This window comes from Scylla paramamosain, unplaced genomic scaffold (genome assembly GCF_035594125.1).
Source record: "Scylla paramamosain isolate STU-SP2022 unplaced genomic scaffold, ASM3559412v1 Contig85, whole genome shotgun sequence".
Taxonomy (NCBI): Eukaryota; Metazoa; Arthropoda; class Malacostraca; order Decapoda; family Portunidae; genus Scylla; species Scylla paramamosain.
In genome coordinates, this window is record NW_026973750.1 from 175,431 (window position 1) to 319,609 (window position 144,179).

The 144,179-nt window shown below is 39.6% G+C and overlaps 2 protein-coding genes across 5 annotated transcripts; one reads left to right on the plus strand and one right to left on the minus strand.

Moving 5' to 3' along the window:
• Positions 1 to 19,066: 19,066 nt before the first annotated feature.
• On the plus strand, positions 19,067 to 111,102 carry LOC135098828 (uncharacterized). Of its 4 annotated transcripts, none has more exons than XM_064001224.1 (22): positions 22,239 to 22,393; positions 25,136 to 25,333; positions 28,441 to 28,662; positions 31,200 to 31,364; positions 31,482 to 31,647; positions 53,634 to 53,752; positions 53,881 to 54,063; positions 55,798 to 55,864; positions 76,534 to 76,662; positions 78,554 to 78,689; positions 90,230 to 90,402; positions 90,752 to 90,893; positions 91,337 to 95,199; positions 99,575 to 99,695; positions 102,348 to 102,495; positions 103,551 to 103,718; positions 104,051 to 104,185; positions 104,787 to 107,210; positions 107,776 to 107,881; positions 108,138 to 108,324; positions 108,539 to 108,779; positions 109,203 to 111,102. In XM_064001224.1, exons 1-13 carry the CDS (start codon positions 22,292 to 22,294, stop codon positions 92,268 to 92,270), a joined length of 2,736 nt encoding a protein of 911 aa, XP_063857294.1. In that variant the 5' UTR covers positions 22,239 to 22,291; the 3' UTR covers positions 92,271 to 95,199; positions 99,575 to 99,695; positions 102,348 to 102,495; positions 103,551 to 103,718; positions 104,051 to 104,185; positions 104,787 to 107,210; positions 107,776 to 107,881; positions 108,138 to 108,324; positions 108,539 to 108,779; positions 109,203 to 111,102. The 4 variants fall into 4 exon arrangements, with proteins under 4 accessions (XP_063857297.1, XP_063857294.1, XP_063857295.1 ...); XM_064001225.1 differs by having other exon boundaries at positions 110,074 to 111,102; XM_064001227.1 differs by lacking the exons at positions 22,239 to 22,393; positions 99,575 to 99,695; positions 102,348 to 102,495; ... (5 more) ...; positions 108,539 to 108,779; positions 109,203 to 111,102 and adding an exon at positions 19,067 to 19,916 and having other exon boundaries at positions 91,337 to 94,737.
• Positions 78,701 to 105,897, minus strand: LOC135098829 (nematocyst expressed protein 3-like). Its single transcript, XM_064001229.1, has 4 exons — positions 105,766 to 105,897; positions 105,357 to 105,560; positions 84,963 to 85,135; positions 78,701 to 83,195 (listed from the first exon to the last, which is right to left on the minus strand). The coding sequence occupies exons 1-3, from the start codon at positions 105,836 to 105,838 to the stop codon at positions 85,017 to 85,019; spliced, it is 396 nt and encodes a 131-aa protein (XP_063857299.1). The 5' UTR covers positions 105,839 to 105,897; the 3' UTR covers positions 78,701 to 83,195; positions 84,963 to 85,016.
• Positions 111,103 to 144,179: the final 33,077 nt, after the last annotated feature.

Genomic DNA, 144,179 nt, shown 5'->3' on the forward strand with positions numbered 1-144,179 from the left:
TCAGGGTTTGTACATAACTCCGGAAAAAAGCTAAAATTATTTTTTTTTATGATTTTTTTTTTTTTTTCCATGAATTTTGCCAGAATTTTGGCATCTCGGTACCTATGAAGATGAATAACAAAAAAAAAAAAAAACGTTTTTTTTTTCTCTCTATAAAGAGTGTTATTTGTGGGTTTTAGCTTTTTGGTACTTAAGGAACTTAAAAACACTCATAATACACGATTTTCGTAATGTCCTTTTGTTATACAAACATAGGGTCCTTTACATGTATTTAAGCGTTTTTATAGGTTACATGATCAAAAACACTCCAAAAACATGTTTTTGGTAATGTTATTCTGTTTCTCCATAAAGGGTGTTTTGCATGCGTTTTAGCGATTTGGTATGTAAGGAGTTAAAATACACTTAAAGGCAAGTTCTTCGTAAAAGTTGGTTTTATTCCCATGTAATGTAATTGTTCTGCTTTTTAGTGCTTTGTTGCATATCACGCTCAAAAACACTAAAAAGACACTTTTTTGGTAACGTCATTTTTTTTTCCGCATAAAGCTAGTTTCGCATCCAATTTGGGGTTTTAGATAACTAAGAATATGAAAAACACTCAAAATACACGCATTTGGTAAGGTTGTTCTGTATCTCAATTAAGAGTGTTATTCATGAGTTTCAGCGTTTTGGTACCTAAGAATCTCAAAAACACTCATAATGCACGTTTCTCGTAATGTCGCTCTTTTTCTTCATATAGGGTGCTTTGCATGCATTTTGGCATTTTTTTCACGTAATAGCTGAAAAACACTGAAAATACACGCTTTTGGTAATAAGAACATAAGAACATAAGAAATAAGTAAATCTGCAAGAAGGCATCAGGCCTACAAGTGGCATTACTTGTATGAAATATGCCTTTCTATTTCCACCTATCATCCCCATCCATAAATGTGTAATTTTCTCTTACTGTTCCCAAATGCCTCAGCACTAACTGCTTGATTACTACTACGTCCGTTCCAATTATCTACTACTCTATTTGAGAACCAATTCCTTCCTGTCTCCTTTTTGAACATCAAGTTTTCAGGCTTGAACCCGTTTTTCTTGTTCTATCATATTTACAGATTATAAGAAATTTTCTTATGTTCCCTTTATTATAACCCACATACCACTAAAAGACTTCTATTAGGTCCACTCTTAACCTACGTCTCTTTAAAGAATGTAAATTTAACAGCTTGAATATTGCTTCGTAAGGAATATTCCTCATCCCCTGTATCCTTTTAGTCTTTTTTCTTTGTACTGATTCTAATAGACCTTTATCCTTCGTGTGATGTGGTGACCAGAATTGGACAGCGTAGTGTAGATGAAGTCTGACCAGCGCCAAATGTAACTTTAATATTACTTCGGGAGTTCTGCTTTTAGCACTCCTGAAAATGAATCATAATACACCATTTGCTTTGTTTCTGGCCTCTTTCCATTGCTTTCTTAGACGGAGTTCAGATATAACCTTAAATCTCAAATCTTTTACTTACCCTGAACCTACCAGAACTTGGTTGTTCATTGTGTAACTACTGTGTGGGTTTCTTCTACTTACGCTAAGTGCTTTGCATTTGTTGACATTAAACTGCATTTGCCATCTGTCCGTCCATTCGTTCAACCTATTCAAATCTGCCTGCAAGGCGATGGTATGCGATTGTGACCTAATTAATCTACATATTCTCGTGTCATCCGCAAATTTACTAACAACACTACTAATTCCACTATCCAAGCCATTGACATATATTACAAACAACATCGGCCCTAATACTAATAATCCATTTGTCACCCCACTAATTACTTGACCCCACTCCGATTTAGAGCCGTTTATTACAACACTCTGTCGCCTGACGCTTAGCCATGACCTTATCCAATCTAAACACCTCATCTCTCCCGTGCGCCCTAACATTTCTCAGTAGCCTCTGATGGGGTACCTTGTCAAACGCTTTACTAAAGTCCTGATATAGGATGCCATAACTATCACCATTATCTGCCGCCTTGTAAACCTTACTGTATAAACTTACCAAGTTTCTCAGGTAAGACTCCCCATTCCAGAAGCCGTGCTGTAACTGAGTTATCAAGTTATGTTTGTCTGAATGCTCTTAAATGTTCTTCGCTATTATTGACTCCATTATTTTACATTCAACAGAAGTTAAGCTGACAAGTTAGACGTTAAAATTTTATCTCCTTTCTTAAAGGTAGGTACTATATTCGCCTGCCTGCAAATTACCGATACCTCACATGACTAAAGTGATTTCCTAAGAACAGAAACTAACAGATTACTTATAACCTTTTTCCTTTCCTTAAATACTGTGGAATATATTTCATCTGGTCCTGGTGACTTGAACTTTTCAACTTATCTATCTCCTGTTCCACTATCTCTTTTAGTTATGGTAATATCTGTCAGCTTATCTTCTTCTACTCTAAATATCTTCTCACTATTCGGCAAATTCTGCATGTTTTCCTGGGCAAAGACAATTAAAAAATACTCGCTCACAATTTTACTAATCTCCTCTCAACAACTAATCAGGTCCCATTCTGCTGTCTTTAAGGAACTATTGTTTCTCTATTCTTCGTCTTATATGCCTGGTAAAATCCCTTGAGGTCCATCTTCGCTTTGCTGGCTGCCTTTAATTCATAACTATTTTTAGCTTTCCTTGTTAAACTCCTGACTTTTCAAATTCATTATATTATGGCCTTAAAACCACTTCCCCTGTCTTTAATCTCATATATACTTCTCCTTCGCCCTATGTAGTGTTTTAACCTCAGTCATCCATTTAGGATCATTCTTCTGAGATCTTTTTCTTCTGTAAGGGATGTTTCCTAACTTTCCTGAATGTAATTTATCAACGAAATATTTATTTCGCTTCTCCATAAAGGGTGTTTTGCATGGGTTTTAGCGTTTCTGTACATAAGAACCTATAAAACACATTTTTAGTAATGTTGTTTTGTATTCCTTTATAGAGTGCTTTCCATGCTTTTTAGCGTTCTGGTGTCTAACACGTTGAAAAACACTCAAAAGGCACGTTGATGATAATGTCGTTTCGTTTCCCGATAAAGGGGGCTTCCAATGCATTTTGTCTTTTGGTACTTAACAATATGAAAAAGAGTTTAAGTAAAAGTTTTCGGTAGAGTTGTTTTTCCATATAAAGTGCTAATCATGTGTTTTTGAGTCTTGGTACCTAAAAAGCTCAAAATCTCTCATAATACACTTTTCTCGTAATGTCCTTTGTTTTCTCCATGTAGGATGCTTTGCGTGTAATTTGGCATTTTTGTACTTAACAAGCACAAAAACAATCAAAATACAAGTTTTTGGTAATGTTATTCTGTTTCTCCATAAAGGTTGTTTTGCATGCGTTTCAGCGATTTTGGACGTAAGAAGGTCAAAAACACTCTAAAGATACTTTCTTGGTAATGTTATTTTATATTGCCAAATAGGGTGCTTTCAATGCTTTTTAGCATTTTGATTCCTAACACTCAAGTAAACACTCAAAAGACACGTTTCCTGTAATATAGTTTTGCTTCTTCATATAGGGATCTGCATGCATTATGATGTTTTGCTACATAATGAGAAACGCTCAAAATAAAGTTTTCAGGTAATGTTGTTCTTTTTCTCTATATAGGGTGCTATTTATGCGTTTTAGCGTTTTGGTACTTAGGAAGCTCAAAAACACTAAAAAAAACTTGTTTCTCCTAATGTCTTTCTATTTCCCCATATAGGATGCTTTGTATGTTTTTTGACGTTTTGGTAAATAACAAAGTAAAAAAAAAAAAAACACTAAAAAACACATTTTTGGTGATGTTCTCTTTTTCCATTAAGAGATATAGGATATATTCAATTTTCATTCAGGCAGTTTAGTGTTTGGTACCTAAGAGACTCAAAACACTGATAATGCACGTTTCTCGTAATGTCCTATCGTTTCCACATACTGGGTGCTTTACATGCATTTTTAAGTTCATGTACGTAACAGACTGAAAAAGACTCAAAATACACGTTTTTGGTAAGGTTTTTTTCTATTTGGTAGGGTTATTCGTGTTTGTTGCAAGTGGTTTAGCGTTTTGGAACGTAAAAAGTTTAAAACACTTAAAAGACATGCTTTCAGTAATGTTATTTTGCATTTCTATATAAAGTGCTTTCCATGCTATTTAGCGTTTTCGTGCATAACACGCTGAAAAACACATAAAAACACATTTCTTACATTGTTGTTTAATTTTCTCGTATAGCGAGCAAGCATTATGGTGTTTTGCTACCTGACAATGTGAAAAAAAAACATTCAAACTACACGATTTTGGTAATGTTTTTTCTCTTTCTCCATACAGTGTGCTTTTCATTTATTTTAGCGTTTTGGTACCTGAGAAGCTGAAAAAAAACTCATAATACACGTTTTTTTGTCATGTCCTTTCATTTCCTCATATAGGCTCTTTTTGGTGCTTTGGTACCTAACAGGGTGTTTGCATGTATTTTGACATTTTAGTTCGTAAGAACCTAAAAAAACACCCTAAAGAGACGTTTTAGTAGTTTTGTATTCCCCTATAGGGTGATTTCGTTGCTTCTTACTGATTTGGTGCTTAACACGCTCAAAAAATAACAAAAGACAAGTTTCTAGTGATTTCGTTTCATTTCTTCATATAGGTTGCTTTACATGCATGTTGACATTTTGGTTATTGTCAATGTAAAAAAATACACGTTTTTGGTAAGTTTGTTCTTTTTCTTCAGAGCACTATTGAAGCTTTTTACTGATTTGGTACTTAAGAGAGTAATAAAAACAAAAAAAAAAAAAACGTTTCTCGTAATGTCCTTTCATTTCCATATGCAGGGTGTTTTGTTTGATGATAGGCGATTTTGTACATAATACGCTCAAAGACACTCAAAATACACGTTTTTGGTAAATGTATTCTGTTTCTCCATATAGGGTATTTTCATGCGTTTTTTATGTCGTTTCATATATCTATATCTTTGCATGCGTTTTGGCTTTTTGGTAACTAACAATGTCGTAACACTCAAAATGCACGTTTTTTTTTTTGGCAATATTGTTCTTTTTCTCCATATAGAGCGTTATTCATGCGTTTTACCCTTTTGATACTAAGAAGGTAAAAAACACTCATAATACACGTTTCTCGTAATGTCTTTTGATTTTTCCCATATAGGGTATTTTCGATTCATTTAGGCGTTTTTTTATGCAACAATCTTATAAAACATTAAAAATACTTGTTTTTGGTAATGTTATTCTGTTTCTCCATAAAGAATGTTTTCTATGTTTTTTTTTATCGTTTTGGTACGTAGGACACTCAAAAGAAACGTTTTCTTAATGTTGTTTTGTATTCCCATATCAGGTGATTTGTATGCTTTTTAGCATTTTTGTGCCTAACACGCTGAAGAACATATTTTAGACACGTTTCTGAAATCTCGTTTCCTTTCCCCCAAATAGGGGGGCTTTACATGCATTATGGCGTTTTCATTCATAACAATGTGAAAACACTGAAAATATACGTGTTTGGTAATGTTATTTCACATAGAGTGTTATTCATGCATTTTAGCGACTTCGTACCTAATAAGTTAAAAAAAAAACAATAGTACACATTTTAGTAACGTCTTTTCATTTTCCCAGTTAAGATACTATATATGCATTTTGGCGTTTTTCTACTTAACTAACTCAAAAACATTCGAAATATTTGTTTTTTGATAATATTACTTCTCCATGTTTTTTTTTTTTTTTTCATGCGATTTAGCGGTTCGGTAGGTAAGAAACTCAAAAACAGTGAAAACAGACGTTTTTGGTTAAGTTGTTTTGTTTTCCTAAACCTTCTAAACCTTGGTTTAACACAGCTTGTTCTCGTGCTATACATGATAGAGAGGTGGCCCACAAAAGGTACTTAAGCCTTCCTTCACCAGAATCTCATGCACTTTATATTTCTGCCCGGAACCATGCCAAGTCTGTTCTCCAACTAGCCAAAAACTCCTTCATTAACAGAAAATGTCAAAACCTTTCAAGATCTAACTCCCCTCGTGATTTCTGGCATCTAGCCAAAAATATCTCCAATAACTTTGCTTCTTCTTCTTTCCCTCCTCTACTTCAACCAGATGGCACCACTGCTATCACATCTATTTCTAAAGCTGAACTCTTTGCTCAAACCTTTGCTAAAAACTCTACCTTGGACGATTCTGGGCTTGTTCCTCCCTCTCCTCCACCCTCTGACTACTTCATGCCTCGTATTAAAATTCTTCGTAATGATGTTTTCCATGCCCTCGCTGGCCTAAACCCTCAGAAGGCTTATGGACCTGATGGGGTCCCTCCTATTGTTCTCCGAAACTGTGCCTCCGTGCTTGCACCTTGCCTAGTCAAACTCTTTCAGCTCTGTCTGTCAACATCTACCTTTCCTTCTTGCTGGAAGTTTGCCTACATTCAACCTGTTCCTAAAAAGGGTGACCGCTCTAATCCCTCAAACTACCGTCCTATTGCTTTAATTTCCTGCTTATCTAAAGTTTTTGAATCTATCCTCAACAGGAAGATTCTTAAACATCTATCACTTCACAACCTTCTATCTGATCGCCAGTATGGGTTCCGTCAAGGCCGCTCGACTGGTGATCTTCTGGCTTTCCTTACTGAGTCTTGGTCATCCTCTTTTAGAGACTTTGGTGAAACTTTTGCTGTTGCCTTGGACATATCAAAAGCCTTTGATAGAGTCTGGCACAAAGCTTTGATTTCCAAACTACCCTCCTACGGTTTCTATCCTTCTCTCTGTAACTTCATCTCAAGTTTCCTTTCTGACCGTTCTATTGCTGCTGTGGTAGACGGTCACTGTTCTTCTCCTAAATCTATTAACAGTGGTGTTCCTCAGGGTTCTGTCCTGTCACCCACTCTCTTCTTATTATTCATTAATGATCTTCTAAAACAAACTTCTTGTCCTATCCACTCCTATGCTGATGATACCACCCTGCACTTTTCCACGTCTTTTCATAGACGTCCAACCCTTCAGGAGGTAAACATATCACGCAGGGAAGCCACAGAACGCCTGACTTCTGATCTTTCTAAAATTTCTGATTGGGGCAGAGCAAACTTGGTATTGTTCAATGCCTCAAAAATTCAATTCCTCCATCTATCAACTCGACACAATCTTCCAGACAACTATCCCCTCTTCTTCAATGACACTCAACTATCCCCCTCTTCTACACTGAACATCCTCGGTCTGTCCTTTACTTATAATCTGAACTGGAAACTTCACATCTCATCTCTAGCTAAAACAGCTTCCATGAAGTTAGGTGTTCTGAGACGTCTCCGCCAGTTTTTCTCACCCCCGCAGCTGCTAACTCTGTACAAGGGCCTTATCCGTCCATGTATGGAGTATGCTTCACATGTCTGGGGGGGTTCCACTCATACTGCTGTTCTAGACAGGGTGGAATCAAAAGCTTTTCGTCTCATCAACTCCTCTCCTCTAACTGACTGTCTTCAGCCTCTCTCTCACCGCCGCAATGTTGCATCTCTAGCTGTCTTCTACCGCTATTTTCATGCTAACTGCTCTTCTGATCTTGCTAACTGCATGCCTCCCCTCCTTCCGCGGCCTCGCTGCACAAGACTTTCTTCTTTCTCTCACTCCTATTCTGTCCACCTCTCTAACGCAAGAGTTAACCAGTATTCTCAATCATTCATCCCTTTCTCTGGTAAACTCTGGAACTCCTTGCCTGCTTCTGTATTTCCACCTTCCTATGACTTGAATTCCTTCAAGAGGGAGGTTTCAAGACACTTATCCACCAATTTTTGACCACTGCTTTGACCCTTTTAGGGACTGGCATTTCAGTGGGCATTTTTTTTTATTAGATTTTTGTTGCCCTTGGCCAGTATCCTTCCTACATAAAAAAAAAAAAAAAAAAAAAAAAAAGGGTGCTTTCCATGCTTTTTAGCGTTTTGGTGCCTACCACGCCAATAAACATTCAAAAGGCACTTTTCTGGAAATCGCGTTTCCTTTCCTCATTTAGGGTACAAAAACATGTATTAGTAGTGTTTTCGAAAACGCCGAAGTGCATGCAAAGTAAGCTATACTGGAGAAACAAACAAAAACGTGTCTTTTGAGTGTTTTCAGCTTTTTACCTACCAAAACAGTATAATGCATAGAAAAGAAACTTCATGGAGAAACAGGATAATATTGCCAAAAACGTGTATTTTGAATGTTTTTCAGCTTATTACGTACCAATACGCAAAAATTCATTCATTTCACCTTCTATAGGGTAAAGAAACGACATTCCCAGAAAAAAAAAATGTTATTTTGGGGCTTTTCAGCGTTAGGCACCAAAACTCTAAAGAGCATGGAAGACACTCTATATAAAAATCAAAACAACATTATCAAAATGGTGTCTTTTGAGTGTTTTTGAGCTTCTTACGTTCCAAAATGCTAAAACGCGTGCACAATAGCCTTTATCGGGACACATTACCAAAAACGTATGATTTAAGCGTTTTCCAGCTTTTTAGAAACCAAAACGCCTAAATGGATGTGCTAATCACGTGTTTCAGTATTTTATAACCTAAGAAGCTCAAAAACACTTATAATATACGTTTTTGGTAATATTCTGTTATGTTATTCTGTATAGATTGTCGTACCTAACATGAGGAAAAAAAACATTTGTTTGGTTAATGCTTTTTTCTCCATATACTCGTAGAGTGATATTCACGTGTTTTAGTGTTTTCGTACATAAGATGTTGAAAAACACTCATAATAATATTTTTTCTTAATAACTTTTCGTTTCTCAATGTCCGTTAATTTGTGTGCATTTTGGCGTTTTCGTACCTAACAAGCTCAAAAACACTCAAAACACACATTTTTGGTAATGTTCTATTTCACCATAAAGGATGTTTTGCACGTTTTTTTTAGAAATTCGGTACGTAAGAAGCTCAAAAACATTCAAAAGACACGTTTTCGATGTTATATTTTTTTTTTCCTATATAGAGTGTTTTCCATGTTCTTTTTTTGTTTTGTTTTTTTTGTGGGGTTGGTTTCTAATATGGTCAAAACACTCAAATGACACGTTTCCGGTAATATAATTTCTTTACATTAAATAGTGTGCTGTCTGCATTTTGGCGTTTTGGTAGCTAATGATCGGGAAAACTCTCAAAACACGCGTTTATAGTAATGTTGTCCTCTTTCTCCATAAAGGGTGTTTTTCATGCGTTTTAGAGTTTTAGTACGTAAGAAACTGAAAAACACTCAAAAGACAAGTTTTTGTTAATATTGATTGCTTTTCCTATACAGGTTGTCTTGCATGCACTTTGGTGTTTTTGTATCTAACAAGCTCAAAACACTCAGCATACAAGTTTTTCGTAATGTTGGTCTGTTTTTTTTTTTTTTTTTTTTATGTATGGTGTTCACTATTCTTTTAGGCGTTTTGGTACCTATCATGGGAAAAAAAACTCATAAAGTACGCTTTTGGTAGTTGTTTTGCTTCTGCAAATATAGTATTATTCACGTGTTTTAGACTTTTGGTATCAATGAAGCTGAAAAAGACATAATACACCTTTATGTTAATATCGTTTCTTTTACCTATATAGGGTAATTTGCATACATTTTGGAGTTTTGTTACCTAACAAAACATACGTTTTTGCTAATATTGTTTTGGACGCCTTTTATCGTTTTGGTACGTAAGAAGCTCAAAAACACTCGATTTTGTTAATGTTATCTTGTTTTCCCATATAGGGTGTTTTCCTTGCCTTTTTAGCGTTTTGCTGCCTAATACGCTCAAAACACCTAAATGGCAGGTTTCTGGTGGTTTTGCTACTGGTTTTGTTGATGTTTTTTTTTCTTTTTCTCTCTCATATAGAGTAATATTCACGTGTTTTAGCGTTTTGGTACATAAAAAAATAAAAATAAAAACACTCATAATACACGTTTCTGTTAATATCGTTTCGTTTCCTTAAATAGGGTTCTTTGCATGCAATATGGGGTCTAGTACCTAATAAGTTAAAAGACACTGAAATAAGAATTTTTTGCTAAAGTTTCCCATAAATGTTTCTTTGCTCACATTTTAGCGTTTTGTACTCTCAAAAACACTAAAAAGAAACGTTTTTGACAATGTTGTTTTCTTTTCTCATATAGAGCTATTTTCATGCTTTTTAGCTTTTTGTTACCTAATTTGCTCGAAAATTCCCAAATGGCACGTTGCAGGTACTATCTTTTAGTTACTCCAGACAAGGTATTCTACATGCATTCTGTCGTTTTGGTACCTAACTAACTTAAAAACACTTAAAACACACGTTTTTGTTAATGTTCTGTTTCTCAGTAAAGTGCGTTTTGCATCACTTTTAGAGTTTCGGTGCGTACGAAGCTGAAAAACACTCAAAAGATATGTTTTTGGTAATGTTTTATTTTTTCTCTCTCTCTCTTCTTCTATAGGATTCTTTGCATGTACTTTGGCGTTTTGATAACTAACAAACTCAAAAATATTCATAATACAATGTTTGTGATCATGTCGTTCTGTTTCTTCACATAGGGTGCTTTATATGTATTTTGGCGTTTTGGTCCCTAACATAGGGGAAAAGAACCCATAATACACGTTTTTCGTAATGATGTTCTGTTTCTTCATATAGAATGCTATTTACGTGTTTTAGCGTTTCGTTACATAAGAAGCTGAAAAACAGCGTTAATATCTTTTCTTTTCCCCATATCTGAAACTTTGCATGCATTTTGGCGACTAGTTATCTAAAAAGCTCAAAAACACTCAAACACACGTTTTTTGCTAATATTGTTCTGTTTTTTTTTTCATAAATTGTTATCGTTATGGTACGTAAGAAGCTCAAGAGCACACAAAGGACACGTTTTTGTTGATGTTGTTTCGTTTTCCTATATAGGGTATTTTCCATGTTTTTTTTTTTTTAGCGTTTTGGTGCCTAATACCCTAAAAAAAACACCTAAATGACACGTTTTTGGAAATGTCGTTTCGTTACTTCATATAGGGCGCTGTGCATGCATTTTGGCGTTTTACTACTTATTACGCTGATAATACACATTGTTGGTATTTTTTTTCTCCACAAACAGTGTTTTCCATGCGTTTTACCGTTTTAGTACGTAAGCTGAAAAACACTCGACACATTTTTTTTAATATATATATATATATATATATATATATATATATATATATATATATATATATATATATATATATATATATATATATATATATATATATATATATATATATATATATATATATATATATATATATATATATATATATATATATATATATATATATATATATATATATATATATATATATATATATATATATATATATATATATATATATATATATATATATATATATATATATATATATATATATACATATATATATATATTTTTTTTTATAAAGGGTGCTTTGCATGCACTTTAGTGATTTAGCACCTAAGAAGCTCAAAAACATATAAAAGACGTTTTTAGTAATGTTGTTCTGTTTCTAGATATAGTGTGCTATTGACGTTTTTTTAGCGTTTTTTTTTAACCTAAGAAGCTGAAAATACTCATAATACTCTTTCAATATCCTGTTTTTTTTTTTTTTTTTATCCAATATCCTGATATTTTCATTGAATTTCACGTTTTGGTTCTTAACATGTTGGAAGTCGCTCAAATCACACTTTTTTTTTGTAATGTATCCCCATAAAACGTGTTTTCCACGCGCTTTAGCGTTTTGACATATAAGAAGCTCAAAAACACTCAAAAAATATCTTTCTGGTAATGCCGCTCCGTGCTTTGCATGCATTTTGCAGTTTTGGTAGATAAGAAACTCAAAACACTCAATAAACACGTTTTATGCAATGTTTTTTTTTTTCTGTTTCTCTATAAAGGGTACGTAAGAAGCTGAAAAACACTAAAAATACATGTTTTTGGTTATGTTGTTTGCTTTTCCAATATAGAGCGTTTTGGTACATAAGATTTTCAGAAACACTCAAAAATAGCTGTTTTTTTGGTAATCTCGTTCGACTACTAAAATGGTGATTTCATTCAGTTTGCAGTTTTGATAGCTAAGAAGCTCAACAACACTCAATATGGTCTTTTTTTGCAATTTTTTTCTTTCTCCATGAAGGATTTTTTGTATGCACTTTTAGCGTTTTGGTAAATAACAAGCTCAAAACAATTATAATACAAGTTTTAGATAATGTTCTGATTTCTTTATGTAGGGTGTTTTGTATTTATTTTGGCGTTTTAGCACTTAACATAGAGAAAATCACCCATAATAAATGTTTTTTTTTTTATATAATGTTGTTCTGTTTCTCCTTATAGATTCCTATTCATGTGTTTTAGCGTTTTGGTACATAAGAAGCTAAAAAAAAAAAAACGCTCATAATACACGTTTCTGTTAATATCGTTTCCTTTAGATATATCAAATCATTCATTTTGGCATTTTAATACCTAAACCTAACAATCTGGAAAACACACAAATCATACGTTTTTGGTAATGTTGTTCAGTTTCTCTGTAAGAGGTATTTAACACGTGTTTTAGCGTTTTGGTACGTAAGAAGCTTAAAGAAAAAAAAACACAAAATACACAGTTTTGATATTTTATAATGAATGTTTTTCTTCCTTTTTACCGTTTGTTGCCTAATATCCTCAAAAAAACACCCTTTTGACACGTTTCTGGGAATGTCGTGTTCTAACCCCGGATAGGGTGATTTGTATATATTTTGGAGGATTGGTATCTAATAAGCTGGAACTACTGAAAAGATGTTTTTGGTATTGTTATTTGCTATTCACATATTGCGTGCATTTTGGCGTTTTGGTACCTAACAATCTTAATAACACTATCCCTGGCCTGATCTTAGGGGAATACTTGTAGTACTGCCTTGCGGTATGTATGTAGTGGGAGCACTGTTCCACTACTTGAAGATGCCATGCTGGGTCTTGTTTTTTTTTTTTTTTTTTTTTTTTTCCCAGAGTGCAGTAATTTGTGAGTATCTCAGAATCCATGAGGTTATCTTTTCACTCACTCCTGCTGTCGCTGCAATCTGTCGTACTGCTTTCCCCAAACCAGAGGTCATCTTTCCGCAGCATCCACTTGTCTGAGCACTACTGCTACTGGGAAAGATGTAGCAATCTGGAGATGAGCAGCTTATGGCCAGTGACCTGTAGAAAGCCAAGGCTTTCCCATGATGTGGGGCGAGGAACAGAGAAGGCCCCTTTTCTGCCGTCTTGTGTCTTGTATCGTAAGATTCTCACAACAAACTTGTTGATAGCTTTGCTTCCATCATTGAATTGCGGTTGCCATTCCGCAAATTCAGAGAGGCAGAATTTGGAGAATTCCATCATCTGCCAGAGGGAACAAACCAGAAAAAAAAAAAAAAAAAAAAAACTGATATCAGTGTGTCCCTTCGAGGCACAAACTGGCAGGACAAAGGTTCTCGTCATTTAGGCAATCTCTTGTGCTCGCCAGTTGGGTCTGCACATATTCTCGTGTCAGTAGCTTTTGGATGATGCCCAGGGAGATGTTATCTCTTTCCTTCCTTGCTTTGCTCAAGAATGCTTCCCTTTTCTTGTTCTTAATAAACCAGACTGAGAAAGAAAAGGGAAGTGTTAAATAAGGTAAATGGTATGCCATGGCACAAGGTGTGTCAGGAAAGTTCTAGGACTGGTGTCACAAAAGATTATTTTGAATCCAAACTACAAACTACAAGTTTTCCCCTTCGAAGTAATCCCCCCTGGAGTCTAGTGCACTTTCCCATCCTTCTCTGCCATGCTTGCATGCACTCCTGGAAGAATCATCCGGGATCCTCCACAGCTCCGTCGTCACAGCCTTTTTGATGTCCACGTCTTCAAAACGGGTCCCCTTTATGACCGCCTTGAGCTTGGGGTAGAGAAAAAAAATCATACGGAGCCTGGTCAGGTGAGTAGGGAGGTTGCTCCAGCACGGCGATGTTCTCGGCCAAGAACTGTCGGATGCTGAGGGCATTGTGAGCAGGCGCGTTGTCATGGTGAAGCAGCCACGAGTTTTCCTGCCACAACTCTTGCCTCTTCTCGCACACTGAACGAAGCAAATGCCGCAGTATCTCTCTGTAGACATGCTGGTTGATTGTCTGGCCCTATGGCAAGAACTCGCAGTGGACAATACCCCACAAATCGAAGAATACAATCAACATGACTTTAGACTTTGATTGTCTTGTTTTCTTAGGCCTTGGCGACATCGGACTCTTTCACTGTCGCTCTGGCGTTTGGTCTTTGGGTCGTACTCAAAGATCCATGACTTATCACCGGTGATGACTCTCCCTAGCAAGTCTGGTTCGGTTTCGAGACGCTTGAGGATGTCCTGACACACTTGCATGCGTCAATCCTTCTGGTCATCGTTCACCAGTTTTGGCACTGTCTTTGCGCAGACTTTCCGCATGTCTAAATCTTCAGTGATAATCTTCCAGACGTTGTCCCGATTCATGCCCAGATCATTTGCGATCAGTCGAACAGTCAGCCGACGATCGCTACGCACCATCTGTTTGACGCGCTCAACGTTGGTCTCAGTCCTGGTCGTTGAAGGCCTTCTGCTCCTGGGGTCGTCTTCCACGTTCTCACGTTCCTCTTTAAACCTCTTGCACCACTCAAAAACACGTGAGCGTGACATCGTCTCATCTACGTACCCTTCCTGCAGCAATCCCAGTGCTTCTGAAGCAGTTTTCCCCAACCGAACCAGAAACTTCAAGTTTGTTCGTTGCTCTGTCCTCATTGCTTGATGATCTGAAACAGAGGTTATGCATGTGGAAAAAAGTTCAATGGCTGCAGAGAGCTGAGATCACAGTTATATATTCTAGGGGGATTACTTTAAAAGGGAAAACTTGTAGTTTGTAGTTTCGATTTGAAATAAATCTTTTATGACACCAGTCTTGGAACTTTTCTGGCACACCTTGTATGCTCGTTAAAGATCAGACAGATACTTACCCTGAAGCTCCTGCAGATTTCTTGCTGCCATATCGTAGTGCTGGGGAGAGATTTTAAGGTTCCCTTTTTCCTGCTTCAGGCATTCCAGTACTATTTTGCAGGTGCAGGTTATTTTCCTCGCGTACGAGTCGCTGAAAATGTCCTTTTTAACGATCAGGTACCCGGGAGGATCTTCATTTGTAGCATATTCATATTTGTGACATGAGAGTGCCTGTTAGGAGGGACACAGATCTATTGGTTAGGCCATATTGCAGCACTTCTGCAATCATTTTCACATTCTTTAGGATGGTGACATTGGCCAGGGCCGTATACCTTTCCAGGTACTCCTTATAATTTTTAAGAAATAATTTGATGGAGTCCTCTGTGCTGTTCATCCCCAGCCATAGGATGGATAGGCGGCTGGTCGCCGGTAGCACCGTAACAGATGTTACGGGAGGTGGGGATCTATTTGATAGAATTTCGGGCAAGGTGGGGCTAGAAGAGGCCGGCAAAGATCCTGCACCTTGTTGATGTAACTATCATTATCTCCTAGGCACCATAGTTTATAACACCATTTGATTGGCTTCATTGGGTTGTATTGTTTCAGGCAGCTTCTGCCTTTGAAGTGCATGTAACATTGACTCATCTACACTGAAGTGGGTGCTCTTTCGTCTCTAAATCTTTCATTCAGAGCTTCAACAAGTGGCCTCACTTTATATATCTTGTCTCTCCTGTCTAATTTAGCATTGTCATTCTCGTGTAAATTACTGAGAACGTACTGAAATCTGTGGCAAGTCATCGCCCTTCGAATAGCACAGACACCTGTATCATCTCCATTCATCCAGTTATGGCGTAGTGATGGTAGACGATGGTAGCCCATCATAACGTTAATTCCAAAAAAGACTTGCATTTCATCTTTCAAAATATTTCCAACTTTTCCTTTCTGAGTGCAGTACGAGTTTGTTTCAAATACTAGTGTCAACCACTTCAGCATAAAAAAAAAAAAACATGAGAAAGGCATCACCTGAGTCTGTGGTTGTGTTTGTATCTTCAATTTGATCTGGTCGAAACACTCTCTCTTCCACTGATTGCGCTTTCTTTACCTGCGACGTTCTTTGTTCTTGTTATTTACTTCCGGGGTTGGGTTAAGTTCACGACATGTAAACACATCAAGTGCCAGATGATCGATGATTCACGATTATCGGTGGGAACTGAGACTCTCGAGAGGTGATCTCTCGCTTACAGTAATAACCTGTATTACTATGGCGACGATTGCAAGGCGGGATCCAGCGATCCTGTCAGAGCGATGAGGGTTAAGGGGATAAGTGAGTCATTACTGGCTGTACACCCTGGTCTACTTGTATAGAATAGGAGTCTCGACAGTAGTCTACCAGAGAGGGTAGTTGTGTTTCGGCAGTAGACACCTGCCGAAACGATAATTACTCCCAGTGAGGTCTAAAGCACTGTTCAGGGGGTGCTGTAAACTTATCATTAAACCCAGCTGTGACCTCACTGAACGTTTCCCTTTGTGTTTTACAACACAAGGGGGCAGTCACAGCCTGCCCTCTAAAGACAACTCTCTTCCTCCACACAAAACTACAAGCACCTAATAACACACACACCCTTCACTCAAAAACTTCAAAATTATCATGGCGACTCCTACACCAGCCTCGGAGTCCCCATCTGGGGAGGGGACCATAAATATCCCCGTCGGACTGCCTTGCTGTCGACGACCTTAAGTGTCTTGACACCCCCCTCAACTTTTTCTTCATTAACTTCTGCAACATTCGCGATCTAAGATCTAATCTTCAATCTGTAGAACACCACCTCTCCTCTTCTAAACCTCATCTTCTTTTCCTCACTGAAACTCAGGTGTCTGAGGCAACTGACAGTAGCTCCTTTTCTGTTCCCTCCTACTTTCTCTATCCTCATTTTCGATCCAAAGCTGGATGATGCGTTTATGTGCGCAATGATTTAACCTGCTCTCGTGCCCACGCTCTTGAATCTTCTGAGTTTTCCACCATCTGGCTACGACTAAAGAGTCACTCTCAAACTAAATTTATCAGTGCTGTATACCTCTCACCTAACTCCTCTGACTATAAGAAATTCTTTGACTACTTAACTTCCAAAGTGGAGCACATTCTGACCCTATTCCCTTTTGCAGAGATCTCCATTCTTGGAGACTTCAATGTTCACCACCAGCTTTGGCTTTTCTCTTCCTTCACTGACCATCCTGGTGAACTAGCCCTCAACTTTGCTATCCTCTACGACCTAGAGCAATTGGTGCAACACCCTACTCGTATTCCTGACCGTCTTGGAGATACGCCTTTTCCTGACCTCTAATCCTTCTGCTTATGCTGTCACCCTTTCTTCTCCGTTGGGCTCCTCCGATCATAATCTCATATCTGTATCTTGTCCTATCGCTCCAATCCCTCCTCAGGATTCCCCTAAGCGAAGGTGCCTCTGGCGTTTTGCCTCTGCTAGTTGGGGGGACCTCAGGAGGTATTTTGCTGATTTTCCTTGGAATGACCACTGCTTCCGTGTCAGAGACCCGTCTTTGTGTGCTGAGCACATAACAGAGGTGATAGTGTCTGACATGGAGGCGTACATTCCTCACTTTTTCTCGACCTAAACCTTCCAAACCTTGATTTAACACAGCTTGTTCTCGTGCTGTACATGATAGAGAGGTGGCCCACAAAAGGTACTTAAGCCTTCCATCACCAGAATCTCATGCACTTTATATTTCTGCCCGGAACCATGCTAAGTCTGTTTTCCAACTAGCCAAAAACTTCTTCATTAACAGAAAGTGTCAAAACCTTTCAAGATCTAACTCCCCTCGTGATTTCTGGCATCTAGCCAAAAATATCTCCAATAACTTTGCTTCTTCTTCCTTCCCTCCTTTATTTCAACCAGATTGCACCACTGCTATCACATCTATCTCTAAAGCTGAACTCTTTGCTCAAACCTTTGCTAAAGCTCTATCTTGGACGATTACGGGCTTGTTCCTCCCTCTCCTCCACCCTCTGACTACTTCATGCCACGTATTAAAATTCTTCGCAATGATGTTTTCCATGCCCTTGCTGGCCTAAACCCTCGGAAGGCTTATGGACCTGATGGGGTCCCTCCTATTGTTCTCCGAAACTGTGCCTCCTTGCTTGCACCTTGCCTGGTCAAACTTTTCAGCTCTGTCTGTCAACATCTACCTTTCCTTCTTGCTGGAAGTTTGCCTACATTCAGCCTGTTCCTAAAAAGGGTGACCGTTCTAATCCCTCAAACTACCGTCCTATTGCTTTAATCTCCTGCCTATCTAAAAATTTTGAATCTATCCTCAACAGGAAGATTCTTAAACATCTATCACTTCACAACCTTCTACCTGATCGCCAGTATGGGTTCCGTCAAGGCCGCTCTACTGGTGATCTTCTGGCTTTCCTTACTTAGTTTTGGTCATCCTCTTTTAGAGATTTTGGTGAAACTTTTGCTGTTGCCTTGGACATATCAAAAGCTTTTGATAGAGTCTGGTATAAAGCTTTGATTTCCAAACTACCCTCCTACGGCTTCTATCCTTCTCTCTGTAACTTCATCTCAAGTTTCCTTTCTGACCGTTCTATTGCTGCTGTGGTTGTGGTAGACGGTCACTGTTCTTCTCCTAAATCTATTAACAGTGGTGTTCCTCAGGGTTCTGTCCTGTCACCCACTCTCTTCTTATTATTCATTAATGATCTTCTAAACCAAACTTCTTGTCCTATCCACTCCTACGCTGATGATACCACCCTGCACTTTTCCACATCTTTTCATAGACGTCCAACCCTTCAGGAGGTAAATATTTCACGCAGGGAAGCCGCAGAACGCCCGACTTCTGATCTTTCTAAAATTTCTGATTGGGGCAGAGCAAACTTGGTATTGTTCAGTGCCTCAAAAACTCAATTCCTCCATCTGTCAGCTCGACATAACCTTCCAGACAACTAACCCCTCTTCTTCAATGACACTCAACTGTCCCCCTCTTCTACACTGCACATCCTCGGTCTGTCCTATACTTATAATCTGAACTGGAAATTTCACATCTCATCTCTAGCTAAAACAGCTTCTATGAAGTTAGGTGTTCTGAGACGTCTTCGCCAGTTGTTTCTCACCCCCCCCCCAGCTGCTAACTCTGTACAAGGGCCTTATCCATCCATGTATGGAGTATGTTTCACATGTCTGGAGGGTTTCCACTCATATTACTCTTCTAGACAGGGTGGAATCAAAAGCTTTTCGTCTCATCAACTCCTCTCCTTTAACTGACTGTCTTCAGCCTCTCTCTCACCGCAGCAATGTTGTATCTCTAGCTGTCTTCTACCGCTATTTTCACGCTAACTGCTCTTCTGATCTTGCTAACTGCATGCCTCCCCTCCTCCCGCGGCCTCGCTGCACAAGATTTTCTTCTTTCTCTTACCCCTGTTCTGTCCACCTCTCTAACGCAAGAGTTAACCAGTATTCTCAATCATTCATCCCTTTCTCTGGTAAACTCTGGAACTCCACCTGTATTTCCACCTTCCTATGACTTGAATTCTTTCAAGAGGGAGGTTTCAAGACACTTATCCATCAATTTTTGACTACTGCTTTGACACTTTTATGGGACTGGCATTTCAGTGGGCATTTTTTTTTTTTATTGGATTTTTGTTGCCCTTGGCCAGTGTCCCTCCTAAATAAAAAAAATGAAAATAAATAAAAATAAATAAATAATACTCCATACCCAGGGAAGTGACTCCTCGGCTGCGTGTGTGTGCAGTGATCCTGCTTTCCTCATTGATACAAATCACTGAGTTTCTATTTTTTTTCCTTCTTCCCACAACTATGAGAGATGCCTCCATCTGGGAGGTGAGGAGGCTGATGTGGCATTCAGCAAGGAGCTCTTCCAGCGGTGGTAGTGCACCAGACCAACGTAGCCATCGGACAGGGCCTTGAGGCGCTTGTCTGTCCAGGTTCCAGTTCCCTGTGCCGGAGGCTGCCTCTGGTTCTGGATGTCCTCTATCATCTGTGCATTGGCAAGTGTTACTCTTTCATATTATATTTGTCATGTAATCTCTTTACACCAGCAACTTACAAGTCATTAGTTGTGTTTGTATGTCTTAAGGCCTGACATGTACTAACCTGCAACAGTTCATCAGCATCTCTGTCCGTTGCTTCTGCGAGATCTTGTAATGAAATGTCAAGAAACATTAATGTCTTTAGCTTCATACCATAAAGAATGGACTTGAATTTTTTTCTGTCATTCTAGACAGACTCGGAACATTTCTGGTGATGACGTCCGTCACCAGTAAACCAGGGATCAATGTGAAAGGAATGCAATTAACTTCTTTCTTTCCTTAAATACGCAACACTTCAATGGTCATAATGAATTGAAATGCTGTTGCATGCATCTGAAGACAAGGAAGCAACACGTATATTATGAACTTGGTGAGAAATCAGTTCAAGGAAGGAAAACAGCTTAACTTTTTTTATGTGAAGGTCACTGGCCAAGGGCAACGAAAAAAAGAAAAAAAGAAATCACTGAGGTGTCGGTTCCAAAAAAAAAAAAAAAGTCAAAAGGATATTACAAAATTGGAGGATAGCTATCTTGAAACCTTCCCCTCAACAATATTCAAGTCGCTGGAAGGGGAAAATATAGAAGCAGGTAGGGAGTTCCAGAGTCTACCAGAAAAAGGAACAAATGGTTGAGGAAAGGAAGGAGAAAAACTGGCAGAGACAGGTCAGAATGCCTAACTTTAGAGAAACTGTTTTAGGTAGAGATAAAATATGAAGGTTCCAGTTCAGATTATTAGTAAGAAGAGACCAAGGATGTTCATTGTAGAAGAGGGAGACAGTTGAGTGTCAATGAAGAGAGGATAGTTACTGGGAGGTTGTGTCAAGTTGATAAGAGGAGGGACTGAGTTATTGAAGCAGTTATTGGGGCAGTTTGCTCTGCCCCAATCAAAAATATTAGTGATCAGAAGTCAGGCATTCTGTGGCATCCTCCTGTAAGTTGTTTGGTTGCTGAAGTGTTGGATGTCTGTAAAAAGACATTAAAATCTCTAAAAGAGGATGATCAAGACTCTGTAAGGAAGGCCAGAAGATCATTATGAGAGCAGCCACCACAGAACCCATACTGCCAATCAGATATAAGACTGTAAAGTGTCAGTGTGTGTGTGTGTGTGTGTGTGTGTGTGTGTGTGTGTGTGTGTGTGTGTGCGCGCGCGCGGTCAGCTCTAGTCTGAGTCAGACATGCCTGGGTCTGCTCCAAGAAAACTGAATTACAGATATAGCGGGATGAGTTGATTGAAACTATATTGTCTAATGAAAGCAGTGATTCTGAAGCAGCAGCCTGATTAAAAGATCTCCCGTTAAGCACTGCCAATGAATTAGCAGACCTAAGGCAAATTATAACAAATTATGAAACAGCTGCAGACAAGAAGTTGTCGGAAATGTAACAAAAAAGTAGACAAGCAGGCTGAAATAATCATGAAGCAGCAGTCGTTCGTCAAGCAAATTGATCATAAGGAAAGGGAAACAGTGGTGCCGGGTGTCCCAGATGAGGAAGAGGCATCTGAGTTTTTTGTTAATAAGAATAATGATGCTCCTTCCTATGTCAAAATAAGGTGTTTCAGGCTACTCTCATGTCAACCTTGCTTTATGGCCGAGTCGTGGCTAGGAGACGTATCATACTCATTCCACCAAATCTCTGAAACAGCCATGGGATATCAAGTGATTGTTCATTTAATATTTCTCTTATTTGAGTAGTCTTATTGCCAGCTGACTGGATATTTACAAAACCACACTTTAAATAGTGAATAGTAAACATGAAATTCATGATCAGTAATGGAAGCCAATTTAGTCAACTCAGTAGCGAAAGTCTTGCAACACCTAGCATTGACTGAATGGCTCTTCTGTGACATCATGGACTTGATATCTACCTCAGCGCAATAAAACTTTATCACCATGATCATGGATTGCTTTACGGACTACATTCTGATGGAAACGGTAATGCTATTTCAGTATTATCCTGTATTTGTCTTAGGTGACAAATTCCATATACCCTATGCGTATGTCATTATTATTACGGGAGTTTGACCAAGGAAGGATGGCAAATGACATAAGGGTGACAGATAATTAAGTTTTCATCACTTAGTGAAGTGAGTTCACGCTGCCATCCATATTCTTCTTAAATCTTACCATATTACTGATATAGCTTACAAAGTATCGTTGTACTATTAAACAATTTTAATATGTAATTTAGGAAATAAAACAGGCACAAAAGGATAAGAACTTGAGCGATTTGCTAAAGAAATAAGTACATTCTCCATTACTCTCCTCTACAATCAAGATCAAGATTATCAGTTTGGCGTGGCTGTGGTCTGTGGTAGCGGCACGTGTTCACCACAAAATGAGCGAAATACCTGTCAGGAGGCGATCTAGAGAGGAAAGAGAAGCTTCAAATGTAAGGAGTGGTGGTGATGGCACTGGTGTGCCTGGAGCAAGTGTCAAGGTTCGTAGGTAATACAGGTTTGATATGTGTCTCACAGTCACCGGCTCACCGGCCATTACTGCCTGGCCTGGCAGTGGCAGACTGATGCTGGTTTCTGCATAGTTGCCTTCTCTGTGGCGTTTGCAACGTGTCATCGCCACTCGCTAGTAGGGAAGGCATAAACAGTGATAGACTAGAAAACACGCATGACGTGTTTCCCTCCGGCAGCGGTAGTGTGCTGGTGGTTTGCTTCACCTCCTGCACAAGGCAGCACTGAGAGTGGCGGTGCTGGCCGAAGCAGGTACACTATTGCTGAAGAATGGTGCTGTAAAGATGAGAATGCCAGGATTTGTACTTTTCTGCATTTATTTTAGTCAATATCGGTGTATTAAATTTCGTGCTGTTATTTCAGAATCACTACAAACTCACTTCTACCATTGACCGTCGCAAAGCCTCGACAAGAATTTCCTGTTTAGGAAAGTTCCCTAGAAATTTCCCGAATCACAGGGAATTTTTCAGGGCGTTTTTTCGTTTAAAAATACGACGATTGATACATTCCTAGTTAAACTTAACCTAACTAACCCTCTAACCAAGTGGTTCTTAACCCGGGGGCCATAGCTAGAATTTAGGGGTGGACATAGCAGGCTGTTACAAATTATACATTTCTAAATTATATTAGGAATCTGAATTATTAAGAAAAAAAAAAAAAGACTTGCATCACTCAGTCCTAGCAGCAAAAAAAATTCTATCAAATACAAAATAATAATGACTCAGCTTTGAGAACACCTTTGCTTTATTAGAAATTTAACAATTTCATTGTAATAATATAGTTCCTTAATTTGCATTTACCAGTAAGATTATTATAATTTTACCTCTCAGTCCACTGCCAAGTTAGGCCCACAAAATGACTTCCAACAAGGTTTTAGAAGCAAGAGATCTTGCTTAACTGAGTGATACACTCACAAATTTATACTGGAATCCTTGGGAAGAGATGAAACTATGGATGCAGTCCACCTTGACTTTGCCAAGCCATATGACGAGTAGATGCAGTCCACCTTGACTTTGCCAAGGCATGTGACAACTTACACCACCAGATCCTCCTGCAAAAACTGTCTCAACATGGAATGAAGGGCAAAATAAGATGGTAGATCCAATCCTTTCTAATAGGAAGGTATCAAGTAACATGTGCAAGGAGCAGCATCAAGAAGGATACACTATAACAAGTGGAGTCCCCCAAGGTAGTGTTATGGGACCAATCCTCTTTGTTATGATTAATGACCAACACAGACATATGAAGCTCACTCCTGTCTTTTACGGATGACATCCAAATTTTCAGCCTCACACATCACAGAGATGACATGTCAAAGTTACAAGAAGACTGAGAAAATCTGGACAGAAGTGAATAATGTGAAACTAAATGAAGAAAAATTTGAGGTCAATAAGGTCAATAAGTTTTGCAGTAACAACACTTTCAACACCTCTTAAGAAAGACCAAATGGCACAAGCAGAAAACAAAACACAAGTCAGACTTAAGATGCCTCCTTTACTGTCACACAGAAAAATAGCTGCAAAGTGCAGACAATTAATGGGGTATATACTGAGAACATTTAGCACAAGAGGCAACACAGCCATGATCACTCTGTGGAAATGAGTAACCTTACCTCACACTGACTACTGCTCCCAATTCTTGGCCCTTCACAAACAAAACACATTGACACAGAGGGAGTGCAAAAAACATTCACCTTCTGTATAAGAATATCTGAGGAACAAGACGAACAAAGAAGAAAATTAATTGCTTGGCAAGACAGAAAATGCAATTTATACCCAGTAGAAAGAAGAATAGCGAGATATTGAATTATACATACCTGGAAAGTAATTGAAAACCAAATTGTCTGACCCAGAAACATGCACCCACTTAGAAGAAGCAAGAACAGGAAGAAAGTGTGCCTAGTCTCACCTTCCTTCAAACTGCCCCTCAAGAACCAGAACCCTCCAGTGCAGCAGTGTTTCAAGGAGGAACCTGTACCTATTTGCCTGCCTCCCACCATATAAGTCCATAACCATAGGTGGGAGTTAGTGGTTATCTGATAATTATCTTTCCATAAGTCCATAACCATAGGTGGGAGTTAGCGGTTATCTGATAATTATCTTTCCTGCGTTATCGATTCTTTGTTATCGCCGATACTTTTGCTTCAAACTAGCAACAATTGATAATTTTAGTTTTTGGAATATGAGCATGTTGAAGTTTTAGACTTTCAAAATCAAACCATATTTGGGGACCAGCATCTCTCTCTCTCTCTCTCTCTCTCTTCTCCCTTGGCTGGTGACCCTACAAAAAAAGTAGTTACTGTACTTAAAGCAGTACTTTACATTAGTGAAGAGAGGATAAACATTGAGTTTTATTTTTTATTCTAAGATTTTTTTTTTTTTTTTAAGGTAAAGATAAAAAATATAGATTTGGATTTATTGATTTTATTATTTAAAATATCAATATCATTATTATTAGTATTGGAGTTTTGGATTTATCGATTTATCTGTTATCATCTCATCGGGCAATAAATTTATCACCAGTAACTGATCATCAGTTATTGCTGGTAAGGTTATTGTTAAGGTTATTGTTATCAGTATGTTGGTTATCGTGATAAATCTTTTCATTACCGTGCCCAGCTCTGTCCATACGTCAGGGAGTGAATACAGGAAACTTAGAGAGGTGGTGTGGTTTGCTGTGGTCTTACTCTGGGTAACCTTTTGAACCTCTTACAGGTGGGAGAAGACTATGGATCAGACCTTTTTAAGTCTGATGATGATGATGATGGCTGTGATTATGTCCAGCCCACAGACAGCAGCAGCAATGATGAATCAAGTGATAAGTGTGCAAGAAATCCTCCCTGTGGCTCCACAGTGCCTGCCATGACCAGGGTGCCTCAGGAAGCAACTACTTTTTCAGTGGTCCCAGTCTTGGTAAATAGTTTTTGATGATTTTTTACCACTACTAATCATTCTAAAGCATTCTATGACAAAATACATAGGAAGAATAGCCAGCATATCATCAGTGCCCAGAGGCCATGATATAACTCCAAAATTAACTACATATTTGAGTGAAGGGAACAACAGAACAGTGTCCTGAGTAATTGTTAGGTTTGACACACTCAGTATGGCACAACCCACTGGTGGGTCCTGAGTAACTGTTAGGCTTGACACACTCAGTATGGCAGGACTCACTGGTGGGTCCTGAGTAACTGTTAGGTTTGACACACTCAGTACAGCACTGGTGGGTCCTGAGTAACTTAGGCTTGACATGCTCAGTACAGCACGACCCACTGGTGGGTCCTAAGTGACTGTTAGGCTTGACATAGTCAATATGGCAGGACCCACTGTTGGGTCCTGAGTAACTGTTAGGCTTGACACAGTACAGCTGGTGGTCAGTATCACTGGTTGGTCCTGAGTAACTGTTAGGCTTGACACACTCAGTACAGCACAACCCACTGGTTGGTCCTGAGTAACTGTTAGGCTTGACACACTCAGTATGGCAGGACCCACTGGTGGGTCCTGGTATACTAGCCAGGTTTGCAATGTGACCCACCAGTGGGTTGTAGTTCAGTGATCATATACTTTTGTTACAAAGCAATGTCAATGAAATATGTAGAATACTCAAATTATTGTACAAACACCAAGTGCTTGAATTGTTAAAGAACTCATTTGTAGATGTTACCATTAAATTCATAATTACCATTAAATTCATAATTGAAATTATATTGATGTATTGGTGTCATTCTGTAGCAGCTGACGCATCTCTTTGTTAATATTCATTTTGGCACTTTATCTGCTTCTAGATAATGTTGCCCTCTTGGGGATTCCCCAGTACTTGCTGCCTTCTGCCTGGCTGTAAGTTTTCAATAGAGTCAGTTATGAGTGACAGTATGAGACTCTTGAAAACACAGTAATGAGAGTGGCTTATGAGAAAAGTACTTGTTACAGATTGTCTAAACCTTTAGTACTGGAGTAACAGTAAGCAACTTTACTGCAATTTTCACATACTATTTATTTATTTATTTTTATTTATTTGTTTATTTATTTTATTTTTATTTATTTTATTTATTTATTTATTTATTTTTTATTTATTTATTTATTTTTTCAGGCTGTGTAGTAGCCTGACATCTGGTCTGAAGCACCTAGCCTTTTCTTAGTTTTGTTGTGGTCTACAAAACTTTTTGGTTTTACAATTTGATCTCCATATCCTGATGTTTTACTAGTTGGTATTAACATGTCATTATATTCTGGGGTAGAGGACAATGTGATAACACTCCTCTTATCTTTTCAATGAAACACTTTGACCCTTTTATCATTTTGCATTTAGATTATTTCCCCTTTATTTATTTGTCCTTTTGCAACCTTATTTGAAAGTCCTGCCCAAGAAGAATGACCTGTGCCACAAAGATGTGTCTTTTGTGACAACAAGTCCTCTGAAGTATATAAATTGTCACTGTACAATGTCATACTCACATCAAGCAGAGGTGTCATCACTCTGACAGTTGTTGTGTCTATAGCACCTAAATGTTGCCATCTGTCATCTTTCCCACAGTGCTTCTCATAGTTCCATATATATCTATCAGCATTACACTGTTTGAACAATTTTCAAGTTTTTAATCAATGAGATGCTTCGCTTTATATATTTTGTGTCTGCATGTGCAAAAGCTTTAAAGAAGCACAAATGCCTAAGAAAAGTTGAAACTAGTCCCAATTCACAGCAGTGGGGTCATCACTAACATGTAATGTTTTAACCTCTTTGACATGATGACACAGTATACGCATTATTTCATCTCTGATAACATATGTGAGAGACAAGCATACTGCGTCATGGTCATTTGAGTGTGTGTGTGTGTGTGTGTGTGTGTGTGTGTGTGTGTGTTTCATGTGAAACTATTTCAGTCTTGCACCAACAGTACATCTCTGTTTCATTGTATGAATATTGTATAAATATTGTATAAATAATGATGAATATCATTGTATAAATAATGATGAACATTTTTTATATATTTCTTTTTCAACCAGCTCCTCCCTATATCTCTGTTATCTCCCCTTCACCCTCCATTATGTAGTATCTTGCTCTTTTCTCTCCCTTCCTCCTCACAAGCATTCACAAGAAAAGTGGTGGGATGGGTGGTGGGAAAGAGTGTGACAAAGCAAAATGTTTGGCAACAGTCGTGTTTTGCTTTTGTACTATTATTATAATACTGGTACATATTTCTATTTGTTATTATTTCACTCATTGCCAAAATATTATAGTATAATTTAGCAGATGACAACTTCTTCACACATGCAAGTTGGCCATCTCTCTCTCTCTCTCTCTCTCTCTCTCTCTCTCTCTCTCTCTCTCTCTCTCTCTCTCTCTCTCTCTCTCTCTCTCTCTCTCTCTCTCTCTCTCTCTCTCTCTCTTGCTGTGTAAGGCACAATGGAATCATTGGTTAAATAGTATGTTATTATTCTTATACATAGTATGTTATAATTATGTTTAGTTTTGTGAATATCAGTGGTGGAGTCTTAAAGCTTGCCACGTGCGTGGAAATCCCAGATATGACGTGTGGCATGTGTTTTGACTAGCTGTACCAAAGAAGTTAATGCAAATTGCATCTAATGCTGGGGGTTGGTTTGTTTCCAAGTCATAGTCTAACACAAGGAACTTAAAATCTGATGCAGGAATGGGTCACAACAATCTGCACTGGCAGCCACACTGAACATGTAAAGTAACTAGATTTCTGTTCATTCTAGGTATTTCTTTGTTTTGTATTACTGTTATTTTCAGTTGAGGCATCTTGCATCAATTGTTAAATTTTGGTTTTATCAATTTATCTTTTATCACCTCAATGGGCGATAAATTTTTCACCATTTATCAATTACTGGTTATCACTGATAAGGTCATCGTTATCGATTTATTGGTGATTGTGATAAGTCTTTTTGTTATTGTGCCCTGCTATATCCATGATGTCAAGGAGTGAATACAGGCAACTTCAAGAGGTGGTGTGGTTTTCTGTGGTCCTACTCTGGGTAACATTCTGAACCTCTTACAGGTGAGAGAAGATTGTGGATCAGACCTTTTTGAGTCTGATGATGATGTGGCTGACCATAATTATGTCCAGCCCTCACAATTCACCAACAGCAATGACTTCAGGTGGTCACTGGAGCTGCTTCACACTGCCATCCGCGAGCACCGGTGGGACAATGCCTTCAGGTTCCTGCCGTGTGTCATCACCCACACAGCACCACATCTTCCCCTGGAGTTCCTGTTGCGGGTGTGTGTCCTGTTTTACCTGTAGATTCTCTGTTGTGGATGTACTTGTGTGTATTCCTCTCTTTCAGGGTGGCACAAGCTGTCTTAACTGAAGTGTGTGGATATATAACTCATGCCTTTTCTTATATTAGTCTAGTGACCTTTTGCAGTCACCTTATTTTCTTACATTATTTATTCTTTAGGGTAGTTATTACACAACACTGTAGTTGAAATAATGATTCATAGGTTCTTTATATTTTATAAATCGTTAGTAAGCCTGAGGAGTTATTTTTCTGATTCTCCTTGGAATGACTACCGCTTCTGTGCCAAAAACCCATCCTTGTGTGCTGAGCGCATAACAGAGGTGATACAGAGGTTTTATTGTAGGGATGTATCGATGTATCATAAATTGCAACTTAACACAGTATTCCATCAACTATCATGGGCTCACCTATCTCGCCTTCAGTACATTCTGGATTTTTCTGGCTAATATGTGCAAATTTATATCATGGGTTTCTGCAGCCGATAGGTATTTATATTTTTGAGGTTTTAATTATTTCTCTGATGAAATAAGCATTTTCTAGACCAAAAAATTTTTGAATTAGTAAATGAATATAAAAATACAGTACAGTACTGGGCTATATAACTCATTAATTAAAATATATTAAAAGAAAATATGTAGTGTATCGTAGAAGAGTAAACAAAGAATTGCACATACTGTATGGAAAACGAAACTCAGGAGGTGTAGGGTGTGGCTAGTTTCTGTTGTGTGATCTTGTTTCAAGCCCTACGATGTCCAAACATTCTGTACCTTCCAAGGCTTTGGCAGTGAACCCAAGTGTCACAGGAAGATGCTTACTATAGCAGAGAAGGTGAGAATCCTTGACATGCTTAAAGAAGGGAGAAGATATGCAAATGTAGGCCACCATTACAGCATCAATGAATCTAGTGTTCCCTACATCAAGAAGGAAAAGAAATATAATGGAGAGTTTATAAAAACTTAAATCTATAATAATAATAATAATAAAAATGAAATATATATACAAATTATAAAAATAATGAAAAAAATGCAAGTACAGTACTGTTCTTACTTCGCAGATTTTCGCCTGTGATGGGGTTTTGGAATGTAACACCCATGATAGTTGAGGGATTATCGTATACATCAGTTATATGGTCCAACATAATATATGTACTTTAAGTTATACACAGAACAGTAACAGTTCATTATAATCTAAACATACAAAGAAAGAATACTATAAATAAGACCACTCATCTCATAATCATCCCTTTTAGCAAGTAAAGTTTCCATTGTGGTGATCCCATATTGTTGCCTGAGCACAGCTGATTTTGAACACTGTTCGATGACGTGCCTTTCAGATTGGATTTCTCCACATTCACACAGGCACTAGTCCAAAGGCAAATGGCCCTCCCACACCTATTCCACCACCTTCCACAGCAAAGAAGTGGCTGCTCACTCATGTTCTGGCCCAGGATACATGATGTGCCTCTTTTATATTCTTTTTCATTTGTATTAGGATTTAAGGTACAGTAAAGTTGAAATCTCAATGAATGAGAGTTTAACACTTTTGTCTATGGTTGTCAAGAACAATTTGTACTTCACTAATATCATTGTGCAGTAAGTCCCTTAGGAGATGAGCAACGTGGTAATTATAACTTAAGATGGTGCGTATGGTGTGGGCTAATGGAACACCCTTAAGGTATGATATTTTGCTCCACATGAGTGAAAAGAATCTATGCCGTTTACTGATGACCATCGCATGTAATGTGGGTAATCCTAATTATAATAAACAAAGGTCATTACAGGTGGGCTTCCTCACCCTTAACACCTGTTTGACACACCACAGGTATTGGTTTTAAGTCTCTTAGACATGACTCAGCCATAAAGCAAGGTTGCCATGAGAGCAGCTTGAAATGCCTTATTTTGACATAGAAAGGAGCATCATTTTTCTTGTTAACAAAAGTAACAAATTTTAGAGTATTACACATTTTGTTTTCTGCATGAATCTTAATTGCCGTGGAAGCAGACCCATCAGCTGTGAATGGACTACCTAGACATACACAGTGGACTATCTAGATATACACAGGATACAACTGCTACATTGTCCACCATAACTGGCTGCTTATCATCATTGTCACCATTCACTACAAAAAAACTGAGTTTTAACTATGTTAATCTTCATTTCATGGGTACTTCAAAACCTGCTTAGAATTTAAAATTTTTTAATAATAGAACGTTTAGAAATTGACGAGATGATGATGTCCATGAGGACAGACACATATAACCCTCCCCATGGGTGATTTATCAATCTGATTAGGTAATTTACATATAAAACAAACAAGAAACAGGAAGTTGGGGAGCCCTAGCATACACCAATAGGAGCAGTGATAAGAGCAGTACCCACAATACAGTTTGTTATTCTGTATATAGCAACAATAGCACAAACTATAGTCTTCCACACCCTGGCTATTGAAGTCTTGTATATTTAAGGAAAGAATGATGTTATTTGTATTCCTCTCACATCAATCCCTTGCTTACAGGTGACGGACGTCATCACCAGAAATGTCCCAAGTCTGTCTGTGGATGACAGAAAAAAATTCAGGTCCATTCTTCATGGTATGAAGTTAGAGACATCAGTGTTTCATGACATTTTATCACAAGATCTTGCAGAAGCAACAGACAGAGATGCTGATGGACTATTGCAGGTTAGTACATGTCAGGCCTTTTTAAGACATACAAACAGAAGTATTGACTTGCAAGTTGCTGGTGTAAAGAGATTACATGACTAATATAATATGAAAGAGTAACACTCCAATGCACAGATGATAGAGGACATCCAGAACCAGAGGCAGCCTCCAGCACAGGGGATTGAGACAAGGACAGACAAGCGCTTCAAGGCCCTTTCTGATGGCTACATTGGTCTGGTGCACTACCACCGCTGGAAGAGCTCCTTGCTGAATGCCACAGCAGCCTCCCTGCCACTGGACGGTAAGCCCAAGGCACTAAGGGGAGGGAGGCATCTTTCATAGTTGTGGGAAGAGGGTAAAAAATAGAAACTCAGTAACTTGTATCAAAGAGGGAAGCAGGCATCTACTGCTCTGAGTGTCAGTGTCTGCTCCCTGCTGCTGCTGTTATCTGCTTTGCTGAGTGTCTCACCTGGAGTCTGATCTCAGGCCTTCCTCTCCATGGCTTATGCATGCTGTAGTTTCTTCTATATCTATTTTCCATTTATCTGTCTCCAAAACCTTGCTCCCTCCAGGATGGGGTGTTTACAGCAGAAGAGACTTTCCCTCCGTTTCCAAACATTCCCTTCTTGCTTGAAAAAGCACTTGTTATCTCTTAACACCTTTTCACACATACTCTTTTTTTTTTCTGTAATTTTTCTGTAAATCTTTAATTTCATAATGGAGCAGAACAGACTTTGTTTTGTTCATTGGCTCAAGACTCATTTCTTCCCCTATCCACTCAACATAATCTTCCAGACAACTTTCTTCCTCTACCCAAAATATTCTTGGTCTGCCCTTCATCAAACCTCTGAACTAGAAATTTCATATCTTTTATTGCCAAAAACAGTTTCTAAGTTGTTGGGTGTTTTGTTTCATCTTTGCTAGTTCTCCCCTGTACATTTGCTTACGTTGAATGAAATATAGGGTACATCCATAGTGTGAAGTTATTCACATGTTGGATGGGTTGTACTTGGTGCATTGGGAAGAATATTAATGCATTGTAACAAATAAGTTTGCTTAAGTTGTGCATAAATGGAATGAGTGAGTGATTCTCTCTCTCTCTCTCTCTCTCTCTCTCTCTCTCTCTCTCTCTCTCTCTCTCTCTCTCTCTCTCTCTCTCTCTCTCTCTCTCTCTCTCTCTCTCTCTCTCTCTCTATGAGGGGCACTGGCCAAGGGCAACAACATTATAATAAAAATAAAAGGCCTATTGAGGTACCAGTTCCTAAACAGAGTCAAAAGCCGAGGGGTTTGGGATCAAGAGAAGGATAGGGGGATATGGAAGATAAGGGAAGGACCATAGGGGAGAAAACTATGATGTAAGGGTCTGCCAATGAGATTTCCTCATACTGGATAGAGGGTGGGGCATGGTGCACCTCATTTACGTGATTGGTGGGAACAGGGATGGTGTGAGTAACAATAGAACGTCAAGGACAATATATGGAGTCTGTAGCTAAGAGCCAAGGCACAGTACGGGATCACTCAACAACAACTAAAACACAATGTAATTATGACACCTACGTAGGTGTAGGTGTCATACCTACACCTACGAGTAGGTGTCTACCTACTCGTATATTCTACTGGTGCTTCATGATGCCTACATAGGCGTCATTGTGTTGAAGGTGCTAATAGATTTAGGAGAAGACCAATGACTGTATACCAGAGCAGCAATAGAATGGTCAGAAAGGAAACTTGAGATGAAGTTACAAAGAGAAGGTTAGAAGCCGTAGGAGGGTAGTTTGGAAATTAAAGCTTTTTCCCATACTCTATCAAAAGGGGTTGTGAGGTTAAAACGAAGGATAAATTAGTTAAATCTGGAAAGATAACTAGCTCAGGGAAGGTGAGAAATAGCTTAAGTGTTTACTACACAAATTGTAGAAGTATTTTGAATAAAATAGACATTGCTTAGAGAAATAGCATGTGTAGAGAACCTTGATATCATTGCTTTAACAGAAACTTTTTTTTTTTTTTTTTTTTCATGTAGGAAGGACACTGGCCAAGGGCAAAAAAAATCTAATAAAAAAAATGGCCACTGAAATGCCAGTCCCATAAAAGGGTCAAAGCAGTGGTCAAAAATTGATGGATAAGTGTCTTGAAACCTCCCTCTTGAAGGAATTCAAGTCATAGGAAGGTGGAAATACAGAAGCAGGCAGGGAGTTCCAGAGTTTACCAGAGAAAGGGATGAATGATTGAGAATACTGGTTAACTCTTGCATTAGAGAGGTGGACAGAACAGGGGTAAGAGAAAGAAGAAAATCTTGTGCAGCGAGGCCGTGGAAGGAGGGGAGGCATGCAGTTAGCAAGATCAGAAGAGCAGTTAGCATGAAAATAGTGGTAGAAGACAGCTAAATATGCAACATTGCGGCGGTGAGAGAGAGGCTGAAGACAGTCAGTTAGAGGAGAGTTGATGAGATGAAAAGCTTTTGATTCCACCCTGTCTGGAAGAGCAGTATGAGTGGAACCCCCCCAGACATGTGAAGCATACTCCATACATGGACGGATAAGGCCCTTGTACAGAGTTAGCAGCCGGGGGGGGGTGAGAAAAACTGGCGGAGACGTCTCAGAACACCTAACTTCATAGAAGCTGTTTTAGCTAGAGATGAGATGTGAAGTTTCCAGTTCAGATTACAAGTAAAGGACAGACCGAGGATGTTCAGTGTAGAAGACGGGGACAGTTGAGTGTCATTGAAAAAGAGGGGATAGTTGTCTGGAAGGTTGTGTCGAGTTGATAGATGGAGGAATTGAGTTTTTGAGGCATTGAACAATACCAAGTTTGCTCTGTCCCAATCAGAAATTTTAGAAAGATCAGAAGTCGGGCGTTCTGCGGCTTCCCTGCGTGAAATATTTACCTCCTGAAGGGTTGGACGTCTATGAAAAGACGTGGAAAAGTGCAGGGTGGTATCATCAGCGTAGGAGTGGATAGGACAAGAAGTTTGGTTTAGAAGATCATTAATGAATAATAAGAAGAGAGTGGGTGACAGGACAGAACGCTGAGGAACACCACTGTTAATAGATTTAGGAGAACAGTGACCGTCTACCACAGCAGCAATAGAACAGTCAGAAAGGAAACGAGATGAAGTTACAGAGAGAAGGATAGAAACCGTAGGAGGGTAGTTTGGAAATCAAAGCTTTGTGCCAGACTCTATCAAAAGCTTTTGATATGTCCAAGGCAACAGCAAAAGTTTCACCAAAATCTCTAAAAGAGGATGACCAAGACTCAGTAAGGAAAGCCAGAAGATCACCAGAAGAGCGGCCTTGACGGAACCCATACTGACGATCAGATAGAAGGTTGTGAAGTGATAGATGTTTAAGAATCTTTCTGTTGAGGATAGATTAAAAAACTTAAGATAGGCAGGAAATTAAAGCAATAGGACGGTAGTTTGAGGGATTAGAACGGTCACCCTTTTTAGGAACAGGTTGAATGTAGGCAAACTTCCAGCAAGAAGGAAAGGTAGATGTTGACAGACACAGCTGAAAGAGTTTGACTAGGCAAGGTGCAAGCACGGAGGCACAGTTTCGGAGAACAATAGGAGGGACCCCTTCAGGTTCATAAGCCTTCCGAGGGTTTAGGCCAGCGAGGGCATGGAAAACATCATTGCGAAGAATTTTAATAGGTGGCATGAAGTAGTCAGAGGGTGGAGGAGAGGGAGGAACAAGCCCGTAATCGTCCAAGATAGAGCTTTAGCAAAGGTTTGAGCAAAGAGTTCAGCTTTAGAGATAGATGTGATAGCAGTGGTGCCATCTGGTTGAAATAGAGGAGGGAAAGAAGAAGAAGCAAAGTTATTGGAGATATTTTTGGCTAGATGCCAGAAATCACGAGGGGAGTTAGATCTTGAAAGGTTTTGACATTTTCTGTTAATGAAGGAGTTTTGGCTAGTTGGAGAACAGACTTGGCATGGTTCTGGGAAGAAATATAAAGTGCATGAGATTCTGGTGATGGAAGGCTTAAGTACCTTTTGTGGGCCACCTCTCTATCATGTATAGCACGAGAACAAGCTGTGTTAAACCAAGGTTTAGAAGGTTTAGGACGAGAAAAAGAGTGAGGAATGTATGCCTCCATGCCAGACACTATCACCTCTGTTATGCGCTCAGCACACAAAGACGGGTCTCTGACACGGAAGCAGTAGTCATTCCAAGGAAAATCAGCAAAATACCTCCTCAGGTCCCCCAACTAGCAGAGGCAAAACGCCAGAGGCACCTTCGCTTAGGGGGATCCTGAGGAGGGATTGGAGTAATAGGACAAGATAAAGATATGAGATTGTGATTGGAGGAGCCCAATGGAGAAGAAAGGGTGACAGCATAAGCAGAAGGATTAGAGGTCAGGAAAAGGTCAAGAATGTTGAGCGTATCTCCAAGACGGTCAGGAATACGAGTAGGGTGTTGCACCAATTGCTCTAGGTCATGGAGGATAGCAATATTGTAGGCAAGTTCACCAGGATGGTCAGTGAAGGGAGAGGAAAGCCAAAGCTGGTGGTGAACATTGAAGTCTCCAAGAATGGAGATCTCTGCAGAAGGGAAGAGGGTCAGAATGTGCTCCACTTTGGAAGTTAAGTAGTCAAAGAATTTCTTATAGTCAGAGGAGTTAGGTGAGAGGTATACAGCTCAGATAAATTTAGTATGAGAGTGACTCTGTAGTCATAGCCAGATGGTGGAAAACTCGGAAGATTCAAGAGCATGGGCACGAGAGCAGGTTAAGTCATTGCGCACATAAACGCAGCATCCGGCTTTGGATCGAAAATGAGGATAGAGAAAGTAGGAGGGAACAGAAAAGGGGCTACTGTCAGTTGCCTCAGACACCTGAGTTTCAGTGAGGAAAAGAAGATGAGGTTTAGAAGAGGATAGGTGGTGTTCTACAGATTGAAAATTAGATCTTAGACTGTGAATGTTGCAGAAGTTAATGGAAAAAAAGTTGAGGGAGGTGTCAAGACACTTAGGGTCGTCGACAGAAAGGCAGTCCGACCTGGGGACATTTATGGTCCCCTCCCCAGATGGGGACTCCGAGGCTGGTGTAGGAGTCGCCTTGATGATTTTAAAATTTTTGAGTGAAGGGTGTGTGTGTTATTAGGTGCTTGTAGTTTTGTGTGGAGGAAGAGAGTTGTCTTTAGAGGGCAGGCTGTGACTGCCCCCTTGTGTTGTGAGACACAAAGGGAAATGTTCAGTGAGGTCACAGCTGGTTTAATGATAAGTTCACAGCACCCCCTGAACAGTGCTTTAGACCTCACTGGGAGTAATTATCGTTTCGGCAGGTGTCTACTGCCTCCTCCTCCTGAGTTACGTATGTCAGGAAAAGTATTTAATCCAGGGGTTAAGGTAGATCGTTATACACTATTCTATAAAGAAAACAGGAGAGGAGGAGGCATTGCATTATATGTTAGGGACACATTACAATGTTGTATTAACAGTAGAATTAAAACAGATAGCAAAACAGAGTCAATATGGGTAGATATTAAGGAAGGATTACAGTCAGTATTACTGGGAGTAGTGAACAGGCCACTGAACAGTACAAAGGAAATTAACACCTCACTATGGCAGGAGATAAATAGAGCAAGCAGGAAGATACAGTCAGATATGTGTAGTAGATTTTAATTTTTAGGAATATCTAGAGCCTGATGGTGGGTAACAAGGAAGCAGAGGAATTTCTCAAGGTAATTCAGGATCATTTTTTTAAAACAGTTAGTTGTAGAACCCACAAGGGGGAACAATATTCTAGATTTAATTCTTACTAACAGAAGCAGTCACACAAGTAGAGGCTGGAGGACAGCAAGGTAACAGTGATCATTGGGAAATTAGGTACAAATTAAAATAGGAAGAAACTTTTAGAAGCAAAAACACTAGTAAAATACCTGACTTTAGGAGAGCAGATTTTGAGGAATTATAAAGGTACCTCCAAAAAGTTGACTGGCAACGAATGCAGGGTGAGGTCAGGTCTGGGACAGAGTTGAGAGAGATAGAGCAGGATGAGAGAGGTTAGGTTAGGTGTGAGGGTGTAGGGCAAGAGGAGGGAAGAAGTGTCCAGAAGGGGTGGAGGAAAGAGAGGGGGAAATAGGTGTATGTTGGAGGGTCAGGTCATGCTGAGACGGAAGATGTGAGATTGAGGCAAATAGATGAGGAAGTGGAGAGGACAGAAAGGGCTGAGATGAGAGGATTAGGTGAAGTAAATGTAGATGAGTTGTATGAATATTTTGTAGATAAATTACATACAGGACAGTTAGCAAACATTCTGTATAGAGCAATAAGATCAAAGAAAAATTACCCTAAATGGATGACTGTTTGGTTAAAACACTATATAGGGCAGAAGAGAAGTATATATAAGGGCAGGTAAAGAGGTTTTAAGGCCACAATATAATGAATTACTTAGAACAGTCAGGAGGTTAACGAGGAAAGCTAAGGGCAGTTATGAATTAAAGGTAGCCAGCCAGCCAGCCAGACAGACAGAAGAGAAGTATATATAAGAGACTAAGGGCAGGTGAAGAGGTTTTAAGGCTACAATATAATGAATTACTTAGAACAGTCAGGAGGTTAACAAGGAAAGCTAGGGGCAGTTATGAATTAAAGGTAGTCAGCCAGATGAAGACAAACCCCAAGGGATTTTATCAGGTATACAGGATGAAGAATAAAGATACTATAGGTCCATTAACCCGTAAACTGCGCCAGACATCTTAAGATGCTGTTCGACCAACTGCGCCAGACATCTTAAGATGACAGGTTTTCTAAGCTGCATTTCAAAAGTTCCCACACAGCCACCGTAAAATCCAATGAACATCATTTGGCAACATCATCTCTCTTTCGCTCCATATAGGCATTATTGTCTCAGTCAGCCTTAGACAGTCATGGAAGACGGTAATTCATTATCATCTTCCGATGCTGGCCAGCCTCCTGGCTCCCACATTCATGGCCATGGGGGAGGCAGATGTCGTAAAAAGAAGAAGATAGTAAAAAGAAAGCTTGGACTAGGCCCTGATGATGTAGATTATTTACAGCAATCAACTTCTGGTGCTGTGAGATAGCCCAAGAAATCCCGTAAACACACTCCTGCCTCTCAAGGTCAGGAGCACCCTGCCGCTGCCTCACTGCCAGGCAAAGCCCGTAATATGCCATTGACACCCATCAAAATTTTTACCATTGATAGAAGATTCTGAGGAATCACTCTCAACACTTTCTGATGATTCACACTGGCAGAAAGAACAGGAAAATGATCTCTTTGACACCTTCCTGGCTCCCCTATCGCTGGCCCCCAGCCACTTCCCAAAGAACTTCAGCCATCCATCACTGCCACACAATGTATTTTTTTTCATTTTTTATTTCACATTTCAGTGCTCTACTTGTCTCCTTTGAGTTTCAAAAGATCAAAGATAGTTTTCAAGCAAGTTGATTTTTTGCCATTTTTTGCGCACCCTGCAGCTATCCTGAAATCATAATTGCGCAGTTTAAGGGTTAAAGGGAGCAGATGGGGAGTTGGTTAGTTCTGGGGTGGTGATTAGTAAAATTCTGAATGACCCAGGAAAACATGCAGGATATAATAAATAGTGAACAGATGTTTACAGCAGATGAGAATGAGAAGCTGACTTATTTCCATAACTAAGGAGAGAGTAGAACAGGAGATATATAGGCAAAAAAAATTTCAAGACACCAGGACCAGATGAAATATATCCCAGAGTACTTAAGGAATGCAAAGAGGTTATTAGCAAGCTGTTAGTTTCTGTCTTTAGGAATCACTTGAGTCAGGTGAGGTACCAGTAATGTTAATATAGTACCCATCTTTAAGAATGGAGATAAAAGTTCAGTGTCTAATTATAGACCTGTCAGCTTAACTTCAGTTGTAGGTAAAATAATGGAGTTAATAATAGCAAGGAACATTAGGGAGCATTTAGACAAACATAACTTGATAAATTAGTCACAGCATAGCTTCACAAAGGGGAAGTCTTGCCTGACGAACTTGTTAAAGTTTTACAGTAAAGTGTACAAGGCAGTAGATAATATTGATAGTTATGACATCTTATATATGGACTTAAGTAAAACATTTGACAAGGTACCCCATCAGAGGCTCCTGAGAACGGTTAGGCCACTTGGGATAGGTGGGAAGGTGTTAGGTTGGATAAGGTCATGGCTAAGCGATGGGTGACAAAGAATGGTAATGTAATTAGTGGGGTGCCACAGGGATCTGTATTAGGGTCATCGTTGTTTTTAATATATATCAATAACTTGGATAGTGGAATTAACTTGGAAGTGATGTTAGTAAATTTGCGGATGATGCAAAGATGGGTAGATTAATTAGGTCAGAATCGGATGCCATTGCCTTGCAGGCAGATTTAGATAGGATGAATGAATGGATAGACAGATGGCAAATGCAGTTTAATATCAAGAAATGCAAAGTACTTAGCATAGGTAGAGGAAACCCACACAGTAGGTACACAATAAACAATGAAATTCTGGTAAGTTCACAGTATGAAAAAGATTTAGGAGTTATAGTTAGCTCAGAACTCCGTCTAGGAAAGCAATGCATAGAGGCCATAAACAGGGCAAATAGGGTATTAGGATTAATTTTTAGGAGTGTTAAAAGTGGAAGGTCTGAAGTAGAAGGCCCGAAGTAATATTAAAGTTATATTTGGCGCTGGTCAGATCTCATCTAGACTACACTGCAGTTCTGGTCCCCACATTATGGGAAAGATATAGGTCTATTTGAATCAGTACAAAGGAGAATGACTAAAAGGATACAGGGGATGAGGAGTATTCCTTAAGAGGCAAGATTGAAGCTGTTAAATTTACATTCTTTAGAGAGACATAGGTTAGGCGGGGACCTGATTGAAGTCTTTAAGTGGTATAAGGGTTATAACAAGGAGGGATATAAGCAAAATTCTTAGGATCAGCAACCAGGATAGAACAAGAAATGATGGATTCAAGCTTGAAAATTTTAGATTTAAGAAAGAGATAGGAAGAAATTGGTTCTCAAATAGAATGGTAGATGAGTGGAATGGACTCGGTAATTATGTTATTAGTGTTAAGACATTAGGGAGCTTTAAGAGAAGCTTACATGAGTTTATGGATGGGGATGATAGGTGGAAATAGGTAGGTATATTTCATACAGGGACTGCCACGTGTAAGCCTGGTCGCTTCTTACAGGTTTCCTTATTTCTTATGTTCTTAGGTTCTTGTATGTCTAAGGCCACAGCAAAAGTTTCACCAAAATCCCTAAAAGAGGATGACCAAGACTCAGTAAGGGAAGCCAAAAGATCACCAGTAGAGTGGTCTTGATTTAACCTATACTGGCAATCAGATAGAAGCTCGTGAAGTGATAGGTGTTTAAGAATCTTCCTGTTGAGGATAGATTCAAAAACCTTAGAGAGGCTGGAAATTAAAGCAATAGGATGATAGTTTGAGGGATTAAAATGATCACCCTTTTTAGGAACAAGTTGAATGTAGGCAAACTTCCAGCAAGAAGGAAAGATAGATGTTAATAGACAGAGTTGGAAGAGAGTAACTATGCAAGGTGCAAGCACGGAGGCATAGTTTCGGAGAACAACAGGAGGGAGAAAGAGTGAGGAATGTATGCCTCCATGCCAGACACTCATCTCTGTTATGTGCTCAGCCCATAGAGACAGGTCTCTGACACGGAAGCAGTAGTCATTCCAAGGAAAATCAGGATAATAACTCCTCAGTTCCTTACAGTTAGCAGAGACAAAATGCCAGAGGCACATAGATGCAACATAAAGCTTTGGATTGAAAATGAGGATAGAGAAAGTGGGAAGGAACAGAAAAGAGGTTAGTGTCATTTACCCCAGACACCTGTATTTCAGTGAGGAAAAGAAGAGGTTTAATGGGGGAGAGATGGTGTTCTACAGATTGAAAATTACAGTAATTCCTTGACTATCATGGTTGATACATTCCAAAATACCCCGTAATGGGTGAAAATCTGTGAACTACAAATAGTACTGTACTATATATTTTTCATCCTTCTTTATTTTAGCAAACAGTAGATTCATTGATTCTGTAATGGCGGCCTACATCTGCTTACCTTCTTCCTTCCTTAAGCATATTAAGGAGTCTCATCTGCTCTGCTATAGCTTTCTGTTGCACTTGGGTTCGCTGCCAGAGGCTTTAGAAGGTGCTGAATGTTTGGGCGACATCGTGGGGCTTGAAATAAATAAACAATTTTACACACAAATGCAAAACATCACCACACAACAGAAAGTAGGTCACCCCCATGTTTCTTGAGTTTCATTTTCCACACGGTATGTGCAATTCTTTGTTTACTCATCTACAATACATTATGTATTTTCTTGTAATGTATTTCAGTCAATATGTTATATAGTACAATACTTTTCTTTTAATATATTTTAATTGTGTTATACAGTATAATACTGTAGTGTATTTTTTTTATTAAATTATTAATTTTTAGGCTAGAAAATGCATATTTTACCAGAGAAATAATCAAAATCTAAAAGAATATAAATATCTGTCGGCTGCAGAAACCCACAATATAAATTTACATATATTAGCCTGAAAAATCTGCGGTGTACTGAGGGCGTAATAGGTGAACCGCACTGTGGTGAGGGATTACTGTAGATCTAAGGCTGCAAATGTTGCAGAAGTTAATGAAGAAAAAATTAAGGGTGACATCAAGAGACTAGGTCGATACAAGAAGAGCATCTGACCTGGGGACATTTTTGGCCCCCTCTCAAGATGGGGACTCCGAGGCTGGTGTAGGAGTAGCCATGGAGTACTGGCATTTTTTAATGTACCTTTGTCAAGGTGACCCATTTTCTGTTTGGCTAGACTGAAAATAATTATGGAAGAGGAGGAGTGAGCTGTTTTTCATTGCCGTTTTTCCTGGTGAAGCTGGATTGTATAACATATGGGTGATATAACAACAGCTTATTCCATAGAGTTACCTTATTTCCTCTTGTGTGGAGTGTCTTTCACATAGGGAGAAGGGTTCCACTCACTCACACAGGTCATAACAGGATAGAATCTAAAGGTTTTCATCTCATTGATATTCCTTTTCTGGTTAACTCTCTTCAGTCTCTTATTCACTCGAGTGTTGCATTTCTTTCTATCATTTACCAGTTTTCATGCTGACTGCTCTTCTGAACTTGCCTCTTTACCCTCTTGTGGCCTCATTGCACAGGACTTTCTACAAACTGTCATCATTATTCTCTCCACCTTCTTCACTCTTTCTTTCCCTTTACTGATAAAGTCTGGAGGTAAAGAAGGCAGTAGGCACCTGCCAAAATGATAATTACTCTCAGTGAGGTCTAAAGCCCTGGATTAGGGGGCACTGTGAACTTATTCATTAAACCCAGCTGTGACCTCACTGAACATTTCCCTTTGTGGCTCACAACACAAGGAGGCAGTCACAGCCTGCCATCTAAAGACAACTTTCTTCCTCCACACAAAACTACAAGCATCTAATAATAACACACACACACCCTTCACTCAAAAATTCAAAATTATCATGGTGACTCCTACACCAGCCTCGGAGTCCCCATCTGGGGAGGGGACCACAAATATCCCCAGGTCGGACTGCCCTTCTGATAACAACCCTAAGTGTCTTGACACTCCCCTCAACTTTTTCTTCATTAACTTCTGCAACATTCGTAGTCTAAGGTCTAATTTTCAATCTGTGGAACATCACCTCTCCTCTTCTAAACTTCATCTTCTTTTCCTCACTGAAACTCAGGTGTCTGAGGCAACTGACAGTAGCCCCTTTTCTGTTCCCTCCTACTTTCTCTATCCTCATTTTCAGTCCAAAGCTGGATGTTGCGTTTATGTGCGCAGTGGCTTAACTTGCTCTCATGCCCATGCTCTTAAATCTTCCAAGTTTTCCACCATCTGGCTACAACTACAGTCACTCAAACTAAATTTATCTGTGCTGTATACCTCTCACCTAACTTCTCTGACTAAGAAATTCTTTGACTACTTGACTTCCAAAGTGGAGTACATTCTGACTTCCCTTTTGCAGAGATCTCCTTTCTTGGAGACTTCAATGTTCATCACCAGCTTTGGTTTTCCTCTCCCTTCACTGACCATCCTGGTGAACTAGCCTTCAAGTTTGCTATCCTCCACGACCTAAAGCAATTGGTGCAACACCCTACTTGTATTCCTGACAATCTTGGAGATATGCCCAACATTCTTGACCTTTTCCTGACTTCTAATCCTGTTTATGATGTCACCCTCGCTTCTCCATTGGGCTCCTCTGATCACAATCCCATATATGTATCTTGTCCTATCGCTCCAATCCCCCCTCAGGATACCCCTAAGTGAAGGTGCCACTGACATTTTGCCTCTGCTATTTTGGGGGGACCTGAGGAGGTATTTTCCTGATTTTCCTTGGAATGACTACTGCCTCTGTGTCAGAAAACCATCTTCATGTGCTGAGTGCATAACACAGGTGATAGTGTCTGGCATGGAGGCGTACATTCCTCACTCTTTTTCTCGACCTAAACCTTCCAAACCTTGGTTTAACACAGCTTGTTCCCGTGCTATACATGATAGAGAGTTGGCCCACAAAAGGTACTTAAGCCTTCCATCACCAGAATCTCATGCACTTTATATTTCTACCTGGAACCATGCCAACTACCCAAAAACTAATTCATTAACAGAAAGTGTCAAAATCTTTCAAGATCTAACTCCCCTTGTGATTTCTGGCATCTAGCCAAAAATATCTCCAATAACTTTGCTTCTTCTTTCCCTCCTTTATTTCAACCAGATGGCACCACTGCTATCACATCTATCTCTAAAGCTGAACTCTTCGCTCAAGCCTTTGCTAAAAACTCTAGCTTGATCTAGTAGTTGGAGTGTATTAGTAAGTGAGAGCGAGCCTCTCCTCAAAAAGGCATGTGAACAGATTTTGCCAGTCTCTGGGAACAATTCTGGGAAGTATCACCTCTTCACCTTGATCCATAAGATAAAGTTCTAGATATACTGCAAATGTATCCAATGAAATAATTGTTTTCAAGTATTTTAAAAACTATACTAGAAATGTTGTTTTAGTTGTCGACTACTGTAGTTTGTTTGGAATCAGGTTATGGAGTCTTGTGCTTGTGATTATGAGATTAATTGACAAGAGTATAAAAATCAATTTGGAAAAGTGATGGTAATATTGTAGAATCCTTTCCAACCATTATTATTATTGGTTGTTTTAATTCCCTTCTTTCGTAGACATGTTTGAATAGACATAGAATGCACCAGAGTGAGGGGAAATGCCAACTCCCCTGTAACCCCCAAACACTGTTCGAATGTGTCTATGAAAGAATGGAACTCAAATAATCAGTAATAATTGGGAGAAAAGTCTTTAAAATATTACCACAGTGGCTTCATTTTGAACTTGGTGAGATGTATGTATGTACCAGTTAATAAAAACCACCTCACCAGCCACCGTGTAGCCTACAGTCTCCTACGCCTGTAGCATATATAGCCTATAATATTTTTATTTGGTGATCCAGTTCAACATTTCACATTGTCAATATGATGTGCTATATTCAGTTAAATAAATATGTTTTTTTCCATCTGTTTGCTAGCCCAAGCTTAATAAAGCCCAGTTAGAGCATATAACATGTCTCTGACCAAGAATAACTAAAACTTAATGTTTTTTGCATTAGAAATACTTAAATGTTGCAATTATCATGTGAAGATGCTGTAAATCTTTGAGAAGAGGTGATGGAAATCGACAGCTCTTTCAATGTGGCAGGTGATCCGCACAGTATAAATGAATCATAACTCGCATGGGTAAGGGCGCTTGAATGCGTGCATTTATAAATGCCTTAATCTTTTCTTTATGATGATGGATATTATTTTCCTTTAGCACAGAAGTTTATTGATACTTTATCACATTTTTAACGTAACTTTCAGTAGCATATGAACCTTTGGTGTCTGCAGTGAGTTGACACTAACACCACAGTTTAAAAAAAAAATTAGATGTACTAAGAATCAGCTACATTGGTATTAGTAACTACTAACACCACATTTAAAAATTCGGGCCAATATCTTGATTTTAATAGCTAAAGTTATACTGCCTTAAAACCCTACATTTTTAACATATAAAGTATACAGTGCTAAAAAAACCCTTTTTCTGCTTTAAAAGGAATTATTCCCTAAGTATTTTACAGTACAGTGTCTTAGTGGTTTTTCTGAAAGAGGCTATCAGGCCTGCCCATCCAGCTCTGTACTTTGGGTTATGGTTGTGCCGGAGGTGGTGGCAATAGTCATTGCTGAACTCATAGACCAGTGTGGCAGGGTAAATCAAAGGGCAGGTGCGCAGCATTTGGCCTTATTGACAAAAGCCAAAATCTACACATCCAGCTAAGACGCCAGAAGTGTGTGCTCTCCTCACAAACAAAAGATGCACACCATTGGTAAAGCACAGCTCATGCACAAGTTAAACATTATTAACATGCTCCCTCTCTTAAACAGAACTCAAAAAACTCTCTTGCATGAACAACGAAAAAAAATTCACAGGAAATAAGTGTTCCTACCATCTCATTCACAACCAGTCCAGTTGACTGGTATTTGTTTACAATTTCAAGGATCCATTTTAAAAAAAAACCTAGCAGTTCTCTAAGGATTTCTCCTTTCTTTGTCAGTACATCAGCCAACTGTGCTTTTGAATCAACTCAAAAAATATTTTAACTCGCCTTTTTGAGCCATTTCTTTGAGAACAGCTATGTCAATTCTTGATCTCTTCTGAAACATTTTCAACTTAGTACATATTATCCTAAAGTGAATGGTTGTCAACATAGAGTTCCACAGGCAGCTTGCTTTCATTACCATACAATATCTGAGACAGCATTCTTCCCAGGTAGTAGGCCATATCCACCGCTTCTACAGCTGATAGTGTTTCAGCAGCAAAGATGCTTTTCACAGTTCTTCTTGTTTTCTTTGCCTTCCAGTACAAAGGACAACAATTTCTATTTTCACCCATGAAAAAAATAACAGCCCCCAGTGCTACTCACAGTTCTTATTTTCTTTGCCTTCCAGTACAAAGGACAACAATTTCTATTTTCACCCATGAAAAAAATAACAGAGCCCCCAGTGCTACTAAATCCATCATGAAGATTAGCAAAGGAAGCATCACTGAATACAACTAACTTATACTTAGAGATATCACCCTGGTCTGGGAAGTACATTGAACTCTAAAAAGTACAGGCTTTCCTCAGACACTTGTTTGCTTTAATCAGATCTACAACTTTAGGATTGCCCACTTTACAGCTAAGCTCCAGAACATCATGTATGTCAGGTTTTGAATTAATACATAACCACTAGTTGACCTACTAGACTTCTTGGACTTTCCTCTTCCTCATCATTACACTCCACATTTTTGTTCAGTCCTCTTGCAGCACTTACATTTATACACTCAAGAGATTTACAATATTCATTTTAACAAGGAGTGATACCATGTTCATTCTGCACAATAGCTAGACCAATATATCTGAAAATAGTACCACTGCTCTCTAACTTGAAAATTGTTTCCAATTTGAGCACTGACAGCATTTTCAAATCTCTTTGTTCCTACCCACAAGAAATCATCTACATGCATAAAAAACATACCACATAATTTTCCTTCATGGTGCCAACAAAAAGGAAAGTCTTGACTGTAAGATACCATTTCCTTGCTGCATCATTAAGTCTGTGTACACATTTTTCCAGTTTCCACAGTACACTGCTATTACAACCTGCCTCAACAGGGGGAATAAGATACACTTCACACTCAAACTGTTCACTCTATAGGAATGCAGTCTTGATATCAATGGAATTTGCTGCCCACTTCTTTGAAGACAGTATAGCAATGAAAGACCTCAAAACTTCCTTGCCAACAATGGGAGAGTCAGACTGAATTTCTTTTTCTCAAATCCTCCAGCAACTAGTTATTCTTTAATTTTCTTAATTCTATTACTGCTTTCCTTTTCTGTTACTATCTGACACTGCTTTTTGATCCATTTTTGGAACTTCCTTATATACTCCAGAATTCTTCCAGCTTTTCAGTTCATCTTTTGCTTTTTCAAGTTCAAGATTTTTGGTATTTTCACAAGTCATTACTGTTTCACTGATATTCTGCAGTTCCAGCATTTCATCTTCTTTCAGTACTGGCACCCACTTTTCTTTGTCTTTGTCCCAGTAAAGGGCTGGTATGTGTCGATATAAGTGCTTAATATTCCTGTATTTTCCTATAATTTTTCAGCACGATTATGAATAGTGACTGTCTGCCATTTATCTGGCTCCTTTTGCAGGAAGCTTACTCTCTGTCCAATCTTTGGAATACTTTTGACTACATCACTGTCCTGAGACATGTTTTCTTCTCCCTCCATTTCATCACAGCTTTCATTTTCTACAACATTTTTCACTGGATTTATAACTGGCTCTCTTTCATTTCTCTTGCTCCTAACTTTTCTCCTTTGTCTTCTTTTTCACTCTGATGCTTTGGCATGTCAAGTAGTGCAGATTTTCCTTCTTTAGTGTCTCTTCTCAAATTGTATGGCTTCTCTTGAATATGTGTTTCATGGGCTCTTAAAAATATATGAATCATATTTCAGAATTAGTTTTCCCATCTTGACCAATAACTTTAGTTGGTCCTTTCCATTCCTTTTGCTCCTCTCTCTTAAAATAGACTTGTTCTCCATTTTCAAATGTTCTACAAGTTGCTTTTACTTTATGTCTAAGTGCTCATTGTATTTTCTCAGATGTTTCAGCAGCAGTGAAGGCTTTCCTTGCTGAGTGGCTAGCATTGAGATGTTTAGCAACCATCTCACTAGAAGTTGTACCTTCCAGTGCAAGAATTTGATCACTCAAGGTACATGGCAAGCTAGGATTCCTTCCAAACACAAGCTGATATGGGCTGAAGCCTCCTACCACTTGAAGACAATTTTTTGCATTGGCTGCCCATGCTAGAGCCACTTCACAATTCTGGCTGCTCTGTCACTATTTTTGTCACCATTTCATCACTGACTGCATAATTGTGCTCATATAGGTCATTACTAAGGAGGAATGTGTTGCTGTGTGCATCACTTGAATGTTCATGTTCTCACACATTTCTAAGAATGTAGTGTTGGCAAACTCACCACCATTGTCACACAAAAACTTCACAGGGGCTCCCAGACCAGTTCCCAACCATGTCTCCATTATTTTCTTCACTATCTTCTTGGATTCTTTACTTTTTGCCACACATGACTTTGAGAACCTTGTCGTCATGTCCACCATATGCAGAAAATATATTTCTCCTTTCTTATACTCTTTCAGGTCTACTGCAACAGTTTTGTTGTACTCCTTTGCCATATTCACACTTATAATTGGCCTTGATGGATGTCAGACTTTGTCCATGCTTCATATGTCGCTGACATCTCATCCTTCTTGTACCACTTGTCCAAATGTTGCAGCAAAACACTGACTCTATTGTCACTTCCCAGCTTGTCAATGTCCACTTCCTCAAAAATCTTGCTCCTCACCTCACTTCCTTCTGGGAATGATAGGGTGATTGTAACTAGATGTTTTTTTTCTTCTTTCCAACATTAGTGACAAGCTTCCATGTGTTCAACTCGTTTCCAGCAGTTATAACTCTTGTCTCTGCCAAAACTTGGCACTGGAGCCTTCTGCCACAGTCACCCATCTTAACTTTGTCTTTTCTTCTTGATTGGCACTAAATTTTCTTACTCCTGCCACAACTACACTCTGCTACCACTTGTTGAACTTGCAGATCAGTGTGTCAGGGTAAATCAAAGGGTAGGCATGCAGCATTTGGCTTTATTGACGAAAGCCAGAATGTACATTGCCATCTAAGACAAGATGCCAGAAGTGTGCCTTCCTCACACAGACAAACAAAAGATGCATGCTATCTGTAAAGCTCAGCTTTAAAATCCCCATAATACCATTTGCTTTATTTATGTTCTGTGCCAGGCATTCAGAGAAGCCTAGTTTGCCGTCTATCACAGCTCCAGCATCTTTCTCCGAGGTGACTTCCTGCATTGGCACTTCCATGTAGCATCCTTCATTTCCTGTGTCACACTTTCCAGTCCACATATACTTACATTTCTGTGTATGAAATGACAAGAACCACTTCTTAGACCAATTTCTCGTATAGATTATGTCCTCTTGAAGAAGTTCTTTATCTGTTTGACTCCTGATATTCCTGTACACTTCGGTGTCATCTGTGTATGCTATTTCCAATAACTTAAGGTAAATCATTGATATATATATATATATATATATATATATATATATATATATATATATATATATATATATATATATATATATATATATATATATATATATATATATATATATATATATATATATATATATAACTATATAACTATATATATATAACAAATAATAGTGGCCCCAACATTTAACCCTGAGGAACTCCACTCTTCACATCATGCCAATCAGACTGATAGCCATTCACAATCACACTTTCTCTCCTACCAGCCAGGAATGTGTCCATCCACCTCCAGTACTTCCCTCTGATGTAGCTCTTGATTTTTTTCCAGTAAACTCCAATGCAGAACTTTGTTGAAGGCCTTCATTAAGTCACAATAGATCACATCCACAGCACCACCCCTTTCCAGTGCCTGAGTGCAGTCACCTATTGCAAAATTGTTGAGTGCCTGGCAGAAATCCAAACTTTCTTGCTGTAGAGTTGATTTGACTTTGTGTGATCCATAATTACTCTCTCTCTGATAAGTGACTCCATCAGTTTGCCCATTACACTTGTCAGGCTTACTGGTCTGTAATTCCCAGGATCATTACCCTTACCTTGTTTAAAAATTGCAGTTATATGTCCTACTTTTCAGTCTGTTGGAAGTCTTCTGTCAGTAAATGACTTGTCAAAAATAATTTTCATGGGTTTTATAATCTGTTCTGCCTCCTTTATGATTTGTGGATGTAGTCTGCCTGGTCCCAGTGATTTGTTTTGTTTCAATTTCTTTATTAGCTTTCTTATTTCTTCTACTATAAACTCTGTGTTTATCAGTGCTGGGACTTGCTTGATTGGGAGGGTTGGCAAGTCCCCTGTTGGTTCATCTGTAAAAACTCACTGAAATAGTCAGCCAGTATGTTGGCCTTTTCCTTAACTGTGTTAGTCATAACTGTGTTATCACCATTTATGTAGAGATCTGGTATGCCTGATTTCTTAGTTGATTTATCTTGGACATGCTTCCAAAATACCTCAGGGTTTTCCTTCACATGACTTGCAATAGTACGTTCTTTGTTTCTTATTGCTTTTCTTGTTTCATTTCTCACTTGTTTATTTATTTCCCTATACTCCCTGTCCACTTCCTGAAGTTCTCTACCGTTGTTTTCTTCACACTTCGTCAGTTGTTTGAGTCTTGCTTAAGACGCTTTTTTCTTTTGATTCTTGACCACAGTTTTTTGGTTCATCAGTAATTCCTTGTTAGTTCGTTTCCTTGGATGTCCAGACTTCCTTTACTGGTACACATTCTTTTATTGCTTCATCCACTCTAATTCTAAACTTTGACCACGTGTCCTCTGTCTTCCTCACCTAAGTACTCCTTCCAATTTATGTCCAGTTTACATCTCATCAGGTCATAGGCTGCTCTCTCTTACATGTATCTTTTGGTTTTACAAGTCCTGTCTTGAACTTCTGCATCACAGGTGGAAGTAATGCAGGCATGATCACTTTACCCAGTGGGACTTTCTATTCTAATTTCTCTAACTGTTTCTTCCTCACTGGTAAATACTAGGTCTATAACACTTCCTCTTGCCTCCTCTCTATACTTTGTGATGTCTTTAATGTGTTGTGTCAAGATGCTGTCTCTCACTATCTCATCAAACTTGTACTCTATACTGTTTCATTCTCCTGTTGTGGTGTAGTTTATCCAGTTAATGTTTGGTACATTGAAATCCCATGAAATTATCTTGTATACTATTTGTTTATTGTTTATTTCTTTCACTAATTTCAGTAGTTTTTCATTCTCTCTGGTTCAACACTTGGACTTCTATATATGGATGTAATTAATATGGTTTCAGTCGTTCCTTTAACCTCTGCACACAGATACTCGCAGTATTTTTGTTCCAAAGTTATACCATTAAAGTTTACATCTTTACATACATAAATTAGCAGGCCTCTACTTTCTTTCATTAGTAATATTTTTTCAATTATTTTATACTCATCAATACTATATTTCAATGATAATATATTAAATCTGAAATTCTTAGGTTTAATTTCTTGCAGTGCTTTGATACAAGGCTTCTCTCCATTATCCTGTACTCTTATTTTCAGTTCCCTTAGTTTATCTGGAGTAAGCACATCCACATTGCTGAACATAACATTAAATTTATTTACACTATTTTCAGAGGTTTGAGATTTACATATATTGATCTGGCCTCCCTCCACTTGGTGGCGCTTTCCTTCCTGTATTATCAAGTTCCTCTTGTTCTGTATCGTGTTCCTCGCTTCTGCTTTGCCCATGTCCTATACTGGGTTCCTCATTCCCACATCGCCTGTGTCCTTTATCTCTGTGCCTTCCTCCATAGTGTTGGGATGCCTGGCCCTAACCTCACTGCTGGATCTCATTACATCTTCCTCTCTGTGCTGCCTTCTCCGTCTCACCAGGTGCCTGTCCCACGGGTCACCCGTCACCACATGGAAGTTTTCTCTCTCTCTCTCTGACTTGCATTCCTTAGTCTTGCTTCTTCTCTCAGCTCTGTATCCTTGTTTCTTTCCTCTTTGTTCATATCATGAGAGACAGTAACATTCCTTACTATTTCCCAGTGTTTGCTATTTGTGTCCTTTAATATGTAGGCATTTTTCATCACTCTGTACTTCAGTCCTTCTCTCTTGGTTACCTCAGTTGGTCTTCTCTTCTTGAGGTTGCTATTTCTGTCATCCTTGTTGGGCTCTCCATTATACCTCTTAATTCTTTTAATCCCCATCATATCATCGTCAGATATCTCCACTCCAGCCACTTCACAAATTTCATGAATGATAATTTTGTCATGCTAAATTTTCTCTGACCTAAGACCAATATTAGCATTCCTGGTAATATGCTCAGGCACACCAATGACCATATGTTATTCTTCATGTCGAGTCTATTCTGTACTTCAGGTGCAGCTTTCTCCACAAGATCTTTGTCAATGTCCAACTTGCATTGAGCCTCTTGTTCATGCATCTGTTTCATCTCTTCCTTCAGTACATCCCTGTAAGACTCTAGGGTAGGTTTGACATTGGTGCACACCCTCACCCTCACCTCAATTATGTCACTAGCATTTTACTCCACACCTGCCAAATCCTTCCTCATTGTCTTAAGCATCTCTTCTGAATACGTTTCCAGTAATTTGAGTTTTGACTCCATCTCATCTTGCCTTCCCTGGAGTGTTTGTTGTCATTTGTGATGTTATTTTACCACTGACCACATTGCATTTATTGCAATACCAGTGAAGGGATTCAAGTTCATGACTCATTAAGAACTTGTAAACTTCTATCTTCATCAATGCTCTCACAGGTGATATGATGCCACATATCACATGAATTGCACTTTAAAGCCTCATTCTTATTGCTTACATTACCTTTGCAGGTGCTGCAAGTATTTGGCACAGCGCCCCACCTACTTCTCCCAGCGCCAGCTGAGCTCTGTTTACCCTTCGTCACGGACCTCAAATATTTTATACACACTCTTGCTATGGGTGCCTATGGGTGACTTGTGCCATCCTTGATTTATATTAAGGACTATATGCCAGTATGCACTCAATAGACTCAAAAGTAACAAAGTGAAGTACAGTAAAAATCCCTCTCATCCGGCATTCGAGTATCCGGCAGCTTCAAGTATCCGGCACATTTTTCCCCGAGCCTTAAAATCAATAAAAAATCAATGTGTACTCATAAAATTGATTAAAATTCCCGCGCGAGGTATACTTTGTCCCCTCGCCACCAGAGCACACTGCTTCGTGCCACCTGCGGCCCACTGCACTGTGTTTACTCAGTGACTCAGTCCCGCGTGTGCACTGTTTATCGCCTGACGTCTTCATCATGCCTAAAGTTGTAGAAAAGAGGAAGCGTGTTGAGTCTACACTTAAGCAGCTGATCAGATCAGCTGATCTTTGTTATGGTAAGATGCGTGAATGTAGGGTGGTGATTGTGGACATAATTTCACTTCTATTCAAGTATCCGGCATGTCGGCGGTCCCATTGATGCCGGATAAGAGGGATTTTACTGTAAGTGCGGGAGCTACACTGAACACATCTGCTTGCTTCCTCTGCCAAAAATAATTATAAGAATATTATTTATCTCCATCTTACATTGCAGATGATTTCTGCTCAGTGAGCATCTGTGGAAGTCAAGGAACAGGAAACACTGACAAGAAAGAGATTGTCAGAACAGCTCACTCATTCCTGAAGAAAGCTTTCAATGGTCTTATTGAACCTGTAAGTTCTTTGCTGTTGTATTTCTGTTGTTATTTTCTTCCCAGTTTTCTTTCCTTAATTTGACTCCTTTTTATATGTGATGGGCAAAGTTAAAGTGCATAAGAGGAGACAAATGGATGCCATTGCAGTGTGACTGGTTCATGCTGCAATTCCTGGAGCTGGAGAAGGAGCTGTACGGACAGGAGTCGGCCATTAGTGTGTTGGAGCGGTACAAGAGTGACCCTTGCCATGCCCCAGCACATCACCTCGCCTACCACTTCTACAAGAACCTGGTTCCAGGATCAGTCATGGAGCAACTAATGGAGCTGGAGGTGCTTCTGTCTTCTCACTTCTCTTAATTCTTTTTACTCCATGTTTTGTTTTGTTGCAAGCTACCTGTGAGCAAGAGAGCAACTAATGGAGCTGGAGGGGCTTGTCTTCTCACTTATCTTAGTTCTTTTTACTCCCGTGTTTGTTTTGTTCTGTTGTGATGAGTGAGTGAAGAAGAGAGTAACTAATGGAGGTGGAGGTGCTTGTCTTCTCACTTATCTTAGTTCATTTTTACTCCATGTTTTGTTTTGTTTTTGTGGGACCAGCCCACATGGGACAGATTCACACAACATTCTCTTTTCCTAAATAAATACAAATGTATGCAACTTTTAGAATTCTCAAATACAAATATGAAATGTTGTGTATGTGCAAAGAGAAATACAAATTTGATCCTATCCGTGCCAAGTCTGAAGTGAAATCAACTCTAAGGTAAGTACTTCATGAAGCAGCTGAAATGGTAATAGGTAAGGTTATATAAGTGATATGCTATATCTTATATAAATATATATATATATATATATACTCGTATATATATATATATATATATATATATATATATATATATATATATATATATATATATATATATATATATATATATATATATATATATATATATATATATATATATATATATATATATATATATATATATATATATATATATATATATATATATATATATATATATATATATGTGTGTGTGTGTGTATGTGTGTGTATATCAGTAAAAGAACTAGGAAAGCTTAATCGGTAAAAATAGGAAGACAAATAAGTTAACGGCCAACCACTTCATTTGTCTTTGTATTTTTATTTAGATTAAACTCAGATTAAGATTTCCCAGGAGTAGTTCTTTTACTGAAATTTTAAGGAGACGGTATAGTACGATATATATATATATATATATATATATATATATATATATATATATATATATATATATATATATATATATATATATATATATATATATATATATATATATATATATATATATATATATATATATATATATATATATATATATATATATATATATATATATATATATATATATATATATATATATATATATATATATATATATATATATATATATATATATATATATATATATATATATATATATATATATATATATATATATATATATATATATATATATATATATATATATATATATATATATATATATATATATATATATATATATATATATATATATATATATATATATATATATATATATATATATATATATATATATATATATATATATATATATATATATATATATATATATATATATATATATATATATATATATATATATATATATATATATATATATATATATATATATATATATATATATATATATATATATATATATATATATATATATATATATATATATTGTACAGTTGGCTCCATAATTTTCAGAACACATTATGGCAAGGTGAAGGTGCCACCTGGCTTGACCATACAGCAGAGGAGAAAATTCCCCCAGGGTTAGGTTAACAGGGATGGAGAAGCTGTTGGCAATGCTGCCTAAGACAGAAACATGTGCAGTATTGCCAACCGCTTCTCCTTCCTAGTTATCCTAACCTTGGGGATATTTCCTGCTCTGTTGTGTGTTGTGCCAGACATTGCCCTCCCCTTGTGATGAGTACTAAAATGTTTGGAGCTCACTGTATCAAATGACTCATGCATTGTAACAAATGTCTCTCCGACAGCACATCAGTAGAGCGTGTCCCAAAGACCCCCTGGTGCTGGAGCAAGTGAACCTCTACCTTGACAGCTGTAAGTCCACTGCTTCATTTCCTCATTAGCTCCTCTCGTTAGTTCAGTGTGCTGCATCAGAGTACACCTCTGAATGTCATTTACTCTATGTTTTTTAAGTTATCACATGTACAACACTCATTAGTTCAGTGTGGTGCATCAGAGTACACCTCTGAATGTCATTTACTCAGTTTTTAAGTTATCACATATACAACATTTTCTATCTTTTTTTTTTTTTTTTTTTTTTTTTTTTTTTTACCCTAGAATATTTACCTGTGCCTTATCAACTGAGGGTCAGGATATGATATATTTATTCAGTACAAAGTAAGCAAGCCTGTTTCCTCAGCAGCCATGTGGTGCTGTAAGTTGTGATGACACTACATTCTGTGCTGCCACACTTGTTTAGAAGTGTAGACAGTGATGGTGTGTACTGCTTAACCAGTCCTGACATCTTTGTATTAGGGGCAGTAGTCGGGAGTGTCAGCAATGCAGATTGATAATATTAATGTTAATGATTCACAATTTTTGTGTTGGTGATTAACAGTGATTAGTTTTTATTAACAACAGCCAGTATTGGTGATGGAGGAGGTCGTTGGTGATATTTGGTAGTGTTAAGGTAAGTTCTGTAACTTGGCTTACCTTGATAACTTGTCAAAGTGTGTCTCTAAATTTCCTTGATTCTTGTGCATGAAAATGCTTTAACCAGCACCTGAATAGTTGTTCAGTGATGTGTACTGGCAAATGGGCTGAGGAGTGGAATTGTGAGGCATTGAGTAGTGTAGTCGTGTGAAAAGTTTTTAGGGAAAGGAAGTGTTTTTGGTGTTGATGGCCTTGGAGAAAGTGTATTGTAGGAGACACAGGAAAGGGCTATGGTATGTTCTGAAAGTATTGTCTTATTGTTTCAAGTATTTGGGATTAACAGTTACAGTGAATGGAAGAGTCAAGATTGGTGAGGTGCAGAGTAAAGACAGGTAAAGTACTGTGACTGAGAAAAAAGGATCTTCAAACATAGGACACTGGATATAAGTGTAAAGAGAGGGAATGGTGATGAAACATGGAAGATGGGAATAATAGAGAAGAAACAGGTGAATGTTAGGAAACAAGGTGTTTGAGGAGAATGTGTGGAGTAACTTGGAGGGACATAAAGAATGAGGTAAGAAGAACTAGAGTTGGCTGGATGGGCAGATCAGTGTGTGTTTGGATGGTTTGGGCATGTGCAGAGGATGGAGGACAGAAAACTAGTAAAGATAATAGTGAAGTCAGATGTGCTCAGTGAAAGGTTAAGAGGAAGACTATGCCTGGAGTGAATGAACTGTGTGAAGAGAGCACTACATGAGAGAGGAATGACTGCAGCTAGCAAGAGTGATTCTGTGTGATAGAGGTGAATGGAGAGTGACCGTAGGGAGTGCATGAAAATGACATGGTCTCCTCAACCACTGGGAGGGGATGTAGACACACATGGAGGTGTCTATTAGCACATGGTCTGAGTTAGAGTGCAGGGGGACTCCATAGGAAGCAGCCTGCATCTGCTGTGGTCTCTGGATTGGAGTAGGTGCGGGATAGGGAAGAGTTATTAATCTTATTGTCTGTAGCTTTCCTGGATTTTTGCACTTCTTGACTGGGGGCTGTGTATTAAGTACAAGTAAACATCACCGGATGAACAATATTCTGTGGTTCGCCTAACTGCAAAAGTCTGCAACATATTGTAAAGCACCATTCTGTCTGATCTTTTTTTTTTTTTATTTTTATATATATGTAGGAAGGACACTGGCCAGGGGCAACAAAAATCCAATAAAAAATATGCCCACTGAATTGCCAGTCCCATAAAAGGGTCAAAGCAGTGGTCAAAAAATTGATGAATAAGTGTCTTGAAACCTCCCTCTTGAAGGAATTCAAGTCATAGGAAGGTGGAAATACAGAAGCAGGCAGGGAGTTTCAGAGTTTACCAGAGAAAGGAATGAATGATTGAGAATACTGGTTAATTCTTGCGTTAGAGAGGTGGACAGAATAGGGGTGAGAGAAAGAAGAAAGTCTTGTGCTGCTGGGGGGGTGAGAAAAACTGGCAGAGATGTCTCAGAAAGCCTAACTTCATAGAAGCTGTTTTAGCTAGAGATGAGATGTGAATTTTCCAGTTCAGATTATAAGTAAAGGACAGACAGAGGATGTTCAGTGTCGAAGAGGGGGACAGTTGAGTGTCATTGAAGAAGAGGGGATAGTTGTCTGGAAGGTTGTGTCGAGTTGATAGGTGGAGGAGTTGAGTTTTTGAGGCATTGAACAATACCAAGTTTGCTTTAGATCATTAATGAATAATAAGAAGAGAGTGGGTGACAGGACAGAACCCTGAGGAACACCACTGTTAATAGATTTAGGAGAAGAACAGTGACCGTCTACCACAGCAGCAATAGAACAGTCAGAAAGGAAATTTGAGATGAAGTTACAGAGAGAAGGATAGAAACCATAGGAGGGTAGTTTGGAAATCAAAGCTTTGTGCCATACTTTATCAAAAGCTTTTGATATGTCCAAGGCAACAGCAAAAGTTTCTTTAGATAGGTAGGAAATTAAAGCAATAGGATGGTAGTTTGAGGGATTAGAACAGTTACCCTTTTTAGGAACAGGTTGAATGTAGGCAAACTTCCAGCAAGAAGGAAAGGTAGATGTTGACAGACAGAGCTGAAAGAGTTTGACTAGGCAAGGTGCAAGCACGGAGGCACGGTTTCGGAGAACAATAGGAGGGACCCCATCAGGTCCATAAACCTTCCGAGGGTTTAGGCTAGCGAGGGCATGGAAAACATCATTGCGAAGAATTTTAATACATGGCATGAAGTAGTCAGAGGGTAGAGGAAAGGGAGGAACAAGCCCAGAATCGTCCAAGGTAGAGTTTTTAGCAAAGGTTTGAGCAAAGAGTTCAGCTTTAGAAATAGATGTGATAGCAGTGGTGCCATCTGGTTGAAATAGAGGAGGGAAAGAAGAAGCAAAGTTATTTGAGATATTTTTGGCTAGATGCCAGAAATCACGAGGGGAGTTAGATCTTGAAAGGTTTTGACATTTTCTGTTAATGAAGGAGTTTTTGGCTAGTTGGAGAACAGACTTGGCATGGTTCCAGGCAGAAATATAAAGTGCATGAGATTCTGGTGATGGAAGGCTTAAGTACCTTTTGTGGGCCATCTCTCTATCATGTATAGCATGAGAACAAGCTGTGTTAAACCAAGGTTTAGAAGGTTTACGACGGGAAAAAGAGTGAGGAATGTATGCCTCCGTGCCAGACACTATCACCTCTGTTATGCGCTCAGCACACAAAGACAGGTCTGTGACACGGAAGCAGTAGTCATTCCAAGGAAAATCCGCAAAATACCTCCTCAGGTCCCCCCAACTAGCACAGGCAAAATGCCAGAGGCACCTTCGCTTAGGGGGATCCTGAGGAGGGATTGGACCGATAGAACAAGATAAAGATATGAGATTGTGATCGGAGGAGCCCAACGGAGAAGAAAGGGTGACAGCATAAGCAGAAGGATTAGAGGTCAGGAAAAGGTCAAGAATGTTGGGCATATCTCCAAGACGGTCAGGAATACAAGTAGGGTGTTGCACCAATTGCTGTTGGTCATGTAGGATAGCGAAGTTGTAGGCTAGTTCACCAGGATGGTCAGTGAAGGGAGAGGAAAGCCAAAGCTGGTGGTGAACATTGAAGTCTCCAAGAATGGAGATCTCTGCAGAAGGGAAAAGGGTCAGAATGTGCTCCACTTTGGAAGTTAAGTAGTCAAAGAATTTGTTATATTCAGAGGAGTTAGGTGAGAGGTATACAGCACAGATAAATTTAGTTTGAGAGCAACTCTGTAGTCGTAGCCAGATGGTGGAAAACTCGGGAGACTCAAGAGCGTGGGCACGAGAGCAGGTTAAGTCATTGCACACATAAATGCAGCATCCAGCTTTGAAAATGAGGATAGAGAAAGTAGGAGGGAACAGAAAAGGGGCTACTGTCAGTTGCCTCAGACACCTGAGTTTCAGTGAGGAAAAGAAGATGAGGTTTAGAAGAGGATAGGTGGTGTTCTACAGATTGAAAATTAGATCTTAGACTGCGAATGTTGCAGAAGTTAATGAAGAAAAAGTTGAGGGGGGTGTCAAGACACTTAGGGTCATTGACAGAAAGGCAGTCCGACCTGGGGACATTTATGGTTCCCTCCCCAGATGGGGACTCCGAGGCTGGTGTAGGAGTTGCCATGATGATTTTAAAATTTTTGAGTGAAGGGTGTGTGTGTTATTAGGTGCTTGTAGTTCTGTGTGGAGGAAGAGAGTTGTCTTTAGAGGGCAGGCTGTGACTGCCCTCTTGTGTTGTGAGACACAAAGGGAAACGTTGAGTGAGGTCACAGCTGGGTTTAATGATAAGTTCACAACACCCCTTGAACAGTGATTTAGACCTCACTGGGAGTTATTATCATTTCGGCTGGTGTCTACTGCCTCCTCCAATACTATACCTATAGTATAGTACATATCATTACTTGCAGTGTTGGCCACGATTTTCCCTAACACCATTGCTTGGTCACATCTGTTTTCTCCACATTATTATTATTGGCGTTTCACATCAGATGGATATATTCTGCACATACACATGCACGCACGCACATGCACACTATGCAACAGCTGCAGTAGCCACCCTTGAATGATATGCAGAGGAAGAGAGGAAATTGGACATCATATGGTTATGTCTGGTTTCATCAAGCTACCAGATGATGATTAGGAAAACTGAACCTACCTTCAAGTAAAAAAAAAAACATTGCTGCATCTCTTGAGTATAAATTGGTTACAGTAGACTATTTGTAAAATATGAAAAATAAATAAATAAATAAATAAAAGTGAGTAAACATTTTCTTTCCATTTCTTCAACTCCCTGTTGTTTGTGTGATGTTGCTGGCATTGAATTATGTCACTGTCTCAGAATCAGCACATTGTTATTGACATATGACACGTAACAACACAAAAATATACAGGTGCTGATGAGTGACAGTAACATAAAGCTTGCCTGTGTAACAGTGGAGTGCAGGGAGACAAGAAGATAAATTATTTCCATTGAACTGGTAATTCAATCATGTTCTTGATAAGCAGCAATGTTTTGTGAACACCATGATAGGCTTAGTTTTCCTAAATATCACCATGGAAGCTTGATAATATCCACTGATGGGAGTGGTGGCTTCACCTTTCATTAAGGTGGAAGCATCCTGTATTTTTATAGTATGTAACACACACACACACACACACACACACACACACACACACACACACACACACACACACACACACACACACACACACACACACACACACACACACACACACACACACACACACACACACACACACCTATTTAGATAAAGAGATGAAGAAAATTATAACAAGCATGATATGTCCTAAATTGGAATGTGCAGCAGTAGTTTGGGTCCACATAGAAAAACATACATGGAAACTGGAAAGTGAGACACAGGCGCGCCTCTCCCGGCAGGAGACGCTTCCACCCCAGCAGGGGGAGGCAGGGGAGCGGAGCGGAGACACAAACCGACCACGTATCAAGGGCGTGAGGCCCCGCCAGAAGGGGAATCACGTCTCGCGAGCGGAGGGAGAGCGCAGGACCCCACGGAGCGTTAACACAACCACGGTACAAGGGCGGCGCGCCTCTCCCGGCAGGAGACGCTTCCACCCCAGCCGGGGGAGGCGAGGGAGAGGAGCGGAGCAACACACCGACCACGTGTCAAGGGCGTGAGGCCCCGCCAGGAGGGGAATCACGTCTCGCGAGCGGAGGGACAGTGCGGGACCCCACGGCGCGTTAAAACAACCACGGTACAAGGGCGGCGCGCCTCTCCCGGCAGGAGACGCTTCCACCCCTGCCGGGGGAGGCGGAAGAGCGGAGCGGAGCAACACACCGACCACGTGTCAAGGGCTTGAGGCCCCGCCAGGAGGGGAATCACGTCTCGCGAGCGGAGGGAGAGGGCAGGACCCCATGGCGCGTTAACACAACCACGGCACAACGGCGGCGCGCCTCTCCCGGCAGGAGACGCTTCCACCCCTGCCGGGGGAGGCGGGGGAGCGGAGCGGAGCAACAAACCGACCACGTATCAAGGGCGTGAGGCCCCGCCAGAAGGGGAATCACGTCTCGCGAGCGGAGGGAGAGCGAGGGACCCCACGGCGCGTTAACACAACCGATGTACAAGGGCGTCGCGCCTCTCCCGGCAGGAGACGCTTCCACCCCAACCGGGGGAGGCGGGGGAGCGGAGCGGAGCAACAAACCGACCACGTATCAAGGGCGTGAGGCCCCCCCAGGAGGGGAATCACGTCTCGCGAGCGGAGGGAGAGCGCGGGACCCCACGGCGCGTTAACACAACCGAGGTACAAGGGCGGCGCGCCTCTCCCGGCAGGAGACGCTTCCACCCCAGCCGGGGGAGGCGGGGGAGCGGAGCGCAGCAACAAACCGACCACGTATCAAGGGCGTGAGGCCCCGCCAGAAGGGGAATCACGTCTCGCGAGCGGAGGGAGAGCGCAGGACCCCACGGAGCGTTAACACAACCACGGTACAAGGGCGGCGCGCCTCTCCCGGCAGGAGACGCTTCCACCCCAGCCGGGGGAGGCGAGGGAGAGGAGCGGAGCAACACACCGACCACGTGTCAAGGGCGTGAGGCCCCGCCAGGAGGGGAATCACGTCTCGCGAGCGGAGGGAGAGTGCGGGACCCCACGGCGCGTTAAAACAACCACGGTACAAGGGCGGCGCGCCTCTCCCGGCAGGAGACGCTTCCACCCCTGCCGGGGGAGGCGGAAGAGCGGAGCAGAGCAACACACCGACCACGTGTCAAGGGCTTGAGGCCCCGCCAGGAGGGGAATCACGTCTCGCGAGCGGAGGGAGAGGGCAGGACCCCATGGCGCGTTAACACAACCACGGCACAACGGCGGCGCGCCTCTCCCGGCAGGAGACGCTTCCACCCCTGCCGGGGGAGGCGGGGGAGCGGAGCGGAGTAACAAACCGACCAGGTATCAAGGGCGTGAGGCCCCGCCAGAAGGGGAATCACGTCTCGCGAGCGGAGGGAGAGCGAGGGACCCCACGGCGCGTTAACACAACCGATGTACAAGGGCGTCGCGCCTCTCCCGGCAGGAGACGCTTCCACCCCAACCGGGGGAGGCGGGGGAGCGGAGCGGAGCAACAAACCGACCACGTATCAAGGGCGTGAGGCCCCCCCAGGAGGGGAATCACGTCTCGCGAGCAGAGGGAGAGCGCGCCGTGGGGTCCCGCGCTCTCCCTCCGCTCGCGAGACGTGATTCCCCTTCTGGCGGGGCCTCACGCCCTTGATACGTGGTCGGTTTCTTGACCCGCTCCGCTCCCCCGCCTCCCCCGGCAGGGGTGGAAGCGTCTCCTGCCGGGAGAGGCGCACCGCCCTTGTACCGTGGTTGTTTTAACGCGCCGTGGGGTCCAACGCTCTCCCTCCGCTCGCGAGACGTGATTCCCCTCCTGGTGGGGCCTCACGCCCTTGATACGTGGTCGGTTTGTTTCTCCGCTCCGCTCCCCCGCCTCCCCCGGCAGGGGTGGAAGCGTCTCCTGCCGGGAGAGGCGCGACGCCCTTGTACCTCGGTTGTGTTAACACGCCGTGGGGTCCCTCGCTCTCCCTCCGCTCGCGAGACGTGATTCCTCTTCTGGCGGGGCCTCACGCCCTTGATACGTGGTCTGTTTGTTGCTCCGCTCCGCTCCCCCGCCTCCCCCGGCTGGGGTGGAAGCGTCTCCTGCCGGGAGAGGCGCGCCGCCGTTGTACCTCGGTTGTGTTAACGCGCCGTGGGGTCCCTCGCTCTCCCTCCGCTCGCGAGACGTGATTCCCCTCCTGGCGGGGCCTCACGCCCTTGATACGTGGTCGGTTTGTTGCTCCGCTCCGCTCCCCCGCCTCCCCCGGCGGGGGTGGAACCGTCTCCTGCCGGGAGAGGCGCGCCGCCCTTGTACCGTGGTTGTTTTAACGCGCCGTGGGGTCCCGCGCTCTCCCTCCGCTCGCGAGACGTGATTCCCCTTCTGGCGGGGCCTCACGCCCTTGATACGTGGTCGGTTTAATGCTCCGCTCCGCTCCCCTGCCTCCCCCAGCTGGGGTGGAAGCGTCTCCGGCCGGGAGAGGCGCGCCGCCCTTGTACCGTGGTTGTTTTAACGCGCCGTGGGGTCCCGTGCTCTCCCTCCGCTCGTGAGACGTGATTCCCCTCCTGGCGGGGCCTCACGCCCTTGATACGTGGTCGGTTTGTTGCTCCGCTCCGCTCCCCTGCCTCCCCCGGCTGGGGTGGAAGCGTCTCCTGCCGGGAGAGGCGCCCTGCCCTTGTACCGTGGTTGTGTTAACGCTCCTTGGGGTCCTGCGCTCTCCCTCCTCTCACGAGACGTGATTCCCCTTCTGGCGGGGCCTCACGCCCTTGATACGTGGTCGGTTTGTGTCTCCGCTCCGCTCCCCCGCCTCCCCTGGCTGGGGTGGAAGCGTCTCCTGCCGGGAGAGGCGCGCCGCCCTTGTACCGTGGTTGTTTTAACGCGCCGTGGGGTCCCGCGCTCTCCCTCCGCTCGCGAGACGTGATTCCCCTCCTGGTGGGGCCTCACGCCCTTGATACGTGGTCGGTTTGTTTCTCCGATCCGCTCCCCTGCCTCACCCGGCTGGGGTGGAAGCGTCTCCTGCCGGGAGAGGCGCGACGCCCTTGTACCTCGGTTGTGTTAACGCGCCGTGGGGTCCCTCGCTCTCCCTCCGCTCGCGAGACGTGATTCCTCTTCTGGCGGGGCCTCACGCCCTTGACACGGGGTCGGTGTGTTGCTCCGCTCCGCTCCCCCGCCTCCCCCGGCTGGGGTGGAAGCCTCTCCTGCCGGGAGAGGCGCGCCGCCCTTGTAGCGTGGTTGTGTTAACGTTCCGTGGGGTCCCGCGCTCTCCCTCCGCTCGCGAGACGTGATTCCCCTCCTGGCGGGGCCTCATGCCCTTGACACGTGGTCGGTGTGTTGCTCCGCTCCGCTCCCCCGCCTCTCCCAGCTGGGGTGGAAGCGTCTCCTGCCGGGAGAGGCGCGCCGCTCTTGTACCGTGGTTGTGTTAACGCTCCGTGGGGTCCTGCGCTCTCCCTCCGCTCGCGAGACGTAATTCCCCTTCTGGCGGGGCCTCACGCCCTTGATACGTGGTCGGTTTGTTGCTCCGCTCCGCTCCCCCGCCTCCCCCGGCTGGGGTGGAAGCGTCTCCTGCCGGGAGAGGCGCGCCGCCCTTGTACCGTGGTTGTTTTAACGCGCCGTGGGGTCCCGCGCTCTCCCTCCGCTCGCGAGACGTGATTCCCCTCCTGGCGGGGCCTCACGCCCTTGACACGTGGTCGGTGTGCTGTTCCGCTCCACTCCCCCGCCTCCCCCGGCTGGGGTGGGAGCGTCTCCTGCCGGGAGAGGCGCGCCGCCCTTGTACCGTGGTTGTGTTAACGCTCCGTGGGGTCCTGCGCTCTCCCTCCGCTCGCGAGACATGTTTCCCCTTCTGGCGGGGCCTCACGCCCTTGATACGTGGTCGGTTTGTTACTCCGCTCCGCTCCCCCGCCTCCCCCGTTTGTGGTGGAAGCGTCTCCTGCCGGGAGAGGCGCGACGCCCTTGTACCTCGGTTGTGTTAACGCGCCGTGGGGTCCCTCGCTCTCCCTCCGCTCGCGAGACGTGATTCCCCTCCTGGCGGGGCCTCACGCCCTTGACACGTGGTCGGTTTGTTGCTCCGCTCCGCTCCCCTGCCTCCCCCGGCTGGGGTGGAAGCGTCTCCTGCCGGGAGAGGCGCGCCGCCCTTGTACCGTGGTTGTGTTAACGCTCCGTGGTGTCCTTCGCTCTCCCTCCGCTCGCGAGACGTGATTCCCCTTCTGGCGGGGCCTCACGCCCTTGATACGTGGTCGGTTTGTTGCTCCGCTCCGCTCCCCCGCCTCCCCCGGCTGGGGTGGAAGCGTCTCCTGCGGGGAGAGGCGCGCCGCCCTTGTACCTCGGTTGTGTTAACGCGCCGTGGGGTCCCACGCTCTCTCTCCGCTCGCGAGACGTGATTCCCCTTCTGGCGGGGCCTCACGCCCTTGATACGTGGTCGGTTTATTGCTCCGCTCCGCTAACCCCCTCCTCCGGCAGGGGTGGAAGCGTCTCCTGCCGGGAGTGGCGCGCCGCCCTTGTACCGTGGTTGTTTTAACGCGCCGTGGGGTCCCGCGCTCTCCCTCCGCTCGCGAGACGTGATTCCTCTCCTGGCGGGGCCTCACGCCCTTGACACGTGGTCGGTGTGTTGCTCCGCTCCGCTCCCCCGCCTCCCCCGGCTGGGGTGGAAGCGTCTCCTGCCGGGAGAGGCGCGCCGCCCTTGTACCGTGGTTGTGTTAACGCTCCGTGGGGTCCTGCGCTCTCCCTCCGCTCGCGAGACGTAATTCCCCTTCTGGCGGGGCCTCACGCCCTTGATACGTGGTCGGTTTGTTGCTCCGCTCCGCTCCCCCGCCTCCCCCGGCTGGGGTGGAAGCGTCTCCTGCCGGGAGAGGCGCGCCGCCCTTGTACCGTGGTTGTTTTAACGCGCCGTGGGGTCCCGCGCTCTCCCTCCTCTCGCGAGACGTGATTCCCTTTCTGGCGGGGCCTCACGCCGTTGATACGTGGTCGGTTTGTTTCTCCGCTCCGCTCCCCCCCTTCCCCGGCTGGGGAGGAAGCGTCTCCCGCCGGGAGAGGCGCGAAGCCCTTGTACCATGGTTGTGTTAAGGCGCCGTGGGGTCCCGCGCTCTCCCTCCGCTCGCAGGACGTGATTCCCTTTTTGGCGGGGCCTCACGCCCTTGACACGTGGTCGGTTTAATGCTCCGCTCCGCTCCCCTGCCTCCCCCAGCTGGGGTGGAAGCGTCTCCGGCCGGGAGAGGCGCGCCGCCCTTGTACAGTGGTTGTGTTAACGCTCCGTGGGGTCCTGCGCTCTCCTTCCGCTCGCGAGACGCAATTCCCCTTTTGATGGGGCCTCAAGCCCTTGACACGTGGTCAGTTTTCTGTTCTTCTCAATCTAATCACACCAAAAGGGCTGTGCAGTTCTCCCGGCGGGAGAGCCTTGCACTCGAGTTGGACGTAGAATCGGTACTCACCGACATTACTACTACTACCTCAAGGGGGTGAGGACCCAGGCAGCGGAGAAGCTTGAGGAGAGAGAGAAGGAAGAGAAACCGACCACGTGTCAAGGGCGTGAGGCCCCACCAGAAGGGGAATCACCTCTCGCGAGCGGAGGGAGAGCGCACGACCCCACGGAGCGTTAACACAACCACGGTACAAGGGCGGCGCGCCTCTCCCGGCAGGAGACGCTTCCACCCCAGCTGGGGGAGACGGGGGAGCGGAGCGGAGCAACACACCGACCACGTGTCAAGGGCGTGAGGCCCCGCCAGGAGGGGAATCACGTCTCGCGAGCGGTGGGAGAGCGCGGTACCCCACGGCGCGTTAAAACAACCACGGTACAAGGGCGGCGCGCCTCTCCCGGCAGGAGACGCTACCACCCCAGCCGGCGGAGGCGGAGGAGCGGAGTTAAGCAACAAACAGACCACGTATCAAGGGTGTGAGGCCCCGCCAGAAAGGGAATCACGTCTCGCGAGCGGAGGGAGAGCACGGGACCCCACGGCGCGTTAAAATAACCACGGTACAAGGGCGGCGCGCCTCTCCCGGCAGGAGACGCTTCCACCCCAGCAGGGGGAGGCAGGGGAGCGGAGCGGAGCAACAAACCGACCACGTATCAAGGGCGTGAGGCCCCGCCAGAAGGGGAATCACGTCTCGCGAGCGGAAGGAGAGCGCAGGACCCCAGGGAGCGATAACACAACCACGGTACAAGGGCGGCGCGCCTCTCCCTGCAGGAGACGCTTCCACCCCAGCCGGGGGAGGCGGGGGAGCGGAGCGGAGCAACAAACCGACCACGTGTCAAGGGCGTGAGGCCCCGCCAGAAGGGGAATCACGTCTCGCGAGCGGAGGGAGAGCGCAGGACCCCACGGAGCGTTAACACAACCACGGTACAAGGGCGGCGCGCCTCTCCCGGCAGGAGACGCTTCCACCCCAGCCGGGGGAGGCGGGGGAGCGGAGCGGAGCAACACACCGACCATGTGTCAAGGGCGTGAGGCCCCGCCAGGAGGGGAATCACGTCTCGCGAGCGGAGGGAGAGCGCGGGACCCCACGGCGCGTTAAAACAACCACGGTACAAGGGCGGCGCGCCTCTCCCGGCAGGAGACGCTTCCACCCCAGCCGGGGGAGGCGGAGGAGCGGAGCGGAGCAACAAACCGACCACGTATCAAGGGCGTGAGGCCCCGCCAGAAGGGGAATCATGTCTCGCGAGCGGAGGGAGAGCGCGGGACCCCACGGCGCGTAGACACGACCGAGGTACAAGGGCGGCGCGCCTCTCCCGGCAGGAGACGCTTCCACCCCGGCCGGGGGAGGCGGGGGAGCGGAACGGAGCAACAAACCGACCACGTATCAAGGGCGTGAGGCCCCGCCAGAAGGGGAATCACGTCTCGCCAGCGGAGGGAGAGCGCGGGACTCCATGGCGCGTTAACACAACCGAGGTACAAGGGCGGCGCGCCTCTCCCGGCAGGAGACGCTTCCACCCCAGCCGGGGGAGGCGGGGGAGCGGAACGGAGAAACAAACCGACCACGAATCAAGGGCGTGAGGCCCCACCAGGAGGGGAATCACGTCTCGCGAGCGGAGGGAGAGCGCGGGACCCCACGGCGCGTTAAAACAACCACGGTACAAGGGCGGCGCGCCTCTCCCGGCAGGAGACGCTTCCACCCCAGCAGGGGGAGGCAGGGGAGCGGAGCGGAGACACAAACCGACCACGTATCAGGGGCGTGAGGCCCCGCCAGAAGGGGAATCACGTCTCGCGAGCGGAGGGAGAGCGCAGGACTTCACGGAGCGTTAACACAACCACGGTACAAGGGCGGCGCGCCTCTCCCGGCAGGAGACGCTTCCACCCCAGCCGGGGGAGGCGGGGGAGCGGAGCGGAGCAACAAACCGACCACGTATCAAGGGCGTGAGGCCCCGCCAGAAGAGGTATCACGTCTCGCGAGCGGAGGGAGAGCGAGGGACCCCACGGCGCGTTAACACAACCGATGTACAAGGGCGTCGCGCCTCTCCCGGCAGGAGACGCTTCCACCCCAGCCGGGGGAGGCGGGGGAGCGGAGCGGAGCAACAAACCGACCACGTATCAAGGGCGTGAGGCCCCGCCAGGAGGGGAATCACGTCTCGCGAGCGGAGGGAGAGCGCAGGACCCCACGGAGCGTTAACACAACCACGGTACAAGGGCGGCGCGACTCTCCCGGCAGGAGACGCTTCCACCCCAGCCGGGGGAGGCGGGGGAGCGGAGCGGAGCAACACACTGACCACGTGTCAAGGGCGTTAGGCCCCACCAGAAGGGGAATCACGTCTCGCGAGCGGAGGGAGAGCGAGGGACCCCACGGCGCGTTAACACAACCAAGGTACAAGGGCGTCGCGCCTCTCCCGGCAGGAGACGCTTCCACCCCAACCGGGGGAGGCGGGGGAGCGGAGCGAAGCAACAAACCGACCACGTATCAAGGGCGTGAGGCCCCACCAGGAGGGGAATCACGTCTCGCGAGCGTAGGGAGAGCGCAGGACCCCACGGCGCGCTAAAATAACCACGGTACAAGGGCGGCGCGCCTCTCCCTGCAGGAGACGCTTCCACTCCAGCAGGGGGAGGCAGGGGAGCGGAGTGGAGCAACAAACCGACCACGTATCAAGGGCGTGAGGCCCCGCCAGAAGTGGAATCACGTCTCGCGAGCGGAGGGAGAGCGCAGGACCCCACGGAGCGTTAACACAACCACGGTACAAGGGCGGCGCGCCTCTCCCGGCAGGAGACGCTTCCACCCCAGCCGGGGGAGGCGGGGGAGCGGAGCGGAGCAACACACCGACCATGTGTCAAGGGCGTGAGGCCCCGCCAGGAGGGGAATCACGTCTCGCGAGCGGAGGGAGAGCGCGGGACCCCACGGCGCATTAAAACAACCACGGTACAAGGGCGGCGCGCCTCTCCCGGCAGGAGACGCTTCCACCCCAGCCGGGGGAGGCAGGGGAGCGGAGCGGAACAACAAACCGACCACGTATCAAGGGCGTGAGGCCCCGCCAGAAGGGGAATCACGTCTCGCCAGCGGAGGGAGAGCGCGGGACTCCATGGCGCGTTAACACAACCGAGGTACAAGGGCGGCGCGCCTCTCCCGGCAGGAGACGCTTCCACCCCAGCCGGGGGAGGCGGGGGAGCGGAACGGAGCAACAAACCGACCACGTATCAAGGGCGTGAGGCCCCGCCAGAAGGGGAATCACGTCTCGCGAGTGGAGGGAGAGCGCGGGACCCCACGGCGCCTTAACACAACCGAGGTACAAGGGCGTCGCGCCTCTCCCCGCAGGAGACGCTTCCACCGCAGCAGGGGGAGGCAGGGGAGCGGAGCGGAGACACAAACCGACCACGTATCAAGGGCGTGAGGCCCCGCCAGAAGGGGAATCACGTCTCGTGAGAGGAGGAAGAGCGCAGGACCCCAAGGAGCGTTAACACAACCACGGTACAAGGGCAGGGCGCCTCTCCCGGCAGGAGACGCTTCCACCGCAGCAGGGGGAGGCAGGGGAGCGGAGCGGAGACACAAACCGACCACGTATCAAGGGCGTGAGGCCCCGCCAGAAGGGGAATCACGTCTCGTGAGAGGAGGGAGAGCGCAGGACCCCAAGGAGCGTTAACACAACCACGGTACAAGGGCAGGGCGCCTCTCCCGGCAGGAGACGCTTCCACCCCAGCCGGGGGAGGCAGGGGAGCGGAGCGGAGCAACAAACCGACCACGTATCAAGGGCGTGAGGCCCCGCCAGGAGGGGAATCACGTCTCACGAGCGGAGGGAGAGCACGGGACCCCACGGCGCGTTAAAACAACCACGGTACAAGGGCGGCGCGCCTCTCCCGGCAGGAGACGCTTCCACCCCAGCTGGGGGAGGCAGGGGAGCGGAGCGGAGCATTAAACCGACCACGTATCAAGGGCGTGAGGCCCCGCCAGAAGGGGAATCACGTCTCGCGAGCGGAGGGAGAGCGCGGGACCCCATGGCGCGTTAAAACAACCACGGTACAAGGGCGGCGCGCCTCTCCCGGCAGGAGACGGTTCCACCCCAGCCGGGGGAGGCGGGGGAGCGGAGCGGAGCAACAAACCGACCACGTATCAAGGGCGTGAGGCCCCGCCAGGAGGGGAATCACGTCTCGCGAGCGGAGGGAGAGCGAGGGACCCCACGGCGCGTTAACACAACCGAGGTACAACGGCGGCGCGCCTCTCCCGGCAGGAGACGCTTCCACCCCCGCCGGGGGAGGCGGGGGAGCGGAGCGGAGCAACAAACAGACCACGTATCAATGGCGTGAGGCCCCGCCAGAAGAGGAATCACGTCTCGCGAGCGGAGGGAGAGCGAGGGACCCCACGGCGCGTTAACACAACCGAGGTACAAGGGCGTCGCGCCTCTCCCGGCAGGAGACGCTTCCACCCCTGCCGGGGGAGGCGGGGGAGCGGAGCGGAGAAACAAACCGACCACGTATCAAGGGCGTGAGGCCCCACCAGGAGGGGAATCACGTCTCGCGAGTCAGTTTGTTGCTCCGCTCCGCTCCCCCGCCTCCCCCGGCAGGGGTGGAAGCGTCTCCTGCCGGGAGAGGCGCGCCGCCCTTGTACCGTGGTTGCGTTAACGCTCCGTGGGGTCCTGCGCTCTCCCTCCGCTCGCGAGACGTGATTCCCCTTCTGGCGGGGCCTCACGCCCTTGATACGTGGTCGGTTTGTTGCTCCGCTCCGCTCCCCTGCCTCCCCCTGGTGGGGTGGAAGCGTCTCCTGCCGGGAGAGGCGCGCCGCCCTTGTTCCGTGGTTATTTTAACGCGCCGTGGGGTCCCGCGCTCTCCCTAAGCTCGCGAGACGTGATTCCCCTTCTGGCGGGGCCTCAAGCCCTTGATATGTGGTCGGTTTCTTGCTCCGCTCCGCTCCCCCGCCTCCCCCGGCAGGGGTGGAAGCGTCTCCTGCCGGGAGAGGCGCGCCGCCCTTGTACCGTGGTTGTTTTAACGCGCCGTGGGGTCCCGCGCTCTCCCTCCGCTCGCGAGACGTGATTCCCCTCCTGGTGGGGACTCACGCCCTTGACACGTGGTCGGTGTGCTGCTCCGCTCCGCTCCCCCGCCTCCCCCGGCTGGGGTGGGAGCGTCTCCTGCCGGGAGAGGCGCGCCGCCCTTGTACCGTGGTTGTGTTAACGCTCCGTGGGGTCCTGCGCTCTCCCTCCGCTCGCGAGACGTGATCCCCCTTCTGGCGGGGCCTCACGCCCTTGATACGTGGTCGGTTTGTTGCTCCGCTCCGCTCCCCCGCCTCCCCTGGCTGGGGTGGAAGCGTCTCCTGCCGGGAGAGGCGCGACGCCCTTGTACCTCGGTTGTGTTAACGCGCCGTGGGGTCCCTCGCTCTCCCTCCGCTCGCGAGACGTGATTCCCCTTCTGGCGGGGCCTCAAGCCCTTGATACGTGGTCGGTTTCTTGCTCCGCTCCGCTCCCCCGCCTCCCCCGGCAGGGGTGGAAGCGTCTCCTGCCGGGAGAGGCGCGCCGCCCTTGTACCGTGGTTATTTTAACGCGCCGTGGGGTCCCGCGCTCTCCCTCCGCTCGCGAGACGTGATTCCCCTCCTGGCGGGGCCTCACGCCCTTGATACGTGGTCGGTTTGTTGCTCCGCTCCGCTCCCCCGCCTCCCCCGGTTGGGGGCGACAATGATGGTACCAGAATTGAAACACTTAAGCAATAAAAAAAAAAAACTGGAAGAGATGGGTTTACCAACACTACAAGAGAGAAGGGAAAGAGGAGACATGATAACTGTACAAATAGTAAACAACATAGAAAGAATAGACAGAAATGACTTGGTACCACAGATGGAGGAGGGAAAGAGACAGACAAGGGGGCATGGGATAAAAATAAAGAAGAGTGGATGTTCAGGCGACATCAAGAAATGCAGCTTCCTGTATAGAACCGTTGAAATCTGGAATGATTTGATGGAAGAGGGTTGTGGCAAATAGTGTACACATGTTTAAAGAGAAACTGGATAAATATGGTTATGGAGACGGGACAAAATGAGCTTTGGCTCTTGCCTTGTACAATACAACTAGGTAAATACATGCACAAACTGCCCACCTTAGAAGAGAGAGAGAGAGAGGTGACCTGATTGCCTTATACTGAATTTTGTTGGGCTGTGAAAAATTGGACTGAGGTGATTTGGTGGTGAAAGACTTTAGAAGCACAAGAGGGCATAGGAAGAAGGTGGAGAAGGGTGTGTGTTGAAGGGATATTAAGAAGAGCAATTTCCTGCAAAGGACTGCAGGAATCTGGAAAGAGCTGCAAAAAGTAGTAGAATGCAATAACTATACATTATTTTAAGGAAAAACTGGATAAAAGTAGAAATTGAGACAGGACAACAAGCTTAGACTCCTCCTCTCATAAACCACAACTAGATAAACTAGATAAATACACATTATTACATTATTACTACTATTGCTGTTGTAATTATTATTATTATTATTATTATTATTATAGTATTTTAATAGATAATTTTGAGAGAGAGAGAGAGAGAGAGAGAGAGAGAGAGAGAGAGAGAGAGAGAGAGAGAGAGAGAGAGAGAGAGAGAGAGAGCATTATGAACCCACTGGTAGATGTTATGAATATTACTGTGTGTTTGCAATGGACCAATACCTATTTACTTAGCTAAGGGAGTTTTAGCCACACTGAAAAAAATGTTACCAGGATCAGAGCCAGGGACCCAACTCACATGTATCCCACCAAACACTTTCTCCAAAGTCAACCCTTTTGGAAGTGTTTTCATTTAGTAGTAGTTGAATTTTAATGCAAAACAGGCGACAGCAAAATTATAGTTCTAAAATAATTATTCGTGATTGTAAGGAAAACAATTGAAATTCATATGAGATGATAAAGCCAATGCTTGCTTCTACAATTTTCCAGAATCTGTTGTGATTTGAAGCCACTTAGGATATCAAAGTAAATTTTGAAATGTATGCTTTTTGTAAGTCAAATGTTTTTATTTTTTTCATTTATTTATTTTTTTATTTTTATACAGTATTTTTCTAACTAGGAATCCCATTCCCTGATTAGCAAAGAGGACAGGCCAATGTAAGAGAAAATCCCACTGAATAAGACTTGATTCACCATTTACTAAAAGTCAGGTAATTGCAAGAAGTAGCCTTCTCAGTGGAAACTGAACATCCACACAAAGTTACTAGCAGTGTTAGATGGAATTCAGAAATTCTACTGTATGGAGACAAGTTCACTCTACATACCACATGCTCTTCTCAGCAAATAAAACTATAATAAAACCTTTATCTATATGATATATCCATATAGCATTGCAGGCCAATAGCCTTTTGTCAGCATATAAATTTATGATAAATGTACTTTTACTTAAGTGATGTGTACCTATATAACATTACAGGCTAACAGCTTCTGTCAGGAAATAAATCTGTAACCTTTACATAAACTGTATAATATATCCATATAGCATTGCAGGCTAATAGCCTGTGTCAGCAAAGAAAAGTATAATAGATATATAATTACATAAACTATATTTATATGTATAAAGCATTGCAGGCATATCACCATATCAGCCTGTGTCAGCAAATAAGTGTAATAAATATACATTTACACTGGCTACATAATATATCTATATAACAATGCAGCCTAATAAGCTTTGTCTGCAAATAATGCTAGGACATTCACTGTCCATATGCAAGATTTAGTGTGCACTGTATAAAAATTTATTCTCTAATCTATTGTGTCAGTTCCTCAGTAAAATCATACAATTTATATTTGTCTGGCTTTCTTGCACAGTCATCCTTAGTAATTCCTAATATTATAGGTTGACTGTACTTAGAAGCAGTACTTTTTTCTTATCATTATTTTTGGTGGGTACTACATGATAATTCAGTCATGTCCTCATTATCTTTAGTCCAGTACACCTGGTATGATGTCTTACCTTTCAGTGACTGCTTTTATCTCTGGTGATATGCCTTTTCTCATGCAATCTACTGTACCTATGCCAGCAATTCCTTGTGTTTGAAGCCACTCAAACAACTCTAGGCTGGCACACAGTCTGTCTTGACTACCACTAAGGTCTACAAATTCTTGTATCTGACTTACAAGAATCTTCACTGTTGGAAGTGACCCACAGATGTAGTGGGGTCGAGGGTCTCCAGAGGGTCTACCTGAGTATACTATCATCCTGAAGGTGAATGTAATTCTTACCACATTCACAAATGTATACAACAGACCATATCACTTAGGTTTGCTCTTATTGTACTGCCTGAATCCTATTTGATTTCTACAAGAATATATAGTTTAATCAATGGTTGAGAAGTCAGCTGGTTTCAACACTGAACAGGTATGGTTATTACAATTTTTAAAAAGATTCCTGACTGCAGCAAACCAGTCATGTAGCAATCTCTGATGTCTGGTATCAACATTGTCAAAAGTTAGGTTTGCATGTAAAAATCCTAATCTATTCACAGACATTACTGCACCAAATACAGGGTAACCAAATTCTTCCCTGAAAAGTGTTTAATATTTGTTTTGGCATAATAAACCATGTGCATACAAAAAAAAAAATCAAATAAATAAAATCAGTGCAATCTGTTACCCTGATGTGTGATGGGAGCTTGCCATTATTTGACGGCCTCTGATAAATTGCAATTTTCTGATTAGTATGGTACACAATATTGGAAATCATATCAGATTTGAGCAAGTCCCATGCCATTTCTTCTGAATTTACTGACCTCACGTCTTTAAACAACTGGTCATTGAACTAACTAATCTGTTTCTAACTAATGTCTTCCTATTTCTCCATAGGAGCCACTCTTCATAATAATTATGAAGAGTGGCTCCCACAGAGAAATAACAAGACATTAGTAAGAAACAGGTTAGTTGATTCCTTGACCAGCTATTTAGATGAAAGTAAATATGATAATTTTGTATTACCAGGCAAGCTACAGGAATATTCAGTGTTGTAGAATGTTTGAAAGGAGATGTGAGGTGAGTTGATTCAGAAGAAATGGTCAACTCATTGATCACTGATTTTCGTCTGTCATATTGTGTTTTTTAGTGATCAAAAGAAAAGTATAAAATATCATAAATTAGGCTGATTCTTTTGCATGTTTTTTTTACATGGTCATTTTTTATCAAATTTTTATTGACATAGTAAGAATAATTTCTTAAAACTCTCTCTCTTGCTTAGAATTTTGTTTTATTTTGAAAAAAATCAACTATGGTGGTTCATTTTCAACCCATGCTGCAGGGAATAGGGTTAAGGGGCAAGGATAAACCAGTGTATACTGATGGGCTTGCCAAAAATAGGATGTACCTTATAATTATGCTTGTGCTTCTTCAGTGCTGGAAAATGAAGTAATATTTTGCATTTGCATCCATTGAGCTTTTATGTTGTACTTGCTCATGTTTTATTTCTTTCACTTCTCTTTCAAACAGAGTGTGATTAAAACCTTTGTATTATTGAATATCCAGCAGTGTCATCAAAATGGGGTTAGAAATAAAAGTGGTTCTTCAGTAGTCATTAAGAATAGAACTTAAGCTGCAAGAAACCAGTAAACCTGAAAGTGTCAGTCCCTAAGAAGTAAGTGCAGCTGTATTACATGTTTGTCTGTGTATGGATAGCTTTGTGCCTTGCCTCACAGTGGAGCATGGAGGGCCGGCACAGGAGAGGGCCATGATGTGGATGAGGAGTGGTGAGAGTGACACTGGCCAGGAAAGCAGTGATGAGTGTCCTCCAGGCCCTGCAAATGCCTCCTGCACACTGAAGACAAGTAAGTGCTGTGGTGTTTCTTGGCATTTGGTAAGAGTACTCTGTTCTGTGCAGCTTCCTTGTGGTACACTTATGAATATTTGTAGGTATTGTTTGCCTCATTCATTTTACAGATATCCCTAAGTATGGCTCTGTTTTTGTTGGTACATTCTTTAAAGCATGATGTATTTTAAGGCGTCTTCTTCAGTTCTTTGCAAGCGCCTTGGAAACTGTCATATTCCGACACATGCCTTTCGAGCAGGTCTCCTGGAAGCTTCAGAAGCTTCAGAACCTTATAACTACCCTGGGCCGCAAGCTTTTTAATGGCTTGCGAGAAATGTGGGTGGGCAGCAGGGTGGAGTGAAAGACAGCCACTCACAGGCAGTGATGTAAACATATTAGGTGAAGACAAGCTGATGTGCATGTATTGTTTTAAATATAATCTCAAACATACAGAATTATCTGCATACAAGTCAGTCATGAGTGAAAACTATTAATAAAACTGTGTAGCATGAAATGCTTCTAATTAAGTGAACAGTATCATTTGCTTACAATGAGCTTGGAACAGTCAAGCCTTCCAGCAGCATGCAGCTTTCTGGCAGGGCAGGTAAAGGTGTCTGAATGGCCTTCCTGTCTTGGGCCACGACTCCCAACACATCATCATGTTCAGGTACAATGCCATAGTGCAGTGTGAGGTCATGACTGATACAACCAGTTCACGCTAAGATACTCTTCAGAGTGGCTAGTATTTGCACATGTGATGAAGACAGGTCTGAAGAAGCGATACACAGGATAGAACATGGCGGAATCTGAGTACCAGGGCAGGGGACCTTGCTCTCACTTCTGTGAATGACCTAGGACCTGGAGAGGTGCTAGACCTGCTCCCTGCATCACAGTTTCCCCTTGCTTCATAATTGCTAATAAGAGAACATACTTCATTATATTATAATATTTGTAGTCTGTCTAGACAGACTACAAATATACAGAATACAAATAGGATAATAAATAGGGATACCTAAGAAATGGAACGCACCCAAAACACGGAAATAGTGCAAAAAAACAGCAGAGATGCTTTGACATTGCATTTCATAACTGCTGTATGTACATTACCATGCATTAAGTTTTAGTAGTCATATTTGGCTAACATCAGGCATCATTTTCACCCATAATGTCTATTACTGTATGCCTGTTCTCTAAATGTAACAAACATTAAACAAGAATAACCAATGTGTCTGCCTCTTTCCTTCAATCAGAAAAAAAAAAAGGGAAAAAAGGCAAAGAATCGGCCTATACAATTACTTTCATTAAACTGACAATATCACAAGGCCTGGAAGACTAGCTATTCACTCCTGAATAGCATAAACTTCAAGGAGCAAGTGGTTAAGTCTGCTGCAGTCTCTGTGAGGAACACATTGCCAATGAACTGTACGACACTTTTTCCTTGAGTAACACATCAGGCAACTCTGCTGGTCTGTTCTTCAGTGGTCAACTGGGCAGAACTCCAAGGGGCTAAAAATCTAAGCCCTTATATGAACTGAAGAAGACGCCTATGGTAATAAAGGTTATCTTCTGAGTGAAAAGAATGTGAAGAGCAATAATGGAGTGTTCAGACAGATAGTGTGTGTGTGTGTGTGTGTGTGTGTAGACCAATGTTCATTGTGTTATGTAATGTATAGTTTATTGTATTTTCATGTGTTCTATAATAAAGTAAGTTTTTATTTTTATTTATTTGTTTATTTATTTATTTATTTATTATTTGTTTGTTTGTTTGTTTGTTTGTTTGTTTGTTTGTTTGTTTAATTATTTTCTGTGTGTGTGTGTGTGTGAGTGTGAGAATCCATGAGCACAGACATGAAGCTGATTGGGTTCCAGTGTCAAGGGGATGTTTAGAATAACAGTGAGTTCACCTGCAGCAGGGAAGGTGGAGGTGCTGATGAGGTGCCTGATGCTGCTTGTGGCAATGCTGCACTACCCAGCCCACACCTGGGACCTGCAGCCGTGGCAGAAGTTGACGCAGGTGTTGACCAAATTTTACCAGGCCTGGGTCCGGTACGTGTCTTGCAGGCTTACTTTTCTTGCAGTCTTTTGAGTGGCTAGTTAACTCTTTTGTGCTTGTGGTCATCCTTTGTTCATTTGACTCCTCTTGGCCACAGAACTATTTAATAGACTGTGGCATATAAAAGTTATTGGTAATTATGGTAAAAATTACACAGCAGTGAGAGGGTTAATGATTTTTTTGTTGGGGACTTCACTTGATTTTGATTTCCAGTGTGGAAGTCATCAGCATTCCAGACTTCACCATTTCATGAGGCCAGGTTATGTGTACAAGTCATCTTTTGTTGTCACAAGAGAAGTGAAGTGCTTCTCAGTTTGGCTGTCACCAGGTCTATGAATCTGAATTTGCAATTCTTTTCTCTTCCTTTTTGGGAGAGAATTAATGGGCTTTTTCTCTTTTCTGAATTTGTTCTTGGCCCTGGTGTGTCTGCCTTGTGCATTAAAAAAAGTTATAGAAATAGTATGTTGTTGGTGCCATCCATCAGTGTGGGAAGGTATTAACCAGGTAGGCTTTCAGTAACACAGTGGTCTGCTGGCTTACCCCCTCATCCCTATACTGTCTGTACACCACACTGACATTCCTCCAAGGCAGGCACCGTTATTCCTGTTTACTATCCTTTACTTACAGCATTTTCTGTTTTACTATTTATTTATTTACTTATTTATTTATTTGTGGGTATTTACTTAGTTGTATTTTCCTTGTATTTACCTAGTTGTATTGTACAGGGTACAAGCTAAAGCTCATTTGTCCCGTCTCCATATCTGCAGTTATCCAATTTCTTTTTAAATTGGCTCACACTGACAGCTGTAACCGCCTCCTCACTTAATCTATTCCAGAGGTCAATGCTTTAATACAGGAAACTATATTTCTTGATGTCACTGAGATATTTACTCTTCTTAATGTTTTTTTGTATGTCCTCTCGTACATCTTGTTCCCTCATCCATATGCATCTCCATAACTTGCCTGTCTGCCTTTTTCATACAGTTTATTAATTTGTACATTGTTATTAAGTCTCCCCTTTCTCTTCTCTCTTCTAATGTTATTAATCTTGTTTCTTCCAGTCGCTCTTCCTAAGTCTTTTCCATCAATTCTGGCACCCTCTTCGTTGCTGTCATCTGTGTTGTTTCCAATTTCCTTGTATTCTTCTACCTATGTGGAGACCAAGCGACTGCAACATACTCCAGATTGGGGCATATCATGGTTGTATTTATTTTTTTCATTGTATCCATGTCCATGTAGGTGAAAGCCACTCTAGTTACTTGAGGGGAGTGGATGCTTGTTACTCTTAGAGGTGACATTAATTTTTTCCAATACACATGATTTTTTGTGTGCATGTATCTTAGTATGTAGAGCATGAAACCCTTAATTTTCATTGAGATCTGCTCATTAGTTTTGGAAAAAAATATATTTAACACTCAAAATATAAAAAAATGGCATCATTATCACTTGAATTTCTCATTTGTTTTTCAACCAACTGCTTCAAAAATCATTCTCTGTAATACACATACACATTTCCTCATTTCCCTTAAAAATGGATTTTCGATAAGACATTTCACACAGAAATAAGACAAACAATGACATCAATGACAAAAATGTTCCATTTTTTTATTTAAAAAAAAAATTACCATGATATGAACAACTTTTTAAAAATCTGTTCTTGGGGGAAAAAAGGCCTTTCTTTCCTCTTTCCAGAGATATCTTTACATTTGCATTATCTTGTAAGTTAGTGGTGAAATTGCACTTGAAATGTGGAAAATACAAATTTTGGAATATGAGGTGTTTTCTTCCAAGGAGTGTATCATTGCATGTGTTTGCTTTTTCAGTAAAATCTTAAAAATAATAGGTGAAAAATAACAGCCAAAAGTAAACCAGTGTTTATTATCATGCTCGGGTCTAATTGGCACCTGGTCCCGTCCTGTTTTTTTAACAAAGGAGGGACACCAGCCAAGGGCAACAAAAATCCAATAAAAAAAAGGCCCATTGAGATGTCAATCCCTGAATAGGGTCAAAAATTGAAGGATAAGTGTCTTGAAACCTCCATCTTGAAGGATTTCAAGTCATAGGAAGGTGTAAATACAGAAGCAGGCAGGGAGTTCCAGAGTTTACCAGAGAAAGGGACGAATGACTGAAGAGAAGGAAGGATGAATACTGGTTAACTTGCATCAGAGAGGTGGACAGAATAGGGGTGAGAGAAAGAAGAAAGTCTTGTGCAGCAAGGCCATGGGAGGAGTGGAGGCATGTAGTTAGCTAAATCAGAAGAGCAGTTAGCTTGAAAATAGCAGGTGAAGATAGCAAGAGATACAACATTGTGGTGATGAGGAAGAGGCTGAAGACAGTCAGTTAGAGGAGAGGAGTTGATGAGAGGAAAAGCTTTTGATTCCACCCTGTCTAGAAGGGTGTTATGACTGGAACTTCCCAGACATGTGAAGCATACTCCATACATGGACGGATAAGGCCCCTGTACAGAGTTAGCAGCTGGGGGAGTGAGAAAAACTGGTGGAGACGTCTCAGAACACCTAGCTTCATAGAAGCTGTTTTAGCTAGAGATGAGATATGAAGTTTCCAGTTTAGACTGAGGGTGTCCAGTGAAGAAGAGTGGGACAGTTGAGTGTCATTGGAAAAGAAGGGATAATTGTCTGGAAAGTTGATAGATGGAGGAATTGAGTTTTTGAGGCATAGAACAATCCTAAGTTTGCTCTGCCTCAGTCAAATTTTAGAGAGATCCAAAGTTAGGCATTCTGTGGCTTCCCTGGATGAGCTGTTTACCTCCTGAAGAGTTGGACCTCAACAAAAAAGATGTGGAAAAGTGCAGGATGGTATCATGAATGTTAGAGTAAATACAAAAAGAAGTTTGGTTTAGAAGATCATTGATGAATAATAGGAAGAGAATGGGTGACAAAATCCCTAAAATAGTGTTTTTATCCTCACATCTGGTGTGATGCAGCACTAACTGTGAAGTACTACCATCACATCAAAACTGCATGTGTGTAATTCTCTCTCTTTCTCTCTCTCTCTCTCTCTCTCTCTCTCTCTCTCTCTCTCTCTCTCTCTCTCTCTCTCTCTCTCTCTCTCTCTCTCTCTCTCTCTCTCTCTCTCTCTCTCTCTCTCTCTCTCACACACACACACACACACACACACACACACACACACACACACACACACACATCTTTTCTTTCCCATTCCCTCTCTCTCCCTTACCTGACCTTTTGCTTTTCTCCCTTCATCCATCCATCCATCCATCTATACATCCATCCATTTATTCATTCATTCATTCATTCATTCATTCATTCATTCATTCATTCATTCATTCATCCATCCATTTATCCATCCATTCATCAATCCATCTATGCATCCATCCATTTATGCAACCATCCATCCATCCATTCCAGAAAACAAAAAAACTTATATGTGTATATCTTACTGGTGTAATTTGAAGACAAGTGTTCCTGAAAGTTGAGGAGAAGAAAAAAAACAATCATTCATTGGTTTAAGTGGAAAGTTAATGAAGAAATAAATACTTTTGCTAAGACAATCAAGATTACAAAATCAAGATAACACACACACACACACACACACACACACACACACACACACACACACACACACACACACACACACACACAAACACACACAAAAAAACGGATTGAGGAGGATTCCTATCCATTAAAATCCTCTTTGGGGTTGCACCACCTAGCTAACTAACTAAACACTATGGATCCCAGAGCGCTTATCTCTCTCTATGTTGAGTGGAAGTCCCGTGCAGTTCCTTAGGCAGGTCAGGGTCTAGGTGTCTGGTGAGCTGACCACATTATCACATGGACTCGCCAGTTGTGAAGACGCTGTGGGAGGAGTGGTGATTGCATTAAGGAAGACCCACAGGTAGGGTCCTTCACAGTCTTGTGGTGTCTATGTCGTCACAGGGGTCACCTTGCTTCCTTGCAGGATGACCTGGCTTCACCTTGTCCCACTGCTTGTCCCTCCTTTTCCACTTGGTCCCTCCTTAACGGTGCTGTGTCTCATCACAGGCACTTACACTTAACCACGCACAGTGCTATAGCCTTTTAATATGCAAGAAAATATCCATAACATATTCACAATTAACAGTTCACTCCAAAGTATCCACTTCTGCACTGCAATGAAACGTAGGGATGGGCATGGTGAGGCAGCAGTCAGGTAAACAGCAATACATCAGACTTGAGTTGAAGTTGATCCAATACATTGGTACCCAGTGTGGAAGCAGGCAGCACAGGGTGAGGCTAATCGAGGTGTGGTGAGGAGAGGCACAGCCTAAGCTGCAGTGTGTAGGTAGTCAGGGGTTGCCTCCTGCCACAGTTCTGCCTCCCTATATATCCTACGCTGACTCGGCCTTAGTGACGTGGCCTACTTGTAGTGGTGTTTCATGGAGCCAAGAGGGTGCTTTGTGATGCTGACTTGCTTCGAAGCTTCGGGGCACCACAATACTCCCCCTCTTGGGCAAATCTGCTCGGTAGCTTGTCGATCTGTGAAAAATGTGGTCATGAGAAGGTGCAGTGATTAATGATGCATACCTCTGGTGGTTGAGAACCTCCCACTTCTGGTTGTTGTTCTTTGTCATAGAAATTCTGGGGAAGCTAATTCATCATCACTTGTCATCTCTGGGTAATTTTGAGAATTAGGAGGATTGGAGATGTAAATGTAACCAGGAGTTTGTGGATATTGAGTGGTAGGCAAGGGGCGATGAGAGAGATAAGGAAGTCGTTGTGGTGTCTTATTGTGAAGAACACGTCTAGGAGAGAAATCATGCGGTATCCTAGCAGATTTTAGTCGATCCACTGAGATATTTTCCTGTTTGCTTCCTCGACTCACAGTAAAATACTTATCATGCCTTGAAATAATCTTTCAGGGACTGTCATAAGGGCAGTCAAGGGGACGGCGTCTGGGGTCATGTCATATCCACACGTACTCTGCTTCCTGCAGATCCCGCGGGACGTAAGGCTCTTGTTTTGTAAGCTGATGAGGTGGAGTAGGGAACGTCTTTGAAGTGATCTGACAGAGAGAGTCCAGAAATGCGTACTTGTCATTACTATCCTCTTTGTTCATTGTTGCATGGAACTGCCCTGTTAAGCGTAGGGTCTGGCTGAAGGTAAGTTCTGCTGGACTTGCTTGCAAATCTTCCTAAGTTGTGGTGTGAAGGGTGAGCATCACAAGCAGTAAAAAGTCATCCCAACAGTATGGGTGAGGTTGAGTTTTCAGGGCATCCTTGAGGTGGCAGTGAAAATGTTCAATCATACTGTTAGCTTGTGGATGGTAAGCAGTCATGTGATTATGAGTTATGTCTAGAAACAACATCAGCTTCTGCCATAGGTGGGATTCAAACTGGGCATCATGGTCAGTGATGACTATGTTAGGTGTGCCAAAGTGAGAGACCCATCCTGAGAGAAATGCTGAAGCTGTCAATTCTGCAGAGATGTCAGACATTGGAGTTACTGTAGTCCATCTGGTGAAACAATCAATGCAAGTTAGCAAATACCTGTGTCCTCTAGACGGAGGCCAAGGACCTAGAATATCCACATGAACCATCTGAAACCTACATCTTGGTAAAAGAAAAGGGTTGCAATAGAGCTTTCACATGACAATGAACCTTTGATGCCTGACAGAAGATACATTGCTGGGTCCAGGAGTGAATGTCTGCGCAAATCTGAGGCCACACCACAGACCAAGTTAAGAGTAATTGCATGGCTTTGACTCCAGGATGACTCAGGTTGTGAAAGTGGTTGAAAACTGTTTGTCAATGAGATCTTGGAAAGAACGGTCTCGCTTCTCCTCCCAACACGTCGCACCACAACTGAAGGAATGAACCAGGAAGAGATGAAGTTGTAAAGACATGGGATTTCTTCTAAACTCAGCAATCTTGTCGTCGGTCTCTTGCGCGATAGCGATTTGTCAGTAATCAAGCAGCAGCAGGTATTGAGACATGGTAGCAATGGAGCATGAGAGAACGTCAGCCACAGGATTCTTAACTCCCCTAATGTGACGAATGTGATTCATGAAATCAAGAGATATATGAGAGCTATTGCTGCACTCATGGAGTGTAGGTGTCTGAAGGGCATGTCATAGCAAATGTTAAGGGTTTATGATCCCAGGATGTGAAACTGCCTTCCCTACAGAAGGTGTTGTGAAGTGTTGCACAGCCACATATATTGCCAGTAGCTCTTGGTCAAACACACTATGTTTGACTTGGGCAGCATAGAGGCATTTAGAGTAGAAACTGATTGGAGATACCTCACCTTTGCTGGTCTGCTGCAGTTCTGCATTGACAGCTGTAGAAGAGGCATCAGTGGTCAGAAACATTTGTGCCTTAGGATCCAGATAAGTAAGGTGAGGAAACCAGGCCATTTCTTCTTTAACGGTAGTGAAAGCAGCTGCAGCCTCTTGTGTCCATTTAAGCATAACTGTAGATCTGTGGGGAACACCTTTCTGGAGATTATGCAATTGGTGTAGCTTCTCTGTAGCTTTGGGGATGAAGTGGTAGTAATAGTTCACAATTCCCAGGAACTCCCTGAACTTTATTGCTGAAGTTGGCTATGGAAACTGACAGATGATTTCTACTTTTTGTGGCAGGTGAGTAATACCTTCCTTACTAACTTTATGCCCAAGAAAATCCACTGCCTCTACTCAAAAAACACCCTTAGCTGGGTCAGCAGCTGCCAAAGGTGAATGCGATTTTCCTCCCTACTGTTTGATGCCACAAGATATCGTCAATGTACGCCATTGCAAATCTCATGTCACGCAAATTATGATCCATTTTTTTTTTTTTTTTTTTTAATGTAGGAAGGATACTGGCCAAGGGCAACAAAAATCTAATAAAAAAAAAATGCCCACTGAAATGCCAGTCCCTTAAAAGGATCAAAGCAGTGGTCAAAAATTGGTGGATAAGTGTCTTGAAACCTCCCTCTTGAAGGAATTCAAGTCATAGGAAGGTGGAAATACAGAAGCAGGCAAGGAGTTCCAGAGTTTACCAGAGAAAGGGATGAATGATTGAGAATACTGGTTAACTCTTGCGTTAGAGAGGTGGACAGAATAGGAGTGAGAGAAAGAAGAAAGTCTTGTGCAGCGAGGCCGCGGGAGGAGGGGAGGCATGCAGTTAGCAAGATCAGAAGAGCAGTTGGCATGAAAATAGCAGTAGAAGACAGCTAGATATGCAACATTGCGGCGGTGAGAGAGGGGCTGAAGACAGTCAGTTAGAGGAGAGGAGTTGATGAGACGAAAAGCTTTTGATTCCACCCTGTCTAGAACAGCAGTATGAGTGGAACCCCCCCAGACATGTGAAGCATACTCCATACATGGACGGATAAGGCCCTTGTACAGAGTTAGCAGCTGGGGGGGTGAGAAAAACTGGCGGAGACGTCTCAGAACACCTAACTTCATAGAAGCTGTTTTAGCTAGAGATGAGATGTGAAGTTTCCAGTTCAGATTATAAGTAAAGGACAGACCGAGGATGTTCAGTGTAGAAGAGGGGGACAGTTGAGTGTCATTGAAGAAGAGGGGATAGTTGTCTGGAAGATTGTGTCGAGTTGATAGATGGAGGAATTGAGTTTTTGAGGCATTGAACAATACCAAGTTTGCTCTGCCCCAATCAGAAATTTTAGAAAGATCAGAAGTCAGCCGTTCTGTGGCTTCCCTGCGTGATATGTTTACCTCCTGAAGGGTTGGACGTCTATGAAAAGACGTGGAAAAGTGCAGAGTGGTATCATCAGCATAGGAGTGGATAGGACAAGAAGTTTGGTTTAGAAGATCATTAATGAATAATAAGAAGAGAGTGGGTGACAGGACAGAACCCTGAGGAACACCACTGTTAATAGATTTAGGAGAAGAACAGTGACCGTCTACCACAGCAGCAATAGAACGGTCAGAAAGGAAACTTGAGATGAAGTTACAGAGAGAAGGATAGAAACCGTAGGAGGGTAGTTTTGAAATCAAAGCTTTGTGCCAGACTCTATCAAAGGCTTTTGATATGTCCAAGGCAACAGCAAAAGTTTCACCAAAGTCTCTAAAAGAGGATGACCAAGACTCAGTAAGGAAAGCCAGAAGATCACCAGTAGAGCGGCCTTGATGGAACCCATACTGGCGATCAGATAGAAGGTTGTGAAGTGATAGATGTTTAAGAATCTTCCTGTTGAGGATAGATTCAAAAACTTTAGATAAGCAGGAAATTAAAGCAATAGGACGGTAGTTTGAGGGATTAGAGCGGTCACCCTTTTTAGGAACAGGTTGAATGTAGGCAAACTTCCAGCAAGAAGGAAAGGTAGATGTTGACAGACAGAGCTGAAAGAGTTTGACTAGGCAAGGTGCAAGCACGGAGGCACAGTTTCGGAGAACAATAGGAGGGACCCCATCAGGTCCATAAGCCTTCCGAGGGTTTAGGCCAGCGAGGGCATGGAAAACATCATTACGAAGAATTTTAATACGTGGCATGAAGTAGTCAGAGGGTGGAGGAGAGGGAGGAACAAGCCCAGAATCGTCCAAGGTAGAGTTTTTAGCAAAGGTTTGAGCAAAGAGTTCAGCTTTAGAAATAGATGTGATAGCAGTGGTGCCATCTGGTTGAAGTAGAGGAGGGAAAGAAGAAGAAGCAAAGTTATTGGAGATATTTTTGGCTAGATGCCAGAAATCACGAGGGGAGTTAGATCTTGAAAGGTTTTGACATTTTCTGTTAATGAAGGAGTTTTTGGCTAGTTGGAGAACAGACTTGGCATAGTTCCGGGCAGAAATATAAAGTGCATGAGATTCTGGTGAAGGAAGGCTTAAGTACCTTTTCTGGGCCACCTCTCTATCATGTATAGCACGAGAACAAGCTGTGTTAAACCAAGGTTTAGAAGGTTTAGGACGAGAAAAAGAGTGAGGAATGTACGCCTCCATGCCAGACACTATCACCTCTGTTATGCACTCAGCACACAAAGACGGGTCTCTGACACGGAAGCAGTAGTCATTCCAAGGAAAATCAGCAAAATACCTCCTCAGGTCCCCCCAACTAGCAGAGGCAAAACGCCAGAGGCACCTTCGCTTAGGGGGATCCTGAGGAGGGATTGGAGTGATAGGACAAGATAAAGATATGAGATTGTGATCGGAGGAGCCCAACGGAGAAGAAAGGGTGACAGCATAAGCAGAAGGATTAGAGGTCAGGAAAAGGTCAAGAATGTTGGGCGTATCTCCAAGACGGTCAGGAATACGAGTAGGGTGTTGCACCAATTGCTCTAGGTCATGGAGGATAGCAAAGTTGTAGGCTAGTTCACCAGGATGGTCAGTGAAGGGAGAGGAAAGCCAAAGCTGGTGGTGAACATTGAAGTCTCCAAGAATGGAGATCTCTGCAAAAGGGAAGAGGGTCAGAATGTGCTCCACTTTGGAAGTTAAGTAGTCAAAGAATTTCTTATAGTCAGAGGAGTTAGGAGAGAGGTATACAGCACAGATAAATTTAGTATGAGAATGACTCTGTAGTCGTAGCCAGATGGTGGAAAACTCGGAAGATTCAAGAGCGTGGGCACAAGAGCAGGTTAAGTCATTGCGCACATAAACGCAGCATCCAGCTTTGGATCGAAAATGAGGATAGAGAAAGTAGGAGGGAACAGAAAAGGGGCTACTGTCAGTTGCCTCAGACACCTGAGTTTCAGTGAGGAAAAGAAGATGAGGTTTAGAAGAGGAGAGGTCTGTGCTGCATTACGTAAAGCAAAATTCATATATTTGAACTCATATAATTCAAATGGTGTGGTAATAGCTGTTTTAGGTATGTCTGGTGGGTGCACCAGTATCTGATGGAATGCCCTCACTAAATCAATTTTTGGAAAAATAGTTTGTCTTTTTAGCATAGTTTGTCTTTTTAGCTTCAGATAGAAATCTTGAATATGTGGGATTGGATATCTATCTGGCACTGTGACTTTGTTCAGTGCCCTATAGCCCCCACATGCATGCCACTCCTTACCCGAAGGCTTTGGCACCACATGAAGAGATGCCTAACAACTCATGAATACTTGTATAATTCTGCCCTTTAGTAGGGAGTCAAACTCTGCCTTTGCAGCACAGAGTCTATCAGGAGGCAATCGCTGTGGCAGAGTGAAGATTGGTGGGCCAGTTGTCTCTGTGGTGGTGCACAGCATGGGCCGTGGTTTGTCGCTGCTGGAGAGGCTCTGTGAGTGTATGAAATTGCTGAAGGAGGGCTGCATATTCTGTATTGTTGTGAGTCAGGGTGATGCACTGACTCTCACACCTGGCAACAATGCCTGTGATGGTACTATGTGATGACTGTTGTCTTATGCACTGATGGCCAGGGTCAATGATTAGATCGAGTATGTTAAAACGTCATAACCCATTATGAGTTGAGTAACTTTAGCAACAACAAAAATCCATGGGAACTTATGATGGGAGCTGAAATCCAGCACAATCCTCTCGGTACCACATGTTGCTATTGGTGCACCGTTGACCACAAGGTCTTACGCTGGTGGCTTAATCAAGTGACTGTCCTATGATGGGGAAAGAATGCTGAATGACATTCCTGTTTCAACTAAGAAACCTTTAATGGTGCATCTATCCTTCACTCATAGCATTCTTCTGGAGTGAAATTCTCGGGAAAAGCAGAGTATACTTCTTTACTTGCTGCGTGTCAGAGCCTAAGAGAGCAAAAATGGTGGCGTGGCTACTGGCTTGGTGTGCGCTTGTCTGGCGGCTGCTGATTGGCCTCAGATCACTTCCGCACTACTTAGTCCTCTAAGGATCCTCCTGTTCCCTATTTGGTTTTCCTAAATCTAATTAGTATCCTCCTCTGCCTAGTTTAGCATCATTATTGCACAATAATCATATTTCAAGGAGTTCTCTGGCCATCCTGAGTGAAATGGCCTTTTCTGGACATCTGGAGTGAAGTTCTTGGGAAAAGCAGAGTGTACTTCTTTACTTGCTGCGTGTCAGAGCCTAAGAGAGCAAAAATAGTGGCATGGCTACCAGCTTGGTGTGCATTTGTTTGGCGGCTGCTGATTGGCCTCAGATCACTACTTAGTCCTCTAAGGATCTGCCTGTTCCCTATTTGCTTTTCCTAAATCTAATTAATATCCTCCTCTGCCTAGTTTAGCATCATTATTGCACAATAATCGTATTTCAAGGAGTTCTCTGGCCATCCTGAGTGAAATGTCCTGTAGCATACACTATTCAAAACAAGGTGAGTGGGGTGTTCTTGAGAGATTTTCATATAGTATAAAGTCCCCCTCTATATATAAAAAATTGTAATACATTTGTAACAGAAATGTCATAGAAGAAATGTGTCGTAGAATTTGTTATACTGGTAAGTAATATTGTACAGTAACATTTTTGTACCAGTGTCCAGTAAATGATAAAACTTCAGACATGCAGTATCCAGACAAATACAAGTCACAGACATGCCATGTACAAATTATGATGGGTATTGGCGGGATCACTGAAACGGTCCTTAACATATTCACTTATAGCTTATTGTTTTACTTGTTTACTAGTAACAAAAATGCATAGTGAAGTTCACTGTAGCTCCCCTGTGCAGATGTTGGTCCTGCTTGGCCTGCAGAAACACCAGGAGTAGGATACACAGACTGGCTATGTTGGTGGTGCCTCTGTGGGAACATCTTGTGTGGAAGGAACCTCCAGCCACCCTGCCCTTGGAGCAGGCCAGGGTCCTCTTCCATCATGTGTTTGCTGCTTTCATATTTAACTACAGTGAGTATTGGCTGTGTTGTGGTTACTGCAGGACTGTCACCATCCTATCACCCACCACTTGCAGGTTACAGGAGACAGTGGTGTTACCAGTGTGTGGCACTTGTATTGTGGTGGTGGTGGTGATTGATGAGTTTCTTGTGAAATAGGTGATGTTGGTGAAGATAGTGATGGTGAAGGGTTGCGATGCTAGTGATTTGCTTGTGGTGGAGGTGGTGTCAGTAAAGATGTTGATGGTAGTGATGAGTTGTGGTGAGCTGTTTATGGGGTCTTTCTGAGGTGATGTTGATGAAGATTTTAGTGATAATGATGGTGATGAGTTCTGATGCTAATGAGTTTCTTTTGTTACCAGATGAGGAGTACGTGAGTCACTCCCTGTCTGTCCTGCAGGAGAGTGGTCACTTGCAGCTGAGGGAAGAGCTGATGAGCCTCATAAACTTCCCAGGAGCTTTCCTGGGGCACTTTAGCCTGCTTGCCAAGAAACGCAGAAAAAAGTAATGTTACATATTTTGCATTCTTGATTGATAAGAAAACAGAAGACAGTGGTAATTTCAATAAATATCATGATTCTCTGTTTTATTTCTATACTCTGCTATGATGTTACAAAGGGATTCATGTTGTGCCACCTTTAAAGCAAATTTGTCTTCATTTATCTTATGGTCCCTCTTAATTTCTCGCCTTATTTTTGCTTCTTTTTGATTTCCTGTGCTCTTACATTTTCTCTATTCCTTTGTATTCACCGTATCTTGTTGACTCCTTTCTTTATTCAGTACTTTTGTCATCCTTCTGCCCCTTTTTTTATTACATGTTCTGTTTGTTCCTTTCTTCATGACCCAGTTTCCTCTTAAAAACACACTTGAAGATGACAAAAGCTGACTGAAGGAGAATATGAAGCCCACCTTTGAAGTAGTGGCATAAATATTTCCTTTTATTTCAGAGTGGAAGGCATCTCACTAAGGTCTCTGAACCAAGCTGCATCCCAGTATAAGAAGGCCATCCAGCAGAGGCAAAAGAGAGCACAGAACACCTCTAAGGCCGCAACTATTACTTCATCTAAAGACATCGACCAGGAGACTCAAAAAGATGGACCATGTGACTCAGAGAAAGATTTTTGTGATCATACCGAATCTAATGACAAAGTAGATGAAAAATGGGGTCCCATTGAAGGTAATAAAGATAAAGCAAGAGGGAAGCAGAATGAAGTTCAAGAGAAAGCCAAGTCAGTGGAGCAACAGTGTGATGAAACAGATATAGAAAAACAGATGGAATCAACCCAAGAAGAAAGGGAATCAGAGGCTGTGCTGTCCAGTGCTTCAATAACAAAGAAAACGTCAAGGAAAAGTAAGAAAATGTTGGGAGACTCTGAGAATGTTTTGAAGAATAATAATCATCACTCTGTTGGAGCAGATTCTCAGTATGCCACTCAGGCTGATTGGTTGAAAGATTTGCCACTCCCTGAAGTAAGTGGAGAAACTGTTTCATTAATGTCATGTGACAGAAATGACACAACCAATCTTAAAACAAAAAAACAATGCTCAAAAAAAAGGAGCAGTTTTAGAGTCACATCCAATCTTAAAACAAAAAAACAATGCTCAAAAAAAAGAAGGAGCAGTTTTAGAGTCCCAGTAATGGATTGGATTAAAGATGTACCACTCACTTATGAGAATAGACAGTCTAAGACAGAAGCATCGTTAGAAAGAGACATCACACCAGTATCCAAAACCAAGGATCTCACACTCACAATCAGGAAGCACCAATTCAAGAGTAAAAGACAAAAAACCTTAATGAAATGGACTGAAGGTCTCCCATTTGATACTGAAAAGATACTAGCTGGCTTAAAGAAATCACTTCATGAACACAACACATCATAGATGAACAAGATAGCTTTAAGTATCAATCAATCTGTGGACAAGATAGCTTAAGGCCCGGCTCACCCTCTGACACAAAAAAATTAATTTAAAAAAAAAGTATAAAGTCTTTCAACTTAAAACTATCAGGGTACAATGTGTATCTGATTGTCGACTTTATGTGAGCAGGAGAATGTGATACGTCATGCCTGCTGATCGTATGATGTCATAACTTTTTTTTACATAGAAGCTTTTTCTGGTGTTATTTTTTGTCATAGAGACACCTGCTTCTTCATGGAAATACTCACATAGTATACAAAGAGCATGTAAGTTTGCTTTTCTTTAAATTCCCAATATGTACTGAGTTATCGAGGCCGTAATAAGCACGTTTTGCGCGGTTGCGCCGATCGCGATTTTTCGTTGATAAAATTTTTTTCTCAAGTTTTTCACTTTATCGAAAAAAACGAACTTACATAATGAAGGGACAGCCAATATGTATCAATATGAAAAGTTACTGGAAGTTTCAACCATTTTTAAATGTTTGATAATTTTTTAAAGTCAACATTTTTAGTTTTGAGATACAGGCATTTAAAGATTTCAGTACAATGTAACTTAGCTATTTATTTCATGATTGGCTTTATTTTCACATGCAAAGCTCTTTGACTCATATTGATAATTTACACAACAAACCAATGTATAATTATAATATAAAAAATTTAAAAAGTATAAAAGTAAAAACACTACCGCCCTTGGTGTTGTGTCCAGGTGCCTTGTTCTTCATCTTCTTTTGCTTTTACCGGCAAAATGCCTCGCTGCTGGGGTGCCTTCACATTACCAAGTCCTTAGAGAGAGGTTTTGTTTTACCAGCAATGAGCGACTTCCCTCTCAATGGCAATGCTCACCAAACAGGTATAGTGTACGTACTACACATCCATCGCCCCAATCCCGGGGCCATATGTTTCACCTTCGGCTGCTTTCTTCTCCTCTTCTTCCCGCACTTCCCTTATTTTCCTTTCTTTTTATCTCTTCTTAGTTTCTGTTAGTGATCCAGCTAATCTCTTCCTGTCCATCCTCTTCCTTATTTCCACGGCCTCCATCCCGCTTTCTCCCACCACCATCCCTACAGCTGCAGATCCCAGGTTGAAGCTAATTACTCCTCTTCTTCTTAGTTAGTGGCATGGTGTTTATATGTGAATGTTAGAAGGGGACTAACAATAAACAAGCCAGCTAATGTAGCACAAATGCTTTTATTAGCAAGGTGAACCACAGCGAGCAGTGCATAACATCCACTAACTGTGGCTTTGAGGTGACTAAGTCACTCATTGAGGGGGAAACAGCGAGAGGTGCACCATGCTGGTGTTGCCATACATATGTCTAGAATTATTCACACAGAAGAAAACAAGGAAAAATTAGCTTTATTTACAGCAAAACAAGGCTCATACTTGCGCGCATCCTTTAAATGGTTACACCCCTCGGACCTTTAAATCACCATGTGGGGCGCGCAAAAATTTTCCAGCCATTTAAATACACGTTCCTATATTTGCCTACATACATATACACTTCAAATCTGCTATAATCTCAATTTTTATTTTTTTTTTTATATTTTTTGATATTTCAGAGGGTGAGCCAGGCCTTAAGTACCAATCAATGAATGGAGAAGATAGCTTAAGTACCAATCAATGTGTGGACAAGATAGTTTTAAGTACCAATCAATGTGTGGACAAGATGGCTTTAAGTACCAGTCTGTGGACAAGACAGCTTTAAGTACCAATCAGTGTGTGGACAAGATGGCTTTAAGTTGCAATCAGTCTGAGAACAAGACAGCTTTAAATACCAATCAGTCTGTGGACAAGATAGTTTTAAATACCAATCAGTGTGTGGACAAGACAGCTTTAAGTACCAGTCAGTGTGTGGACAAGATAGCTTTAAGTACCAGTCTGACAAGACAGCTTTAAGTACCAGTCAATGTGTGGACAAGACAGCTTTAAGTACCAGTCAATGTGTGGACAAGACAGCTTTAAGTACCAATCAGTCTGTGGAAGAGGAAAATAATGAAGACCAAAGTGTGACAGGTCCACCATGTGTGAATGATTTGTTGTACAATAGTGAAGAAGGGGACATCACCTCATTCAAAAAAAACAAATTGATCAGGGGAATGAAGCTCCATCAAGGAAGTGTACAAGAGCAGACAGGAAATCAAACACTGACATTACTAGTGAGAGACAGAAATCAGACAATAAAAGAAAGGCTGACAGAGTTGAGAAAAAAAAGGAAACTTAAGAGAAAAAGAAAAGTTCAGATGAAAGCCCATGTCATAGTAAAGTAACAGACTCTAGCCCTGCTGCAACTCAAGAAGAAAGTGTTAGAGGCAGCATCTTGTTGTTTGTCAGGAAACACATTCAAACCACAGAGAGTGAAGATATTGGTGGAAGTGTCAGAGATGGTGAATGTGAAAAAGGCAAGAGAGTTCTTAGGAAAGAGAAAAAGCAAACACAGACCAAGAGGGGAGTGAGGGAGGGAGTAGTGGCATGAACCAAAGAAACAATATCAGGCATGAGGAGTATGAAGAAAAAGCAGTTATTTTAGTGTGAATGAGGAGGACCCAGAATTCAAAGCAAGCAAGCATCAGAAAGACAGTCTTTATAAGGGAGAAAAAGTTTGGAATTCTAGTTCAGACTTGACCGTGATGATCTCAGAACCCAGACAAGCAGGAGTTGGCTTGACATGGTGGAAGGCATAGCAAGAGACAGAAGGTGAAGCAGCAGACTCAGCAGTGAGTGTAGCACATCAGATCAGAACTTAAGCATCACCATCTGCAACCAAGTACAGAGGCTCAGCAACATCCAAATCACCCTGTGCTGCACCCCTGGGAGTGATGGCACCAGCTCCACAAATAAAGGGATTAAAGTGGAGGTCCAGTTTTTCGACCAGCATTCTGTGACTGGAGGTGGAGGTGAGCTGCATTTACCTAGTTGTATTGTACAGGGTCCGAGCTAAAGCTCATTTGTCATATCTCCAAATCTACAGTTATCCAATTTCTCTTTAATTTTGCCCTCACTAACATCTGTAACCATCTCCTCTCTTAAACTATTCCAGAGATCAATGCTTCAATGTGGGAAACTATTTTTCTTGATGTCACAGACATTTACTCTTCCTAATCTGTTTTGTATGTCCTCTCATACATCTTCCTTCATCCATGTGCATCTCCAAAATTTGTCTGTCTACCTTTTCCGTACAGTTTATTAATTGTAATTGTTATCAAGTTTCCTGCTCTTTCTTCTCTCCCATTGTTATTAATTTCATTTTTTCCAATCACTCTTCGTAAGTCTTTTCCTTCAATTCTGGCACCATCTTCATTGCTGTCCTTTGTATTCTTTCTACTTTCTTCTTCCTACATGGAGACCATACAACTGTAGCGTCCTCCAACTTGGGATGTATCGTGGTTGTAATTTTTTTATTTTATTATTATTATTATTATTATTATTATTATTATTATTATTATTATTGTTATTATTATTATTATTATTTATTTTTATTTATTTTATTTTATCTATTTATTTATTTATTTATTTATTTATTTATATTTATTTTTATTTTTATTTTTATTTTATTTTTTTTATTATATCCATGTTCATGTAGGTGAAAGTCATTCTAATATTACTTAACATCCTAAGTGGAGCCAAACATCCCACTTCTATGTTTCTATAGTGACAGTGTGTCCTGAATAATCGCCTCCAAATCCTTTTCCTTATTACTTTTCATCATTGTATCTTCACCCATTAGATAGTTCATGTAGGCCTCCTTGTATTTTTTTCTATTTCCAACACATGACATTTCTTAAAATTGAATTCAATTTTCCACTTTAGACTCCAAAACAGATTTTACCTAAATCTCTCTGTAGCTTCTTACAATCCTCCTGGCTCTTTGTAGCTCTTAATAATAACTTTGCATCATCAGCAAACAAATTAATGTAGCTATTTAATCTGGTGCAAATAAATTAATGTAGCTATTCAATCCTTTCTGCATATCATTTATGTAAATGTGAAACATAATTGGTGCTAATACAGATCCTTGTGGTACTCCACTTGTTACCACACTCCATCTTGAAATATTATATCTGATTATTGTCCTCATTTGTCTGTCCTTCAAATAGTCTTGCATCCAACTTAATATTTTACCTTTTAATCTTCCTACATTTTCCAGTTTCTACAGTAGGCTCATGTTGAACCCTGTCAAATGTTATATATATATATATATATATATATATATATATATATATATATATATATATATATATATATATATATATATATATATATATATATATATACACACACACACACACACACACACACACACACACACACACACACACACATCCAGATATACAGCCTCCACTCATCCATCTCTTTCTTGCACCACATGTATGACTATAGTATAAAAGCTCAGCAGATTTGTAACACATGACCTTTTTTGTCTAAATCCAAATGGTTTATCTGTAATTACCTCATTTTCTTCCAAATACTGCATCCATTTGTTTCTGATCACAATTTTGCAGAGTTTACCTATGATGTTAGTTAATGATATTAGCCTATAGTTTAGTGGCTCCATTTTGTCACCTTTATAGATATGCATTATTTTAGCTCTTTTCAATTCTTTAGGCACTCTTCCTACTTTCAGTGAACTATTTATCACGTTCCAAATTAACTCCATCATTTGGTCTCTACATTCTTTCAGTACCCACCCTGACACACCATCTGGTCCCACTGCTCTTCTAACATCCAAGTCACTCAACAAATTGCAGATTTCATACTTTTCACCTTAATATCATATAATCCTTCATTTGACACTCCATCTGTAGGTGCTACAAAATCTGCTTCTTTTTTAAAATACAAATTTAAAATTGATTCATAATTTCTCTCATCTCATCATCTTCATATGTTCTTCTGTCTCTTTTTAATTTAATACTATCTCTGTTTCATTCTACCATTTATGTATCTATAGAAAAGCTTAGCTCCTTTACATTTGTTCATTATATTCTTTTTCAAATTTCCTTTCCTCTTCTCTTCATCTCCTAAGATGTTAATTTCTTGCTTTTTTTTATATTCTTCTCAATTTCCCTCATCCAACTGCTTCTTCACCTTCCATGACTTGTCCTTGTCCTTTTTGGCCTTCACTCATTGGGCATTACACCAGCTATGCCTGCTCATTTTCACTTTGTACATTGATACACATTTAAACACTCCCTTAAACACTCCCTCATTTTTTCTCTCTACTTCCTTGTCTTTCAACAACTTTTCCCACTTAATACTTCCATAAATTTAAAAAAAATTTCCAAAATCTGCCTTTGCATAGTACTGTAGTCTACCATTTCTGTATTCTTTCCTATCCCTTGTTTTTATTCCTTCTAATTTAACTTCTGTTACAGTATGATAACTTCTTAATGGGGACAGTTACTTCATATTTGGCCTGCATTCCTGATAAATACCGAGTCAAACATTGAAAGCTGCTCTTTTCCTCTGTATCTTCTAGCTTCTAAAAGTATTCACCATTTCTAATTGCATTATCTCTTCACCCCACAAATCTACACCCTCCCCTATTTCCAACTCCTCCCAATTGAATTCTTGCAATTAAAGTCACCCATAAGCAACACCTTACATGTTTTTCTGATCAAATCATCCAAGCATTTTTACACTTCTTGCATATCCTTATGCTCATTTGTCTTGGGTGGTATATATATATATATATATATATATATATATATATATATATATATATATATATATATATATATATATATATATATATATATATATATATATATATATATACATATCACACAGGGAAGCCACAGAACGCCTGACTTCTGATCTTTCTAAAATTTCTGATTGGGGCAGAGCAAACTTGGTATTGTTCAATGCCTCAAAAACTCAATTCCTCCATCTATCAACTCGACACAATCTTCCAGACAACTATCCCCTCTTCTTCAATGACACTCAACTGTCCCCCTCTTCTACACTGAACATCCTCGGTCTGTCCTTTACTTATAATCTGAACTGGAAACTTCACATCTCATCTCTAGCTAAAACAGCTTCTATGAAGTTAGGTGTTCTGAGACGTCTCCGCCAGTTTTTCTCACCCCCCCAGCTGCTAACTCTGTACAAGGGCCTTATCCGTCCATGTATGGAGTATGCTTCACATGTCTGGGGGGGTTCCACTCATACTGCTGTTCTAGACAGGGTGGAATCAAAAGCTTTTCGTCTCATCAACTCCTCTCCTCTAACTGACTGTCTTCAGCCCCTCTCTCACCGCCGCAATGTTGCATATCTAGCTGTCTTCTACCGCTATTTTCATGCCAACTGCTCTTCTGATCTTGCTAACTGCATGCCTCCCCTCCTCCCGCGGCCTCGCTGCACAAGACTTTCTTCTTTCTCTCACTCCTATTCTGTCCACCTCTCTAACGCAAGAGTTAACCAGTATTCTCAATCATTCATCCCTTTCTCTGGTAAACTCTGGAACTCCTTGCCTGCTTCTGTATTTCCACCTTCCTATGACTTGAATTCCTTCAAGAGGGAGGTTTCAAGACGCTTATCCACCAATTTTTGACCACTGCTTTGATCCTTTTAAGGGACTGGCATTTCAGTGGGCATTTTTTTTTTATTAGATTTTTGTTGCCCTTGGCCAGTATCCTTCCTACATAAAAATATATATATATATATATATATATATATATATATATATATATATATATATATATATATATATATATATATATATATATATATATATATATATATATATATATATATATATATATATATATATATATATATATATATATATATATATATGTGTGTGTGTGTGTGTGTGTGTGTGTGTGTGTGACAGTAATACTCTTCTTTTTCCTTTCACCATCTTTAATTAAAATGCTCAAAACTTCTGCCATCCCATCACTGTATCCCACTTCTTCAGCAAAGATGTCATTCTTCACCAATATTAACACTTCTCCCTGCCTTTATCTTTTCTGTCTCCTCCAAATATTGTATCCTTGCTCTGCAAGTTTGATTTGTATTTCCTCTTTAAATTTGGTCTTAGTTAAACATACAATATCCAGCTTGTTATTCCTTAAAATATCCCTTAGTTTCAATATACTTGATACAGGTCCATCTATATTTGTGTACATAAACTTTCAGTGTATTACATTCCTTCTCAATCTTACTATATTCCCTCTATTGTTACTCCTCTTCTCTGGCATTCTTCAACCACCACTTTCTTATTTTTAGATCCACAATTTTCGATAGAAATTCTTTAACTGTGCATGCCCGTAGCTGGCCAGGATGACTCTGGTGACCTGAGGCAAAGCATGGAGTCACCAAAGGGCTCCACCCCACACAGGAGTCCACCAAGTGCCAGAAAATGGAAGCACTTTGAGGATGATTCATTGTAAGGGTGAGGCTGCTTACATTATTATTACTGTAATTTTACTTGTGCACGAGCAGTGCTTATATAAGAGAAAGTGATTTTTTCCCCCTTCCTTACCTCTTTCTAGGATGCACCTTATCATTCTGGATTCAAAGGATGTGATGTTACAGCCTTATTTGATTTATTTTACAATTTTTGGTCTGCACATCATTGCATTCCTTTTCATATACTGTCTGATTATTGTGTTACAATTAGTGCATCTGTAACTATTGCATAGACCATATTATGTGCAAGTTATTAACTACGAAAAAACTTCAGTGAAAGCAAACATTTAACATTTTAGTTTTGGGATCTCAGTTTGGCAGCACCAATGAGTCACTATGCTGCTTTGTTTTCAGCAACTAAATTATCACACTGGACATCACAGCCTCCACCTACCCGGCTGTCCTGCTGTGCTGGCAGTCACCTGCCATCCACTTGTGGTGGTGATGGTGTTGCCTTGCATCACTTCTCAATTGTGGTGGTATTCTTTTTGTCATCAATACACCCCAGTTTGTTTGCCATTTTTGAATTTTTGAATCACTGACATTTTTTTCAGGTTTCATGTCCTCAAATCTTCCAGTGCATTAGAAATTCTGTTCTCCACAAGTGCAGCAAAATTCAACTGCGTCAATTAAAGTTTTGTGGTTTTAACTTTTTCCTCATGAGAGTTTTATGTTTGGTGAGTTTTAATAGTTCATGAAGCAAGTGTTCTCATTTTATGTGCAGAGGGAGGAGTCAGGGATGTGCCTCCTCCTTTGTGATGCTTCTGTGTGCCAAGGTGTTCTCACATCAACCTTAGGGCATGTGAGTGTTGTACCTGAGTATTGAGGAGGGATGAGTCAAGGATGTGTGATTGTGCTTCTGCCATTATGTCTAAGTTCTGCAAATATTTATTTACTTTTGAAGAGATCTGGGGTGAAGAAAGGATTTGTGTTGTGGTAGAGGTGAACAAGTGTGACATCTTCAAATGATGTGGCTCCATGGAGAGAAGAGGAAGGGAAGTGATTGGGAGGAAAAAGGTGGTCTGGATGCTGTGGCTGAGAGGAATCTGCATTGAATGTGGGGTGTTTTGAAATACCTGATATATATATATATATATATATATATATATATATATATATATATATATATATATATATATATATATATATATATATATATATATATATATATATATATATATATATATAAAGTGTGTGTGTGTGTGTGTGTGTGTTTGGACGAAGATAACAGGAAGCTTCTCCCTCATGGTTGTCATCTTGCAGTTCCTAAGCGGGTTTTAGAGTACATGCATTATTCTGTATTTAATTTTGATCAGTGTTCAATTGAACTTTACAATCTTATTTTTTTTATTATTTATAATTATGTACAACTATACTCAGTTACTGTACCATATAGTTCCTCAGTAGGTCTCAGAGTAGATTATAGCTAATTTTGGTAATAAAGTCCCCAAGTGGGTTTCAGAGTAGATTATATTTAATTTTGGCAATAAAGTCCCCAAACAGATTTCAGAGTATATTTAATTTTGATCAGTGTTGAAGTGAATTTGGTTATTTTATTTTTATTATTGTTGATAAGTATGTACAATTGTATATTAAGTTACTGTACCATAAAGTTTCTTGGCAGGTTTCAGAGTACATTGCTATATTAAATTTTGGTCACTGAATTTGTTCATTTTATTTTTTTTATTATTGATGATTATGTACACATGTATATCTAATTACTGTACCTTTAAGTGCAAATATAATTGTAGATAATATCCTCGCAAAATGTGTGTTTTGATATACCTCGGAGTAAATAAATTAAAGTTTTATATTTGTAAACCAACTTTACTGTGTTTTATCTCCAAAGAAGGGAATTAAAAGTTGTGTGTTTCTCAGCGAGATAATTACCATCATTATTCGAATATACTAATGGTGGGGGTTCAAGGGGGGCACAGCCCCCTGGTTATAATAGGTTTTTGGTTTGCTACATTTAGGAAATTTCCTGGACTTTTAGGGAAATTTACCTACATTTTCAAAGTCTATATATGACTCATATGTGCCTGCCCCCCACCAAAACCCCCCAGCTCCCCACAGCCCCCCAAGCTTGCTGGAGGGGTTGGGGGGGGCTGTGGGTAGAGATTGGGGATATTAGGTGAAACTGCAAATTTACCCTTTGTTTACATGTGCGAAGGTGTTTGGGGTTTTATTTAAGAGCCTTTCTTGCCATAGACTTACCACCATCCACTGCCTCAATGCTTAACCTTGGCCTCATAAGACGCAGGCTCATTTCCTGAGACTTTTTTTTTGTAGAAAAGGTGTGTTTTATGAGCCATCAAATACGGCATGCGCACAAAATAACTTTTTTTTTATTTTTTTTTATTATTGTTTACGAGCTTTAACACCAAGAAAGCATGGTTTTGTGATGCATTAAGTGAAATCTTGCATGGAACACCAAAAATAAAGTAGAAAAATGAGGAGGCAAATTTGCCCCACGTGCACGCTCCCCATTCCGCCTCAGTTTCGCCGCTTCTCCTGTATATATTATCTTTACATACTCATGTTCATGCCTTGAGGCGAGAAAGGCGCTTTAGGCCTTGACCTCTTGGCATTGAGTGATAATGAGCTCATGCTCAAATATCGCTTTCCTCGGCAGGAGGCAGTTCTCTTGTTTGAGGAAATGCAGCTTCAGCTGGAGAGGAGGACAAGGCATAGCCAGTCATTACCAACTCACACCCAGGTCTTGCTGGCCCTGAGGTTGTTTGCCAGTGGGTCCTTCCAAAACGTCATTGGAGACACTGCAGGTATGATATTGGTGCTGCATGCTTCAGCACAGGGGCTGGCTGTTTTCGTAATTGTCTGGGAGCCCTATCCCTTTCATTATTACAGGTCTATTCTATTTTCTTACATTCTTCACATATACTTTTAGATACACATAAAACGTAACTTTAAGGTAAGGAAGAAGTGCCCCTGCCCTTCATGGGGTTCAGGGGAGGGCAAAGGCCCCTCAGAGGTTACCAGAGGTTACCAGAGGTTAGGTCAGGTTAGTCATTGTACACTTTTGTGAAACATTACCTAACCTTACATAACCACAGGGGCTGGACCCACCTTTGTGGACACTAATATAAGTTAGCATTACCTCTAGAACACCCTTGAAGGACAGGGGCACTTCTCCCCCCATCTTATACTATATGTTTTAGGTTTATCAAGAGTGTGAAAGAATGGAAGAAAATAGACTTGTACCCAGGAAAGGACAATTACTTTTTTTTTTTTTTTTTTGAGACTTAAATACCAAAATATCCCATAAATAACTTTTGTAAGTGAATTAACTGCTGTTCAATGTAGTGAATAATTAAGTAAAGCTAACTTTCAAGGATAAAAGGCATTAAAGTCAACCTACTGCATGCCACGGTTTATAAAGTTGTAATCCAGCATTAGGAACATGTCAAGATTAGTTCCTAATATTAAAATATGTGAGTGCATGATTAATAAGGAGGGATGAGGGAGAGGCAGCCCTCAGCATAGTTGACGGTAAGGTTATGACCTTACCAAACCTACTGCCAAGTACCCCTGGGGCTGTCCCTTCCTCACCCACCCCATTATTAGGTTTATTTCTGACATGTTTCTAACACTGTCCTCAGGATAACTTAATTTACTATACTGGTGGCAAAAAAAATTTGACAGCAGATGTAATTTGTGTATGGATATGGTTGCAGTGATAGAAAGAACAGTGCATTACATATAGAAGGGTCATTAAATTTCTGTGGCTGAATTTTTTTACCTACAGGAGAACGAGGTATCTTATTTAAAATAAATAAATAAATAAAATTAAAACTAATGGTTTATAATCTGCTTTCAGGACCTATGCAAGCAAGCATCAGCAGTGTCTTCTAGTGCCTGTGCACTGTGTTGAGTGAAAAGTTGGTGCAGGAAATCAAGATGCCTCCAGCACACCATGATAAAAGGAGAACTGCACAGCATTCCTTCAGGATCAAAAATTTCCCAAGGGTTACTGGGGCCATTGATGGTAAGATTAACAATGTATTTTGTCTTAAATTTAGTGCTATTGTTATAATCTATCACTTCATTGATTTTTCCTTTGAGTGAAAGGTATCACAGCCTCAAGTTCCTATCAAGCATTAATAAAGTTTTCTTATTTTATGTATGCTGTGTGCATATCCAGTGCAGGAGTGGTATATATATATATATATATATATATATATATATATATATATATATATATATATATATATATATATATATATATATATATATATATATATATATATATATATTAATGATGGATATATGTAGCTACTGTGTTTCATGATCATCTAATAATTTCTTTTGTGTGCACAGGCACCCACATTGCCATCAAGGCCTCAAGTGTGGACAAGGCCCTCTACTTTAACCAGAAAAGGTATCACTCCCTGAACATCTAACTTGTTTGTGATGCGAATGGAGTGATCCTCAGCTAGTGCTCCAGATTCCTAGGTATATAGTATTATTGCATTACATGTTTACCCAATGATGTATTTTATTGATTTTCATGTGACTGCACATGGTTACATAAGAAAACATAGTGTGATAAGCCTTGACATTACTTATAAATGAACAGTCGACATGTGCAAGGTGCGATATATTTCTATAAAATGGTGATCAACTCTGTGCCAAACTTATTTGGTATATACTTTACTGTGAATGTGTGCTGCACGTGATGCTTTTGTGTGGAGCAACTGTAATCCGAAGCAGTGGTTTGAGAGAAGGGAATTTGGTGATTTCCTGCTCGTTGGTCAGTACAATCAAAGTGCATAACAGCACATAAATATTTGTGAGTCATGTATTATATATAATGATACCATTCACTGCCAAACCACCCATCACCTCAGTGACTACAAACTAACACTTACCTCCTCATGTATGCATTCCTGTTGGTTTTAATATTTTTTTTCTTCACATTTCTATGTTAACCATTGATAATGATATTCATATTTTCATCAGAAGAAAACTTTGGCACATTACCATCTCATGGGTGGAAAGCATGGAATCTGCATGAGTAAAACAAAAATTCTGAATTGGGATCTTAATGTTGCAGCCAATAGTGGGTATCCCCTTAAGCCCCATCTCATGGTGCCCTTGAGCAACCCCACCACTGATGCAGAGCACAGACACAACAGGGGCCATGCACAAACTAGGGTCATTGCTGAGCAGACCATCGGGATGCTGAAGAGTTGTTTCAGGTAATGAAAATAACACCTCTTCCTCTCCAAAACGGTAAGATGTAGAGTAAAACCTGCCTTTGAAATCATGAAACAGCTATAAACAGTTCATTCCTGTTATAGAAGTATGATATATTTTGTAGATACTCCTTTATAAGTAATGAATCCTCTTGTAGTATGAAATCTCACTTTTCACGGGTGCCTGCACTCTTCTGGAGGTAGCTTGTAGTACAGCCCCATTAAGTGTGTGAAAATAATTAATGCTTGCCTGCTCCTACACATCCACTGCATCAAGAGGGATATTCCTGTTCCTGATGATGTATGTACTTGTTGCTATTTTTCTGGTAATTGACAGGATATATCAATATCATGGACATTAGATTTAACCAAGTACAGTCATGAGTGTTCTTACACTTGTTAGGGTAATGAAATTACAACAGACTTACCAGCAGGAGTTGTATGCCTTCTGCTTGGCTTGGATGCAGCAGTTGGGCAGGGTGCAGCAGCTGGGTTGGGTGCTGCAGCTGGCTGTGGTGGAGCAGCTGGATTGGGTGCAAGAGCTAGGTGGGGCGCAGCTGCTGGCTGGGCCTCTGGAAGTGGCTGCAGAACTGCCGCTGGCTGTGGAGCTGGGGGCGCCTGTGGAGCTGCACCTGGATCCAGTATGCAAAGTAACAATGTACAAATTAGGATCAAATAAATTTGCTGCTAATCTACTGCATAAATACAAGGCATTTCATTATGATATTACTTGACTAATAAAAACAGAGTTGAAAAGTATGGCACATAGGATAAGTGTATAATCAGCATTCATTGTACTGGAGAACAAAACTGAATATGTGTTAACATGTTATTCACCATTGCATGTCGTCATCTGTAGCATGGATGATTTGAAAAGAGATGTCCTCATCCAGTGCAGATGACACAACATTGTCAAAATCCAGAGGCCCCTGCAGACCCAGCAACACCAGCAGAAGAGGGTTGGATGGCTTGAACACCACTGCTGGTGGAAGGGTGTGGTCCTTCCAGAGACCCTGACATGTCTGGCAAAAACATAAACAAAGTGTTTTCGTTGCTGCAGATAGAGAATAAGTTGGTATTTTTTGAGTGATGTTTTTATTGACTAATTTTTCTTTTAATTAGCAGTGTGGTGGGAGTGGAAATGCTGGCAGTGGAGCAGGAAGTGGTCCATGGTCTCAGAGGAACAGCCCACACCATGGGCAGAAGGGGTTGCTTTATCAAAGTTTGTAAACAATGTCGTGTGACTCCCTTTTGAGGTACGAGTTTTGCTGTCCACTGCACCCCCAACTCTACACCCCATCCACCAGGGTTAAGGCCTCGGTGTTGGTGAATCATTGTCTCCTTGTTTTCTTACGGGGTTCAATAGCCATGATGAAAGGATTGTGAGGACAGTTGAGTGTAGTGAGTGGTGGCTGTGGGTGCATGACGCTGAATCAAAGTTTGTAAACAATGCCTTATGACTTCCTCAGTGACAACACAAAGCCTCCTTGTGATTGGCTGCCTTGTGTGTGACGTCAAGTCAGTGAGCACACTTAGCCGGGTTAGCAACCTCCACCCGCCAACTGCTGCAATTCTTTGTGGATACTGTTTCTTAGAGATTGCAATGCAGTTGCTGTGGGAGCGGAGTTATGCCATTTGCCCAATCACAGAATGTTAAGTAGCAACCTGCTGGGGCCAAATCCCCAAAGCTTGTCACTAGCACATCCTTAATAACGAGATCCTCTGCAACTGACCACTCACAGCAACACCTTAGCGACATCCAAGCAACGGTATCCACAAAGACTTGCGGGGGTTGGAGGATGAGTGTTGCTAAGAGTGCTCATTGGCTGGTTGGGATGATTCGTCACTGACTTGACGTCACAGGCAAGGCAGCTAATCATAAGAAAGCTTTGTGTCATCGCCGAGGGAGTCACATGACATTGTTTAGAAACTCTGATACAACGCCAAGCTTCCACACAGCCATCTATCACCAATCTCTGGTTCTCACTGCATTAGCCATGGTCAGTGAACCTCCCACCAAGAAAAGAAGACCTCGCTTCACTGACACCGAGACATTAGTCTTGGTGGAGGAGGTGGAGAGGCAGGATGCGGTGATTGTGGGAAAGCTGGATGGAAAAAAATCACCATAGATGCAAAGAACAGAGCTTGGCAGGTGACTGTCCTTGTAAAGTCAGTCAGCTGAATGTCCAGGACACCAGAAGAACTGAGAAATATGTACAGGGACTTAAGGAGTCAAGTGAAGGCGAAGGCAGCAGGAGAAGAATGTCATGCTGCAGGCACTGGTGAGTTCATTGGTTATGCCACATTGGTTATGTCACACTGCGTGTAGAATTAAGTTAGCTAATTTTTGGACATTGCTTTTAGTAATATGACAGAATTTCTGAAATGACTTTGTTGCATAATTGGAGATAAAAAAAAAAGTTAATTCTGCTCATTCATTGGGACCTAAACAGCTGGAAACATTTTACCTTAAAATATTTGTTTTACATTTTCAAGGGCGAGTTAGGTAAGTGTAGACTAGCTAGGTTAGATTGATGACAGCAGTACTTTAAACCCCTCCAGTTGTATAGCAATAGTTTGCTATTGTGTACATATTGTGATTTAATGCTGATGCTGTTGTGAAACTTACACAGATACTTGATAACCATAACCAAGAACCTGCTATGCACTGGATTATAAATAGTAATGTGTACATTACCTGTGGGAGTCATGTCTGAAACAGTGAACACTGCAGCAATTAAAAACTTGAAAATGATCAGTAATACACTGAAGAATTACAGCAGGTGGATTTAGCTTAACATGGAAGCTTCTGACTGGCTGATAATTACAATTTTCATATCCATGCAGGTGGAGGACCTTCTCAAGAAACCTGCTCCACTGGAAGTCCTTTGAATGCTGTCACCTGCAGCAATTGTAGGGCTGCCAGTGCCAAAAAGCGAGGATGCCACTTTGTGTAAGTAAACTAAGATAATGTAATAGACAAACTTGAAAAAAAAAGCCCTCACAAAATACTAGCATATTCTTTCCCTGCAGTATATATATATATATATATATATATATATATATATATATATATATATATATATATATATATATATATATATATATATATATATATATATATATATATATATATATATATATATATATATATATATATATATATATATATTTTTTTTTTATTTATTTATTTATTTTTTTTTTTGCAGGAGTGTCTGGCCCCCTGCAAGGCCCACAGCCATCCACCAGCAGTTGTGGTGGAATCATCCAACTATCATCTATTAGTGTTGCTGGGCCCTCTGGATCTAGTAGTGCTGTGGGGGCATCATCTGAAGTCCTCACCCTTGATGACACAGCTTTTAAAGTCATCTATGTTGCAGATGACATCACCTAATGGTGAATAACTATGCTACTTGTTCCATGTTTACATGCATTCAATTTTTCTTCTCCAGTGCATACCTATGAAAACTGTACATACATTTATCATATGTGCCATACTTTTCACGTGTCTATTTCTATTACAGTCAATTAACATGCTAATTAAATGCCTCGTGTTTGTGCTGTACCTTTGTAGACAATTTATTTAACCATCATTTGTATATTACTTCAGCTCCCAGGATGCACATGACAGGCAGCCACTTGCAGCTCTGTGGGTGCCTTCACCTCTGCAGTCAGATGGAGCTCCCCAGCCAGCTACAGCTCTCCAGTCAGGTGATGCTCACCAGCCACCTACAGTTTGCCAGTCAGCTGCTGCTTCCCAGCCATCTGCCTCTCCCTGCCTCTCCCTGCAGCAGCTCCCCAGTCATCATCACTGCCAGCTGCCCAGCAAAGAAGGTGCACAACTCCTCCAGGTAAGTTGGTTGTTCTTGCTACTTTGACCTATCTTTTGATGAATACATCTCTCAGATATGTAAAATACTGATTCTTAAAGTGTGTCTTATATTAGTATTTAGATGTTACTGGTAAGGTAAGCCCCCGTTTTTTGTAGGTGCACAGGCTTTTTTTTTTTTTTTTTTTTTTTTTTTTATATATATATATATATATATATATATATATATATATATATATATATATATATATATATATATATATATATATATATATATATATATATATATATATATATATATATATATATATATGTAGGAAGGACACTGGCTAAGGGCAACAAAAATCTAATAAGAAAAATGCCCACTGAAATGCCAGTCCCATAAAAGGGTCAAAGCAGTGGTCAAAAATTGATGAATAAGTGTCTTGAAACCTCCCTCTTGAAGGAATTCAAGTCATAGGAAGGTGGAAATACAGAAGCAGGCAGGGAGTTCCAGAGTTTACCAGAGAAGGGGATGAATGATTGAGAATACTGGTTAACTCTTGGGTTAGAGAGGTGGACAGAATAGAGGTGAGAGAAAGAAGAAAGTCTTGTGCAGCGAGGCCGCGGAAGGAGGAGAGGCATGCAGTTAGCAAGATCAGAAGAGCAGCTAGCATCAAAATAGCGGTAGAAGACAGCTAGATATGCAACATTGTGGCGGTGAGAGAGAGGCTGAAGACAGTCAGTTAGAGGAGAGGAGTTGATGAGACGAAAAGCTTTTGATTCCACCCTGTCTAGAACAGCAGTATGAGTGGAACCCCCCCAGACATGTGAAGCATACTCCATACATGGACGGATAAGGCCCTTGTACAGAGTTAGCAGCTGGGGGGGGGTGAGAAAAACTGGCAGAGACGTCTCAGAACGCCTAACTTCATAGAAGCTGTTTTAGCTAGAGATGAGATGTGAAGTTCCCAGTTCAGATTATAAGTAGAGGACAGACCTAGGATGTTCAGTGTAGAAGAGGGGGACAGTTGAGTGTCATTGAAGAAGAGGGGATAGTTGTCTGGAAGGTTGTGTCAAGTTGATAGATGAAGAAATTGAGTTTTTGAGGCATTGAACAATAACAAGTTTGCTCTGCCCCAATCAGAAATTTTAGAAAGATCAGAAGTCAGGCGTTCTGTGGCTTCCCTGCATGATATGTTTACCTCCTGAAGGGTTGGAGGGTTGGGGTGTAACACATGGTGTTTGGTGGTGGTTATTTGACAAATTAATTATTTTTGTATATTGCTTGTTTCATATTGTAACTACTTAGGAATAATGAGTGTTAACTCATTTAGATAGGCCAAGTGTATGGTGCACTCTAGCAGGGTCCTGAAGGAAGGTAGCTCTGGGAGGGAGGTAAAGCCGGCAGTCTGTCTGTGGTATAGCAGCCGTGCACACCTTTTGGATTTACGAGTATACCTGTGATGATCCCTTTACACCCTGTGAGTGCCAGAGATTGGTAAGCGTTCGCCTATTGTATTTGTAATAGTTTTATTTAGGAATATATTAGGAAAGTGTAACTGTAGTCATTACTTTGTTGTTTGTTGTTAATGTTATTGCCTCTTATTGTATTTGTTACTTTACATTACACCTAGAATTGTTACTTGTGATATTTTGAGTTTTGTTTTATTTCAACGTAGATTAAGTCCATAATTACGTAATTAAACATTTATGCGAGTTTTATGGGACTCAGAAGGGTCTTTACAGCTCAAGTAATAATATCCATAGCTTGTTAGCTAGTATTTTATTTATTATGTACTTGTTAATGTTTTTCTTTTCTTTAGTGATTTTTTTTGTTGGACACATGTGCATAGGGATTTGATAATTAATTAATGTGTTGCCCTAATGCCTTCATGTGAACTTTATAATTTGTGAAATACTTGTAAAATGACATATGTTAATTGGTTATTGCATTGGGATTAATTAAGGGTCCTTTTGCAGTTAGACCGTTCACTCTTATGTTTACCCTTACGTTCACCATATTGGTCAAGTAAAGCACCACACAAGAAGAATGAACAAGTATCACTAACCTGGCGTAGTAATATATCTGGAAGAAATACCCTTGTCTAACGCCCCTGACTGGTAAACTATCATTTACCTGAGTAGCATGTTAATATTAGTACAATATAATACCAAAGCATTTCTTCACTGTGATACCTACAGTGCCTGGTGGGCATTTCTGTAAATATGTTTATTTATTTATTTATTTTAACTTTACAGGCCCTGAGCTATTCTCATATATGTTGATATATTTTTTCTTTTTCTTGCAAAGACTGGTAATTGATAATAATTTTTTTTAAATAAATCTACAGCACTTTTTTGTATCTATTTGTGTTATTCATACCTAATACTAGCAAGCCATTTCAGTATTTGATGATATGAAATGCTGCACTGATCTCTTTAATTTAGTATGCAATGATACACGGAAAACCATTATTTCACTCGTTATATGATTACTGACACAGGTAAGTTATACCTGACTTTCTTACTTCATTGCTGAAAGAAGTTTTGTATGAGTTTCTGCTGCACAATTCTGCCTGGGGCATGTCGACCCCTATGCAGCACAGCAGAGTTGGCATCAGCATGGGGTACCTCTTCATCTTCAAGAGGTGATAGCTGCAAGTACACTTTTGTAAGGGCCTGAGAGGTCTAGGGGTTAGAACCTAACCCTTCCATTTGTTTAAAGTTTATATCGTATGAGAGGAACAGTCATGTAGTTTGACATTTAGAATTTTGATGATACAAAACTAGCCCAAACCCTAGCAACTTTCAAGACACCATTGTAGGAAAAAACAGATGTTTATTTTCGTTAAATGTTGGTACACAGAAGAAAGTATTAGATGATCATATTACACAGTAGCTACATATCTCCATCATCAGTGTATGTATATATATATATATATATATATATATATATATATATATATATATATATATATATATATATATATATATATATATATATATATATATATATATATATACCACCCCTGTACTAGATATGAACACAGCATACATAAAATATGAAAACTTTATTGATGCTTAACAGGAACTTGGGGCTGTGAGATACCTTTCACTCAAAGGAAAAATTAATGAAGTGATAGATTATAATAATAGCACTAAATTTAAGACAAAATACATTGTTAATCTTACCATCAATGGCCCCAATAACCCTTGGGAAATTTTTGATCCTGAAGAAGTGTTGTGCAGTTCTCCTTTGATCAAGGTGTGTTGGAGGCATCTTGATTTCCTGCACCGACTTATCATTCAACACAGTGCACAAGCGCTCAAAGATCCTGCTGATGCTTACTTGTGTAGGTCTCGTAAGCAGATAAGTGATTAATTTTCATTTTATTTATTTATTTGTTTTAAATAAGATATATCTTTCTGCTGTAGGCAAAAAAAATCAGTTAAAGGAATTTAATGATCCTTCTGCATTAGCCACTGTTCTTTCAATCACTGTAACCATATCCATGCGCATATTACATCTGCTGTTATTTTTTTTTTTTACCAGAAGTACAGCAAATTAAGTTATTCTCAGGACTGTTAGAAACATAGAAATAAACCTAACAATTCTCTAAATATGTGCCCATGAATAAAAAAAGAAGTGGTAATTGTTTAGTCCTCTCCTGGCCTTATTACAAGTCTATTCTCTTCCATTCTTCCACATATACCTCTTGATAAACCTAAAACATATAGTATAAGGTGGGGGGAGAAGTGCCTCCATCCTTCAGGGGTGTTTCAGAGGTAATGCTAACTTATATTAGTGTCCTTAAAGGTGGGTCTATCCTCCGTGGTTACGTTAGGTTGGGTAATGCTTCATATAAGTGACATCACCCCTCTATGAAATGGGCCCATGGAATAGGACGTCCTAGTATTCCTCTTTGGCGTTTTTCCCATTGGACATTCGATATGCAATTGCAGAGCTTGGTTGCTATGTGCTCTCGCCCCTCCCGGTTGAAGTGAACACCATCTCTTAATAAATTGTCCCAGAAAAGCTTAGCTCCGAAGCTTAGAAACCTATTCTTTTTCAGTAGTCTTTTCTGCAAAGCCCCATTTATACCTTTGGCTACTTGGAAATAGGTGTCAGGTTCGATCTTGCCCCCGGCCTGGTCCTTTTTCTTGCATGGCTTAATCAAACAAGTTCTAACCTTCACCTTGCACCAGCTTTCCAACTCCACTACTATGCTTTTGATGTTACCAGCTACTTTCCTGACTAGACAGTCTTGCTCGATGTCATTGCTACCAATCCATAGGATAATGAGTTCTTATTTCTGTCTTAGCACTTTACTGAAACACTTTTAACACTTTAAACACTTTACTATAGCCTTAGTTATAAAAATACATGGATTTGTGTACAAAAACATGGGCTAGCCTTTATAGTATGCAAAAAGCTTTTCAGGCAAGGATACGGGAGATTAGACAAGTTTATGGATGGGGATAGCAGATGGAAATAGGTAGGTGTGTTTCATACAGGGACTGCCACGTGTAAGCCTGGTCGCTTCTTGCAGCTTCCCTTATTTCTTATGTTCTTATGTTCTTATATGTAACAAAGTAATTTGAAATTAGAGATTATATTTAACTTAAGAAATATCTAATATACTAGGTAGACAAGTTTTAAAAAACATTATAAAATTATGAAATGTGGATAGTGAGATAATGAGATGAATATGATATTAAATGAGTAAAGTGGAACAAGTGTGGGGACACTGATATAAGGTAGTGGAAAAAGGGAATTGTGAGAGTAGATGAATATAGATACATTGGGGTATAGTGGAATAAATAGGATTCACATGAATAAAATGGTAAGCAGGGGTGAAGTAATAATATAGAAGTGATAACAATGTTGTTGTAGATAGGTATATATTTAGACACTAGAGGGAGATAAGACGAGAGATGTTGCAATGAATAAAAAAAACAAAGACTAGTATGCATCCAAGAGATTATTTTTAAGCTTACTTTTAAATTCATTGAGTGAGTGGACATTTTTAGTGTGGTAAGGAAGAGAGAATTCCATATTATAGGGCCTAGGTACATAGTTGAGTGACGGAAGAGACTTAAGTGGTGAGTTAGCATACATAGCCGTTCACTGTGTCGTGTGTTGTAGTTGTGGGATGGAAGAGAAGCATTAATGATGTTTTTGTACATATAGGTTGCAATAGAAAGGTTTGTTATGTCTTCAAGCTTTAGTATATTCATAGTTTTGAAAAGTGGAGTGGTGTGTTCAAGATATGAGCTATGTGTGATAATGCGGATTATCTCTTTATGAATTAAGTTTAGGCATTTCAGATGTGTGGCATGTGTAGTACTCCAGATTGGATTACAGTATTGGAGATGTGGATATATGTGTGCATAATAGAGTGTTTTTAGGACTTCACAGGCCATAAAATTTCTTATTTTGTATAGCATGGCAGTGCTTCTTGAAACTCTGAGAAATATTATTTGCATGGAATTTAAAAGTTAGGTTTTCATCAAAAGTGACTCCCAGAAATTTCAGCTTAATAGTTCTACAGATTTCGTCATTTTTTTTATTTTTTTTATTTTGAGGTTTGGAAGATCATCAGTCCTGGTAAAGAGTAACATGTAGTGAGTTTTGTTACTGATGATTGTGAGTCTATTGTTCAAACACCAGTTTTGTAGCTTATCGAGGTTATTATTGGCTGAACAGAATGAGACATCATTCCTAGAGCCAGTGGAATATAGCGTCATGTCATCAGCAAAGAGAATGACATTTGTATGATTAAATACTTTTACAATGTCATTGATGTAAATAAGAAATAGTATCATCCCCAAGACACTTCCTTGTGGGACACCAGTTGATATGTTTCTTTGTGTGGACTTATACTCATCAAAAATTGTGCATTGGGATCTACCAGTTAAATAGGTGCTGAACCAGGAATGTATAGTGCCTCGTTTGCCATAATAATGCAATTTTTGCAGAAGTATATTGTGGTTGACAGTATCAAAGGCTTTGGAGAAGTCAACAAAAATAGATAATACTGATGATTTATCATCAAGAGATGAATAAAGATGGGAGGTGAATTTACTTAAAGCATGATAAGTGTTGAAACCTGCTCTGAATCCATATTGAGAATCACTTAAGATATTGTTTTTATCAAGATATGACATAAGTTTAGTGTCCATAAGTCCATAAGTTTCAAATATTTTAGGGAAGATAGATAGGGTGGAAATAAGGCGATACTTATTCGAATAATCTTTGGGACCGGATTTGTGTATCGGGGTGATATTTGCATTTTTCAGGCTTGATGGGAATTTTCCAGAAGTAGTAGATTGGTTGAATAGTAAAGCAGTGGGGTTGGCAATGTGCGCTGGATTACGTTTTAATAAAGTGACGGGAATCTCATCATTTGATTTCTTATTTTTTTGAGTTTTTATTATATTTATAATGTCAACAGCAGTAACTGAAGGAACACACTGAGTTAGGACAGTTGCTTTGTAAGTAGTCAACATTTCTGCCAGTGGTAGAGTATTATTTAGTTTGGTTGCTACTTCACTGAAATTACTGAGCCTTGCGTCCTTAAAAAGATTTGCAGCTTTGCCTTCTGGGGCTTGATAGATATCGACAGTTACATCCTCTAGGTTCGCTTCATATGCCGGGGGTATCTGACAATGTCCAATCAGGGCTACTCTAAACATATTCCCTATACCCCCCCACAAAAAAAAAGCAAAGGGTTAGGCACAATGAAATAAATAAATGAATAAATGCACAATAAATTCAATTAAACACACAAAGCACAATAAAGGTTGCCAAAAAAAAAATAAATAAAAAATATTAATAAGAAACCTACTACAATTATCCTATGCTATGGCTGAACTATCTAAGACTACGTGGGTCTCAAAAGAAATCCCAACATGTACTGGCCACCCATTACCATTTACAACTGACACCAGGTACTGATACCACCCCCCAACCCTTAAAAAAAAAAAAAAAATACCTAGACCAAATTGGCTTAAAGAAAACTTGAGATATAAATTATCAAGAAAGTTTAATAAATGAAACTGGTCAGTGATTTATAAATAAACTGTACCGACATAATTACTAGTTTTTCCAATAAATAAATAAATGGAAACTCCACCTTTACATTTGTATCTTACCGCCAAAGAGGACTGATGTTTAAAGTACATAACTAACTAACAACACAAAAACCACATTAATGAACAACAGAAACCTTTCCCAAACCAGTCCTTACCAGCTTTACGGAACAGTACACAGCCAACCTATCCTAACCTATACATGGGAGGACGATGATGCACTATGAGACTTATCTTGGCACGTGATGGGAAGTCTGGGTTACTGTGAAGCCAGTATGTCTTGTCTCCAGAGGGTAGGCGTCGTTGTACTGTGGGGGATGGTCTCACTCAAGCCAAGGGAAGATTATACGTTGCACATGGTACGTGCGATGTGGTATGTGGTGCATGGCCTACGTACGGGCGGCGTGCCTGCCCCAGGGCTGACCACGTGCAGCAGTTATTCTCGATACCTCTCCTCCTCTCCGTTTATTGAATACTATAATTTGGCACAGTGTTGCTTTAGCTAACTGAAAGTAGTTATCCTCATAAGGAAAAGTTTCCATATACTGGTAAGTCTTTTGAAGCATACTGTTCATATATCTATTTAATTTCATCAAATCACTTGTTACAGGTAGGACATTATCCTTACCTAATTTCTTGTCATACAACTCTCGAAGCAGTGAGGAGCTTACATGGTCATTCCATTCTCCATCCAGCAGTGTAATGAAATCATCTTCATTCATTCATTTGTTTCTACCTCGACTTCCCATTTTATGTTTTTGTTGACTTTTCTCATTATTTTCCATCATCACGCATTCTTTTTTATTATTAAATTTTCACCTTATATATCTTTTCCTTCCGATCATACACAAATGTTGCTATACTCTCTCTCTCTCTCTCGTCTTGCGTATATTCGACAGATAATGTAACATAACGTAAGCTTAATGACTACAGACACACTCCGCTTTTTTAATGGCAATAGTAATGCTTACCTACCCACAAACACACACCGCCACTTGAATGACATTTAACGGCCAAGAAAGGGGGAAAAAAACATGTTTACATAGACACAAGCACACATGTGAGAAGTTCCATTAACGGCCACCAGAGGTCACCCAAATCGGTGGGAGACCGTGTGTTAAATTAACACACTCAACAAACGGCATGTTTATGAGCACATTTTGAAAATTTGTCTGGACATTCAGAATACCCTCAGGAAGCTACTGACGCTGCTTGAGGGATGTCCACCTAAACTGTTCACGTAAACTTTGTGTCAAGATAAATACATTTAGCCGAAAAAAAGGTCCCCCTAAACATGGCGACACGAGTATACACACACACACACACACACACACACAACTTTATAAATTATATATATATATATATATATATATATATATATATATATATATATATATATATATATATATATATATATATATATATATATATATATATATATATATATATATATATATATATATATATATATATATATATATATATATATACAGAGAGAGAGAGAGAGAGAGAGAGAGAGAGAGAGAGAGAGAGAGAGAGAGAGAGAGAGAGGTGAACAAGGAAAACATCCAGAGTTCTTTCTTTTCTTCACTTCACTTCTTGCAACGTTTCACCTTCTCAGAAGGCATCTTCAGGCATTACATGTTATGAAGTGTAGAGTCCACACTCCATCAGACTCCAGCCATGTATGTATTCACTGGTGCAGTGAAATTACGAGCCGCCCCCAACTTCGCAACATGCAATGCCTGAAGATGCCTTCTGTGAAACGTTGCAAGAAATAAAGTGAAGAAAAGAAAGAACTCTGGATGTTTTCCTTAATGTGTCTAAGAACTTCATCATCTATCAACAATGTTATTTGTGGGTTTTAGCTTTTTCATACTTAACGAACTTAAAAAAAAACTCATAATACACGTTTCTCGTAACGTCCTTTCATTTTCCAAATATAGGGTTCTTTGCATGTATTTAAGCTTTTTTATAGGTAACATGATCAAAAACACTCAAAATACATGTTTTTGGTAATGTTATTTTGTTTCTCCATAAAGGGTGTTCTGCATGCGTTTTAGCATTTTGATATGTAAGGAGCTCAGAAATACTTAAAGGCAAGTTCTTGGTAAAAGTTGGTTTTATTCCCATGTCATGTGATTTCCCTGTTTTTTAGTGCTTTATTGCCTATCACGCTCAAAAACACTCAAAAGACACTTTTCTGGTAATGTCATTTTTTTCCCACATAAAGCTAGTTTCGCATGCAATTTGGAATTTTGGTAACTAAGAATGTGAAAAGCACTCAAAATACACAAATATGGTAAGGTTTTTCTGTATTCTTAATTAAGAGCGTTATTCCTGAGTTTCAGCATTTTGGTATCTAAGAAAATTCTTTATATACACGAGTTTTTGCGTTTTTTGCCTTGTGGTTCTTGTGAAACTATAAAACACTTATTATACACGTTTCTCGTAATGTCCTTTTGTATCCCAATATAGAGTGCTTTCCATCCATTTTCGCCTTTTTTTGTAGGTAAGAAGCTCAAAAACGTTCATAATATACCTTTTGGTAATATTATTCTATTTCTTCATATTCGTTGGTTTGCATCCTTTTTAGAGTTTTTTTTACGTAAAACACTGAAAAGACACTTTTTCAGTAATTTTGTGATGGATTCCCATTTTGAGTGACTTCCATATTATTTATCGTTTTGGTGCCTAACATGCTGAAAAACGCTCAAAAGACAGATTTCTGGTAAAGTCGTTTAATTTCCCAATATAGGTGGCTTTGCATCCACTTTAGGTTTTGGTACATAACAGTCCGAAAAAAAACCTAAAATTAACTTTTTTTCATAATATTCTTTTCTCACATAATTTTCCTGAATTTTGCCACAATTTTGGCATCTCGGTACCTATGAAGATAAATAACAAAAAAAAATCCATTTTTTTTTATTTATTTACTTTTTTCTCTCTAAAGAATGTTATTTTAGGGTTTTAGCTTTTTGGAATTAAAAAAAAATTAAAAACACTCATAACACGCGTTTCTCGAAATGTTCTTTCGTTTCCCAAACATGAGGTTTTTTTGCATTATTAGAGTTTTTATAGGTAACATAATCAAAAATACTCAAAATACATGTTTTTGGTAATGTTATTCTGTTTCTCCATAAGGGGTGTTTTCCATGCGTTTTAGCTCAAAAACACTTAAAGACAAGTTCTTGGTAAAAGTTGGTTTTATTCCCATGTAATATGATTGCTCTCCTTTTTAGTGCTTTATTGCCTAACACGCTCAAAAACACTGAAAAGACACTATTCTGGTAATGTCACTTTTTTCCCCACATAAAGCTAGTTTCGTATGCAATTTGGGGTTTTGGTAACTAAGAATGTGAAAAACACTCAAAATACACGTATTTAGTAAGGTTGTTCTGTTTCTCAATTAAGAGTGTTATTCAGGAGTTTCAGCATTTTGGTATCTCCATATATACGAGTTTTTGCGTTTTTTGCCTTGTGGTTCTTGAGAATCTATAAAACACTCATTATACACATTTCTCGTAATGTCCATTTGTTAACCAATATAGAGAGCTTTGCATTCATTTTCGCGTTTTTTTTTTTGTAAGTAAAGAGCTCAAAAACACTCAAAATGTACCTTTTTGGTAATGTTTTTCTATTTTTTCATTTTGTTTGGTTTGCATCCGTTTTAGCGTTTTTCTACGTAAAACACGGAAAAGACACGTTTTCAGTAATTTTGTTTTGGATTTCACATAGAATGACTTCCATATTATTTATTGTTTTGATGACTAACATGCTGAAATCACTCACAACACAGGTTTCTCGTAAAGTCTCGTAAAGGGTGTTTTGCATACATCTCATCGTTATGGTACGTAAGTAGCTGAAAATACCCAAAAGATAAATTTTTGGTTGACTTGTTCTTTCATATAGGTAGCTTTCCATGCTTTTTATAACTTTGGTACCTAACAACAATAATCGACACTCAAAAGACATGTTTCTGGATATATCGTTTCATCTCACCAAACATAGATGGTGCTCTGGAGTCATTTTGACCTTTTGGTACATAAAATTGTGAAAAAAAAAACACAAAATAAACGTTTTTGGTAATGTTCTGTTTCTCCATATACAGTGGTACTAAATAGTTTTTGCGTTTGGTACCTAAGACGCTCAAAAACACTAATGGCATCTTTCTCGTAACGTCCTTTATTTTATCCACATTGGGTGATTTCCATGCATTTTGGCGTTTTTGTTACGTAACAATGTGAAAAAACACTCAAAATATACGTTTTCGGTAATGTTCTTCTGTTTCTTCATATATAATGTTATACATGCGTTTGTGCATTTTGCTACCTAAGAATCTCAAAAACACTGATAAATGAAGTGTCTTTTTATTTCTTTTCGTATCGCCATTTAGGATACTTTGCATGCATTTTTGCTTTTTTTTATACGTAAGATAAAAAAAAAAAAACTCAAAATACATGTTTCTGGTAATGTTATTCTGTTTCTCCATAAAATGTGCTTTGCATGCATTTTAACGTTTTGGTACGTAACTAGCTATAAAAGCTCTCAAAAGACACGCTTTTGGTAATGTTTTGCTTTTCCAAATAGGGAGCTTTCGTTGCTTTTTAGCGTTTTGGTATCTAATATTATTGTGTTTCTCTAAAGAGAGTATTATTTATGCATTTTCGCGTTTTGGTACCTGAGAAGCTCAAAAACGCTCTTTATATAAGTTTCTCATAATGTCTTAGGTTACTTTTTTTTGCGTAACAAGCTCAAAACATTGAAAATATTCGCTTTTTTGGTAATGTTATTCAGTTAAAAAAAAAAGGCATTTTGGATGCGTTTAAGTGTTTTTGTATGTAAGTAGCTCATAAGCACTGAAATTAAAAGTTTTTGTAATCATTTGTTTTCTCCTATAGGGTGCTTTCCTTGGTTTTTAGCTTCTTGGTACCTAACATGCTCATAAACATAAAGTGTGTTTTCCAACCGTTTTAGCGGTTTGGTATGTAAGTACCTGAAAACACTTAATGTTTTCCCATTTACGATACTTTCCATGCTTTTTAAGAGCTTTTTGTGCCTAACACACTCATAAACTCTCAAAACACATTTTTCTGGAAATGTCGTTTATTTTGCCCATATCGGGTGCTTTGCATGCATTTTGGCGTTTTGATACCTAACAAAGCTAAATACTTTTGAAATACACGTTTTCTCCATACATAAGGCAAATCGTGCGTTTTATCGTTTCGGTACCTAATAAGCTAAAAAAAAAAAAAAAACTCGTAATACTGGTATCTCTTAATGTCTTTTCGTTTTCTTATATAGGGTACTTTATATGCATTTTGACGCTTTTGTACATAACAAGCTGAAAAATCGCTCAAAATGCTCTTTTTTGGTAATGTTTTATGTTTCTGCAGGAAGGGTGTTTTGCATGTTTTATCGTTTTGGTACATTATAAATTTAAAAACTTCCAAACACGTGAAAAGTCACTTTGTTGGTTATTTCTTTTTCCCTTCCAACATAGTGCTCTTTTCAAACCTCTTATTGTTTTGGTGCCTAACACGTAGAAACACTCTCAAAAGATAGGTTTCTTGTAATTTCGTTTTGTGTCGTCTTTTAGAGGTCTTTGCATGTATTTTTGCGCTTTGGTACCTAATAATATGAAAACCACTCAAAATATATATTTTCATTCGTGTTGTTTTGTTTCTCCATATAGAGTACTATTAAGGTGCCTTTGTGTTTGGTACCTAAAAAGCTCAAAAGCTCTCATAATACACGTTTCTCGAAATGTCTTCGTTTCCCGGCATAGGGAACTTTGCATACATTTCGGCGTTATTCTTCTTACATACCTCAAAAACACTGAAAATATAGTTTTTTTTTTGTATTGTTATTTTGTTTTTCCATAAAGCGTGTTTTGCGTCTGTTCAAGCGTTTTGATATAAAAGTAGCTCAAAAACACTAAAAAAATACTATTTTTTTGATAATTTTGTTTTTTATTCCCATATAGAATGCTTTCCATTATTATTTTTTAGAGTTTTGGTGCCTAACACGCTCATAAACACTCAAAATTCACGTTTCTGGAAATTTCGTTTCGTTTCTCCCATAGATTGAACTTTGCATGAATTTCGACGTTTTGGTACATAACATTGTTAAAACAAACAAAATACACGTTTTTAGTAATGTTGCTCTGTTACTCCATATAGAGTGGTATTCATGCATTTTCGTATTTTTCAACCTAATAAAGGTGTAAAACAATTATAATATACGTTTCTCGTAATGTCTTTTCGTTTCCCCATATTGGGAACTTTATATGAATTTTGAAATTTTTTTACGTAATTATCTTAAAACATTAAAAAATACACGTTTTGCTGTTTCTCCATAAAAGGTGTTTTGCATGTGCCTTTGCGTTTTAGTATGTAAGTAGCTCAAAACAATGAAAAGACTTTTTTGTAATGTTTTGTTTTCCCATGTATGGTTCTTTCCTTGCTTTTTTAGCGTTTTGGTACCTAATACGATTACAAACACTGAAAAGGCACGTTTCTAGAAGTGTCGTATTTTCCCTCATATATGATGCTTTTCATGCATTTTTGCGTTTTTGTTTCTCCATATAGAGTGCTATTCATTCGCTTTAGCGTTTTGGTACCTAATAATTTGAAAACACTCATACTGCACGTTTCTCGTAATGCACTTTCGTATCCATATATAGTGTACTTTGCATGCATTTTGGCGCTTTTGTACGTGAGAAGCTTAAGAAATAAAATGAAATACTAGTTTCTGGTAAGGTTATTTGTTTTTTCCATGAAGGGATTTTTGCAAGCATTTTAGCGTTTTTGTACGTTAGTAGCTGAAAAATACTAAGAAAATGTTATTTTTGCTTTTCCAGTATAGAGAAGTTTTCATGCTTTTTACTGTTTTGTAGTTAACAAGTTTATATACACATATACATGGAAATAAAAAAAAAAAACTACTTTGCCAAAAACGTGTCTTTTAAGTTTTTTTTTTTTCACCTTCTTACGTACCAAAAAGGTAAAATGCATGAAAAACACACTTTATCTAAAAACAGAATAATATCACCAAAAAGAAATTATTTGAGAGTGTTTGAGCTTGTTAGGAAGAAAAACGCCATAATGTATGCAAAGTATTCTATATGGAGAAAGAATAAGACATTACGAGAAACGTGTATTATGAGTAAATTTGAGCTTCTTAGATAGCAAAATGTGAAAACGCATGAATAGCACTCTATGGATAAACATAACAACATTACCAAAAACGTGTATTTTGAGTGTTTTTTCATATTGTTAGGTGCCAAAACGCCAAAATGTATGGAAGCCCACTAACTAACAAACAAAACTAAATTTAATGAAACGTGTCTTTTGAATGTTTATGAATCTGCTAGGTACCAGAATGCTAAAATGCATGGAAAGATCACCATATGGGAATAAAAAACACAAAAAAACATGTAATTTGAGTGTTTTTGATCATGTTATAGATAAAAACGCTTAAATACATAAAAAAACCTTATGTTTGGGAAACGAAAGGATATTACGAGAAACGTGTATTATGAGTGTTTTTAAATTCCTTAAATACCAAAAAGCTAAAACCCACAAATAACACTCTTTATTTAGAAATAAATAAATAAATAAATAAAAAAATAAATTTTTTTTGTTTTTTTTTTGTCATTCATCTTCATAGGTACCGAGATGACAAAATTCTGGGAAAATTCAGGGCAATTATATGATAAAAGAATATTATCAAAAAAGTTGATTTTAGCTTTTTTTTCGGACTGTTATGTACCAAACCCTAAAGAGCATGCAAAGCCTCCTATATTAGGAAATTGAATGACTTTACCAGAAAATTGTCTTTTGAGTGTTTTTCAGCATGTTAGGCACCAAAATGATAAATAATAATGAACTCACTCAATATGTGAATCCAAAACAAAATTAATTAAAACGTGTCGTCTCAGTATTTTACGTAGAAAAACGCTTAAACAGATGCAAACCAACCAATATCAAGTAAAGGAAAAATATTACCAAAAAGGTACATTTTGAGTGTTTTTGAGCTTGTTACCTACAAAAAAGGTGAAAATGGATGCAAACCACTCCCTATTGGGAAACAAAAGGACATTACGAGAAACGTGTATGAGTGTCTTATAATTTTCGAGCAAAGGAACTTGTGGTTCACAAGAACCACAAAGCAAAAAACGCAAAAACTGGTGTATATAAAGAAGTTTCTTAGATACCAAAATGCTGAAACTCATGAATAACAACAATCTTTATTGAGAAAAAAGAAAAACCTTACCAAAAGCATGTATTTTCAGTGTTTTTCACATTCTTAGCAAAATCCCAAATAGCATGCGAAACTAGCTTTATGTGGGAAAAAAAATGACATTACCAGAAGTGTCTTTTGAGTGTTTTTGAGCGTGTTAGGCAATAAAGCACTAAAAAGCAGGGCAATCACATTACATGGAAATAAAACCAACTTTGACCAAGAACTTGCCATTATGTGTTTTGAGCTCCTTACATACCAAAACGCTAAAACGCATGCAAAACACTCCTTTATGAAGAAGCAGAAAAACATTACAAAAAACATGTTTTAAGAGTTTTTGATCATGTTACCTATAAAAACGCTTAAATACATGCAAAGAAGCCTATCTTTCGGAAACGAAAGGACATTACGAGAAACGTGTATTATGATTGTTTTTAAGTTTCTTAAGTACCAAAACGTTAAAAACCACAAATAACTCATTAAAGAGAAAAAAAAAAAAATAAATAAAAATTTGCATTTTTTTTGTATTGATTTTCATAAGTACCGACATGCCAAAATTCTGCCAAAATTCAGGGAATTTATGAGGAAAAAACAACATTATCAAAAAAGTTAGTTATAGCTTTTTTTCGGATTGTTATTTACCAAACCCTAAAGTACATGCAAAGCCACTTATATGAGGAAATTAAACGAGTTTACCAGAAACCTGTCTTTTCAGTGTTTTTCAGCATGTTAGGCACCAAACCGATAAATAATATGGAAGTCAGTCAATATGTGAATCCAAAACAAAATTACTGAAAACGTGTCTTTTCAGTGTTTCACATAGAAAAAAAGCTAAAAGGGATGCAAAGCAACAAATATGAAGAAATAGAATAACATTACCAAAAAGTATTTTTGAGCTTTTTACCTACAAAAAACGCGAAAATGGATGTAAAAGCACTCTATATTGAGAAGCAAAAGGACATTTAGAGAAACGTGTATAATGATTATTTTATAGTTTCACAAGAACCACAAGACAAAAAACGCAAAAACTCGTGTATATAGAGGTTTCTTACATACCAAAATGCTAAAACTCATGAATAACACTTTTAATTGAGAAACAGAACTACCTTACCAAATGTGTGTATTTTGAGTGTTTTTCACATTCTTAGTTACGAAAATCCCAAATTACATGCGAAACTAGCTTAATGTGGGAAAAAAATGACATTATCAGAAAAGTGTCTTTTGAGTGTTTTTAAGCGTGATATGCAACAATGCACTAAAAAACAGAATAATCACATTATATAGGAATAAAACTAACTTTTACGAAGAAATTGCTTTTAAGTGTGTTTAACTCCTTACATACCAAAACGCTAAAACGCATGCAAAACACCCTTTATGGAGAAACAGAATAACATTACCAAAAACATGTATTTTGCATGTTTTTTTGATCATGTTACCTATAAAAACGCTTAAAAAACATGCAAAGAACCCTATGTCTGTGAAACGAAAGGACATATAAAAAAAAAAATTAGCTTTTTTCCGGAATTATGTACCAAACCCAGAAGTGCATGCAAAGCCATCTATATGGGGAAATTACAAGACTTTACCAGAAATCTGTCTTTTGAGTGTTTTTTCAGCAATTTCAACAATATTACTAAAAACGTGTCTTTTCAGTCATTTACGAAGAAAAACGCTAAAACGGATGCAAACCAACCAATATCAAGAAATAGAATAACATTACCAAAAAGATATATTTTGAATGTTTTTCAGCTTGTTACCTAGAAAAAATGCGAAACAAGAACATTACGAGAAACGTGTATAATGAGTGTTTTATAGTTTCACACGAACCACAAGGCAAAAAGCGCAAAAACTCGTGTATATAGAGAAGTTTCTTACATACCAAAATGCTGAAATGCATGAATAACACTTTTAATTGAGAAACAGAACTACCTTACTAAATGCGTGTATTTTTAGTGTTTTTTACATTCTTAGTTACCAAGACCCCAAATTCCATGCGAAACTAACTTTATGTGGGAAAAAAATGACATTACCAGAAAAGTGTCTGAGTGTTTTTGAGCATGTTAGGCAATAAAGCACTAAAAAGCAGGGCAATCACATTACATGGGAATAAAACCAACTTTTACGAAAAACTTGCCTTTTAGTGTTTTTGACACGTATTTAGTAATTGTTTCTCAATTAATTGTTTCTCAATTAAGAGTGTTATTCATGAGTTTCAGCATTTTAGTACCTAGGAAGCTTCTCCATATACACGAGTTTTTGCGTTTTTTTGGCTTGTGGTTTTTTTGAACTATAAAACATTCATTATACACTTTTCTCGCTATGTCCCTTTGTTTCCCAATATAGAGTGTTTTGTATCAATTTTGTGTTTTTTTGTATGTAACAAGCTCAAAAACACTCAAAATATATATTTTTGGTAATGTTTTTTTCTGCTTCTTGATATTGGTTGGTTTGCATCAGTTTTACGTAAAACACTGAGAAGACACGTTTTCAGTAATTTTCTTTTGGATTCCCACATATACGAGTAGTGAGTTCCTTATTATTTATCGTTTTGGTGCCTAACATGCTGAAAAACACTCAAAAGGCAGTTTTCTGGTAAGGTCTCTTATTTCATCATATGCGAGGCCTTGCATGTCTTTTGAGTGTTTTTGAGGGTGTTACGCAATAAAGGACTAAAACGAAGGGCAATCACATTACATGGGAATAAAACCAAATTTTACCAAGAACTTGCCTTTAAGTGTTTTTGAGCTCCTTACATACCAAAACGCTAAAATTCATGCAAAATACATTTTATGGAGAAAAAGAATAATATTACCAAATACATGTATTTTAAGTTTTTTTGATCATATTATCTATGAAAACGCTTAAATACATGCAAAGAACCTTATGTTTGGGAAACGAAAGGACATTACGAGAAACGTGGATTATAGATGTTTTTTTTAAGTTCCTTTAGTACCTGAAAGCTAAAACCAACAAATAACACTCTTTATTTAGAAAAAAAGAAACAAAAAAAAAATGGATTTTTTTTATTATTCATCGTTATAGGTACCGAGATGCCAAAATTCTGCCAAAATTCAGGGAATTTGTGGAAAAAAGAACATTACCAAAAAAGTTAATTATAGCTTTTTTTTCGGATTGTTATGTACCCTAAATAGCATGCAAAAACACCTATATAGGGAAGTTAAACGATTTTAACAGAAACCTGTCTTGTCAGTGTTTTTCAGCATGTTAGGCACCAAAACGATAAATAATATGAAAGTCAGTCAATATGTGAATGCAAAACAAAATTAGTGAAAACGTGTCTTTTCAGTGTTTTACGTAGAAAACACTCAAGCGGATGCAAACCAACCTATATGATGAAATAGAATAACATTACCAAAAAGATATATTTTGAGTGTTTTTGAGCTTGTTACCAACAAAAAATGCAAAAATGGGTGTAAAGTACTCTATATTAGGAAACAAAAGGACATTACGAGAAACGTATATAATAAGTGTTTTATAGTTTTAAAAGAACCACAAGGCAATAAACGTAAAAACTCGTGTATATAGAGAAATTTCTTACATACCGAAATGATGAAATGCATGAATAACACTTTTAATCGATAAACATAACTACCTTACCAAATTGTGTATTTTGAGTGTTTTTCACATTCTTAGTTACGAAAATGCCAAATTACTTGCGAAACTACCTTCATATGGGAAAAAAAATGACAATACCAAAAAAGTGTGTTTTTAGTGTTTTTGAGCGTGATATGCAATAAAGCACTAAAAAGTAGAAAAATCACATTACATGGGAATAAAACCAACTTTTACGAAGAACTTGCCTTTAAGTGTTTTTAACTCCTTACATACCAAATCGCTAAAACGCATGCAAAACACCCTTTATGGAGAAACATAATAACATTTGAGTGTTTTTGATCATGTAACCTATAAAAACGCTTAAATACAAGTAAAGAACCCTATGTTTGTATAACAAAAGGACATTACGAAAATCGTGTATTATGAGTGTTTTTAAGTTCCTCAAGTACCAAAAAGCTAAAACCCACAAATAACACTCTTTATAGAGAGAATCTTTTTTTTTTGTTATTCATCTTCACAGGCACCGAGATGCCAAAATTCTTTCTAAATTCATGGAAATTTTGTAAAAAAAAAATAAATAAATAATTAATTTTAGCTTTTTCCGGAGTTATGTACAAACCCTGAAGTGTAGGCAAATCCACCTATATGGGGAAATTACACGACTTTACCAGAAACCTGTCTTTTGAGTGTTTTTCAGCAATTTCAACAATATTACTGAAAACGTGTCTTTTCAGTGATTTACGTAGAAAAACGCTAAAACGATATATTTTGATGTGTTTTTGAGCTTGTTACCTACAAAAAATGCAAAAATGGATAGACAGCACTTTATATTGGCAAAGAAAAGGACATTACGAGAAACGTGTATGAGTGTTTTATAGTTTGACAAGAACCATAAGGTAAAAAGCTAAAAAAATCGTGTACATAAAGAAGTTTCTTACATACTAAAAAGCTGAAACTCATGAATAACACTTTTAATTTTGAAACAGAAATACCTTACGAAATGTGTGTATTAGAAAAGTTTCTTACATACCGAAATGCTGGAACTTATGAATAACACTTTTAATTAAGAAATAGAACAACCTTACTAAATGCCTGTGTTTTGAGGTTTTTTCACATTCTTAGTTACCAAAACCCCAAATTCCATGCAAAACTAGCTTTATGTGGGAAAAAAAAAATGATATTATCAGAAAAGTGTCTTTTGAGTGTTTTTGAGCGTGTTAGGCAATAAAGCACTAAAAACCAGGGTAATCACATTACATTGTAATAAAAACAACTTTTACCAATAACTTGCTTTTAAGTGTTTTGGAGCTCATTACATACCAAAACCCTAAAACGCATGCAAAACACCTTTTATGGAGAAACAAAATAAAATTACCAAAAACATATATTTTAAGGGTTTTAATCATGTTATCTATAAAAACGCTTAAATACATACAAAGAACCTTATGTTTGCGAAACGAAATGACATTACGAGAAATGAGTATTATAAGTGTTTTTAAGTTCCTTAAGTACCAAAAAGCTAAAACCCACAAATAACACTCTTTATTTAGAAAAACCGAAATAAAAAAATAAAAAAATAGGAATTTTTTTTTTTTTTTTTTTTGTTATTCATCTTCATAGTACCGAGATGCCAAAAATCTGGGAAAATTCAGGGCAATCGTATGGTAAAAGAATATTATCAAAAAAGTTAATTTCAGCTTTTTTTTTCGGACTGTTATGTACCAAACCCTAAAGTGCATGCAAAGCCTCATATATTAGGAAATTAAACGACATTACCAGAAATCTGTGTTTTGAGTGTTTTTTTTAGCGTGTTAGGCACCAAAACGATAAATAATAAGGAACTCACTCTATATGGGAATCCAAAACAAAGTTACTGAAAACGTGTCTTTTCAGTGTTTTACGTAAAAAAACGCTGAAACGGATGCAAAGCAACTAATATCAAGAAATAGAAAAACGTTACTAAAAAGGTATATTTTGAGTGTTTTTGAGCTTGTTACCTACAAAAAAACGAAAATTGATGCAAAGCACTCTATATTACGAAACAAAAGGACATTGCAAGAAAAGTGTATAATGAATGTTTTATAGTTCAAAAGAACAACAAGGCAAAAAACGCAAAATCTCGTGTATATGGAGAGGTTTCCTAGATACTAAAATGCTAAAACTCGTGTATAACACTCCTAATTGAGAAACAGAACAACCTTAATAAATGCGTGTATTTTGAGTGCTCTTCACATTCTTAGTTACCAAAACCCTAAATTGCATGCGAAAATAGATTTGTGGGAAAAAAAATGACTTTACCAGAAAAGTGTCTTCTGAGTGTTTTTGAGTGTGATAGGCAATAAAGCACTAAAAAAGAGGGCAATCACATTACATTGAAATAAAACCAATTTTTAACAAGAACTTGCCTTTAAGTGTATTTGAGCTCCTTATATACCAAAACACTAAAATGCCTGCAAAATACACTTTATGGTGAAAAAGAATAACATTACCAAAACATGTATTTTGAGTGTTTTTGATCATGTTACCGATAAAAACGCTTAAATACATGCAAAGAATCCTATTTTTTGGAAACAAAAGGACATTACGAGAAACGTGTATTTTGAGTGTTTTTAAGTTCATTAAGTACGAAAAAGCTAAAAGCAACAAATTACACTCTTTATTGAGAAAAAAAAATAAATAAAAAAGTACAATATTTTTTTTTCATTTGTATACATCTTCACAGGTAAGGAGGTGCCAATATTCGGGCAAAGTTCAGGAAATTATATGAAATAAGAACATTATCAAAAAAGTTAAATTTAGGGTTTTTTTTTTCGGACTGTTATGTAACAAACCCCTAAATTGCATGCAAAGCCACCTATATAGGGAAATTAAACGTCTTTGCCAGAAAACTGTCTTATGAGTGTTTTTCAGCATGTTAGGAACCAACACGATAAATCCCAAGGAAGTCAATCTATATGGGAATTCAAAACAAAATTACTGAAAACCTGTCTTTTCGGTGTTTTACGTAGAAAACGCTAAAACGGATGCAAACCAACCAAAATAAAGAAATAGAATAACATTACCAAAAAGGTATATTTTGAGAGTTTTTGAAATTCTTACCTACAAAAAACGCGAAAATGGATGGAAAGCACTCTATACTGGGAAGCAAAAGGCATCAAAAAGAATGTTAGGCACCAAAACGATAAATAATATGAAAGTCACTCTATATGGAAATCCAAAACAAAATTACTGGAAACGCGTCTTTTAAAAGATTTACGTAGAAAAACGCTTAAATGGATGAAAACTGACCAATATGAAGAAATAGAATAACATTACCAAAAAACTATATTTTGTGTGTTCTAGAGCTTGTTACATTAAAAAAAAAAAAACGCGAATATGGATGCGAAGCACTCTATATAAGGAAAAAAAAGGACATAACGAGAAAAAAGTATCATGAATATTTTATAGTTTCACCAGAATCACAAGACAAAAAACGCAAACCTCGACTGTATGGAGAAGTTTCTAAGATACCAAAATACTGAAACTCATGAATAACACTCTTAATCAAGATACAGAACAACATTACTAAATCCGTGTATTTTGAGTGTTTTTTTTTACATTCTTAGTTACCAAAACCCCAAATTCCATGCGAAACTAGCTTAATGTGGGAAAAAAATGACATTACCAGAAAAGTGTCTTTGAGTGTTTTTGAGTGTGTTAGGCAATAAAGCACTGAAAAGCAGGGCAATCACATTAAATGGGAATAAAACCAACTTTTACGAAGAACTTGCCTTTTAGTATTTTTGACACGCATTTAGTAAGGTTGCTCTGTTTCTCAATTAAGAGTTTCAGCATATACACGAGTTTTTGCGTTTTTTGCCTTGTGTTTTTTTTTTTTTTTTGAACTATAAAACATTCATTATACACTTTTCTCGCAATGTCACTTTGTTTCCCAATATAGATTGCTTTGTATCCATTTTCGCGTTTTTTTGTAGGTAGCAAGCTCAAAAACACTCAAAATATACATTTTTATTAAATGTTTTTCTGCTTCTTGATATTGGTTGGTTTGTATCAGTTTTAGCGTTTTTCTACGTAAAACACTGAAAAGACACGTTTTTAGTAATTTATTTTTGGATTCCCACATAGAGTGAGTTCCTTATCATTTATCGTTTTGGTGCCTAACATGCTGAAAAACACTCAAAAGACAGATTTCTGGTAAGGTCTTTGATTTCCTCAAATGGGACGCTTTGCATGTGTTTTCAGTGTTTTTGAGCGTCTTACGCAATAAAGCACTAAAAGCCAGGGTAATCACATTACATGGGAATAAAAGGAAATTTTACCAAGAACTTGCCTTTAAGTGTTTTTGAGCTCCTTACGTACCAAAACACTAAAACGCATCCAAAATACTTTTATGGAGAAACAGAAATACATTACCAAATACATGTATTTTGAGTGTTTTTGATCATGTTATCTATAAAAACGCTTAATTACATGTAAAGAACCTTATGTTTGGGAAACGAAAGAACATTACGAGAAACGTGTATTATGAGTGATTTTTAAGTTCCTTTAGTACCAAAAAGCTAAAACCCACAAATAACACTCTTTAGAAAAAATAAACAAATAAATAAAAAAAATAAGAAAATGGGTTTTTTTTTGTTTTGTTATTCATCTTTATAGGTACCGAGATGCCAAAATTCTGCAACAATTCAGGGAATTTATGTGGAAAAAAGAAGATTATCGTAAAAGTTAATTATAGCTTTTTTCTCGGATTGTTATGTACCAAACCCTAAAGTGCATGCACAGCCACCTATATAGGGAAGTTAAACGACTTTACCAGAAACCTGTCTTTTCAGTGTTTTCAGCATGTTAGGTAGGCACCAAAAACGATAAATAATTTGTAAGTCAGTCAATATATGAATCCAAAAGAAAATTACTGAAAACGTGTCTTTTCAGTGTTTTACGTAGAAAAACGCTAAAGCGGATACAAACCATCCTATATGAATAAATACAATAACATTACCAAAAAGATATATTTTGAGTGTTTTTGATCTTGTTACCTACAAAAAAATGCCAAAATGGATGTAAAGCACTCTATATTAGGAAACAAAAGGACATTACGAGAAACGTGTAAAATGAGTGTTTTATAGTTTTAAAAGAACCACAAGGCAATAAACGCAAAAACTCGTGTATATAGAGAAATTTCTTACATACCAAAATGAATAAATGCATGAATAACAGTTTTAATCGAAAGCAGAACTACCTTACCAAATTGTGTATTTTGAGTGTTTTTCACATTCTTAGTTACGAAAATGCCAAATTACATGCGAAAATAGCTTCATGTGGGAAAAAACATGACATTACCAAAAAAGTATCTTTTGAGTGTTTTCAGCGTGATATGCAACAAAGCTCTAAAAAGCAGAACGATCACATTACATGAGAATAAAACCCACTTTTACGAAGTACTTTTTAACCCCTTATATACCAAACCGCTAAAACGCATGCAAAACAAACTTTATGGAGAAACAGAATAACATTACCAAAAACATATATTTTGAGTGTTTTTTATCATGTTATCTATAAAAACGCTCAAGTACATGGAAAGAACATTATATTTGAGAAACAAAAGGACATTACAAGAAGCGTGTATTATGAGTGTTTTTTTAAGTTCCTTAAGTACCAAAAAGCTAAAACACACAAATAACACTCTTTATATAAAAAAAAGTAAAATAAATAGGATTTTTTTTTTGTTATTCATCTTCATAGGTATTCTGGGAAAATTCTGGGAAAATTCAGGGCAATTATGTGATTAATGAATATTATCAAAAAAGTTAATTTCAGCTTTTTTTTTCGGACTGTTATGTACCACACTCTAAAGTACATGCAAAGCCTTCAATATGTTGAAATTAAACGACCTTACCAGAATTCTCTGTTTTAAGTGTTTTTTTAGCATGTTAGGCACAAAAACGATAAATAATAAGGAACTCACTCTATATGGGAATCCAAAACAAACTTACTGAAAACGTGTCTTCTCAGTGTTTTACGTAGAAAAACGTTAAAACGGATGGAAACGAACCAATATCAAGAAATAGAAAAACGTTACCAAAAAGGTATATTTTGAGTGTTTTTGAGCTTTTTACCTACAAAAAACGCGAAAATTGATGCAAAACACTCTATATTGAGAAACAAAAGGACATTGCAAGAAAAGTGTATAACGAGTGTTTTATAGTTCAAAAGAACCCCAAAGCAAAAAACGCAAAAACTCGTGTATATGGAGTAGTTTCCTAGATAAGAAAATGCTGAAACTCATGAATAACACTGTTAATTGAGAAACAGAACAACCTTACTAAATGCGTGTATTTTGAGTGCTTCTCACATTCTTAGTTACCCAAAACCCAAATTCATTGCTAAACCAGCTTTATGTGGTAAAAAAAAAAAAAAAAAAGCATTTTCAGAAAAGTTTCTATTGAATGTTTTTGAGCGTGATAATCAATAAAGCACTTAAAAGAAGGGCAATCACATTACATGGGAACAAAAACCAATGTTTACCAAGAACTTGCCTTTAAGTGTTTTTGAGCTCCTTATATACCAAAACGCTAAAACGCATGCAAAACACACTTTATGGAAAAACAAACATATTTTGAGTGTTTTTGATCATTTTACCAATACATCGCTTAAATACATGCTAAGAACCCTATTTGTGGAAAACGAAAGGACATTACGAGAACTTGTATTATGAGTGTTTTTAAATTCATTAAGAACCAAAAAGCTAAAAGCCACAAATAACTCTCTATTGAGAAAAAATAAATAAATAAAAAAACACGATATTTTTTTTTCTTTCTTATTCATCTTCACAGGTACCGAGATGCCAAAATTCGGGCAAAATTCATGAAATTTTGTGGAATAAGAACATTATCAAAAAAGATAATTTTAGCTTTTTTTTCTTCGACTGTTATGTAGCAAACCCTATAGTGCATGGAAAACCACCTATATGGGGAAATCAAACGTCTTTGCCAGAAAACTGTCTTATGAGTGTTTTTCAGCATGTTAGGCACAAAAACGATAAATAATATGGAAGTCACTTTATATGGGAATCTAAAACAAAATTACTGAAAACGTGTCTTTTCGGTGTTTTACGTAGAAAAACGCTAAATCGGATGCAAACCATCCAATATGAAAAAAAAATTAGAATAACATTACCAAAAAGGTATTTTTTAAGTTTTTTTGAGCTTGTTACCTACAAAAAAGGTGAAAATGGATGCAAACCACTCCCTATTGGGAAACAAAGGGACATTACGAGAAACGTGTATAATGAGTGTCTTATTATTTTTGAGCAAAAGAACTTGTGGTTCACAAGAACCACAAGGCAAAAAACGCAAAAACTCGTGTATATAAAGAAGTTTCTTAGATACCGAAATGCTGAAACTCATGAATAACAATCTTTATTGAGAAAAAGAAAAACCTTACCAAAACCGTGTATTTTCAGTGTTTTTCACATTCTTAGCAAAATCCCAAATAGCATGCGAAACTAGCTTTATGTGGGAAAAAAATGACATTGCCAGAAGTGTCTTTTGAGTGTTTTTGAGCGTGTTAGGCAATAAAGCACTAAAAAGCAGGGCAATCCCATTACATGGGAATAAAACCAACTTTGACCAAGAACTTGCCATTATGTGTTTTGAGCTCCTTACATACCAAAACGCTAAAACGCATGCAAAACACTCCTTTATGGAGAAGCAAAAAAAACATTACGAAAAACATGTTTTAAGTGTTTTTGATCATGTTACCTATAAAAACGCTTAAATACATGCAAAGAAACCTATCTTTCGGAAACGAAAGGATATTACGAAAAACGTGTATTATGACTGTTTTTAAGTTTCTTAAGTACCAAAACGTTAAAACCCACAAATAACACTCTTTCAAGAGAAAAAAAAAATAAAAAATGAATAAAAAAATTGCATTTTTTTGTATTGATTTTCATAAGTACCAAGATGCAAAAATTCTGCCAAAATTCAGGAAATTTATGTGGAAAAAAGAACATTATCAAAAAAGTTAATTATAGCTTTTTTTCGAATTGTTATTTACCAAACCCTAAAGTACATGCAAAGCCACCTATAAGAGGAAATTAAACGAGATTACCAGAAACCTGTCTTTTCAGTGTTTTTCAACATGTTAGGCACCAAAGCGATAAATGATATGGAAGTTAGTGAATATGTGAATCCAAAACAAAATTACTGAAAACGTGTCTTTTCAGTGTATCACATGGAAAAAACGCTAAAAGGGATTCAAAGCAACAAATATGAAGAACATAGCTCAAAAACACAAGTGTTTTTTGAGCTTTTTACCTATGAAAAACACGAAAATGGATGTAAAAGCATTCTATATTGGGAAGCAAAAGGACATTTAGAGAAACGTGTATAATGATTAATTTATAGTTTCACAAGAACCACAAGACAAAAAACGCAAAATCTCGTGTATATAGAGAAGTTTCTTACATACCAAAATGCTAAAACTCATGAATAACACTTTTAATTTAGAAACAGAACTACCTTACCAAATATGTGTATTTTGAGTGTTTTTCACATTCTTAGTTACGAAAATCCCAAATTACATTCGAAACTATCTTTATGTGGGAAAAAAATGACATTATCAGAAAAGTGTCTTTTGAGTCTTTTTGAGCGTGATATGCAACAAAGCACTAAAAAACAAAATAATCACATTATATAGGAATAAAACTAACTTTTAAGAAGAAATTGCCTTTAAGTGTGTTTAACTCCTTACATACCAAAACGCTAAAACGCATGTAAAACACCCTTTATGGAGAAACAGAATAACATTACCAAAAACATGTATTTTGAATGTTTTTGATCATGTTACCAATAAAAACGGTTAAATACATGCAAAAAACCCTATGTCTGTGAAACAAAACGACATAAAAAAAAAAAAAAAAGCTTTTTTCCGGAATTATGTACCAAACCCAGAAGTGCATGCAAAGCCATCTATATGGAGAAATAACAAGACTTTACCAGAAATCTGTATTTTGAGTGTTTTTCAGCAATTTCAACAATATTACTAAAAACGTGTCTTTTCAGTCATTTACGAAGAAAAACGCTAAAACGGATGCAAACCAACCAATATGAAGAAATAGAGTAACATTACCAAAAAGATATATTTTGAATGTTTTTCAGCTTTTTACCTAGAAAAAATGCGAAAATGGATGGAAAGCACTCTATATTGGGAAACAAAAGAACATTACGAGAAACGTGTATAATGAGTGTTTTATAGTTTCACACGAACCACAAGGCAAAAAACGCAAAAACTCGTGTATATAGAGAAGTTTCTTACATACCAAAATGCTGAAATGCATGAATAACACTTTTAATTGAGAAACAGAACTACCTTACCAAATGTGTGTATTTTGAGTTTTTTTCACGTTCTTAGTTACGAAAATCCCAAATTACATGCGAAACTAGCTTTATGAGGGGGAAAAAAAAACATTACCAGAAAAGTGTCTTTTGAGTGTTTTTGAGCGTGATTTGAAACAAAGCACTAAAAGCAGAACAATCACATTACATGGGAATAAAATAAACTTTTACGAAGAACTTGCCTTTAAGTGTTTTTTTTTTTAACTTCTTACATACCAAAACGCTAAAACGCATGCAAAAACACCCTTTTATGGAGAAACAGAGTAACATTACCAAAAACATGTATTTTGACTGTTTTTGATCATGTTATTTATAAAAACGCTTAAATTCATGCAAAGAACCTTATGTTTGGGAATCGAAAGGACATTACGAGAAACGTGTAAAATGAGTGTTTTTAAGTTCCTTAAGTACCAAAAAAGCTAAAACCCACAAATAAAACTCTTTATAGAGAAAAAAAAATAAAATGATTTTTTTTTTTTGTTATTCATCTTCATAGGTACTAAGATGCCAAGATTCTGGCAATATTCTTTGGGAATCGAAAATAAAATTACCGAAAACGTGTTTTTTCGGTGTTTTACGTAGAAAAACGCTATATCGGACGGAAACCAACCATTATGAAGAAAAAGAATAACATTACCAAAAAGGTATATTTTGAGTGTTTTTGAGCTTGTTACCTAGAAAAAACGTGAAAATGGATGCAAAGCACTCCCTACTGGGAAAGAAAAGGACATTACGAGAAACATCTATAATGAGTGTCTTATTATTTTCGGGGAAAAGAACTTGTGGTTCACAAGAACCACAAGGCAAAAAACTCAAAAAGTCGTGTATATAAAGAAGTTTCTTAGATACCAAAATGCTGAAACTTATGAATAACAATCTTAATTGAGAAACAGAACAACATTACCAAATGCGTGTATTTTGAGTGTTTTTTTCACATTCTTAGCAAAACCTCAAATAGTAGACGAAACAAGCTTTATGTGGGAAAAAAATGACATTACCAGAAGTGTCTTTTGAGTGTTTTTGAGCGTGTCAGGCAATAAAGCACTAAAAAGCAGGGCAATCATATTACATTGGAATAAAACCAACTTTTACCAAGAACTTGCCTTGAAGTGTTTTTTAGCTCCTTATATACCAAATCGCTAAAAAACGCATGCAAAACACTCCTTTATAGAGAAGCAGAATAACATTACCAAAAAAACAAGTGTTTTTGAGTGTTTTTTTTATCATGTTACCTATAAAAACGCTTAAATACATGCAAAGATCCCTATATTTGGGAAACGAAAGGACATTACGAGAAATGTGTATTATGAATGTTTTTTAATTGCTTAAGTACCAAAACGTTAAAACCTATAAATAACACTCTTTATAGAGAAAAAAATTAAATAAATAAAAAATAGCATTTTTATTTTTTTGTTATTCATGTTCATAGGTACCAAGATGCCAAAATTCTGCCAAAATTCAAGGAAATTATGTAGAAAAAAAGAACATTATCAAAAAAGTTAATTTTACATTTTTCCGGTGTTATGTACCAAACCATAAAGTGTATGCAAAGCCACCTATTCGGTAAAATTTAACGACTTTACAGGAAACCTGTCTTTTGAGTGTTTTTACGCATGTTAGCCACCAAAACGAGAAATAATATTAAAGTCACTCTATATGGAAATCCAAAACAAATTTACTGAAAACGTGTCTTTTAAAAGATTTACGTAAAAAAAACGCTAAAACGGATGCAAACCAACGAATATGAAAAAAATAGAATAATATTACCAGAAAAGTATATTTTGTGTGTTTTTTCGCTTGTTACATAAAAAAAATGCAAAAATGGATGCAAAGCACTGTATATTAGGAAAAAAAAAAAGGACATAACGAGAAACGTGTATAATGAGTGTTTTATAGTTTCACCAGAATCACAAGGCAAACAACGCAAAAACTCGTCTGTGTGGAGAAGTTTCTAAGATACCAAAATGCTGAAACTCATGATTAACACTCTTAATCAACAAACAGAACAACCTTACTAAATGCATGTATTTTGAGTGTTTTTTTTTACATTCTTAGTTACCAAAACCCCAAATTCCATGCGAAACTAACTTTATATGGGAAAAAAATGACATTACCCGAAATGTGTCTTTGAGTGTTTTTGAGCATGTTATTCAATAAAGCACTAAAAAGCAGAGCAATCACATTACATGGGAATAAAACCAACATTTACGAAAAACTTGCCTTTTAGTGTTTTTGACACGTATTTAGTAAGGTTGTTCTGTTTCTCAATTAAGAGTGTTATTCATGAGTTTCAGCATTTTAGTATCTAGAAAGCTTTTCCATATACACGAGTTTTTGCGTTTTTTGGCTTGTGGTTTTTTTGAACTATAAAACATTCATTATACACATTTCTCGCAATGTCCCTTTGTTTCCCAATATAGAGTGTTTTGTATCAATTTTGTGTTTTTTTGTATGTAACAAACTCAAAAACACTCAAAATATATATTTTTGGTAATGTTTTTCTGCTTCTTGATATTGGTTGGTTTGCATCAGTTTTAGCGTTTTTCTACGTAAAACACTGAGGAGAAAAGTTTTCAGTAATTTTCTTTTGGATTCCCACATAGAGAGTTCCTTTTTATTTATCGTTTTGGTGCCTAACATGCTGAAAAACACTCAAAAGACAGATTTCTGGTAAGGTCTCTTATTTCCTCATATACGAGGCCTTGCATGTCTTTTGAGTGTTTTTGAGCGTGTTACGCAATAAAGCATTAAAAGGAAGGGCAATCACATTACATGGGAATAAAAACCAAATTTTACCAAGAACTTGCCTTTAAGTGTTTTTGAGCTCCTTACATACCAAAACACTAAAACGCCTGCAAAATACATTTTATGGAGAAACAGAATAATATTACCAAATACATGTATTTTGAGTGTTTTTGATCATATTATCTATAAAAACACTTAAATACATGCAAAGAACCGAGAAACGACATTACGAGAAACGTGTATTATGAGTGTTTTTTTAAGTTCTTTCAGTACCTAAAAGCTAAAACCCACAAATAACACTATTTATTTAGAAAAAATAAATAAACAAAAAAAATAAAAAAATGGGATATTTTTTTTTTTTTGTTATTCATCCTTATAGGTACCGAGATGCCAAAATTCTGCCAAAATTCAAGGAATTTATGTGGATAAAAGAACATTAACAAAAAAGTTAATTATAGCTTTTTTTCGGATTAAGTACCTTAAAGTTCATGCAAAGACACCTATATAGGGAAGTTAAACGACTTTATCAGAAACCTGTCTTTTCAGTGTTTTTCAGCATGTTAGGCACCAATACGATAAATAATATGGAAGTCAGTCGATATGTGAATCCAAAACAAAATTACTGAAAACGTGTTTTTTCAGTGTTTTACGTAGAAAAACACTAAAGCGGATGCAAACCAACCTATATGAAGAAATAGAATAACATTACTAAAAAGATATATTTTGAGTGTTTTTGAGCTTGTTACCTACAAAAAATGCAAAAATGGATGTAAAGCACTCTATATTAGGAAACAAAAGGACTTTACGAAAAACGTGTATAATGAGTGTTTTATTGTTTTAAAACAACCACAAGGCAATAAACACAAAAACTCGTGTATATAGAGAAATTCCTTACAAACCCAAATGATGAAATGCATGAATAACACTTTTAATCAATAAACAAAACTACCTTACCATATTGTGTATTTTGAGTGTTTTTCACATTCTTAGTTACGAAAATGCCAAATTACATGCGAAACTACCTTCATGTGGGGAAAAAAAAATGACTACCAAAAAAGTGTCTTTTTAGTGTTTTTGAGCGTGATATGCAACAATGCCCTAAAAAGCAGAACAATCACATTACATGGGAATAAAACCGCTAAAACAAACCGCTAAAATGCATGCAAAACAAACTTTATGGATAAACAGAATAACATTACCAAAAACATGTATTTTGAGTGTTTTTGATCATTTAACCTATAAAAACTATTAAATACATGTAAAGGACCCTATGTTTGTATAAGAAAAGGACATTACGAAAATCGTGTATTATGAGTGTTTTTAAGTTACTTAAGTACCAAAAAGCTACAACCCACATATAACACTCTTTAAAGAGAGATTTTTTTTTTTGTCATTCATCTTCATCGTTACCGAAATGCCAAAATTCTGGCAAAATTCATGGAAATTTTGTAAAAAAAAAAATAATAATGTTAACTTTTTTCCGGAGTTATGTACAAACCCTGAAGAGTATGCAAATCCACCTATATGGGGAAATTACACGACTTTATCAGAAACCTGTCTTTTGAGTTTTTTTTTCAGCAATAATAACAATATTACTGAATACGTGTCTTTTAAGTGATTTACGTAGAAAAACGCTAAAACGGATGTAAACAAACCAATATGAAGAAATAGAATAATATTAACAAAAAGATATATTTTGATGTGTTTTTGAGCTTGTTACCTACAAAAATTGAAAAATTGGATGGAAAGCACTTTATATTGGCAAAGAAAAGGACATTACGAGAAACGTGTATGAGTGTTTTATAGTTTGACAAGGACCAGAAGGAAGAAAATTCAAAAATTCGTGTAAAATAAAGAAGTTTCTTGCATACCAAAAAGCTGAAACTCATGAATAACACTTTTAATTTTGAAACAGAAATACCTTACCAAATGTGTGTATTAGAAAAGTTTCTTACATACCAAAATGCTGGAACTCATGAATAATATTTTTAATTAAGAAATAGAACAACCTTACACTATGCCTGTGTTTTGAGTTTTTTTTCACATTCTTAGTTACCAAAACCCCAAATTTCATGCAAAACTAGCTTTATGTAGAAAAAAAAATGATATTACAAGAAAAGTGTTTTTTGAGTGTTTTTGAGCGTGTTAGGCAATAAAGCACTAAAAAGCAGGGTAATAACATTACATGGGAATAAAAACAACTTTTACCAAGAACTTGTCTTTAAGTGTTTTTGAGCTCATTACATACCAAAACGCTAAAACGCATGCAAAACACCTTTTATGGAGAAACAGAATAAAATTACCAAAAACATATATTTTAAGGGTTTAGATCATGTTATCTATAAAAATGCTTAAATACATACAAAGAACCTTAGGTTTGCGAAACGAAATGACATTACGAGAAATGTGTATTATAAGTGTTTTTAAGTTTCTTAAGTACCAAAAAGTACAAAAAAAAGAAAAAAATAGGAATTTTTTTTTTTTTGTTATTCATCTTCATAGGTACTGAGATTCCAAAATTCTAAGAAAATTCAGGGCTATTATATGATAAAAGAAAATTATCAAGAAAGTTAATTTTACCTTTTTTTTCGGACTGTTATATACCAAACCATAAAGTGCATCCAAAGACTCCTATATGAGGAAATTAAACGATCTTACCAGAAATTTGTTTTTTGAGTGTTTTTCAGCATGTTAGGCACCAAAACGATAAATAATAAGGAACTCACTCTCTATGAAAATCCAAAACAAAATTGCTGAAAACGTGTCTTTTCAGTGTTTTACGTAGAAAAACGCTGAAACGGATGCAAACCAACCAATATCAAGAAATAGAAAAACATTACCAAAAAGGTATATTTTGAGTGTTTTTGAGCTTGTTACCTACAAAAAACGGGAAAATTGATGCAAAGCACTCTATATAAGAAAAGAAAAGGACTTTGCAAGAAAAGTGTATAATAAACTTTTATAGTTCAAACGAACCAAAAGGCAAAAAACACAAAAACTCGTGTATATGAAGAATGTTCCTAGATACCAAAATGCTGAAACTCATGAATAACAGTCTTAATTGAGAAACAGAAGAACCTTACTAAATGCGTGTATTTTGAGAGCTTTTCACATTCTTAGTTATCAAAACCCCAAATTGCTTGCGAAACCACCTTTATGTGAGGAAAAAAATGACATTACCAGAAAAGTGTCTTTTAAGTGTTTTTGAGCGTGATAGGCAATAAAGCACTAAAAAGCACGGCAATCCTATTACATTGGAATAACACCAATTTATACCAAAAAACTTGCCTTTAAGTGTTTTTGAGCTCTTTTTATAACAAACCGCTAAAACGCATGCAAAACAAACTTTATGGAGAAACAGAATAACATTACCAAAAACATATATTTTGAGCGTTTTTTGATCATGTTATCTATAAAAATGTTTAAATACATGCAAAGAACATTATGTTTGGGAAACAAAAGGACATTACGAGAAACGTGTATTATGAGTGTTTTTTAAGTTCCTTCAGTACCAAAAAGCTAAAACCCACAAACAACTTTCTTTATTTAGAAAATAAAAAAATAAAAAAAATATAAAAAATAGGAATTTTTTTTTTTTTTTTGTTATTCATCTTCATAGTACCGAGATGCCGATATTCTGGGAAAATTCAGGGCAATCGTATGATAAAAGAATATTATCAAAAAAGTTAATTTCAGCTTTTTTTTTTCAAACTGTTATGTACCAAACCCTAAAGTGCATACAAAGTCTCCTATATAAAGAAATTTAACGATCTTACCAGAAATCTGTGTTTTGAGTGTTTTTTAGCATGTTAAGCACCAAAACGATAAATAATAAGGAACTCACCTCTATATGGGAATCCAAAACAAAGTTACTGAAAACGTGACTTCTCAGTGTTTTACGTAGAAAAAAGCTAAAACGGATGCAAAGCAACCAATATCAAGGAATAGAAAAACGTTACTGAAAAGGTATATTTTGAGTGTTTTTGAGCTTATTACCTACAAAAAACGCGAAAATTGATGCAAAGCACTCTATATTGGTAAACAAAAGGACATTGCAAGAAAAGTGAATAATGATTGTTTTATAGTTCAAAAGAACCACAAGGCAAAAAACGCAAAATCTTGTGTATATGGAGAGGTTTCCTAGATACAAAAATGCTAAAACTCATGTATAACACTCCTAATTTAGAAACAGAACAACCTTAATAAATGCGTGTATTTTGAGTGCTTTTCACATTCTAAGTTACCAAAACCCCAAATTGCATGAGAAAATAGATTTGTGGGAAAAAAAAATGACTTTACCAGAAAAATGTCTTTTAAGTGTTTTTGAGTGTGATAGGCAATAAAGCACTAAAAAGGAGGGCAATCACATTATATTGGAGGAAAAC

Bases quoted from the DNA above. Each gene is read 5' to 3' on its own strand.
- LOC135098828 (XM_064001224.1), top strand. From the start codon at position 22,292: ATGAGCGAAATACCTGTCAGGAGGCGATCTAGAGAGGAAAGAGAAGCT. The intron at 31,648-53,633 runs GTAAGCCCAAGG...CTTACATTGCAG, and splicing joins AGCCTCCCTGCCACTGGACG to ATGATTTCTGCTCAGTGAGC. The intron at 55,865-76,533 runs GTAAGTCCACTG...CTTGCCTCACAG, and splicing joins GAACCTCTACCTTGACAGCT to TGGAGCATGGAGGGCCGGCA.
- LOC135098829 (XM_064001229.1), bottom strand. From the start codon at position 105,838: ATGTTGTGTCATCTGCACTGGATGAGGACATCTCTTTTCAAATCATCC. The intron at 105,561-105,765 runs GTGAATAACATG...TACTGGATCCAG, and splicing joins ACAGATGACGACATGCAATG to GTGCAGCTCCACAGGCGCCC. The intron at 85,136-105,356 runs GTAAGTCTGTTG...TGTTCCCCACAG, and splicing joins AAGGCATACAACTCCTGCTG to ATCTACAGTTATGCTTAAAT.